Here is a 144,179-nt window from a genome sequence, read left to right on the forward strand (position 1 = left end):
AAGGAGGAGACAAGAAATAGACACATATTTAAATTTTTAATAAATTATGTTTTCGATAATTTGTTGATGTGTATTGGAAACATTTCGAGTTTTTTTGGACGTTTAAGTCTCAATTTCAGTTTCCTAGTCTAGAAATATTAGATTTTACTTACTTTGTATTTTGTTAAATTTTATTCTATGTTAGTTTTATCGGCATCATTGGAGCTGAAAAAGAAAACAAAAAATATTTGTGAATTAAAAAGATTTTAGAAATGGCAATTTAAAACAAGTTAAAAAGCAGTAAGTTCAGCCGGGCCGAACTTTGAATTCCCTCCACCAATTGGAACGAATTTGGAAATTTTCAAAAAATAAAATCCTTAAAAAATTCTGTTAAAATTGTAAAAACCGAATGCAGCAGTTATCAACGAAACTTGAAAAAAATATTAATGAATAATGTCGTTAAAATCATCAAAGTACCAAATATCGGGAGGTAACGTCATATGGAAGCTATATGAAGACGTGGGCCAGCACAGACAATTTTCTGTCATAGGCTGTAGTAACCATTACGAACTTCAAATACCAAATTTGAAACAATTCTAGCGAATAATGTCGCTAAAATCATCAAAATACGGAATATCTGGAGGTACCGTTATATGGGGGGTATCCGAAGACGTGGACCACCACAGTCGATTTTCTGTCGAAAATTAAGAACGTCAAACAATAAATTTGAAACAATTCCGGAGAAAATGTCGCTAAAATCATCAAAGTACCAAATATCGGGACGTAACGTTATATGGGGGCTATACCAAGACGTAGACCTGCACAGACAATTTTCTGTCATAAGCCCTAGTAACCGTTACGAACTTCAAATACCAAATTTGAAACATTTCCGGTGAAAAATGTCGCTAAAATCATCAAAATGCCGAATATCGGGAGGTACCATTATATGGGGGTTATATGAAAACGTGCACAGACAACTTTCTGCCATAGGCTGTAGTAGCTGTTACGAACTTCAAATACCGAATTTGAAACATTTCCGGTGAATACTCTCGCTGAAATCATCAAAAATGCCGAATATCGGGAGGTACCATTATATGGAGGCTATACCAAAACTAGGTCCACGTTTCAATACCAAAAGTCCTGCAGACATAACATACATTTGATTAAAATTTTATCAATCTACTTCAATTCGTTTGGAAGCTAGAGTGATTTCCACAGACGGACAGACGGACGGACATCGAAAAACAAAACAAAAATTTAAAATATAAATGTCTTTTTTTAAATATTTAAATCCATAAATAATTTTGAAAATTTCAAATAAACTATTTAATTTTAGCACGTGAGAAGTAAATTTATGACTTCTTATCCCGCTTTTCAATAGTCATGTTACGCATTATCATGTGTAATTTTAAAAATGTATCTTTAATGGCATTGTAAAACAAAAGACTTAAGACACATACTTGACTGATAGCTTCAACAAAACTCCCAGCAGCATCGAGAATCACAGGGGTATCTGTACACAACACCGCTTTTCACTTTAATGTAATAATTATTGTAAAAAAAACTTAAAATATTATTTATTTTTTACACTCATGCACCCCGTGATGAGGTGTAGTGTTGCAACCACAGCACCATCCGCAGCGGTGGTAATGGCTGTGGCAGCAGCAAGAACATCGTCCACACTTGGCTGACTAACGCCATTGATTTTTCCCGACAAAAGCATCTTGTTTTGTGTTTTCTTTCGCATTATTTGACAGGCATTAATAAAGCCGCCAACATACCACCATCAAACTCAAACATTTACCGTCATCGTTCGTTCGAACATCGCCGCTCGTCGTTATGATGCCTACAAAATGTTTACTTAAACAACCATTTAAGACAGAATGAGGTCAATAAATATATTCGTGTGACTTGTGATGTATATTTATTTAAAAGATAATGAAACATACATCACACGCACAAACACTCACACATACACACGAAATATATGTGGAGTACTTAAGTATGTGGCACACAACATTGCAAACATTTTTGCGCATTGGCAAAGAAGAGGAAAAAGAAGGAGAAAAAATCAAGTAGCTTCTCTAGTCCCCAGTCCAAGTGTTTGGGAGAAGAAAAGGCAGGAATATGTTTTTTTTTTCGCTTTAAAATTGGAACGTAAACATAGCTTTTTGGCTTAAGTCATGTCAAATATGCGTCTTTCCAATAATCTTATTGCGTTGTTTAAATCTGCTTTCCGTTGATGATGATGATTATATTTTACTCTGCATGTGATATATTTTTCGGCGCAAAGAAATGAAATGAAATTTAGCAAAACCCGACACCTTTGCTAAAAAAGCTAATAAGAGAAGATTTCTCTCATATGAATCAAGTTAAGTAACGAACTATTAGAGAGGGTAAGTTAAAATTAAGCCGAGATCACGTAGTGGTTTTAATATACAATGTAATAGTTCAGATGATTAAGTGGCATTTATTACAAAAAAGAAGCTAGGAAAAGCTCACAAATACCTAATGCGAGATAAAACATTTTTTGTGGAATTCGTTACTTTCATTGATGATGGGAAATATATTGTTCAAGTATTTAAAATTTAATATTTGCAAATACCATGGTTGTGGAGTGCAAATTAATCATATATACGGGAGCTATAGCTATATATGAACTGATTTGCCAAGATTCAGTTCATTTGGGCTGATATTGGTAATTTTGGGAGCTACATCCAAATCTGATCCGATCACGATACCATTTGACCGAGGTATTTCTGGGCTGTATCTGATATCTAGTACCAAATATCATTCTTGCGTCGATAAAAATTGGGAGAGGTATATCCGAGCTCTGTAAGATATCTGCAACCAAATATCATTGTAGTCGAATACATATTACGAAATTACAAAATCGGATGAAACACATATGTTGGAGCTATAGCTATACCTAAACCGATTTTCACCAAACTTCATGTATTTGCTTCGAGACTAAATTCGGTTGGATCTGCCAAAATTCAGGTCATTTCGATTTATATTGGCCATTTGGTGAACAATTAACTAGAAATCTGTTGAAGATATACAGGGTGAGATAAAAGAAACTTCAACAAAGTCAAAAGCCATAATTTTTACATTTTTTCGTAAATTTTATCGAATGAAAGCAAAAATGTCGGAAAAAGCATCAAACACCTTTGGCACGAATTATGGCCTTCAAACGGCCAATAAAACCGTCACACGCTGCCTAAATGTTGCTCTGCGGTATTTTGACCCATTCCCGGCGAAGAGTTTGCTTGAGTAATAGACACTTGGGTATTTTTTAGTGCCAACCTTGCATTCCAAAATACCAAAGACACAATAGTCCAGCCGATGGGTATCCGCAGATTTTGGTGGCCACTGTGTGCTGGAATAGAAGCGAGGAACCTCATTTTGTAACCATTCTTGGGTGGCCGTGCTGGGTCCTGTTGGAATGTCCCAGGTCTGCGGCCATAATGTTTGCATTCCCAAGGCTTTAATACACCCTCCAGAATATTTTCGCGATAATATTCGCCATTTATTCTGATGCCACGGTCGATTAATACGAGCGGAGAGGGACCATCTGCTGTTATGGCGGCCCACACCAACCAAAGGTGCACATTTTCAGCTGACCGCATTTTCAAGTAAACATGATCATTTTGTTTGTTTAAAAACTGCTGGACAACGAATGTTTTCTCGTCGGAAAAAAACAAATTCGACAGTTCACCACTTTCGGCCAAGCTCTTCCGGTCTATTGCGTCTATTTTCTTTCTGTAGCGGTGTAAGTTCTTGTACAGTTTGGAATTTCAATGGCTTTACGCAGAGCTCATTTTTCAATATTGGCCGAATGGATGTTTGCGATATGTTCAGCTCACGAGCCATTTTTCGGCCACTGCGACCCTTGTCGCTTCTTTACTTTTTGAACCATTTCTGCAGATGCTACTGTTTTCTTCCGTCCACTTCCTTGACGTCGGGCTGCGCTACCAGTATCACGGTAACGAGCGATGGTACGAGACAAAAAAGATTTATTCACATTTAAATGCTTGAGTGCTCTAACGATCGCCACTTGTGGTTTTCCAGCCAAAATATAAAGAAATCACACTATCACGCCTGAATTCCCCCACGAATAATTTTTTTCTGGAAAAGTCTCACCAAAATGCTTTTGTACGCTTGTACACCATATAATGAGCTGTCACTGGAATAATTTTAATAGCTTTCGGACGAGTGGCTTAGAAATGATAGCAGTCGGAAGTTGATTGCAGTTTTTTCATCTCACAATGTATATGGGAGCTTTATCTAATTTTGAACCGATTGTCACCAATTTCAATAGGGTTCGTCCTTATTATTCGTTCGTTCATACAGATATTGTTTAGAAAATGCCATCTCAATCGGATAATAAATGCGACCTGCATTTTTTTTTTTTTGACAAAAATATATGGACGACTCAGAAATTGTTTGTATGAAGATGCTTAAAAGTAACTATGAGTCTAGGTCCTTCTCCATGTTACCAACAGATGGACAAAGGCATAATACCCTTACCACTATGTGGTGTAGGGTATAAAAACTTTTAGTGTATCTGAATTAGAATTCTACTTCTATCCGTTTGATTAATACCTTTCAGTACACTCACGGAATATATATAATACTGTGTCCATCTCCTGGCCCTAAGCTCCTCCTTTATAATTTTTAGTCATATCGGTAAAGTCATTTTTGAGTTGTAAATAGTGTAATTAACACGACTTTCTTTTATACCCTCCACCATTCTAGAAATACTCATGTCAGACCCAACAAAGAATATATATATTCTTGATCAGCGTAAAATTCTAAATCAATTTAGCTATGTCCGTCCGTCTGTATGTCTGTCCGTCTGAATGTCTGTTCGTCTGTTTTAATCACGCTATCTTTCGAACGAATTGAGATAGAAGGCTAAAATTTTGCACACAAAATTTATTTTGCTAGTTGGCAGGTTTAGTACTTAAATGGGCCATGTAGGTCCACGTTTTCATATAGACCCCATATAACGGTACCTCCCGATATTCGGTATTTTTATGATTTTATCGACATTATTTACCAGAATTGTTTCAAATTTCGTATTTGAAGTTCGAAATGTATACTACAGCCTAAGACAGAAAATTGTCTGTGCAGCTTCACATCTTCGTTTAGTCCCCATATAACGGCACCTCCCAAAACACGGTATTTTTATAATTTTCGCGTCATTATTCACCGGAATTGGTTCAAATTACGCAATTAGAGTTCGTAATGGGAACTAAAGTCTGTGACAGAAAATTGTCTATGCAGGTCCAGGTCTTCGTATAGGACCCATATATCGGTACCTCCCTATATTCGGTATTTTGTCGAGTTTAGGTACAATACCCACCGAATTTGTTTGAGATGTCGTATTTGTAGTTCGTAATGGATGCAACAGCCTATGACAGAAAATTGACTATGCGGTTCAGATCTTCGCACAGCTCCGATATAACGGTACCTCCCCATATATTTTGATGGTTTTAGCTACACTATTCATCGTTTATTTCAAGTTTCGAATTTGAATATGGTAATGTCTTATGATAAACAATAACTATGTAGGTCCACGTAGCATAGACCCCAATATTCGGTATTTTTGAAATTTTATCAGGATTTTTTAAGGATTTTATTTTTTGAAAATTTCTAAATTCGTTCCAAATGGTGGAGGGTATTAAAAGTTCGGCCCGGCTGAACTTACTGCTTTTTGACTTGTTATATATAGATACGTTCGGCTGGAAACTAATAATGAGTAAAGCGAATAGACCTTTTATAAAGGATATTTAAGTAATTGCGAGGGTCTTGACAATAGATTCAAATAAATTTGCCATAAATTTGTCCATAGCCATAGGGCTGACCTTTTTCAATCCCAATATAACTACATCTATTAATTCCTATTATATTAGGTTAAGACCACTGCCACGTCTTGTTCAAAATTATAGAGGAATGTATCGTCATTACTGCTATCATAAAAAATTCTGAAACTCAACAACATATTCCGCTTTAGTCTTGATGACAAATCTCCACATACCAAAATATATTTTACACATATTTTATTGATTTCAAATCTATAACTAAATGCGAATTCTCTAGATATCTCCTATGGAAAATAACAAATCTTTCAACGACAACAACCTCTTTAATATTTTAATGATGAAATATTTTATGTGTCGTCTTTTTTTATTTTCAATAAAATCTTTTGCGAATATTGACAATAAAAAATTTATTAGCAAAAATTTTATTTATAATTTGTGACCCGGCATTTGCAAATTTAATCTACGGAAATTATTCTTTTTTTTTTTTTTTTTTTTTGTTTTTCTTATTTATAGTCAAGTGTAGTTATGTGTCCTTAAATAACATTTTGAAATATAAACAACTAATTTATTTTCCACCCCAGACAAAAGATTGTCCAGATTTGCACAAAAATTGAGAAAAAGAAGAATTTGCAAAAATTTCAACAAAATGCAAATTCAGTTTAAATTTAACGTATTTCATAGTATATGACATTTTGAGGCTAACTTTTGTTAATCGAATGAAATCTATGGCAAACTTTAGCGAGCTCTTAAAATTTATCGAAATATGCAAAGCGAACGAAACACAGTAGTTCGGCTTAAGCTAATTTAAAATGAATTTATTAATCCTTAAATAGCACGTGGATGATAAATTATGTGTTTTAAAAATCGAAATTGCTTTTGGCTAGTCATCACCAATGGACCCTTCCGAAACGTTTAAGATTAATTAGATTTTATGAACAAATTTAAAAATTGTTTAAGGTTTTGTGGAATTTGATACTCTTTTAAAGCAGTCTTTCAGTGTCATTTGCCACAAAAAATGGAAAATTTTATGGCAACTAATGCAATTGATGACATTTTCTTGAATGCCTTGAATTTTGGATTACTACAATTTTTGATTTATTTTTTATTTGAAAAGACATAGACAATGTCAACTATTAAATACACCTCACCTATCCTTTAATAAACTCTTTCAGATATCCATGGAATTAATGCTCAACGGAAATAATTTCAAAGTCAAACATCTAATTTGTCATTTTGAATCAATAATAATAAAATATTCTTTTGTATCTTCTTGATGATGATGATGACAATGGTCGTTGTATATGATTAAATATTTGTTTTCATATTTATTCAACCAAATTGAATTGATTATCCATTTGGTCAATATATTTGCATTTGAAAACTAATTAGTCATAATGAACATCTGGAATATTTGTTGTGTTTCGAATTATGTTTCGAGTTTCTCAAACATCTGGTTTTGCAAAAATCGTGTATATAGCATGGAAGGAGAATTAGGGTCTTGGCAAAGAAATATGGTAAAGTTATGTTAAAGTCAGCTGGGTAAGGTTTTCGATAATCTCATTTTTAAGAAGGTTTAAAGTTTTGGAAATAACTATACTTTTATTTATTGGAAAATTATATTGTATAATAAGTTTTTTGAGCCAAAAAGTGTGCAAATATTGGTCCTAGTCCCACCATGTAATCTACCGATCACCATCGGTGGTATGCGATAACGACGATAATTTGATAAAATTGATAATTTGATAATAATTATAGACCGATCTACAAGGAATATTGCATAGGGTTAGAGTTTAGAACTGGAAAAATGCTAACTTCTCTGGCTGGTCTTCGGACTACAAATTACCAACGGATCGGGAGATTTTGGTGGTCATTGTGCGCTGGAAATGAAGCGAGGAACCTCATTTTGTAACTATTCTTGGGTGGCGAGGGCTGAGTCCTGTTGGAATGTCCAAGATCTGCGGCCAAAATGTTTGCGTGCCCAAGGCTGTAATATACCCTCCAGAATATTTTCGCGATAATATTCGGCATTTATTCTGGTGTCACGGTCGATTAATATGAGCGAAAAGCGACCAACGGCTGTTATGACGGCCCACACCATCACCTTGACCGGCGCTTGAGTTCTGGTGGCCAACTGAAGGTGTACATTTTCAGCTGACCTCTTTAGCAAGTAAACACGATCGTATTGTTTTTTTACAAACCGCTGGACAACGAATGTTTTCTAATCGGAGAAAACCAAATTCGGCAGTTCACCAATTTCGGCCAAGCGAAGCAACTCTTTAGCTCTTTTGAGTCTATTTTCTTTCTTTTGCGGTGTAAGTTCTTGCAATTTTGGAATTTCAATGGCTTTACCCCGAGCTCATTTTTCAATATTTGCCGAAAGGAATATTGCGATATGTTCAGCTCAGGAGCCATTTTTCGGCTACTGCGACGCGGGTTTCGATCAAGTCGCTTCTGTACTTTTAGTTGAAATTTTAAAATGTAGTACAAAGTGGCCTCCCAAGAAATGTGTACAACAAGTGACGAAAAATGGTACGACATTTGGCGTATGATATGAATTTTAGTATTAGGATAACTGTTAATACCATGCGTCCAAATAAGAAGTCGAATTTGCAAATTCCTACTGTAACGTTTACGAAAATTGTACTACAATTTGATGTATGGTACTATATGGTACTATATATGGTACATGGATTATCTCGTCCCAAAGGGATGTTGAATGTAATTTATACTTTCAATATTTTATTTATTTATTTATTATTTTTTTTTTTTTTTTTTGCAAAAAAGAAAAATCTCCACTTATTAGGTTGACTCTAAAATTAAAGAGGAAATTATGCAAACATAAAAATTCTCACTTAAAACCAGAAGCAAACTTCGTCAATGACCGTGTATTTTTTTGCCAAACTATAAAACCTTTATTCTCCAAAAAAATCTCTGCAAACTCGTTATTCCCATGCAATCATAAAATATATATGTATTTTAACTCCATTTGGGGTCATTGGTCGTAATTAAGCCTAAATATATTGCGGTCGTAAAAAATCGTCCCAAACTAGAAACTAACGTTAATAACGTAATAAAATCCTATGTTTACCGAAAACATTGAATTTTTTAACACCATGTCATTATGGCAGACAGAGCTTGACTCATCAACGGCGCTCTTAGATTTTGGGTGAAATTGTGTCAACAGCCCGAGCTGAAAGCTTATCAGCCATCAACGTCATCGGCCACCAAAAACACATTAAGTTTCGTCCATTTGATTTTGAAAAAATAAAAACAAATGCGGCAGTATTTGAATTTAGATTTTCAAATTAAATTTAAGAAACGGCTTGATTTGTTTACACATCTATGAATGAACGAATTTACGATCTGCTATAAATATTAATTAGCAAACTTAAATCTGGCCAAAATTTATAACTAAATTAAATTAAAAAAACATAGCAACGGTGCTGGGCATTTAAGCAGCAAACATTTGGTGAATTTCCATTTCATAATTTGGAATCTGTCGTCAGACAAGTGATAGACATGAGTTGCTGGGGAAACACCCAAATTCTTGGATATTATATATTTTGATTTCAATATTAATTTAAAAATTCCAATATAGATTCTTTTAAAATTTTAATATTTTTTATGTAAAATATTTTATTTTTTTAACAAGCGGTTTTCAATATTTGATATATTAAAAAAGTTGAATATAATATTTTCTTCCTTTCAACAATTTATTATTTATTAGAAGCCTACAATCAAATGCCTGAAACAAGAAAACTTAAAGTCAATGAAGACTTATTGTGGAAGTTATACGGGTAAGGTTAATTAAATTTTTTCAATGATATGTACTTTATTTCTTTTCCACGAAATATCTCTCTCTCTCTCTCTCTGACCTTGACCCTTGCATAAATGTGCGTTTTAAAATCAATTTGGTACCAGTCAATCCGTATGCCTTGTACGTCAATTCTCATTATTACTGTGTGCTGATATTTATTTAATGTAATAAATATTTATGTGTTCAAATTAAACAAAAATAAAATATAATAATTAAATTCCCATTTACTGGCTTTTACATCAATTTTTCCCGGTAAATATGGTGCAGCTGTAATAAAAATTAAAATTAACAGAGTCAAAAAATAAGAGTCATTGTAGCTTTAAAGGTCATATCATTTACAATCCTTTTTTAGAGATATTAAGTACTTTGTAATTAGGACTACTCACATTGCAGTAATTTTAAATTTTCATATTTTTAAGAAACGTGTTAATCTTGTTTTCGGCCCTGACAAAATTAGACGGCTTTATATACTTATTTTAACAATAAATCTGACGGAGGTTTTTTACCTCTAATATGAAACAACATTACTGTATAGTGCATGATATGACCTCGATAAGTATTATATTAAACAAGTAAAAAAGCTGTAAGTTCGGCCGGGCCGAACTTTGTATACCCTCCACCATTTGGAACGAATTTGGCAATTCTAAAAAACAAAAAAATTCGTTAATAATTCTGTTAATATATTAAAAATTCCGAATGTAGCTACTATATTAGGGTCTATACGACGACATGTCATAAGCCATTATAATATTCAACTGCGAAATTTAAACAAGTTAAATACCTTCCACCATTTGGTATTAAAGTCTTAAAGTCGGGCGGGGCCGACTTTATGATACCCTACACCACTTTGCTAATTTAGTAGCGTTCCACATAACAATTAAAAGTTTTTATGGGAGAATTCAATCATACACGCTATGATTATAATTATAATTTAAAGTTCAAAGGACTAAATATGCCGAAGTATTTGTATCTTTTAAATTCGGAATTGCATTGCCCATTTGGTGCACAATTAATTTGAAATCGGATAAAGATAAATATGGGAGCTATATCCAAATCGGAACCGATCTCGATAAAATTTGGCAAAGATATTTCTGAGATGTATTTGATATATTTCCCTGAATATCGTTGTTACAGAGTTGATATTACTGTTGTGGGTAACAAATATAACAAATCGGATGAATAATATTAATGGAAACTATAGCTATATCTGAACGGATCTTCACCAAATTTGACATACCAGCTTCTAGACTCAATTCTGTCGTAAGTGCCAAATTCCATACCATTTGGACAAATATTAGACGTTTGGTGCACAATAAAAGGTAAATCGGACGAAGTTATATATGGGAGCTATATTCAAATTTCAACCGATCTCGATAAAATTTCGCAAATGTATTTCTGAGCTGTATTTGATGTATTTCCCCAAATATTGTTGTTACAGATTTCATATTACGGCTGGGGAGGACAAAAGTAACAAATCGGATGAACAATATATATGGGAGCTATAACTATATCTGAATCGATTTCGATCAAATTTGGCACACTTATTTTCAATCTGATCGTACGTGCAAAATTCCATACTATTCGGATTGATATTACACGTTTGGTGCACAATAAAAAGCAAATCGGACGAAGATATATATGGGAGCTATGTCTAAATTTTGACCGATTATCTCCAATTTCAATAGGGTTCGTCCTTGAGCCAAACAAATGATTTGTGCAAAATTTCATCTGGATAGGTCAATAAATGCGAACTGTACTTTGTTTACAAAAATACTTGGACAGACGGACGGACGGACATGCATAAATCGACTCAGAATGTGATTCTATGCAGATCATCAAAAGGAACTATGGGACTATCTCGTTTCCTTTTGCCTGTTACAAACAAATGCACAAAGACATAATAATGTGGTGTAGGGTATAAAAAAATCGTATGCAGGTCCACGTCTTCGTATAGCCCACATGTGACGTTACCTCCCGATACTCCGTGTTTTCATGATTTTTGCGACATTATTCATCGTAATTGTAACAAATTTCGTATTTGTAGTTCGTAATGGGCACTACATCTTATTCGTATGGGTTCACGTCTTCGTATATAACGGTTTTCATTTAAATGGTAGATTTCGGATTTTTCTTTTTTTTTTTTGAAATGGTAGAGGGTGTTAAAAGTTCGGCCCGACCGAACTTAGCTGCTTTTCACTCGTTTACATTTCGATTCTCTTCGGCTACACAGCGGCTATACGAATTATCGGATATTTGGCCCTTATTTAAGCACACGGTGTGCATTCTTGGAATTATTAATAAGGCTCAAAAAGTCCATTTTGATATTAAGCAAAGAAAATAAAAATAATTCCAACTTAAATTATGTCTTTTGACAATACCCTAATTATTCGTGTTCATGTCTTAAGTCCTTTGTTTAACAATATTCATTGCAATTTAAATTGCTGAACTACTGCCATATTTAACCTCCACAAAATATATTTATCAAAATATATCAATCAAGTGCTGCTTCTATCTAAAAAACACACATACACACACAAATTGGAAACAACACATTCAAATATACTTATTTTATGATACTTGGGTAAATGTAAACAACGTTGTGTCTCCCAGTATGTCTCCCAGTATGTCTCCCAGATGTGAAATGCTGACTAGTTCTTATTGTATTGGCTTACTTTGGTAAATTATTCTAATTCGTTTCTTTATTATGTGTTATTAAGTACTTTCAAAATTTTAGTTTATTGAATAATTAGATTTTGGCATAAATAATTATTACCCTAAGAAAACCAAATATTTCCACTGAAGGAAATATATTTGTATGGCCAATAGATATAATCATTTAAAAACCCTATTTAACTATTATCATTAATGTCAATTTGTAATTAATTATCTCGCTTTGTTTTTAACTCAATTTCCTAGTTTTGGCAAACTTTTGTATGTGACCCGTGCCCATTTGAAACGAGCAAATCTCATATAAACAAAAAAAAAAAAACTAACAACAACAATAATAACAACAAAAACCCTACAATGATCATCATCAGCAACACCAGTATTCTCACCATCGTCGTCGTCATCATCATCATCATCATCAGTGGCAACAGCCAGCAAAAACAACAACACATTACCTTAAACCCCCACTACCGGTGGATGCCAACGATTTACGTTAACAATACCAACAAATGACTACTAATGGAATATATTAACCCCAATTAACTTTAACATCAAATAAACAAACAACGAAATCAAAGCAGTTACCAAAGTTAAATGAAACCCGACAAAGCCAAAGCCAAAGCCAAACAAAAAAAAAAAAAAAATCTGGCCACATTTGGGAAGCCTGTGTTTGAGAAGGTGGCAGAACCACCAGCCAGGGAACCACAAAATGAGATGTGTAATTTGCATATTGTAGATCACTACTGTTTCAGAGACTGCCTAACATTTAAATTTCCTCCACAAAACAAAACAAAAAAACTAATTTCCAAATCGAAAAATATTTCCCATAGATAAATAATTTAGAAAAATATAATATAAATTATAACAGCGGTATTTAAATTAGGAAACATATGTATTTTTCTTCTACTCCATCTTTGACATGACGTAATTAAGTAATGCTTGGGGTGTCTCTATGCCACCAGAACATTTAGATTAATTGCAAAATAATTAAGCATGTAATTAAGGGGGCTGTCTCTCTCTCTCTCCTCTGTGGCCAAAAATAAACTAAAGCAAAATATGGCAAACAAAATTTCGTCTTAATTATTGTGGTTTGCAAAAAAATTGGCAAAAATATTTCAATTTCATATGCGAAAATGTTTTTGTTTTCAAAACGCCAGCAAAATAAATTGTTTCCACCATAACGTGGCCAATAATCTTCCGGTAACACCTCTTTTTTTATTCGGCAGTAGTTTTGCAAAAACCCTGCCGCTGCCGTGCAACCAGCATTACCCAAGCTAATCAAAGAGTTTGCAAATAATTTCGTTAAACTGTTTGCTTCGAACTAATCAATCATTTCTTTCCTGCGCACCATTTTCGTCCAAGCTTGAATTGTGTTATTTACATTTGAATGGTAATTAGAAGGAAAATTGAAATATTTTTGAAAATGAAATATATTTAGTGGAGGTTAAATATGGCAGCATAGGGGAGGATACGATTGCAAATACCTATTGGTTTAATAATTTAAATAGCAACAATTGCTATTTTTGAACACATGACAGGCTATTGCAAAACAAAAGACTTAAGACACGAACTTGAATAATTAAGGTATTTAGAAAAACAAAATTTGACATTAAATTTGTTTTTTTTTTTTCATTTAAATGGACTTCTGGAAACATAGAAACTTGAACTGCATAAAATGTTGGACATATAGCCATATTCGTCGAAAACGGAAATTTAGTATGGAGCTCTAGGGCATTTGACTTTGGTGGTGGCATTTTGCAGTCGCTCTATAGGGTAAGTGTGCCTAAGTTCGGCATGTCCAGTAGTCGGCACTTTTTATTTTTAAGCCCAAATAAATGAAACTATTATAACTAAATGTATTTTGTTTACTTCAAACATATTGTCAGCTATCTTTGTGTACAATTTCGGTAAGAAATAAAAATTAAATTTTTGTCTGTGAAGGTCCTCAACAATAGTCTTAAGAAAAGTACAATAAAGTCGTCGAATCAGTTTAACTAAACAAAAATATTATATTTTAATGAATTAATTTATTATTATTATTAATTATGCTTACAAAAAAATTGGTATGCCGACTGTTGGAACATGCCATACCGACAATTGGCAAGTGGTGCCGACTACTGGCAAAAAAGCATTGTTTTAATAAAACTACCAATTTATGAAATTTAATAAAAAGTTATGAAAACTTTATTTATTATTGCAAAAATTATACAAAATTTCGAATCTGAATAAATTAACTTTGTAATAATTGAAAATTTTCATTCAGAATTGTGAGCGATTAAAAACGCGAAAATCCTAAAAGTGCCGACTACTGGTACACTTACCCTAAGTACTATAATTATAATTCGATTGACACGGTATTGAAGATGCCTACTATTTTGGATGTTCATTGGATAATATTAAATGAACGTGTAACTCCTGGAATTTGCCCATTTATATGTGAATTTGCACAAAGGGTGATATAAAAAAACTGCAACAAAGTCAGACGTTTAATTTTTTTTAATTTTTGGAATGAAAGCAAAAAATATCGGAAATAGCATACAATTTTAGAATAAGTCTAGATTTCTTCGAATTGGTCACCTTGGCACGAATTATGGCCTTCAAACGGCCAATGAAACCATCACACACTGTACGAATGTTGCTCTGCGGTATTTTGGCCCATTCCCGGCGAAGCGCTTGCTTGAGGTTATCGACACCTTGGTATTTTTTAGAGCCAACCTTGCTTTGTCATGTTGAGTCCTGTTGCAATGTCCAAGGTCTACGGCCAAAATGTTTGCATGTCCAAGGCTTTAATACACCCTCCAGAATATTTTCGTGATAATATTCGGCATTTATTCTGATGCCACGGTCGATTAATACGAGCGGAGAGCGACCATCGGCTATTATGGCGGCCCATACCATCACCACGGCCGGCGCTTGAGTTCTGGTGGCCAACCGAAGGTGCACTTTTTCAGCTGACCTCTTTGGCAAGTAAACACCATCATTCTGTTTGTTTAAAAACTGATGGATAACGAATGTTTTCTCATCGGAGAAAAATAAATTCGGCCAAGCGAAGCAACTCTTTGACTCTTTTGAGTCTATTTTCTTTCTGTTGCGGTGTAAGTTCTTGCACTTTTTGAATTTCAATAGCTTTACGCCGAGCTCATTTTTTAATATTGGCCGAATGGAAAATTGCAAAAAATCGGTGATAAAATCAAAATACCAAATATCGGGAGGTACCGTTATATGGGGGCTATACGTGGACCTGTACGGACAATTTTCTGTCGTAGGCTGTAGTATCCATTACGAACTTCAAATATCAAATTTGAAATAATTCTTGTGAAGAATGTCCTTAAAATCATTGAAATAACGAATATCGGGAGGTACCGCTATATGGGGGCTCTACGAAGACGTGGACCTGCACAGACAATTTTCTGTCTTAGGCTGTAGTATCCATTACGAACTTCAAATACCAAATTTGAAACTATTCCGGTGAATAATTTCGCTGAAATCATCAAAATACCTAATATTGGGAGGTACCGTTATATGGGGGCTACACCAAAACGTGGACCTAAATGGCCCGATGCCAAAAGTCCTGCAGACATAACATATATTAGAGCAAAATTTTATCAATCTACTTCAATTCGTTCGGAAGTAGAGTGATTTCCACCGAGGGACAGACTGACGGACATCGCTAAATCGACATATAATTTTATGTTGATCAAGAATATAAACTTTGTGGGGTCTAAAATGTGTATTTCGAGGTGTTACAAACGGAATGACAAACATAATATACCCTCCATACTAGGGTGGAGGGTATAAAAATATAGTGTATTAAGGTATGGATGTAGAACAATGATTTTTATTTGATAATTTTTATAAAAATTGTGGAACTCGTAAATAATATCTCTATTAAAATATTTTTTTTTTCGTTGAGACCACCTCCAGTCTAGTTAAGGACGTGAGTCTTTCTTTATTTAGCGATTATCAAAGACCTTTTCAAACCTATATTTGTTATATTTATAAATATTTAATTTTCGTATTATTTAAATCCATTTCATATCGATTTATGGTATAATTTTTTAAAACACATGTTAAATATCTTAATTAGAAAACTTCGTTTTAAAAATACCCCCCTATTAAAACATAATCCCCAAAAATAACAAAACAAAATTCTTCAAGGTTTAACATAAATCAAATAGTTAATACAAATATTAACGATTAAATAAACATTTAAGCATTCGTCGTGTTTGTGATCGGTCGCTGGCTCGTTTTTAATTCACATTTTGAGATTTTGTAGTCAAATGAAGAAATATTAAATCAATAATGTTTTTTTTTTTAATTTTTCCATAGCTATTCGAAATATATAAAGAACTGCATTTGGTGGGTTTGTTGTGTGTTTCCTGTTCCGTTGCTACTCAGCATGTGGTAGTCATGTTTTTTTTAGTTATTTATTTTGTCAATGCGGCCATTGGCTGTTGTTTATGTGTAAGAAAACATTTTGTTTTGCCTGGAACCTAACAGTTCTTTATTTAGAACAATTTGTCTAGCGTCTATTGAAAAGAAATTTTTTTATTTAAAAAGAAATAAATATAATGCGAACGATTGACTTAATCTAGTTAAAAATGCTACGATTTTTATGGATTTTTAATGACGTCCGCATGGCAAATGAAATTAATTTCTTTTGAGACAAATATGAAATAAAAATATATATATTGCATATTATTTAAGCGTGTTTATCAAAAGGCTTCGACCCGCCAATACTTAAAGCTGTCGCAACTTGTTTTTTTTTCGAAGCAGATAATTAATATATTTTTATTTAAAAAAACTTGCCCAAAACGTGGTAGATTTGTAGATTTAGAAGAAAATGCAACCAAGTTTTGTTTTTTTGTGTGGTCTGGGAAATTTTAAACATATGGAAAATATTGGATTGTTTGTAATGTAATGTAATGTTAACAGGGGGTAACGCAGGGAATAGCTAGTTTTCGGAAAGAGCCTCCAATCCTCACCAGTTCCCTTGTCTTTTTCTGGGATATTCTCCCAAGGAGTTACATTAAAATAACTCCTACGACAAAAAAAAAAATACCCAAGTGATGAGATCATAAGCTCAATAGAAGAGGGACCAAATAATTAAATTAAACTTAAATTCTTTTCGAAAATCTTCTAAATCTTATAGTTTTACATGAACGAAATAGCATAACTATGTAAGTTTTTTTTTTGTTACAACAAAAATTAAGCCTATCTATTTAATAAATCGTTATATATAAAAAGACGTATGAATAGACATGTATTAATTCAGAAATTATAAGGGCCATCTGAGTTTGAGTCGGAGTCTTTGGGAAGACTATTTTGATTCTGTGTACAGAATTTCATATTTGAAAATTTCCCAATTAATTTTTAATTTTTTGTAAAAGCCACGGACGGAACATATCCCCAGTTGTGTCGAATTTTATATAGTTGCAATTACAGAGCTACTGATATTACGTCGAATATTTTAACGAATATTTCAATTACAGTCATAATTGAAAAAACAGGGCTGAAATTGTTCAGCTTCTAAGGAAATCATGGATTTTTCAGTAAATATAAAATTTTTAAGTTTTACACTTCTTGAGACAATCATAACCCATAAGAACTCTGGGATAAAATTATGGTCTTAATAGGGATTGACGTTTACCATTTATTTGGACTGTGCGTACAAATTCAAATTTTTCCATAATTACAGAAAAACCCCACATTTTGTAAAATTCCGGGATAAGATTCTTTGAAATCCTCCAATTTTAGATACATAGTGTCTTCGGCTACATTACAGATAATATCGGTTTGTTTTGGTCGAATTTTAACCTTCAAGCGAGTCAACACAAGAGTCTTTTTGACTCCTTTTATACCCTCCGCCATATTTGTTACGGAGGGTATATAAAGTTCCGCATTCCGTTTGTAATTCATCGAAATAATAATTTTAGACGTAACAAAATATATAATGTTATTGACTGACTAACAGACTGATTTAGTGATTCATGTATAAACAGACGAAATGGCTGAAGTTAGAATCTTGAAATTTTAGGTGAGTGTAGCTCTTGATCCGAAGGGTTCAAATAAGGCCGGGTTTTTGGAAATTTTTGAAAATTAGAGAGGTACGAAAAGTATTAAAGGTACTAATATATAAACATGTTTCCCTTTGTCTAAAATTTAGAACAAGGAACTCTTAAATTTAGAACAAGGGTTAAAGTACGTATTCGAGTAAATGAAAAGCACTTAACGATACTAAATTTAGTACAATTTGATTTTGGAGGAACTAATGGAGTTTAAATCTTGAATTTTGAAATTAACATTACTGGTGGAGTGTACGATTGGGATATGGAGGAAGTTTTCGAAAATTGTACTTATGTGCACGAAAGGTACTAAATTTGGTAGAATCTCGACTTGGGTGAATCGATAAGTATGCAATTCTGAAATTTGGTATTATGATTACTGTTGGACTGTATGATTGGGTTATGTAGGATGTTTTGGAAGTTCGTACTTATCTGCACTGTGGAGTGTAGGATTTGGGTATGTGGAAAGCTCATGTGGTACTGAATTTGGTACAATTTAAATTTTGGAAGAACCGGCAGAGTTTGAATCCTGAATTTTGAAAATAAGATTTCTATTGGATTTTAATATGTGGGTAGTTTGGAAATTTGTACTCATGGTACTACATTTGGTATAATTTAGGATTGGCTAGTATCTTTAAATTTGAAATTTGAGGCTGAGCTGAAATTCTGAAATTTGATATTGAGGTGACTGTTGTTTTCTAGGGTTTACATATGGAGCTGTTGAAATAGTTTTAGACAGAAAAAGTGGATATGTTCAACGATTTTACTAATATCCTCCTCGGTACACTTCCTGGTGTAAAACGTAAACCTTTTCCTACTATTATTTTCGAAAAAGGAAAATGTTAAATAATATATAATACCTTCAAAGTTTGAAAAATTAGTACAGTTTCATTAACAATAATGTAAAAATGATTACAAAAAAGGCCTTAAGCGTAGTTTTCGCTGACGAAGTAGAGGGCGCTTGCTAGTCAACAATAAATTTCGCTTAAAATTGTCTAATAATTTTACTGTCCAAAATCCAGTCTGCGTCTTTTGCTGATTTGTAGAAAAATGAAGTTTATCGGTCAGCCGACGTTGTTCTTTATCCATTTGGACTAAAAAAAAATTAATTGTCACTTCCTGAAGCCTTTTTAAATTTAAAAAAAAAAAAGAAAATCGGACAGTCCAGTGGAGGCTCCCAAAGATCTTAAATCAGGATGTCCTTTTATATAGCCTTTATACAAGAAAATTTTTGACCCTTGTAAAACGTTTCCAGCCAGGTTTTTACATTAATAAACCCCACATGAGTTTGCCAAAATCATCAGTCTTGATAAAAAAGATTCATTTAATTCAACATTATTCGTATGAATCACATTTGAAATACCCTTCCCTTTACTGTGGTTCATTCGTAATATAGTTAATAATTAAAACCAAAATAGCATTTCTAAAAAGTTTCCTTTTTTTCTGACGTAAGTTAAAACTGACAGTTCCGAAATGCCAACAAAGCACACACACATTCACATAGTCGGCCCATAAACCCGACTGACCATAACCAATCCAATGTTTTCAATATTGTTGCCGTTTTGTTACGGGTTTCTTAGTTGGAGTTGTTGTTTTCTGTACTTGACCGCTAGTGTCATTGCCAAATAAATATAATAAACAGTAAAAATGCAATTTTCAAGAATGCCAATTAAAACTGTATATAAAACTCGATAATTTTGGTGAACCTACAAAAAAAAAGCAGGCGGCCCAACGCGCAGCAACAACAACATGACAATGTTGCCGAAAAACTGAATTCAAACCAAACCAAAATTCGCAAAAAAAACACACAACAGCGTGAAGTAACTGTGTGAGGCAATTTTACAAAGGCTCTCAGTCACTTTTAAATGTTTACAAAATGATATGGCCAAACTGTTGCGTTTCACAAAGAGACGAAAAAAAAGAATTGCCGAAAAATGGCAAAAGTTTTTTTCCTGGACAAGACACCCGAAATCGAAATACTCGCTGTCGCATCGGCCAGCATAAATAAGCCAACAACAGCAGTTCCAACTTCCATAACAATTATTTAAACAACTCGCCAAAGAGTCAATATTGTGGTGGCTATGTAACATGATTTGTAAGTATGTTTGTATGTATGTGAGTAGGAAGGTAGGTTGGTTTTTTTTTTTTGTTTTTGTACAGTAGTAATGTTGTTGTGTTAACATTTATTTAAAAACAATATTTTTTCTTTGTTTTTGTTGAATTTCTTATGTTTCAGACACACTAACCGAAAAAAAATATTGAAATCCATTGCCAAATCTGGAATTTCAGAATACAATTTCAATGCATTTCGTTACACTTTGGTTGGTTGGTTGTTAAGTCCATGTAACACATTTCCTACAAACCGGCAAAACATTGATGGTTGTTTTATGTTGCAGTTGTACTGTTTTCGTTGGCGAAATTGCCGCAGATGTGCCGTTGCACTCTGCTAGCCAAAGCCAAAATGAAAATGACACATGATAAGCTTGAATAATTATTTTAAAATCAAAATGCATTTTATTTATAATTTGTCATGTCGTTTAGAGGGAGATATTGTATGGTATGACCCATAAAATTGTTGTCCAAAAATTCATTTCATTTCAATTCGTTATGTGGCGGGATTATGTACCACAGGATAATGTGGCATTTTTTAAAAATGGGTTTTAAGTAAGCTGTGGTTTGAAGTTTCAAAAACTTTGTTGCATTAATTTCAGTAAGTTATATTGAAGATATTGGATAATGATTTAATCCTCAGCGGTAGGGGTTTCTAGACATATCTTTTAGAAATAGATACCAAAAACAAAATAATGGCCCAAACCCTATCATATCGATGGCAACTGAAAGCAGGATATTTTTTTTTTTCTTACTCCAAAAGACTTAAATGATATATGACACTCTACACCATTATTCGTATTTTGTACAGCTCACTTAACAAAGAACGTTTATCTAGGGAAAATTTTTTTATTGGAGTAATAGATATAATGGACCGAGTTTCATCAAATGGTAAACTTCGGTTAAAAAATCTATTTAATTTGGGTTGGTGAGCAATAGCCGTAAAATCGAATGAAGATATATATCAAAGTTATATACAAATCCGAACCTATCTTAAAAAAATTTTCAAGCAGTATCTGATGCCAGGTATCAAATATAATTGTTGTGGAGTGCATATTACTTCGTGTGAGGGACTATAAAACAAAATATATATGGGAGCTATAGCTAAATCTGAACGTATTTTCGCCAAAATTTGAAGCACTTGAGCTCCATAGGTTATCTGGTACCAAATTTCATTCTTGTGGAGTTTATAGTTTGCATGTGAGGGACTTAAATACCAAATCGACTGAAACATATATATGGGACCTATAGATATATCTGAACCGATTTTCATCAAATTTAATGTACTTGCTTCTAGACCGAATTCGGTTGGATATGCCAAAAATTCAGGCCATTTACCAAATAATTTGGTCATTTGGTGCACAATTAACCCGAAATCAGCTGAAGATATATATGTGAGAGCTATGTCTAAATTTTAACCGATTCCCAACAATTTCAATAGGTTCTTCCTTGCGCCAAACAAATATTGTTGTAAAAATTTCATCACAATCGGATGATAAATGAGACCTGCATTTTGCTCACAAAAATACAGGAACAGACGGACTAACATGCATAAATCGACTCTGAAAGAGATTCTATGAAGATCTTCAAAAGTAACAATGGGTCTGTCTCGCTTCCCATTCCATGCTACAAATTAATGTACAAAGACGTAGTACTCTTTCCAATATGTGGTGTAGGGTATAAAAAAGTGTTTCACGAAAAAATTATTTTAGGGTCTCCAAATGCGTTTGAGGACATTTGGAGGTGCTCACGATAACCTTCGAATTGAGTATACGATTTGGTCCAAACTTGGTACATCGTAATGCTTGTAGATCGAGTTCGGAGATTGACAAAACTATCCTATTCATCTGGTACAAAATTCTCAAAGAAAATAATTTATGGCAGAGAACAAAAAAGGATTAACCGAATTTCTTAGACTTTGTAAATCCCAGGTCGTAGTGCGATTCTCTAACTAATTTTTCGACTTACCGACAAAAATCGGTAAAATTAAAATGCTTATAATTTCGGCAATTAACGAAATTTATCAGTAAGTTAGCGACGAAATTAAGTAGTAGCTAAGGCCTACCAATGCTATCAACTTTTATTTCTTCCTATATCGAAATTTTGCGTTTGAAAGTTACCGATTTTTGTCGGTAACTCAAAAAATGACTTTGAAAATCCCAATACATGTTAGAAAAGACCCACTCCATAAAGAGACCGATTTTCTTCAAAATTCGTACATCCCCATTTTTATATCAACACAAGATCTTACGAGAAGTTGGGATATAGGGGACTTCTTCTTCTGGTACCATAGGGTCAACATTTTGAACACTTATTACCCTTATAACATGCAAAACATTTTGTTGTTTTTCTTTAAATAAGGTATGTCTCAATTTTTCACTAAAACCCAAATCTGATGTGAATATGGGATTTCTCAACCTTTTGATACCTCCACCTCAAGGGCTCAACATTTTAAATAGTTAAAATTGCAAATAATTATTCAGTGTTTCTTTCAACTTCGCAGAAACGCAATGCTTTCACCAACATTAGATCTAGAGTGAATATGGAACCCATCGGCAAATTCTTTTTGGCACCTTACCTACAAAGGTTCGACATTTTGAATAACTCACACATTCTTGAAGCTCCCTACAAAAGTTCAACATATTCCAAAAAATATGTACAACTATCTCAAATAAAGTAGAGAAAGCAATCGATATAACAAACCTGTCACATCGCAATATTTATATCAGACTTACGCCAGATGCGAAATGGAAAATATTTGGCCCCTTCTTCAGTACCATCCCAATAAAGGGTCAACATTTTGAATGACCGGGTGATATATATTTTAAGAAACAGGCATAGGCTGAGGGCATACTTCCAACATCCGTCCTTTGAATTGAAAATTATATTAACGGCAACAATCGAAAATTAGAAATGGAACCATGATAATAATTGTATCAAACATATGCCAGATTCAAAAAAAAAAAGAAAATATTGGTTTACTCCTTTTGGTGCCCACCTTATATTATAATTTTTACAAATGGCTGAAATTCGTGAAAATCATAAAATTCGTACAATGGGCACTGAGATTATTTGAAACCATATTGTAGAACTTTCCGAAGAAAAATTTTTGTTTTATTTTAATGACTAATCGTTTGGAGCTAGGATATTTATTGAACATCAAATGCCAAAAATCTGTTCAAGTAGAATAGATTTTAACATAACCTGGAAATAAGTTTATGGAACTTGGTGAAAATCGTTTAGATTTTGACACTTACGTCCCCTGATGTCAGTATTTGCATAATGATGTTCGAGACAAGATATCAGTTAAGCCTATAAAATTGCTTTGAAATTTGATGTAAATAATATAAAAATCGAACTATGTGTAGTTCGAATTTTGGATCATCCATCGAGTACCTATTAATATAAAATTTCAAAATCATAATATACGCTCTATATTTGTTAAGAGTGTATATAATTTGGCGCAAGGACGAACCCTATTAAAATTGGTGACTTCAAATTTAGATATAGCTCCCATACGTAAATATCTTTATCCAAAAACATGTTTTTCGTGAACCAAATGGCTAATATCAGCCCAAATGGACTGAATTTTTGCATTTCCGACGGAATTTAGCCTACAAGCAGGTGCTTAAAAATTTGGTTAAAATCGGTTAATATAAAATTTCAAAATCATAATATACACTCTATTTTTGTTAAGAGAGATCACGTATGGCACAAAAATGGCTCCATCAAATCAACCATCAAATTGAAATCGATTTAGATTAAAATTTATTTTTCATACACTCGCCATATTCAATTTCAAAGTTCAACTTTTCTAATCAAATTTTGGGCAATATAAATTTATATTTTTACACAGTGGTAAGGGTATTATGTCTTTGTGAATTTGCTTTGTAACACTAAGAAAGCGAAATAGATCCACAGTTACTTTTGAGGATCTTCATAGAATCACTTTCTGAGTCGACTTGTGCATGTTAGTCCGTCTGTCCATTTATTTTTGTGAAAAAATACAGGTTGCATTTATTATCCGATTGAAATGAAATTTCCCAAACAATATTTGTTTGGCCCTAGGACGAACCCCATTGATATTGGTGGCAATCGCTTCAAATTTAGATATAGGTCCCATGCATATCTTCACCCAAAAACAAGTTTTTTTTGTGCACCAAATGGCTAATATCAGCCCAAATGGACTTAATTTTCGCATTTCCGACGGAATTTAGCCTATAAGCAGGTGCTTAAAATGAATTGAATTGTTTTTTTTATATTCAACTGATTTTTACCATTTGGTGAAACTCGATCCGGTATATCTATTGCGCCAATAGATATTTTTAGTATAATCCTTATCGAAGTCATATCATGCACTATACATCAATATTATTTGGATCATGCTAGGTATGATCTACTTCACATGAATTCCCAATATACAACTTTTTTTGTTACGGGAGCTCTACTTAATACATATAGGGGTGTAGGGTATCGTATAGTCGGCTCCGCCCGACTTTTGAGCTTTCCTTACAGGTTTACGAATTGTTTCGTTAAAAGTTCTTGGTGGTGTAGATGTGCCTTTATCCTTTTCTAACTCGGGTTTCTCTGGAAAAGTCCTATGTTAAAAGTCCTATGTTAATGATATGTTAAAAAGATAGGTGCAGCCATAGGTTCAACCATATCACAGTTGAAATAGGTATTTTTAAAATTTCATCTCATTCCTTATTGTCTACATCTCTAACATGTTTTATAAGGGCTATTGTACTGAGGATAAATCAAATTTGTATACCAAAAATGTCTATCATCGCGCTATATACGACAATACACTGAACCCGTGCGTTTGCAAACTTGTTTGACATTATTTTAAATTTGCAAACATTTAAATCAATATAAATATATGACTTAGCCCCGCATCTGACACATTCATTACCGTAGGTTTTATTATACCTGAAAAGGCAATATTTATCAAACATTTTGTTTCAATTTTAATATATTTCTCAGTTCATTCATCCCTAAATTTATTTTGTTTAAAAAACATTTTTTTCCAAATATCATCAATTTTTGCTATTCGGAAATAACAGAAATTGCGTCAAGTGTTTGACACCGAAAAAAGTGTTAAATATTATTTAAGAATAAAATGCAGGACAGAAATATCTGCTTTTTTATTTTACATACCCCTGAATAATTAATTGAAAACGTCATTTAAACAAACGCCTGTTTTTTGTTGGCATTCTACTAAATCATTTGACCAAAAAACGCATTTGCAGTTAAAATACCCATCAAAAATAATTGTATAAAATTGAGGTTAATTATAAATATTTGATTTTTGTTAATTGTCATTCAATATTCCTGAATCGAATTGAATTGATTTCGATTTGTATGTCGTTTGGTGTTTTCTGTAGCGCGACATGACAGTAAAGCCATGTATTTCCTTATAAATGCAAAAACAAACAGGTAAATTGCCTAAAGCTAGCTTTTGCCTCTTTAATGACGTTGACGGCACACAAGGAGTGTCACTTTGTCCGAATGCCATAAATCTCTCAAAAAACGAAAAACAAAAAACGAAAAGGAAAAAAATAACAAACAATCTGAAAAACCAGTGTAATAAAAATTTCTTTTATAGATCATTTGACCGACCACATGTATGTAGCGCGGCATACAATGTCCAGAAAGGCATTTAAATTGGCAAACCCCAAAAAATAGATTTTGCATGAAATTTGGAAATTATTTTGGTGAGGGCATCTGTGTTTATTTTTAAGAATCAAAATGGAGAACTTCAATTGTTTATTTGGTTGTAAGGGAAGAAAAGTAATTTTGCCTAATTTAATTTGCAATTATTTTGCCCCAAACAATAACTCTTAAAGAAGTGCTAAATTGTTTTAAACTCTTTATTTTTCGTGGCATCACCCGGGGAATGAGTTGTTCGCTTTAAATTGGCCAAACAATTGCTCCGCCTTTGTTTAGACATTTGGCAAAAATAGTTTTATAATGAGTTTTAATAGCATTTTTTTGCGCTTCCAGTGAGTGCATAATGAACATTTCCCAAATTACCCTCAAAGTGATAAAATCGCTGCTTCTTTCTTTTGTGTCAGAACCATAAACGAAAAACCCAGTTAGTCATTTTTGCAAAAACAGCAGAAGAACTTAATTTATGTAGCCCATAAAGACCCACGGTATAAACAATTTCACTTTTTTTCATTACTTGAAGAAATTAACTTTTTCTATGGCATGTTGCTGCGCTTGGAATTTTTACCACAGAACGGAAGTTGTGAATTTGCTCATTTCTGTAATTGCAAATATGTTTTTATAATCATTTTTTTAATTAAATGTTTACCCAGTTTTCACTGTTCTATATAGACTATATCGTAATATGTGTATTATTTTTTAAGTAATTAAGGCTTTAAATTTGTATAAGATGTGTGTTTACAAAAATTAATACATGACAGAAATATGCCAAATGAACAGCCATTTTTGAACATTGCAACCATGGCGACCACTTACCAGATTCAATGGGAGTTTTTGTCACATCGAAGGTGGTGAACGACTGTGAAGAAGAACTTGGTAAGCCAAGGCGAAAAGACTAGTTTTTGCTTGGACCCCAGATCATAAAGGTCTTGTTGGTAATAAAAAGGCAGAAAACTTTATAGCGCAAGGTTGAAGAAATGGTCTATGAGACATTCCGATGTTTCTTAAATCAACAGGCTGGATATAATTGCCAACACATTATAACCGAAATAACAGTCCCTACCCAGTTGGACCTATGAACGTTATACAGCAACGTAAATCAACCAATCAACTCGACCTTGTAATTATACCCTCTTTCTGTTTGCAACATCCCTAAATATTAATCGTAGACCCAATAAATTATATATATATTCATAATCAGCATAAAATTCTAAGTCGATTTAAATATGTCCGTCTGTCTGTATGTTTGTCCGTTCGTACATCTGTCAGTTGAAATCACAATGCAGCCCTCATTATTTCATATAGAACGTCAAAATTTAACAGAACAATTTGCATTTTGTCCAGGATGGTTGGTATGGAAAATAAGATATACCGGTCCATGTTTTGGTATAGTCCCCATATAACGGTACCTCCCGATATTCGTTATTTCGATGACTTTTCCCACATTTTTCACGGATTTGTCCGAAAATTGATATTTATAGGGTATAATGGGTTTTAGCTCGTGTGGCGAAATATTGTATGTATAGGTCCACGTTTTAGTATAGCCACCATACAACGGAACCTCCCAATATTCGGTATTTTGGTAATTTTTGCCACATTTTTCTCGGATTTGTCTGCAAATAGGTATTTGTGGGTTATAATGGGTTCTAGCTCCGTCTGTATAGGTCCACATTCGGTATTTTGATGACTTTATTTTGATTATTTTTGCCACCTTTTTTGAGGATTTTTCTGCAAATTTGTATTTGTGGGTCACAATGGGTTCTAACCCGGTGAAAGAACATTGAATATTTAGTTCCGCGTTTTCCAATAGCGCATATATAACCCATACTGATATTCCATATTTGTATGATCCCAGTCACATTTACCCGCATAATTGTTTCAAATTTCAAATGTATCTAAAACCTAAAATATTTCCTAATATTTTTTTATCAATTTTTCTCCGGACTTTTCTCGAGTTGACGCCTGAAAGTAACATAAAATTACGTTTTAGGTAGAAGTATTTATGAAAATTAGGTATGAAATATATGTACTAACCAGTAGGGAAAGGTGAAAAGTCGGGCGGGCCGACTATATGATATCCTAAACCACTATGCGTATTAAGCAGAGCTATATCTGATGTATGGTATCAAATATCCTTGTTGTGGAGTGCATATTACGCATTTAAGTGGTTTAAAATCCCATATCGGATGAAACATATATATGGGACCTATAGCCATATCGGAACAGATTTTCACCAAATTTGATATACTTGCTTCTAGACTGAATTTGATCGGATGTGCCAAAATGCAGGTCATTTGGGCTGATATTGGTCATTTGGTGCACAATTAAGCCGAAATCAGTTGAAGATATATATTGGAGCTACATCTATGTCTTTTAACCGATTCCCACCAATTTCAATAGAGTTCGTCTTTGGAAAATTTCATCTCAATCGGATAATAAATGCGACCTGCATTTTGTACAAAAAAAAAAAAAAAAAAAAAAACAGACGAACTGACATGCATAAATCGACTCAGAAAGTGATTCTATGAAGATCCGAACAAGTAACTATGTGGTAGGGTATAAAAATGAAAATTATGTGTTTTCTTTGTATATCCTACAATACTATATGTCAGGAGTATTGGGCCAAAAATTATGTAACACCTGGAAATATTGGCCAAAAATTATGTAACACCTGGAAATATTGGCCAAAAACATAGGAAACTATATATTGATCTTCCTAACTCCCCGAGTCGATCTAGCTTTATATGTCCGTCCGTCCGCCTGTCCATGTTAATTTGTTATCATGCCCGATTTGCCCGAATTTCAAAATGGAGATGGGGTAAAGATGAAACTAGAAGCCTATTCTTAGATGAAATGATCGCAAAATATTTAGGGGTTGAAATGGACCAAAAAGAAAAAACATTTATTTTGTAGTTGCTCTAGAGGTCACAATTATATCCCAATCGACTCGGAATATTGCATGGGGCTAGAGTTAAGGGCTGAGCAGAAGCCTACTAAATTGGATAGCCAACGAATAATATTTAGCGTTTGAAAAAGACCATATATATATATATATATATATATATATATATATATATATATATATATATATATATATATATATATATATATATATATATATATATATATATATATATATATATATATATATATATATATATATATATATATATAAAATACGGAGATTTCCACTAAACCGCGAATATTTTTAATTCCTGCGAAATCTCAACTTCTGACCGTTACATTAATGCTGATATTCAAGATACCGCATATATAACAAAATATAAACAAATATCAAAGAAGGGAATGTTATTAGACCGCTCATAACTCGGTCAAAAGCCAAGATAAAATATTTACAGGGCTATCTGGCATTATTTCAAGAATGAAATAAAAATAAAATGCTCAATATGGAACAACCATTTTCTATATTAAATTTCTTAAATTTCGAATTAGGTATTTAACGTATGTTTTTAGAAAATATTGATTCCAGATCTATAGCAATGATTAGAAAAGATAAGCAATTAAGTTTAACATCTGCTTTTATTTTGTAGTAGATATGGGGATGCTTCTTAGGGGAATCCTCATTCAAGTCAAAAAGGTTTCGGTTTTTATAGCCTTTGCTTATTCTTTAAAATTTTACTAAATATGTAATTTTAATCGCAGTGCTTTCAAGGAATTCTGTTTTATCCTTCTGTGTACTGCATAAGTCAGATCATATCAATTTATATAACTGCATTTTTATAGTGAAATTGTAAAAATGTTTTCGTTTTCCGAGCAAAAAGCAAGAGAGTTATCTTGCAGCAGAAATGGCTCAAAGTAATTTTATTTTAAAGCATGAAACTTGGTTTTGGCAGAAACTCCATGTAACAAAAATTGTCAAGTATTAGAGCTTTTCATTTTGAAGCCAAGAAAATTGAGATTTCAGGATTTGTGGCCAAATTCATATGACAGAAGAATTTGAATTTAACAATATCTCTCTTTTTCTTTGTTTTAGTTTTCAACTTTAAAGTAGACAAAGACAAACTTAATTTATTTCTGAAAGATAGAGACCGTCTAATAGAGATAAAAATAAAATTCGATTTTAAAAATTTATAAATTCGACAACAGGAAAGCTAAATTAGAATTGATATCTAATATAGAACTAAGAAATATGAACAACAATAAAAAATAATTAGTCGGTTCTGCCGACAGACGTGTACCCTCAGTCAATGTTCTATTATTTAAATATATTTGGAATTCTGCTTTGCAAACCCTTTGTGGGTGAGATACAAGAAGTGTTCTGCAGATATATAGCAACTTCACAACAGATCTTGTGTTACCAAAAATGTTTGTATGTGTGAAATTCGAAGAGAGTTGAATGCTTATTTGACTTACTTTGAGCGTTTGGTTTCTCAAAATCTTGAACCCTATGGCGGGAGGTACCAGAAGAAATGATCCGATCTCTATCATCTTTATCACAAATCTTGCGTTGATGGATATATTGAGATGTGCCAAGTTTGAATGGAATCGAATTTTAATTTCATGTTTTATGAGCTCTATGGATATTCAACATTTTGACCATTTCAAAATTTTTCGAATTCTGGGGCTGGATTCTTGTTCTAAGAAAATGTAAAATGAAAAATATTTCCTTGATAAAATTTTTCATTTCGCATTTCTTTTCTTATAAAAGTTTTCATTTCACACATTTCTAGAACAAGAACTGAGGCCATGGCAGTATAACTCTAAAAATTTTTAACGCAATTAATTTGTTGGTTTCCTTACTTAGATCTCGGAGGCCGTATATCAAAAAAAAATTTAGATTCTTTGTAATTATTCTACAAAATCTTTCACATGAAAATGGAGCACTTGTCAATAGAAAAAGCCGATGCGATCTACACATTTTACTAATTTAACCTGCGCGAAATGAATTCCAGAAACTCTGAACTTGATATAAAATGATAATTGCACTTTTCACTTACCATTTTAACTTTGTGAAAAGTCATTGCTCTGATTTATGAGTTTGATTCCATCCTGGGTCCACATTTCAGTTTATTTCATTAAAGTCCCTTGACCGTCCCAAATGCTCTTGTCGCAAAAAAGCCTAAATAATCGTATTCACATTTGTTTAAATGACTCCCAAATAACTACATTGTAACTTCGGCGCTTGCGATCTCTTTCTTTAGATATGTTTCAGAGTTCCATTATATAATTTGAATATAATAATAACATTGTTAATCGATTTTACAGGCTTCAAGATCTTTTTAGAAATTATATTTTTGAAATAAATTAATACGAAATTTTTTTCGTAGCTGACTAGGTGATGGAAACATATTTTCAAAAAAGGAGTTTTTAAATATTTTTTTTTTGTTTATTGAAGACCAACAAGATAACAATGTTTTCTTTTATTTTTAAGATAATTGCAAAGCCAATCTAATTCCATTATTTTCGCTAAAAAACGGAAATTCCATTAAAAAAAGAAAAATATATATCCCACATTCTCATATCATTATTTTCTCACACTTGAGCTAAAGCACTAGTTAACCCTTTCTGGAAAAGATAAAATCATCATCTTTACTATCTGTGCGCACTCACACACAAAAAGTCAGAAAGATCACACCTTATAACAAAAGACTTAAGAAACAAACTTTCTGGGTGACGATGTTATGGCATATTTTTTTGCTGGGCAAAAAAACAGAGAGAGCAGTAAACATCACAGGCCACCACAAAAGACATAAATTTGATTTTATAATTTTCTTTAATAAAGCATAACTGTAACAGAGTGACAAAAACTAAAAAAATCAACAACAACAACCAAAGCAATAACAGCTGCCACAAAAAAAAGACAACATCAAGATGACTTAACAGAAATACAAATGAAAACTCCCCTTTAATAATAGCCCAGCAAAAAATTGTCAACAGCGCACACAAAATGCCAAACACCCAGCGCTGTGGAAGAAGAAGAAAAAACATCACCATGATTTGATAGACACATTCCGTACTCCATATTTTAAGCAGGAGAAGGAAACGAAAAAAAAAAAAACTAGAAGAAATGTAACAAAATTATTATTTTTTTTCACAAATATAAATTTGTGATAAATCATCATCACCGTCATCATGCAATAACAAATATAGTGGAGGGCAACAAGAGTTAGGAAAAAAAATCACAACAAAAATAATAAACAATTATTTAAGGAGAAATTTTGATGTTTGAAAAATGTAACACTCATACAGACACGAGCGTCGATACACGCACACACAGCATGACATGTTGTACGATCAAGATTGACCCAAAAATCAGAGACACTTAAGATAAAGTGTTATAAAATATTCACACAACAACAGCAACAACAAATCCAGTATCAAAGCTCTGTGTGGTACGTACAAACACCAAAAACAAAAACAACTTCAGCAACAACAACAACAACAAGCCCAACGATAATAATAATAAATTGAAATAGATTAAATAGAAATATCTTTAAGTATAACAAGCATAACAAAACAGATTTGAAGATAAAATAGCAAAAAAAAAAAAAAAAAAAAACAATAATAAACAAGAGTCAAGTGTATGTTTAATGGAAAAAAAATTCTCCCACGCAAAATAAGCAAAAAAGAAACATACCAACGCCAAAAAAAAAAAAAAATACTCAATGATTTTATGTTAAATAATTTACACGCTTCTTTTAAAGATGTTCACAAGTACTTAGTGGTCTAATGAGGACATTTTTTTCTTGTCTCTTTGGCAAAAGAAAATATTTGGAGCACCTTTGAGTTATAATTTCCGGGGTAATTGAGGGAGTTTTTGAGGGTAGTGTCCGAAAGTGGACGAGATGTGTTATGGCAATTGGGATTGATTAAGTTTGTGTTAGAAGAAAATATTTAAAGCCTGGAATTTTAGAACTAATATTTCTTAGCAAATATTTTCGAATAAAAATACTAATATGTGCAACTCTATAAGTAAAACTAATACATGAATCAGAAGATTCTATTGATTTCTCTAAAATATACTTCCGGTTAAAACAAACCACAAATGATAGGGGAGTTCCTGACCTTTAAATTGTAGTGATAGTCAAGAAGTTTTGTTATACGAGGGATATGAGAAAAATCGTTCGCTAAATCCATTGGAAATTTTTTGTAAGAAGAATAACGGAAAACTTTCAAATCAAGTCGTAGATCTATATTAATTCCAATCCAAAAAGTAGATCTACCTGTGCCATTTCTAATAATAATTTCGTTAAAAAGTGCAGAGGTCTGCATTAAATTATGTAGTCCATGTCGCTACTTTTTCACAAAATACAAATAGGGTTCGTTCCTGGATAAATAATAACAGAACAATTCATAACAAAACTATTTTTTACCAATGATGTCTTCTGGATTTGTATGTAAACCTTAAAAACACACTCAATAATATTTTTAATAGAGAAGCCGTGTTAGGTATGTTTGACAACAGATCAGAAGATTGCAAAGTAAAAAAGACTATTCTACTGAATATTGACCTTATCACTTCATAACTTAATTTTTTTTTAATTGTATATTTAACAATGAAAATCTGTGTGTTCCAGTCTTTTTATACCCTACAACACTATGTGTTGGGGGTATTATAAGTTTGATTGGGCCAGAATTTATGTAACACCACGAAATATTGATTTCCCACATAGGAAAGTATATATGGATCTTCCTATCTCGCCGAGCTGAGTCGATCTAGCTATGTATGTCCGTCCGTCCGTCTGTCCGTCTGTCCATGTTAATTTGTAATCACTCTACAGGTCGCAATTATGGCCCGATCTTCACGAAATTGAAAATGTAGGTGGGGTTGAGGTCAGAATAGAACCCTATTTCTTTTGGAGATGATCGCATAATATTTAGGGGTTGAAATGGACCAAAAACTGAAAAATTTCCTGATTTTGTAGTTGCTCTACAGGTCGCAATTATGGACCAATCGACGCGGAATTTCGCATGTAGCTAGAGTTTAGGGCGGGGAAGAAGCCTACCAATTTGGGTGGTCATCGAATAATATTTAGCGGGTAAAACAGACCATATATTTTGTGTTGAACAAATTCAAAATTTTTCTTTAAGCCGCGAATATTTTAAATCCCGGCGAAAACACAAAGCCATGACGAGGTTACTTCTGATCTTTACATTGATGTTAACATCCATCAAATCGGATATATAGCAAAATATGTGCGATATATATGTCTATCAAAGAAGATATGCTTGAAAGATCTCTTATATGTCGAGAACGGCTGAACTGATTTCGACAGTTCTCATTAATTCAGAATGGCCTCTTGGCAGGAAAGAAAAAACGTCTAAAAAATCGCATAAAAATATCTCTCTAAAGATGAAAATATTGATTTTGTAACTTTTTCTCATATTTTTTCAATTTTGTCATATTTTTGACATATTTTCATTTTGAATTAAACATTTGGTAATATTTCTACAGCTAACAAAACTAAGTAGTTAGGATATCAGGATATCATATACAGATCGTATTTATGGCCCGATCCTTACGAAATTTTGCATGGGGATAAGATGATGGTCAGAATAGAAGCCTACCCTTTTTGGAGATGATCGCCATATATTTAGGGGTTGAAATGGACCAAAAAACTGCAAAATTGTTAGCAGGTCGTAACTATCGCCCGATCCTCACGCACATTTGAATTGGGGTTACCGGACATTGCAAAAGCCAAGCAGTTTTGGATGGCCATCCAAAAATATTCAATGTGTGAAGGAGTTTGCCAACTTTTGTAGACAAAATACGAAAATGTCCATTCCAGTGACTTTTTGGAGAATTCACAAATACAGGAAAGACGCACTTCTGACTATTTCGTTAACGCTGATTTCGTTGAAGAATATAGTCAAATGTCTGTATCTCATACAGATGCGTTTCAGTCAAAAACCAATAATAAATGTCAATATTTTGCCACTTCTGAGAGATATAGGTCTTTGGGAAATATTGGTTCCAGATCTAGGAAGACCATTTAAGTGAAACATCTACCAATAAATTGGAAATGAGCAAATTAGTTTAAGTTGCTATTATTCGAAAATTAGAGAACGAAACCAGATGATTTTCTTTTATTAATTGTCACAACATATTGTGGAATTCTTTCGAGTATCTCGCCTATATAAACTTTATCGTTTATTATAGTGTTGTAGGGTATTCAACGGTCGGCCCCGCTCGACTGTAGCCTTTGCTTACTTGTTTTCTATTAAATGTATTTTCATGTTTTAAAGGCCCAAAATATTATCTGAAAAATCGACCTCAAAAAATTTTTAAATTTAATTTAAGTTTTTAATTTAATTTTAAAAACGAAAAATTATGAATAAGACATGGTTCCTTTTCAGACATGTCGCTATTTTCTTTTTCTTCTCATTGGATTCGACTTGTTTGATATTTTTTCTTTTGTCATTAAAGAGCTACTCTCCATGTTTTTTCTGCTGTTTCACTAAAAATTCATATAACAACTGGATATAAACACAAATAAGCAAAGGCTATGGTCGTGCGGTGCCGACCATATGATACCCTAAATATATTGGAAAACCTCCTTATGTCCAAACTCATTTTAGTCGGTTATTTGAAATAATGCTATACTGTCCTACACATATGCTGCCTTTGGTTTTTAACCGGGGCTATTTTCCTTACATTTACACTTTACGTCGCACAGTGGGGTGTGATGCCCAAAAAAGGAGATTAATTTAGAGAAGCATTCCATCGCTTTGAAATTTTTCTCAGACATTCATATTACCTCTAATATGTTTGGCATTAAAAATGGGACATAACAGTCCACGTTTCGGTAAGGCCCCCACATAGCCTTACTTCCTGATTTTTGGTATTTTGAAGGTTTCGGCCACAATTTCGAACCCAATCATGAGTATCTTGACATTTTGAGTACTGAGCGGACAAAATCACTCCCTGCTAAATTTTGTGAAGATAAATCCACTATTAGTATTGATCATATATAACGGCACTTCCAAATTTTAGGTATTTTGGAAATTGAAAAATAAAAAAACAAATAAAACAGAAAACTAGATCAAAGTACATTCACCGCAGAATCAGTTGACTATTTTCACCATTTTTTAAATTAAACAAAAACGGCGAAAAACGGCACGAGTTTTTTGTTGATTATGAAAGATGACATTCCATACTAAAATACAAAATTAAAATTTGAAGACTTTCTAGATATTATTTTTTTTTTTAACTCCATATTCTTCTCGGATATAGCGAAAATATGGTATTATTTTGAATTAATTTTTAAAATATTTTTACATCATTATTTTTAAAACTTTTTTATTCGAAAAACGCTGTCAACTACCTGTATTAGGTGTTTCAATTTTAAAATGATCACTTTTGATGAGAAAAAACTAAATTATTTCACTTCAAAAAACAAAGGATATTTTTTTCCTTCTTCTTGCGAAATAGGGAAATACTTCTCAATTTTGCCACCGTGTAATTAGAAAAGTAAACAACGTATGAATTTAAAATTTTCGGTAATGATGTGTTCTATAATAGATTAAAAACATTTATTCCAAAAGACGAATTTTATTTTTCAATTAATCTCCGTGTTTTGTGATTTCACCCCTCAGTGGGTCTTGCTGATAGGTATCCAAAACAATTTCACACAAAAGTTGTGGTTCATTTTTCCCGCTAACTATAATTCACGGATCGTCCAAAATGCTACACTTCTGAGCTGTCGTAACCCCTAACGAAATGCAAAATTCCGCGTCAATTGGTTTTAAATTGTGAGCTACAGAGCCTCTTCAAGATCAGGAAAGCTTTAATTTTGTCCATTTGATCCTCTTAATATATGTCTTGAAATACAATAGGCTTCAATTCTGACACCAATTCTATCCATATGCTAACTTTCTTGAGAATCGGTTGATAATTTCGACTTGAATATAATAATCCAAAAACATAGTGTTATAGTGTGAAAAAATACTTCCAAACGTAAAATTCAATATTGTAAGTCAAATATGAAAAAATCGCATGCGATAAAAAATGTAATAAAAATAAAAAAAATATTTCCTTTTTTTTATTGACATATTTTCACGCGATTTTCTTATGTTTTATCCTTTTCTGGCAAGAACCCATTCCGATTTTGTGAGAATTGTCAGAATCTGTCCAGCCGTTCTTGGGTAAGCGGTCTAGCTAAAATCCCCTTCATTATGTATGAGATTGTAGATATTTTGCTATATATGCGATATCTTGGATATTTTTGTTCATTTGTGATTTCGGCAGAATTAAAAATATTCGTGGTTTAGTGAATGGTCTATTTTACCCGCTAAATATTGTCTGAAGACCAAACAAAATGGTAGGCTCCCGACCAGCTCTAATGTCTAGCCCCATGCCAACACATGGTGTTGTAAGGTGTAAATATAACATAAAGTTTTGGCTTTATAATTATGTCCAAATCAACTATCCTCGTGATAGCCAATAAATGGGGAAATCCTAAATATGGGACGTATTACTAAGTTGAATATACTTTAAGAGGGCTAAGCATACGCATAAAGAAATAGAAATATTAAATTATATCTGATTTTGTTTCTGGGCATATACCAAAACTAGTTGCACATTTCAAAAATTTTGCAAGCCTTAATACTTTTGAACACAATTCAGCAAGCCTTCTTTAATAAGTTCCGAAGTTGAATTTTCACTGACTGACAAACAGACAGATCCGACGAATTTTATGTTAAACAAGAATATATATTTTGTACGATCTAATATAATTATTTTTAGCATATTATGGTACAGGATAAAAAAATGTCTGTTTCACAAGAAAATTACGGATCCTACAAAATTGTTGCAAAAAAATTATATCTACTTTGAGCTCCCTAAAAATTTGAAGTCATTTCATATTGTAGATATTTAAATATCGTTGATCTAAATAGGGTTCAAGACAACCTGGAATATTCATCGACCTTATGATACCCCCAAGGTTCCCTTAATTACTTTTTTTGCCAATTATACCACGAAAATTTTAAGAGAATTCATTGAAATTTGCAAAATCTCAGTCTGATTCTCATTTTTTAATAGAATTTTTAAAATTAGCAAAATCCTAATCTGTTTCCAAATTAAAAAAAAAATCATTAATGCTTTTCAGATTTTTTGTTTGGTCAAGATATTGAATTTTCTACACTCTTCTACAAGCAATAAAGAACTTTGAGGTCTGGGATGTAACTAAGACTTCAAAAAGTTATAATAACATAAAAAGTGCTTCACCAGTATTAGAACCTCTTGACTCACAAAATTGTTTAAATATTTTAATGAATTCTGTTTTTTTTAATAATTAATTAATATATTGATCATAAATTATGGCTTGAACAATAATTTCATTTTAATATAATTTCAAGGAAAGAATTTTTCTATAATTTTGCTTTATTTTATCAAGCTGATGGCATTGTTAAAATAATTGCTTTAAGAGAAAGCTACAAACAAAAATATTTACGATAAATATTTACGTTTAGAAGCTTCTAAGCATACTTCTAAAAAATTGAAAAAATAAAAACAAGTAAAAAACATTAAGTTTGCCGCGCTGAACTTTTAATACCCTCCACCTTAGGGTAAAGGAAACACTAGAACCCATTATGACAAACAAATACCAATTTTTAGAAAATGTGGAAAAAATCATTAAAATATCGAACATCAGGAGGTGCCATTATATGGGAGCTCTTCCAAAACGTGAACCATGCAATGTTTCACCACCGAAGCTAGAACCCATTATAACCAACAAATACCAATTTTCAGACAAATCCGTGAAAAAATGTGGAAAAAATCATCAAAATATCGAATATCGGGAGGTACCGTTATATGGCGACTATACCAGAACATATAATGTTTCGCCAAGCAAACTACGACGCATTATGACTTTCGACAAATCCATGAAAAAATGTGACAAAAATCATCAAAATATCGAATATCGGGAGGTACTATACCAACCATCCTAGGCCCAATACGAAGTATTCTGCTAAATTTTGAAGGCCTACGTCAAATAATGTGGGCTGTATCGTGATTTCTACAGACAGACAGAGGGCCATCGTTAAATCAACTTAGAATTTTATGCTGATTATGAATATATATACGACGAATATTAAAGGTTGTTACAAACAGAATGACAGAGTTTCCAAGGTGGAGGGTATAAAAACAAAAACATATTCTTTTTGATCACAGATTTTTTTAGTAAAAATCAGGCTAAAATTCACAAATAACATCGGCGAAGTCTCCGTAGGTCAAGTTTTACTTCTTCGAACAAAAATGTTCGTTAATAATCGGATAACATTTGAAGTAAGGCTTTTATAAAAAATTCAAAATGCAAAAATTCCACGTTTCTTGTCGCAGATATATCTAATATTGGCCACGAGCCCATACAAAGGTGCCTTTTTATATAAGGTATTCGACAATAAAAATTGGTACGTGTAGTCAATTTTTGTTCCAGGCATAAATTCTTAAATCTCTGCCAAATTCTAAATTTTAGAAAAATTTAATTTTAATTCTCGAAAATATCTGAAAATTTGCCTGTTGCATTGGGATTTATGTTGGATATACATATTTGAAAAATGTTAGAAAAATGGAGACAAAAGTTGATTGATTGAGAGACAAGAGTTCATCCGAAATACGTGAAAAAATCCTTAACGGCAAATTCTTTTCAAAATTGTAACTTTTTAAAATTCTCTATAAAAAATATTGTCTTTTGAGCAATTGTTTGGAAGCAATAAGAATGTACTATGATATGATGATGGCAAATTTATTTCATCTTTCCCAACATAGTTTGGTCGAAATTGAAATTTGTTTTAAATGTTAGATTCCAGGTGTGGTTAAGACATTTTCACAGAGGCACTTGTATATATTTTTGCTATTAATCCATCAAGAATACAAATATATTATTAATTGAGTAAAAAATCTAAAAAAATATATTCTCGGAAAAAAAGATTGTTTTAGAAATTGTTCTTGTTATAGTATGTTTTTATTATTTTTCTTATTATTATTATTATTATTATTATTATTATTATTATTATTATTATTATTATTATTATTATTATTATTATTATTCTTATCATTATTATTATTATTATTATTATTATTATTATTATTATTATTATTATTATTATTATTATTATTATTATTATTGTTATGATTATTATGATTATTATGATTATTATTATTATTATTATTATTATTATTATTATTATTATTATTATTATTATTATTATTATTATGATTATTATTATTATTATTATTATTATTATTATTATTATTATTATTATTATTATTATTATTATTATTATTATTATTATTATATGGTTTACAGCGGCGGCGAATCAATGCACCTACCTTTTCAAAAAATCCTTTATCCATTATAGTACATCGAAGGTATATTTTATGATGTTGAGCATGCGCAATGCAATTCAGTTAGTCTTGCTAAATTTTATTTTCTGGCGAAATTCAGATTAAACTTTACTTTAAAAATGAAAAATTCATTCAATTAACATCCGCCATTTGTTGTTGCGACAAATTGATAAACAACAATTTTTTTTGTGACACACCTTGGTTTATTAAAGGCAAAAATTAGATTGCCCCCCTTATTTCGACAACTTAGATAAACATCTGGGGGGAAGAGCCTCTTATTTGGTAAAACGAAAAATTCACACAACAGCGGGTTATATTCTCACGCTTATTAAAGAAAATAATATTACAGGGCAGCACTAAATTAAATTTTTTATGTGAGAGAGCCCATTTTTGGCGGTGTTTTTTTTTCTGTATTTTATTATTATTTCTTTCTTCGGCTATAATGAAATTAATTTTATTTTGACAGCTATGGCAATGGCTTTTCCTGCGTTTTTTTCTCAGCATTTGTTTGTAACGGGGAGATAAATAAGCAAAAACACACACGCACGGATGTATAGACACACACACAGGAAGGTTATCTATTCAATCTTTAATATTTTTTGCTAAGAAATCCATTTGAACACTACTTGGTTTTTGGCAGTAACTTTTTTTGTTGTTGAAAACACTAAAATCTTAACTTGAATATTATGGACTTTTTAGTAACACTTTTTGTGGTGTTTTTCCTTTTCTTTCCTCTTGAATTAATTATCTCAAAGAAAACTGTCTTTGGTTGGTTGATGTTATTTTCCTGTTTATATTTTTTTTGCTGTTGTTTTCACACAAAATCTTATTTTTTTTTTAATCGACAAACCATGGGGCACTTTAACTACAACATTCTGATTAGGCCAAGCCAACAGACCAACAAATCTCACGTCTATGGCATTTACGCCAAAAGTAAGTTATCATATTTTATAAACTTTTCAAGCGATAACTTCCGTTGGAAATTTTAAGGTTTTTTTCTTCTTTTCTTCATAGATTTAAGAAAATTAATTGTTTCCGTCTTCAGCGAATGTGGTGGAAAAAGGTTGTTGTTGTTTATTTTTTCTTCTCTCACTTTACACTTTGCTTGTATTCAAATAGTTAAAAATTCCAATTGGAATTTAATATTCAGAATTTGTATCTTTATTATTTTGTAATTATAATATATTTTAATACATTTTTATTAAAAATATTTCATTTATTATTTTTTTTTATTAGAATTTTATTTTTCTTCAAAGAAAGCGAAACTCGAATCACTTTTCATTTCATTCAACGATCGGTTCGTTCATATGCAGAAAAATCTTTGAGTTTTAGCGGCGGCAAACTCGTAAGCTACGAGAAGACGAGAGCGCAACGTGATACAAACGACGCAACACACGTACGGAAAACCGTTAAAAAGCCGCTAACATGCACGTAACGCACAACACTTGAAATTAAACTAAATCACAAATCATGTCCAAGAAGTTGCTGGCCAAAACAACACCAAGAAGCTGAGGCACAGTCGCAGCCACCACAACACTAGCCGACCAACCAAACAAACAAACAAACAAAACAGGCAGGCAAGCAAGCAGCCAGGCAGTCAACCAACCAGCCAGTCAGTCAGCCGCACAGAAACTCTCATTCAACACGAATAACAGACTCACAGCGGGCCTAGGTCCCCATGAAAATTAAACAAAAGCCACACATAGCTCCACTGCCAAAAACCCAAAACGGTTTAAGAGCATTTTGTTGGTCCCTAACCGTACAACGTGAAGGTACACTGACTCTGCGATCTCTGCGCTGTAACTGCTTGACCAAAATTCTGTGGCCCGAAATCAAACAAACAAAACAAAAAAATCAAAACTCAAAATAAAACCGAAAAACGAAAAAGCAACGACAAAACCGTACCGAAAAAACTTTAATCTAAAGCGTTAAACTCATTTTCGTTTTAAAGCCTTTCCTTATCAGTTTTAAACTGTTTCGTTAACACTTTGCTTTTGTTTGGAAAAGCCAGGCCAAGTCAAGTCGAGAGACAATACGGCTAACTCGCACAGCTTTCCAGTGGAATTGCACACATTATTCTCTTACAATTGTTTTGATTTGGTTTTCACATTTTGCCTTTCCAATGCGGAGAGCAAAAGTACCGTTGGTTTTGTGTGTTTAAGAGAGCCGCATTGCTCGAATGGAAATTTCAACAACGGCTGTTAATTCCAGTTTTATTGACTCACCTGTTCAAATTGGCTCTCTGCTCTTTGTTTTGATCGAATATGGGATTCTCTTAATGTGTACACTTTAATAAAGTCTTCATTCATACTCTGAGCTTCGTACAAACTATGGGTGAGAGAATGTAGACAGAAACAGCTGAGCTTAGCAATATGGTAGAGTATTGTTTTCTGTTGTGCTAGAAATTCATGTTTGTGCCTTAAGTCTTTTGTTTTTGTTCTCATCCCTTGATGGATTACAATCAGTCTAATCTCTGATGGCCGGCATTTGTATACATTATTTTGTTGTTGATCATCTGTTATGTGGGGATTTGTTGTTGTTATTGTAAAGAGTTGTAGGCAAAGTTAGATAGAATTAGAATAATATTTTTTCTATTGGTTAAAAGGCCTATTTTATATATTTAAACAAAATATAATAAATAAACGGTAAATTTCCGATAATGTAGTTTACCTCCAAAGAAAAGTGAGCCAGCAAAATCACAAACATATGACTTTCACCCAAACCTTCAGAATTAAGAATTCAGGATTAAAAGGATTAGAAACGGCAATGCCGTGTTGATGTTGAAATTCTAAATGGATGTATAAAGAAGAACGGCACATAGAACGGACATAGGGTAATTGTATGTATATATCGGATGAACTGATTTTGTCCAACAATTAAGAGTTACTCATCGACTTATCCTATAATTCAAACTTTCTAAATTACTTAATTAGAAAAGGGGGAACTGGATCGGTACCCCCCGATATTCGGTATTTTGATGATTTTAGCTACATTATAAACAGAAATAAATTGTAATAGCTTATGACAAAAGTTACCTACGCAGGTCCACGTCGTCGTATAGACTTTAATATATGGCTACATTCGGTATTTTAAAGATTTTAACAGGATTTTTAACGGATTTTATTTTTTGAAAATTGCCAAATTTCTACAAAATGGTGGAGGGTAACAAAGTTCGGCCCGGCCTAACTTACAGCCTTTTTAATTATTTTTATACCATCCACCATACATAGTATGGAGGGTATATTAAGTTCGTCATTCCGTTTGTAACTCATCGAAATAATATATATTCTTGATCAGCGTAAAATTCTAAGACGATTTAGCCCTGTCCGTCTGTTGTAATCACGCTTCATTCTAAACGTATTAAGATAGGAAGCTAAAATTTTGTACAGATCTCTCTTTTGTCTGCAGGCAGGTCAAGTTCGAAGATGGTCTATGTCGGTCCACGGTATCGTATAGCCCCCACATAACGGTACCCCCCGATATTCGGTATTTTGATGATGTTACCCACATTTTTCAATGGAATTGCCTGAAATTTCACACAAGAAGTCCCTTGTGAGTATTTCATCCCCAGAGAAAGAATTATCTATATAGGTCCACGATATCGTATATCCCCCATATAAGGGTTCCCCCCGATATTCGGTATTTAGAAGATTTTACCCACATTTTTTAACAGAATTGTCTGAAAATCCACCCAGGGAGTTACTTTCTGGTTCTTTATACCTCGGTATAGAATTATCTATATAGGCCCACGATATCGTATAGCCCCCATATAACGGTACCCCCCGATATTCGGTATTTTGATGATTTAAGGCACATTTACCAATGGAATGGTATGAAAATCCACAGAAAAAGTTCCTTGGGAGTACTTTATCACTTTAAAAAGAATTGCCTATAGAGGTCCACGATATCCTATAGCCTCCATATAACTGTACCCTCCGATATTCGGTATTTTGATGATTTAAGGCACATTTTCCAATGGAATCGTATGAAAATCCACAGAAGGAGTTCCTTGGGAGTACTTCATCCCCTTAAAGAGAATTATCTATATAGGTCCACGATATCCTATAGCCCCCATATAACGGTACCACCCGATATTCGGTATTTTGATGATTTCAGCCACATTTTTCAATGGAATTGTCTGAAAGTCCACACAAGGAGTTCATTGTCAGTACTTTATGCCTTGGAAGAGAATTATCTATATAGGTCTATCATATAGAGTTATTTGTGAGCACTTTATCCCCTGAAAGGAAATTGTCTATGTAGGTCCACAATATCGTATAAACCCCTATGCATCGGTACCCAATATTCGGTATATTGATTTTAACCACATTTTCCAATAGTCTTGTCTGAAATCCACACAAGGAGTTCTTCGTGAGTACTTTGAGATAATTATCTATATAGGTCTAGTTTAGCCACATTTTTCAACGGAATTGTATGAAATTCTCAAAAAGGAGTTCTTTGTGAGCACTTTGCCCCCAGACATAGATTTGTCTATATAGGTCCACAATATCGCATATCCCCCATATATCGGCAACTTCCTATATTAGGTATTTTAAAGATTTTAACAGAATTTTTAATGGATTTAATTTTTTTGAACAATTTCTAATCCGTTCCAAATGTTGGAGGGTATTCAAAGTTCGGCCCGGCCGAGCTTACTGCTTTTTTACTTGTTTTTTTTAATTTTATTGAATGAAAGCAGAAAATGTCGGAAATGGCCAATGAAACCGGGCTATACCCGGCGAAGCGCTTGCTTGAGGTGGTCGACACTTTGGAATTTTTAGTGCCAACCTTGCTTTCCAAAATACTCCAGACACAATAGTCCAACGGATTGGTATCCGGAGATTTTGGTGGCCATTGTGTGCTGGAAATAAACCGAGGAACCTCATTTTGTAACCATTCTTGGGTGGCGCGTATTGAGTGCGATGATACTGCGTCCAGTTGGAATGTCCAAGGACAGTGGACAAATTTTTTACGTGTCAAAGGGTTTAATACACTCTTTAGAATATTCGCTATAATATTCGGCATTTATTCTTATGCCATGGTCGTAAGTTTTCGCACTTTTTGGAATTTCACTGGATTCATTTTTCAATATTTGCCGAATGAAATATTGCGATATGTTTAGCTCACGAGCCACTGCAAACCATTTCTGCTGATGTTGCTGTTTTCTTCCGTCCACTTATTTGACGTCGGGCTACGCTACCTGTAACACGGTAACAAGCGATGATACGAGACACAAAAAGGATTTTTCACATTTAAATTGTGGTTTCAAGCCAAATATAAAGAAATCACACTATAACGCTTCAAATCCATCACGAATGACCACCAAAATCCATTGGACTATTGTGTCTGGTGTATTTTGGAAAATCGATCACTACAAGCAAGCGCTTTTTGATGCTATTTCGGATATTTTTTGCTTTCATTCAATAAAATGTAAAAATTTTGCCATTTGGCTTTGATGGAGTTTTTTTACCGCACCCTGTATATGCTATATGGAATATGATTACGAATATATGGGATCTACGACGAATATTTAGGGATGATACAAACGGAATGACAACGTTAATATACCCTCCTTGTCAAGGTGGAGAATGGCAGAATAGCACTGCAACAACGTTTTTTAAATGACTGTGACGTTTTCAAAGTCAAAGTCTAATAATTATACCTTCCTTGTATTATGCTTGTGGCTACAACCACATAAAACACAACTTACAAAAATGTCCGAAGGAATATATAAATGTTACTATTTTTTTTTTTTTTTTTTTTTTGAAAATATAAAAAAATCATTTTAGAGATCTTTCTCGTTATTATTTTTTTGCAATTCCTGTTCAAAACGATATGTATTTTCCTAATATTTTTCCTGACATTTTTACTCGAAATTTTTTGTTAACAATATTTTTTGTTGATAAAATTTCATTCAAAAAATTTATAAAAAAAAATACTTATTTCGGACGATTGTCAATAATAGATTAGGAATTTGCTGGGATACGTTCTTACCATAAGTAAAAGAAATGTTTACTTTGAAACAAATAATGGGAGTAAAATTTTACAAATTAGGTATTAAATCCAATTTTCGTAGCGGAAAGTTCTTCACAAGATCATCATCGGAAGTTCATTGAAAAATAATCATCATTTAATATTAATAATAAATAAGTGAAACAGCTGTAAGTTCGGCCGGGACGAACTTTGAATACCCTTCAGCGTTTGGAATGAATTTGGCAATTCTCAAAAACAATAAAATCCTTTAAAAAATCTGTTAAAATCTGAAAAATACCGAATGTAGCTGTTACATTAGGATCTATACGATGACATGGACCTGCATAGGTAACTTTTGTCATAAGCCTTTATAATATTCAAATGCGAAACTTAAAAAAAAACGGTGAATAATGTAGCTAAAATCATCAAACTACTCAATAACGGGAGGTACCATTATATGGGGCTATACGAAGACGTGGACCTGCACACACAATTTTCTGTCTTAGGCTGTAGTATCCATTACGAACTTCAAATAACAAATTTGAAACAATTCCGGTGAATAATGCCACTAAAATCATCAAAATACCGAATATCGGGAGTTTCCGTTAAATGGGGTCTATACGAAGATGTGGACCAGCACAGACAATTTTCTGTCTTAGGCTGTAGTATCCATTACGAACTTCAAATAAAAATTTGAAACAATTCCTAAAATCGTCAAAATAGCGAATATGGTAGTTATATATATATATATGGGGGCTATACGAAGACGTGAACCTACATGGCCCGTCATAGGCTGTAGTATCCATCAATGAATCAACTTCAATTCGTTCGGAAGCCAGACTGATTTCCACAGACGGACAGACATCGCTAAATCGACATAAAATTTTATGCTGATCAAGAATATATACACTTAGTGGGGTCTAAAATGTATATTTTCAGGTGTTACAAACTGAATGACAAACTTAATATACCCTCCATACTATGGTGGAGGGTACAAAAACAAAAGTTAAATATTTGTTTTAAACGATTTTATTCGCTGAACTGTCACCTTCCTACACAGATGATTGCATACAAGTGAAAAATATAAGGGTAATTTTTTTAAGAGCTAGAGGAACCTTGATTCTTTGTTTGAATTTATACTAAGGTTCATATAATTCAATGTTCGAAGATTATTATATGCAATGTTGACCACATATGTGCCCCAAATGGTCCGTCTGCTAAGTCCCATTTGACATACTCTTTTCAATATTTCGGCAGGTATCTCAAGAATAAATGATTCAATGTTGTCTTCCAACGCGTCAATTGATGCGGACATATCTGTGAAGATTTAACATAGCCCAACAAAAATAGTCTAAAGACTTTAAATCGCACAATCCAGGGCGGAAACAAAAAACGTCCGTAAGCTACTGAAACCAGTATTTTAGGTTACCTCCCTATATTCGATATATTAATATTTTTGCAACATATTTTAGTGAAATGTTTTTAAATTTGGTATCACGGGTTTCCATGGAATTTCAACAAGTTATAAAGCAGTAAGTTCGGTCGAGCCGAACTTCGAATACGCTACACCATTTGGAACGAATTTGGAAATTTTCAAAAAATAAAATCCGTTAAAAATTCTGTAAAATTCTTAAAAATACCGAATATAGCCGATATATTGGGGTCTCTACGACGTGGATCTACATAGGCTCTGTTTGTCACAAGCCATTACCATATTCAAATTCGAAACTTGAAATAAACGGTGAATAATGTAGATAAAATCATCAAAAAAAAAAAACAAAAACAAAAATAGGGAGGTACCGTTTTGACATTTTTGACATTTTTCTGGTACGAAGATCTGGAAATGTATAGACAACTTTCTGTCATAGGCTGTAGTATCCCTTTGGAACTTCAAATATTAAATTTAAAACAATTCCGGTGAATAATGTCGCTAAATTCACCAAAATACCGAATATAGGGAGGTACAGTTATTTGGGTTGCACAGACAATTTTCTGTCATAGATTGTAGTATCCATTACGAACTTCAAATACAAAATTTAAAAAAATCCAGTGAATAATGTCACTAAAATCACCAAAATACCGAATGTCGGGAGGTGCCGTTATATGAGGAGCTATACGAAGACGTGGACCTGCACAGACAATTTTCTGTCTTAGGCTGTTGTATTTCTTTGGAACTTTAAATACCGAATTTGAAACAATTCAGGCGAATAATGTCGCTAAAATCATCAAAATACCGAATATCGGGAGGTACCGTTCTATTGGGGCTATATGAAAACGTACATGAGCCATTTACGAACTTAACCTACCTACTGGCAAAATAAAAATGTTTGCAAAATTTTAAACTTCTATCTCGATTCGTGCGAAAGATAACGTGATTACAACAGACAGACAGAAAGATCAAGAATATATGTACTTTGTTGGTTCTTATATGAGTGTTTCGAGGAATTACAAACGGCATGACAAAGTTAATATACCCTCCATAGTTTGGTGGAGGGTATAAAAAGTTACTTTCCAAGTATGAAGGGTATGAAAAGCACGACCTGCTTTCCTAAATTTTTAAGGAGTCATAATATCAACATCTTATACATATTAATTTGATGAGTCATTTTTTAATACCCCTTTTGCGGATATTCCACCGACAATGTCTACTAAAAACGGATATTGAATAGGAAAGTAAAATTGGCAATACATGTACTACAAAGCGGCTAATTAATTGAACTTTCTTCGGCAAATGCTTAAGGCAACAGACCTATAATCGACTTTTACGATCGGCCTAATAACTACATTTATTATTACGAATACTCAGCACACATCTTCATGTAACACACTTCTATTATTTGTGAAATACAAAACGTCAGCGCCAATTTTCGCACAACTCAAATAAAATAACAGTAACGCAGATAGATATGTAACGAATGTAACGTGTGTGTGTGTGTGCGTATGTGTGAATCGAATAGATTTCTAATTACATTTTAATACGCTTACAGCGAAAACAAAAATCCCGCTGAATAGTTTCGGTGCTTTCATAACGAACGAAATTCAAATTTGTAGCGGTATTATATTTAGAAAATGTGTAAAATTAAAGATATCATGGTGAGATTTTTGATTGCTTATTCAGACCGCAACACAAGGAGTCTGACTTAGGCCGGGAGAAACATGGGGGTAACACTAATACGGCGCTATTAAGGCGGCATATTTCTAAGAAGCTACAACCGACCAACCAACCAGCAGATGAAATGAAAACAAAACGAAAACAACAAAAAAGAAGAAAAAACCAAAATATTTAAGGCCTCTTAAGAGCCTATCAATTGCTGCTGCTGGTGGGGAACAAACATATATCCAGCGAAAACGAAAAAATTACATATCGAAATGTAAAAAATCATATACACATGTCTTAACACTAAGCCCCATAAGACGATGAAATGGATCATCTGACTGACTGGCTGACTGACTGACATTTTCAACATAAATATTGCTCCTAATAAAACAAATATACCCCCTCCCGCCTTCTACTTCTCCAAAAAGATGATCCAAAAAATCAAGTGGTTTTCTGTGTCATTGTCATAATTGTGTGGGCACACATACATGCACACACAGAGACACGTGCACTTATCCCACAACAAAATTGTAGTGAAATCAATATCAGAATTGTCGATATCACTTCAATTCCAGTTTCAATGTTTTCTAATTTCAGTTTATTTTCGTATTTTTGTTTTTCTTCTTATTCTTCATTCGCTTAATGTCAAGTTCAAATCATTTTGGTCGTTTATGGTTCGGAGGGGAATTTGTTGCTTTGCTGTTGTTGTATTGTTCATGAAATTGTTTAACACCTGGCTTTTGTATTCCATTCGGCATTTTGTTAATGCGATGGCGATTTCATTTGGTTTATAACGCTTTGCCGGCATTTAAAACGCTACCATGCATGCTCTGTGTTGCTGGCGGTGTTGCATGTGTGGCAGACTCGAGGCAAACATACAGACAGACATGTCAAATCGACCATTTAAACATTAAGCGACAGCTAAGCCTTTGAAACATGTAGATTGCAATTGGAATATGGAACGCTGAAATGCGTTAGGTATGAAATCGGCCTAGGAAAAGGGGTATTGAATAAGCTGTAAAACATGTTAAAAAGTATCTGTCGATTTTGCCGACAGATGTATACACAGATGTATTCGTTTATTTAAGTATATTTTGACTTGCGATATGATTATACAAAGTGTTGACCCTTTATGGAGGGAGGTACCAAAGGAGTGGACCAATGTTGTCCATTTCGTATCTGACCTAAGTTTCATATAAATGTGCCACATTTGGGCTATATCGACCACTTCATTCACTTTTACATGAGAAATGTAGTAATTTTTTGAAAATTAAGAAAAGTGCGTGGGGTACTAAATATAGTGGACCGAAGTATTCCACTTCATATAATACTGCAAAATATTGGAATAAGCATCTAACACTTATTTCCAAGTTTATGAGAATAATTAATCAGGATTTAATCATTTTGTAGAGGGGGTACCAGAAGGCTTGAGTCGATGAATTCTAAATTCACATCAGATCTCAGGTTAGCATATTTTAAAAGAATCGCTGTTTTTTTGCAAATTAAAAGAGATATAAATATTGAAAATTGTGGTCCTTTGTTTGGGAGATACCAAAAGGGGTGGTGTGTTAGCATAAACATTAGGATGTTAAAAATATGAAAAATCGGATATATATTTTGTAAATTGTGAGAGATATAATTATTTAAAGTTTGTACTCTTTGTGGGGTAGGTACCAGACGGAGTGAATCGACATACTCCATACTCACACCACATCTTGTGCTAATAAAAATATTTTGATGTTCAAAAATTTAAGAGAATCGGATGCTTAATTCGCATTCTATAAGAGTTATAGTTATTCCAAATTTGAACCCTTGGTGTGGGAGGTAAATGTTGAAGTGGTCCATTTCTCACCTGACCTAGAACTGATAAAAATATTGGAATTTGCGAAGTTTGTGCTGCAAGGCATGATCCTTTATTTTCTTTGAAAATTTTTACCTTTCGTGGGGAAGGAGTGGACCGATATTGCAAATCTCTGAACTCGATCTAAGTTTCACAATAGCATTGAGACCAAATCTTACAGTCCCTTCAAATCCGCTGGGCATTTTCCAAAGTCCAAATTGGCTAGTGGACAGTGATAATATAACATGAAGAGGATCGGGTGCTAATTTCGCTTTCTATAATTTTTTATTATGATTACTATTCCAAATTCTGACCAGTTGAGAAGTAGGTACTGATCGGATGACTCCGCAATTTCTGAGCATTTTTGGTTTTTAAAATTTGGAAATTTTGGGGGGAGGTACCAGAAGAAGTTGGCCGATATATTCCATCTTCAGAACAGATTTTGTGTTAATAATGATATTGAGATGTGTGAAGCTTATGTCGCTTTTTATGAAAGATATAATTATTCAAAATTTTGGTTCGTTATGGGGAAGGTATCATAAGGAATGGTCTTACATAATCCATTTTCACACCCGATCTTGTGTTTATTGAAATATTAGGATGTGCTAAATTTAAAATATTAACCCGTTGTGGGGGAAGTACCAGAAGAAGTAGACCGATATATCCTATCTTCACACCAGATCTTGTGCTACTAGAAGTACTTGTGTTAGTAGAAATGTGCTGACGTGGATTTGGTCCAAAGATACATTGGGGCTTAAACTGTTATTTTGATGAGGCACGTTATGCCTGTAAGAAATGTTATACAACCTCTGTGGCAATATGGCTGGGGTAAGTAAAAAAGCAGCTTATACCCTCCACCATTTGGAATAAACTTGCAAAACTTAAAAAAGCCGTTAAAATGCAGGTTTAATTTTAAAAATTCAGAAAATCTGTTGTTACATTCTATATGGGACCTCTGCGAACCCCAAATTCCAAAATTGAAATTATTCTGGTGAAAAGTGTGTGACCAAATATTGGGAGGTAGCGTTATATGGGGCCTATACGAAGATAAAAATTTGTGTGGGTAATTTTCTGTAATAGGAATTAGTTCCTATTGTGAACTCCCAATTCCGAGTTTTAAATAATTCCGGTGAAAAGTGTGACACAAATCATCAAAATACCGATTATCGGGAAGTACAGTTAAATGGAGTTATATGAAAACTTGGTTATATATATCGAATTATCTGCAAGAGAAATTGCGACCAATTACGAACTACAGATACCAAATTTGAGATGATACTGTTGAAAAATGTGGCTAAAAAATGACTATTGGGAGGTACCGATATTTGGGATCTTTACCAAAACGTGGACGTATATTGATGGTTCTATGCAAGCATGTTGCCTACATGATAGGTACACAAACTGTCCAGCAGATTCGGGTTAAAATTATTACTAAAACAACAACCACACCTTAGATCTGCCGATGCAGTTACATGGGGTATATACCAAAACGTGAACCTACTTGGCCTATTTTCAATACCAGAGGTCCTGCAGGCATAAAATACATCTAAGTAAAATCTCATCAATATACTTTATTTTGTTCGGAAGCCAAAGTGTTTTCCACAGACGGACGGACATCGTTAAATCGATATAGAACTTTAATCTGATATTGAATATATACTTAGCGGAGTGTAAAATGTATATTTCGAGGTGCTAAAAATGGATGGACAAACATAATATACCCTCCGTACTATATTGGAGGGTATAAAACACACACACGCCTACACAACCCAACTTTTTAGGGATACAGAGCGCAGTCCCCCCAATTTTCGCAACGCAATATAAAAAAGGTAAAGACGCATCTTATAATAAATACCATAAAATTAATATTAGAATAATTTATTAACTCTAAACAATTACTGCTTTTAAAATAACCCTTTTCTTATTTGAAATGATATCACTGCCCTGTCTAAATATTGTGGCTTACAAAACAATGCACCATTTAAACTTCGATTTGTGTACGTGCGTATGCCGAGGTATGTTAAATATATTCCGTATTATTTAGACATTTTCTTGTGATATATTTGACAGGCCCTACAGCATGATGATTTTTAATTAATTTGTTCACAGAGAATTATTTTCTGTTTTTTAAGTTTTAGAGGTAAGAGGATGCTTGTAGTGAAATTAAATTAATTTTCAAATACGGATTTAGGTTTAATTTAATTTAATAGAGAGAGAGCGAAAATATAATTTCAGAAATTTTTGGTCTTATTTCTGGAAGTATCAATGTAAACCATGCACTTTTACAAATGATAGATTTGAAAAAAGAGCCTGCATATTGAGTGTAGATTTGAATATTTTTATTTAGAACCCGAACTAATAACAATGCAGACGGTTTTATAAAGAAGTTGGGTTTGTCTTAACTAAACATCTTTAAATAAAAGGATACAGCTATAACCACGCTGTTGGTCGTAGTCATTGTGATCCCCACAAGAAATACACGATATCGTAAACAAAATTAGAAAATTAAAACAGTATTATTAAATTAATTGACAAACATAATATTTTATATTTTCCATGCATGGTAAAAAAAGATTATCTAAAATACTTTTGTTCCTTTTTACCTTGTCTGACCTTAGTGCAGAAATCGGTGTTGGGAAATGTTAGCGGCGTAGAACAATCGAACTTGGACCATAAGTTAACATCTTTCGGTAGTGCAATCTATTGTACCAACCTCGATTTCGAAAAGTTAAGGTTCATGGTCCAAGCTAATTGAGATTTTTCTTAACAATAACTCTTGGGATTTCTGAGTCCCAAACACAACAAATGGAAATTACCAATCAATATGATTTTAATATGGATTTCCGAATCATTACCATGCACTTCAGGCACCCATTCAACAATGATACAACTTTATTGAGTCTTTGCGTCATCTGGACTTTAAATTAAGAATAGTTTGGAGATAGGCAATAACGGTCTGTGATGTCGGACAGCCCACATTTAATGGTACCCCCGATATTCAGTATTTTTCCGAAGTGAGACCAATTTTCTAAGAAATTGTTTAAAATACGGTATTTATAGTTCATAATGGAATTTGCTTATGTTGGCGAAATTTAGACTGTATAGGTTCACATTTTCCTATAGATCCCTTATAACTGTATCTCCAATCTGATCCAGTCTTTTAGTGAATTAAGCTACATTTTCAGCGGTGGTCGAATATTGTCAACATAAACCCCCTTTTTTTCTATAGCCCCGCAAAATAAAGTTACGACAGAGTATTTGTACAAAATCTCATATGAAGGAGGTTTACATATATATTAACTACAGCGATCATTGAAAATGCTAATTATATCCGCGCTTCGCTACTCCTGTCCTTTTTACATGCGTTCAAAATTGTCTATACAAATTGCTGATATTAGAGTCATACATCTGTACCGTAGATGGTTCATAAAATACATAGGTCGGATATATGAATCGATTAATTTTTATATCAAATTTCATTGAAATTGGATCCAAATCTCATTGAAATCATACACAGCGTGTGTGGAGCGTCAAATACATGAATTCAGCCAAAAAATATATATTTCAAATTGCATTCATATTTTATATGAAATCTATAAAGTACAATTGGTCATTACAGTAATTTAACAAGTAAAAAGTATAAGTCGGTTTTGTCGACAGATGTAAACCTCCAGGCTTGAGTTATCATTCCTAAACTGTTGATCCTTTATGGCGGAGGTTTCAAAGCAAAAAATAAAACAAGTAAGCAAAGGCTATAGTCGTGCGGACCGACCATATGATGCCCTACAACACTACAATATGATCGAAGCTCCCTTATATCCACCTTAATTTTGGAATATTTCGTTTTTGAAATAATGTCAAAGAGACCCGCCCAGAGGTTACCCTTAGTTTTTTTGACCCGGAGAATTTGGCCAATATTTTCGCACTCCGTAGTGTTGTTAAGTAATCAAAACAATTTCACACGAAAGCTGTGGTTCATTTTACAATCATCCAAAATGCTAGACTTCTTTCCTGTCTTTAATTCTCTTCTGATGCGAAATTCCGTGTCGATTAGTTTTCAATTGTGGCCAATAGAGCGACCTCAAAATGTACATCTTAGGAACAATAAGCTTTAATTCTGACCCTAACACTACCGCCATACAAAATTTCGCATACAAAATATCCTCTAAACGTAGTGTAGGGGGGTGTAAAAATTTAGAAAATTTACAATTCAAAACTGTAAGTCAAATTGAAATAATCGCATGCGAAAAAAAATATGACAAACATTGAAAAACCAAAAGATATTCTCTTTTTTATTGGTATATTTTCCCTCAATTTTCTTAGAAATTATCGTTTTTTTGCAAGAGACCATTCCGAATTGATGTTAATCGTGAAAATCTGCCCAGCAGTTATTTATTTATAAGCAGAATAAATAAGATCAATTCTTTTACATATATATTGTACCTATTTTGCTATATACCCGATTTCTTGGCTAACCACTGTAATGGTTAGAAGTGATCTTTTAATGTATTTGTGATTTGGCTGGGAATGAAAATATTCGCAGTTTAGTGGAAATTTTCCTATTTTCTTACATAAAAGTTAAGGTATATTTTACCGATGGCCTAAATTGGTAGGTTTCTGCCCACTCCTAAACTCTAACTCCATGTAAATTTTCGCGTCGATTGATTCACAATTGTTGCTTATAGAGCAACTGCAAAATCAGAAAATTTTTTTGTTTTTGGTCCATTTCAACCCGTAAATGTTGTGCGACCAAAAACAATATGGTTCTATTCTGACCACAACCCCACCTCCATTTTCAATTTTGTGAGGATCGGTTCATAATTGCGATCTGTAGCTTGATTACAAATTAACATGAACAAACTTATAATACCCCCAACACATAGTGTTGTAGGGTATGGATTTGGACTATAACGACCACTTCCTATACTTTATATGAGATATGCGGAAATTTGTGAAATATGCGTGAGGTAACAGATATAGTGAACCGAAGGTTTCCATTTTCATACCTCATCTAATAAAGATAAAAATATTGGTATGTGCAAAACTTTAAGGAAATCGAACGATTATATCGAATTTTATGTGAAATCATAAATTTCGATACATACCATATTCATATCAGGTTTCTGGTTGAGAGATATTTAGATATAGCAGTTTGTAAAGAAACGCTGACTCGTTTAACCTTGTTTTGCAGGTTATGACAGATAAAAGTAGTGAAAATTGTGACCCTTTGTTTGTATATGTGAAATTTGAAGAGAGTTGGATGCTTAATTCGATTTCTTGGAGCGTTTTGTTTTTCAAAATATTGTACCCTATGTGGAGGAGGTACCAAAATAAATGATCCGATCTCTACCATCTTTATAACAGATCTTGCGTTGATAGAAATATTAAGATGTACCAAGTCTGAATAGAATCGAATGTAAATTTCGCTTTATATGAGCTTCATGAATATTCAAAACTAGCTGGCCCGGTCCGCGTTGCCGGCCCGTAGTTTTTGTCTATTACGCATATTAGCTGAAGCATAATTATACACAGATATGACTGATATAAGTGTTCACGTACTGGTCGATTAAAAGTGTTTTTAAATACCTGTACCCATATTTAAGCCGTAGGCTTCAGTATTTAAACCGCGGACTTCAAATGTGTGGATGTGCTATACAAATCCATTAAAAACTATATATCAATCTCATCCCCATGTAAGGGATCAAATTAATTTTTAGTATGGTAAAAATCGTAGCAAAATTTTCCAGTCAAATGAGCAGTAATTTGGAATTCACTGTATTTTGTACACCTCATAATTGAGGGTTGAATGGATTAAGAATAGCCAAAGTTAATTACTTTTTTAAACCCATTAACAACTTAGATTGTGCATTAGAGTCCTCATTAGTCCCCCTTACCATGTCGGTCTGTTTGTCCGCTAAAAGGTGGACTTGAGGGGGTACTGTTACATGGAGAAAATTCTAAAATTTGTAGATATGTTGAAATTTTTGTGTAAGATTTTCACCCCCAAATACACATTTTTAGCCAAATCCTTTGAAATATGGTAAAATGCGAAACATCGACCTACATTGAAAACTTTCTTCACCCCTTATAATCCAAGATGACAAATAGAGGCCAATTCGAAAATATAGCAGAACAACATAGCATGTCAAACTGAAAAAAATCACGTTATTTAAATAAGTAAATATAGTTTTATCCACCTCATAATTGAGGTCAGACTGATTTCAGAATAGTCAAATGTAATTACTATTTTACACCCATTACCGTAATATGGGAACTAATTTTATTTGTCATTTAAATTGTAAATTGGAGACCCCATAAAGTCCATATTTTTCATCATAGTATAATTCAATGACGATTCAACAAATATTCGGTCCCGTGCAACTTTCTTATATTTGTAATTTGTTCATGTTTTCACAATTTATTTCATATAGATGTATATCCCAAATCTACGTTCCCAACCAATATTCTTTTGGGGGTTACAAATTCAATAGAATACAAATTTTTCTTTTCTGACCACACATTAGATGTGAAAGTGGACTTGGGGATACTCCAATGTGGGGACTTTACATGAATAAATTTATATGTGGCAATTATCTGTACGATGGTTCTTTACCCCAGGGTAGCATAAATACAATTTTTTAGTGGTCAAGGGCCCATACTCCTAAAATCTTATGCGAAGAGGTTCTCTTCCCCCTTAGAAACAAAGATGCCAAATAAGGGCCAAAAATAGAAGAAAGTGGCGAAGACTCCAAAAATGGCTTAAATCATACAATGGTTATTTATGATCGATATCATGACCTGCAAAAGCGATTTAAGGTATTAAAAGATTGGAAGAATAGAAATCCTTTTCTTACTAAAAGTCCCATTCGCTCTACTATTTTGCACCCTTTATATTTGGTATTTTACTGATTGTACTCCCAAAGAATTTTGCATTTTGAGCTCTCATTGGACGGATTATTGTCACATGAAAGAAGTAGGGCCACGCTTTGAAATAAGCCCCATCAGTCTTTTTCGGTCATTTTTATTTGTTTAAATGTCTGCGCATCTTCCAGCTGAAGCACGATGTAGGCCCTGGAGTTGAAAGGTAGATGTCAGTTACCATCGTATTTCGCACTTATTTAATTTTTTTTGGTGAAAAATTGTATATAGTGAAAAATTATTCTTTATTTTGTTCACAAAAAATCCACTGAATTCAATATGATATTACAAATAGAAAAAAAAGACTTGTTCGCTGATTTTTTACAGCAACTGTTTAAAGATCCTTACAAAGTTTGTCAATAGAATGTACTTTTGTTTTAAAATTCAATTCCATTGGAAATTTTTTTCGATTTTTTCCCGTTTTGAGAATTGTTGCAATGAGATCTCTTTTTTCGGGATTTTTTTTAACGATTTTGAAAAAGTAATTATCTTTTAACTTTGGTGTGACCCCATTAAATTATTTCGGTATCATCTATTCCGTTTCGCCACCACATAATTCGGTACTACACTTCCATGTAACCCCCATCAATTTCAGTTCTCAAGAAATCAAGTCAATTAAATAAATTGGTATTAATATTCGAATTCAAAAATAAAAAACACTACAAATGTACATTAGAAAAAAGTAAGTCAAAATGGAAAAATCATGCAAAATAAAACATTACTATTGTACATTTCAAAAGTCAAAATGAAAATGTTAACATATCACATTTTTACGCGATTTTTTTGGATATTATCCTTTTCGGATAAGAGACAATTCCGAATTTGTATGAATCATTAAAATCAGTTCAGCGGTTCTTAAGTTATAAGCGTAGTAACTAACACAACTTTCATTTATATATATAGATTTTGACACATAGTAGGGGAGGTACCAGAAGAAATGGGCCAATATATTCCATCTTCACACTAGACCTTGGGTTAATAAAAATATTGCGATTTGAGTAATTTAAAAAGAATCGGATGCTTATTTCGGATTTTATGATCGTTTTGGTTATTCAAAACTTCGACCCTTTGTGGGGGAAGTACTTGATGAAGTGGACTGATAATGTCCGTTTTCGTATCTGATATAGCACTGAAAAAAATATTTTAATTTGCAAAAGATAAACTGTTTTTAGTGACCGTTTCTTGTTCTATGAGATTTATTATTTTATCGATCTATGTTTGACAATAATATTACGATGTATCAAGTTTGAATCAAATCGGATACTCCCTTCGAGTGTTATCGTGAGCACCAATCAACCAGACAAGCAGACAGACGGGCGGATATATATCGCTAAATCGACTCCAAATTTCCTTAAACGGATTTGGCCCAAACAGACCTTAATTTCAACTACGCACGTTTTGACCGTACCAAATGCCTGAGTGTATGAAAATTAAGCAGTAATATTGTTGGTTAGTTTATTTATTTCAGTCAATGTTTCGGAATTGTATTCAAATCGATAGATTATTTGAAAAAACATGAAAATACCGAAATTTGATGCACCTTTGTAGGGGGTTATCTTAAAAAATTAATAGTTCGAAAACTCGAGGAGACTTTTTAGATACAGCCTTAAAGAAGGTCTAATTAGAGATGAACAAAATAAAAAAACCTGGCGCTATTAAGAATTATAACGCAAAAAAATACTTAACTTCACAAAAGAACCATTAGAAATTTGAAGCAATTAGTTAGAATATGATTCTCACAAAGTCGACTAATTTATATGTCAATTTTAAGACCCGCATTAATTGTTTTGCATGTATATATTCTATCCATTAAGTTTAAAAAATATCATATTACATCTATATGTTATTTAATATTAAATGTTTTATATCAATACCTACTGTGGAAACTTTTTATACTAAGACATTTAGATCTGTACTCCTTTTAAATGCTTCCATAATTAATTTTCCCAAAACCATTTTTATTATGTGTCGATATGAAAGGAAAAGTGTAAACTATTCATTATTCACTGTAAAATTCTGTAGTATTAATTACCGGCTATTCTTTACCGTTGTTTGTTTTCAATTCTTTTCATAAATTACATTTGATTTATAAAACAATAAGGTAAATCTGATCGACTAAGATGGGCGGTAGCATAAAATTGGAATGCACCATTATGGCCAACACATGCCGCTTTGTAATTAAAGCGTTAAGAATATAATACGGAGTTTTCAACAATACAAAGAAAAAATATAGAATTCCACCCAAAAAAAAAGAAAACTTCATTGAAAGAAATAGAGAAAACGCCGCAACTAGCTATTTAGTTGATGTTAAAGGAAAAGAGAGAAAAATGCAGTGGCGGATAAAAGTAAGATGCAATTATTTGAAATATTCTAAGTGAAAAATCATCTTAAGTTTTGAAAACCAAAAAAAAAAATATATATTTTTTTTAATTGAAAAGAAGGCTAGATAAATATTAAATCAGAAAAGAAGGTATCGGACTGCACTCTGTGTCAAACTTCAAGTAGCAAATTTCAAAAGTTTCACCTGAAAAAGGTGTCTAAAATAATCATAATATCGGATGCTTAGATGGTAAAAGGTGTTTAAAATAATCATAATTTCGGATATTTAGCGATACCGTTATATGGGGTCATATGATGTCGTGAAAGAATATATATTCGAAATAAAAGACAGTTTAGTAGTGATTATAGGTGTCTTACAAAAGCTGATGAGGTTCTATGGCAATGTTTTAAGGAGTGGACTTCCATGAAAATAATACCATCGTTTCTCACTAATAAATATTTTAAATGAATTATTTTATAAAATGCTAAAATGATGACCACAAATATTTTCTCTAAATAATAAAACTTCTATTACAGAAAAAAATGTATCACTTTTCACCACCACTGTAACATGATGGCTTATGCCATCAAAAATCATTATTGGTAATTTTCAATTTTAGTTGTTGCTTTTTTTTTTTTTTTTTTTTTTTTTTTTTTTGTTGCCCGCTTTCAGTTTTCATTAGAAATCCATCATCAAGTTGAAAATGTGTTTGTACGCTATGGGTCTGCTAGTCGGCCACAGTGTTGTACATCATAGCCGGCCTGATGTTTGGCTGGCTGTCTGTCCATCTTGCCGTCTGTCGACCACCGTTACATGAAAAATGCAACTAATGAAGTGGCACAATTTGTTTCACGTGTGCCTTTAAGTGCTTCTTCAAATTCTTTAATTTTATGCTGTCTACAGGTTACCCCAGATGCCCCACAAACTACCTCGCCTTCCACATACATACATTCACAAATGGATGTTCATACATCCCACCATCCATCCATCTGGGCACCGTTTATGAATAATCTGTTGTACTTCTGTCTGCTATAGTTTTGTTTTTACCAAAAAGGCGTTTTGAAAAAACAAAAATAAAATTGAAAATTTCGTTTAAGGCCAAAAATAAAGGCTAAGCACAAACAGCAGTTGCTCTGTAACACTTTTCAGTTAACGCCCCTATGCTCCCTACATGACCCACAATAAGTACGTAGCTGTAATGTTCTAAGAGCTTTTTCTTTTTGAAGAAGAAAATTTGTTTTTTTTTTTTTAATCTGCTGTGAATGTGCCAAACTCTGTGTTCGAATACATTTTTTTTGTTTAAAAATTATTCAAAGGGAATAATGTTGTTGGCAATAACAAGGTACCTTTAATGGTATGCGAGGAGGTTCTGCACTACAATTTTTGGTTCTGAAAAATGTAGATATTCTCAAATTGAATTATATTATATTTCTTTAAATTTGCCAATAATTTTATTTTTAACTAGCTGGCCCGGTTCGCGTTGCCGGCCCGTAGTTTTAGTCTATAATGCAAATTTTGTAGAGCATAATATTTCACAAATCTAGCTCATAAAGGTGAACAAATTTTAATATAAATATTGATCCGACTAAATAGAAATAAATACCTATGGAAGCAGGGCAAAATAATTTCTGAATAGTTAAAGTTAATTACGCTTTTACACCCATTACCATACCATCTCAAATTGCGCATTAGAGTCCCCAAAAAGTCTACGTTCTTGTTCATAGTAAAATTCAATGACGATTAAACAATACCCGTGTTGTTGTCCGCCAATCGGTAAAAATCACTATAGATCGGCGGCCCTGATATGGGGACTGTACCAAAATATTTACGTATGTTGACATTTTTCTGTAAGATGGTTCTCTACTCACAAAGTAGCCTAAATACAGCAAAATCGATTGGAAAATGTGGTCAAGACCCTCGAAATAGAAAAGCCAAGATGCCAAATAATCATAGTCATAGCCTGTCATAGCTGAAATCAGGGATACATTCATATGAGGGTTATACCAAAACGTGGCCTAACCAATATTCTCTTGGGGGTTAAAAATTCAATATAATACAAAATTTTCTTTTCTGACCACACATTAGATGTGAAAGTGGACTTGGGGATACTCCAATGTGGGGACTTTACTTAAATAAATTCCTATGTGGCAATTATCTGTATGATGGTTCCCTATACCAGGGTAGCATAAATACAATTTTTTAGCCAAATCAATTGACGAATGTTGTCAAGACCAAAATGGGCCCTACTCTTAAAATTTCAAATTTTATGTGAAGAGGTTCTCTACCCCCTTAGAAACAAAGATGCCAAATAAGGGCCAAAATATGAAAAAAGTGGTCAAGAACCCAAAAATAGCTTAAATCATACTATGGTTATATAAATATGAAATTGGGTTGTACCCTTATCCGTGAGTTATGATCGATATCATGACCTGCAAAAGCGATTTAAGGTATCTTGAATGTTTGGGAAGAATTTCTGGAAGGATAGAAATCCTTTTCTTACTAAGAGTCCCATTCGCTCTACTATTTTACATCCTTCATATTTGGTATTTTACTGATTGTACTCCCAAAGAATTTTGCATTTGGAGCTATCATTGAACGGATTATTGTCACATGAAAGAAGTAGGTCCACGCTTTGAAATGAGCCCCATTAGGCTTTTTCGGTCATTTTTGTTTGTTTAAATATGTTCGCATCTTCCAGCTGAACCACGATGTAGGCCCTGGAGTTGAAAGGTAGATGTCAGTTAACATCCTATTTCGCACTTATTTCATTTTTTTGTGAAAAATTCACTGAATTCAATATGATAATACAAATTGAAAAAAAAAAAGACAAAAGAAGAATAACAAATTGAAAAAATCTTTAATTTGTTCGCTTATTTTTTACAGCAAATGTTAAAAGATCTTTACAAAGTTTGTCAATAAAATGTACTATTATTTTAAAATTCGATTCCATTGAAATTTTTTTTTCGATTTTTTCCCGATTTGAGAATTTTTGCAATGAGATCTCTTTTTCGTGATTTTTTTAGCGATTTCGAGTAATTATTTTTAACTTTGATGTGACCGCGTTAAATTATTTCGATATCATCTATTCCGTTTCGCCACCACATAATGGTACTACACTTCCATGTAACACGTCATCAATTTCAGTTCCCAAGAAATTAATTCAATTAAATTGCTATTAATTTTTCGAATTCAAAAATAAAATATAAAAACACTACAAATGTACATTAGAAGAAAGTAAGTCAAAATGGAAAAAAAATCATGCAAAATAAAACATTACTATTGTACATTTCAAAAGTCAAAATTAAAATGTTAATATATCACATTCATATGCGATTTTTTTGGATATAATCCTTTTCGGAGTCAATCGGTTCTTAAGCTATAAGCGTAATAACTAACACAACTTTCTTTTATATATATAGATATCATAAGTCAAGGGGGAAGTTTTCAGCTGGTATTACCTCTTCCCAACGAAAAAGTCAAATTTGCCATATCAGAAAACGATTTGATAAAAATGGATATCGCTTATATATATCTATATATATAAAAGAAAGTTGTGTTAGTTACTACGCTTATAACTTAAGAACCCCTGGACTGATTTTAACGATTCATACAAATTCGGAATTGTCTCCTCTCCGAAAAGGATAATATCCAAAAAAATCGCGTAAAAATGTGATATATTAACATTTTCATTTTGACTTTTGAAATGTACAATAGTAATGTTTTATTTTGCATGATTTTTTTTCATTTTGACTTACTTTTTTCTAATGCACATTTGTAGTGTTTTTATATTTTATTTTTGAATTCAAATATTAATACCAAATTATTTAATTGACTTGATTTCTTGAGAAATGAAATTGATGGCGAGTTACATGGAAATGTAGTACCAACGGAAACGAAACGGAATAGATGATGTCGAAATAATTTAATGGAATCGAATTTTAAAATAGAAGTACATTCTATTGACAAACTATATAAGGATCTTTAAACATTTGCTGTAAAAAATCAGCGAACAAGTTGAAGATTTTTTTAATGTGTTATTCTTCTTTTGTCATTTTTGTCAATTTGTATTATCCAATTGAATTCAGTAAATTTTTTTGTGAACAAAATAAAGAATAATTTTTCACTATATACAAATTTTCACCAAAAAATGAAATAAGTGGGAAATACGATGTTAACTGACATCTACCTTTCAACTCCAGGGCCTACATCGTGGTTCAGCTGGAAGATGCGAACACATTTAAACAAACAAAAATGACCGAAAAAGCCTAATGGGGCTCATTTCAAAGCGTGGAACTACTTATTTCCTGTCACAATAATCCGTCCAATGTACAATCAGAAAAATACCGAATATAAAGGGTGGAAAATAGTGGAGCGAATGGGACTCTTAGCAAGAAAAGGATTTCTATCCTTCCAGAAATTCTTCCCAAACATTCAAGATACCTTAAATGGCTTTTGCAGGTCATGATCATAATTTTTTTTGCAGGTCATGATCATAACTCACGTATAAGGGTACAACCCGATTTCATATTTATATAACCATCGTATGATTTAAGCTATTTTTGGTGTCTTGGTCACTTTTTTAATATTTTGGCCATTATTTGGCATCTTTGTTTCTAAGGAGGTAGAGAACCTCTTCGCATAAAGTTTGAAATTTTCAGAGTAGGGCCCATTTTGGTCTTGACCACATTCATTAATTGATTTGGCTAAAAATTGTATTTATGCCCCTGGGGTAGGGAACCATCATACAGATAATTGCCACATAGGAATTTATTTAAGTAAAGTCCCCACATTGGAGTATCCCCAAGTCCACTTTCACATCTAATTGGTGGTCGGAAAAGAAAATTTTGTTTTCTATTGAATTTGTAACCCCCAAGAGAATATTGGTTGGGCCACGTTTTGGTATAACCCTTATATAAATGTATCCCTGATTTCAGCTGTGACCGTGGTCTTGGCCACGTTTTTCAACTGATTCGGCCATTATTTGCTGTATTTAGGCTACTTTGTGAGTAGAGAACCATCTTACAGAAAAATGTCAACATACGTAAATATTTTGGTACAGTCCCCATATAGTCCTCAGGCCTGCCGATCTATAGTGATGTTTACCGATTGGCGGACAACAACGCGGGTATTGTTTAATCGTCATTGAATTTTACTATGAACAAGAAAATATACTTTTTGGGGACTCTCATGCGCAATTTGATGTGCTATGGTAATGGGTGTAAAAGCGTAATTAACTTTGACTATTCAGAAATTATTTTGCCCTCCTTCCATAGTTATTTATTTCTACTTAGTCGAATCAATATTTATATTAAAATTGGTTCACCTTTATGAGGTAGATTTGTAAAATATTATGCTATGCAAAATTTGCATTAAAGACTAAAACTACGGGCCGGCAACGCGGACCGGGCCAGCTAGTTGCTTTATAAAGAGAGAAATTTTAGCAGGTTTTGGAAAAAAAGTCAAGATCCTCTGAGATTATGTTTACGTTTCAGACCGCTTAGATATTTTTTACGTCTGCGATGGCTCCAAATTAGACACGGACATCTTGTTTATATTCCATCTCAAGATGAATGATGGCAAAAAATACACTCTGATATAACATTTCGATTTCTCAGCTAGAAGAATTTTAATACCCTCAGCCATATGGCTAGAGAGGGCATTTGATATATTCAAAACGTGCCTTGTCGAAATAACGGTTTTAGGCCATAGGTCTCTTTGGACCAAATCTGTTTCAGGACATTTGGAGTCGATCTAGCGATGTCCGTCCGTCTGTCTATCTGTCTGGCTATATAACTCCCGAAGGGAGTAACCGATTGGATCCAAACTTGTTACATCGTAATATTATTGTGAAACTTACATCGAGCTCGGGGATGGGCTATATCTGTCCACTCTTTCTGTTACCTCCCCACAAAATGTCAACATTTTCAAAGAAAATAATTTATTGCACCGAAAGAGAAAGAATAATTCGATCTTGCTCCATCTTTGCAAATTGTTATATTTGCATCAGCCAGGTGCGAAAATGTACAATATCAGTCCACTCCATCAAGTACCTCCCCCGCAAATTGTCAAAATTGTGAATAATTATAACTCTAATAATATGTGATGTAAGTGTCCAATTGTCTTCAAATTACGCACATCAAAATATTTTTTTTATTAACCCAAGGTCAGGTGTGAAGATGGAATATATCAGTCGACTCCTTCGGGTACCTCCCACACAAAGGTTAAAAATTTCGAGTACCTATAAAGTTCATAAAACATGAAATTAACATCCGATTCCTTCCAGACTTGGTACATCGCAATATTTCTATCAACACAAGATCTATTATAAAGATGGTAGGGATCGGTAGGGATCCCCCATATAGGGTTCAAGATTTTTAAAAACAAAACACTCAAAGAAAACGAAATAAGCATCCAAATTTTACACATCCAAATATTTTTGCTAACGCAAGATCTGTTGTGAAGATCTGCCAAGCCTTTTTGGTACCTCACCCACAAAGGGTAACAATTGACTACACTTATTATGCCATAACTTGCGAAATAAGTCGGCGATACTTTACAACTTGATATATCTAGATATCTCTCTTTACCAGCTGATATGAATATTACTTTATCGAAATTTATGATTTCTATATCTATAAAACCGGAAAATGTTTGTATGTTTGTTTGTAATTTATGGACTGGAAAACCGCTGAACAGATTTTCCTGAAAATTTCCATGTATACTGCAAAATCGCCTGAAAGTAACATAGGCTATATACATTTTTCAAATTAAACTTGGAACTGGAGATATAGCATCAAATCGGAGGTACCTCCCAAAAATTTAGATTTAATATGCACATATTTTCGGCCGATTTCAAGCATTTGATGCACCAAACACGATATGTATGTCCAATTTTAGTGAAATTTAAAATAAGTAACGGAATTGGGAGCAAATATGAATTCGTCAAATTTTATTGCAATCGGTTCAGATTGGGATATAGCTCCCATATATATTTTCGACCTATTTCATGTATTTGATGCACCAAACACGCTATGTATCTCTAATTTCGATGAAATTTGGAATGTGTGGCGGATATTAAAACGAATATACTTTTGTCAAATTATATTGCAATCGGTTCAGATTTGGATATAGCTCCCATATATATTTTCAACCGATTTCGTTTATTTGATGCACCAAACACGATATGTATGTTCGATTCCAATGAAATTGGGATTGTGTGACGGTATTTTGGTTAGAAAATAAATTAGTCAAATTTTGTTAAAATCGGTTCAGATTTGGATATAGCTCCTATATATATTTTCCGCCGATTTCACATATTTGATGCACCAAACACGATACGTATTTCCGATTTTATGAAATTCGGCATGAGTGACTAAATTCGGTACAAAAATAGTTTTGACAAATTATATTCAAATTCGCTCTGATTTGATTATAGCTCCTATATATATTCTCGGCCGATTTCACATATTTGATGCACCCAAAGCGTGAAAAAAATTACCAAATTATATTGAAATCAGTTGAGGTTTGGGTATAGCTAACATATATATTTCGGCCGATTTCATATATGTTATGCACCAAACACGATATGTATGACCGATTCCAATGAAATTCAGAATGTGTGGCGGAATTTGGTTTCAATAATAAATGTGACAAATTAATTTGGAAATTAGTTAAGATTTGGATATAGCTCCCATATATATTCTCTGCCGATTTCACATATTTGACGCACCAATTTCAATGAAATATGAAAGGTGTGGCGGAATTTAGTGTAAAAGTACATTTTTTAAAATTATACTTAAATCGGATCAGATTGGGATATGATTTTAATAAGAACCATTGACCCACAACACCTTAGGCTAACATTAAAAAACTACACAACAATTAATTTGAAATACTCATATTACGGGGAAGTATGTTGCTACCTCGAACTCACTAATTGCAATAGAAATGCCACTCAACTGCAAAAGATTGCAGTTTCCTGCACGCTTGGTATTTGCTATGACATCAATAAATCCGAAGGACAAACCCTTCGTGTATGCATGTCATGTTACTGTTTTTCTAATTGTTTTGTTTATTTACGCATTACGGTAGTGCAATATTTTTTTTAATTTTTAAATTTGTTTTTTTTTCAACATAAATTGGTAAATAAAATTTTCTTTTAAAAATTGTTTTCTTATAAAATCAAAAGGAGTGGCGCAGCGCGCCGGTTTTAGCTAGTATCTCATAAAATAGGATATAAATGTTCGATTTCCTTCAAAGTTTGTAATGTAACGATACGTCCATATATGTGGTATCCTCAAGGTCAAAGTTCCACATTTACATATTTGGTTTGGTATACAGTAAAAAATCGGACAAAAATAAATATGGGAGCTATATCTAAATTTTGACTTACTATCGCCAATTTTAATAGAGGTCGTCCTTGAACAAAACAAATGATTTGTGCCAAATCCCACCTCGACCGGCAATAAATGCCTTGTTGTTGTTTACAACAATTCACGGACATACATATATAGACTCAGAATGTGATTCTTTGCAGATCATCAAAAAGGACTATGTGTCTATCTCGCTTCTTTCTGCATGTTACAAATAAATGCACAAAGACAACGTACCCTGATGGCATGGTGATGTAGAGTATAAATTCTAAAATTAACAAATGATCAAACATTTAAGTCTCAAAATAAGTCTTTAGAAATGAATATTATTCTGAAATATTTTGTTCGTAATTTTTTTTCTGAGACCGCCTTTATAGATTACCGGAAAATATATCGAGTCAATACAATAGGCGGAGAAATTAAGAGGAAATATTTCAGAAACCTCCAATACAGCAAAAAATTGCATTATTTTATATGGACCTGATTATGATCGAAAAGCCTCCAAATGTTTAATAATAACTACCCATACAATGAACATACTTACACATACGCTTATGTAATAACCGAAATTCCTATCAATATGGTCATACATAAAAGCAACGTTTGTAACTTTTACACAATTTTCTAAAGAAAAAATCTAAATCGTTTTGAGGTCATTTTTGTGATCAATCATAATGACGGAATGAATACTACATCGCTGTGTGCATGCCATTCGTATTAATTCAAACCAGAAAACAAAACAACAACATTTCTTAGGCACTTGCCCATCTAAGCTCTCTTGATGTTTTTGGCCCATAAACCTGAAAGTAGATCACACCACATAACAGATAAATTCTAGGAAAATTTTTGTTAAAAGTAGTCTTAGCGTTTTGTTGCCACACTTTAAATTTTGGTGTTTTCCTTAAATGGTTGACGTTTTGTGGTAACAAAAGCCCAAAGTTGTTATGAGTTATAATTTTTGAGTTTTTCTTCGGTTTGGGGAAAATTGCTTAGTCATGAAAAACCACAAGGCAAGATCTGGTTAAGCAAGTGGTTAAGCAAGTGGTTAACACTTTGTAAAAGAAATATTTCTTCAGAAGTGGGTGTGATTTTTTGTTATGCTTTTTGGAAATATAGAATGTTGCATATGATTTCCGAAGAAATTTAGTTTGTGGAGAGTTTGTTAGAAACATGAATAAACATATATTAGTCGACAGTTGTAGTATATATTTCATGAATCCAACATTGTTATGCAATGTCTTTCAAACATTTCAATTTTTTTTCGAAATTTTTTGAGGGAAAACTACATTTTTCAATAAAAACAAGGTTGCGCTGAATAATGCCATATTGAACAGTTAAAAAGCAGCTGAGTGCGGCTCGGCCCGAATATTTTATACATTCCACAATTTGGAAGAAACTTGTAAACTTTCAAAAAAAAAAAAAAAAAAAAAAAAAAAAACCGCCGAAAAATACTGTGGACTATTGGAAGACGTGGACCTGCATAGACAATTTTCCATTATAAATTGCAGCACCCATTACGAACTTTAAGTAAGAAATTTGAAACAATTCCGGTGAGCACTGTCGCTAAAATCATCAAAATATCAAGTATCGGGCGTACCGTTGTATGGGAGGTGAAGTACTCAGAAGCAACTCGTTGTATGGATTTTGAAAAAAAAATTGGCTACAACCATCAAAATACCGAATATAGGGAGGTACTGTTGTATGGCGGCTATACAAAGCATGGACAAGCATATAAATTCTCCCTTATAAGTTGAAAACAATTCCTATTAAAATCAATAATCAAAAAAGTAGTGAAAATTAAAATCAAATAAAAATACCGAATATCGGGGGCTATACGATATCGTGGACATATATGGATAATTCTCTTCCAGGGGGAAAATACTCAGTAGAAACTCCATTGGGGATTTTCAGACAATTCCTTTGAAATTTGACTACAATCATCAAAATACCGAATATCGGGTGGAAGCGTTATATCGGAGATATATGATATTGTGGACATATAGGCTGAGATAAAAATCTGCAACAATATCAAAAGCCATAATTTTTACATTTCTTTCAAATTTTATTAAATGAAAGCAAAAAATGTCGGAAATAGCAGCAAATTTTAGAATAAGTTTAGACTTTTTCGAATTGGTCACCTTTGGCACGAATTATGGCCTTCAAACGGCTTTGAAACTGTCACACGCTGCCCGAATGTTGCTCTGCGATATTTTGGCCCATTCCGAAGCGTTTGCTTGAGATCATCGACACTTTGGTACTTTTTAGTGTCACCTTACCCTCCAAAATACCCCAGACGAAATAGTCCAACTGATTGACACCCGGAAATTTTGGTAGCCATTGAGCGCTGGAAATGAAGCGAGGAACGTAATTTTGTAACCATTCTTGGGTGGCGCGTGCTGAGTACGATGATGCTGAGTCCTGTTGGAAGGTCCAAGGTCTGCGGCCAAAATGTTTGCATGTCCAAGGCTTTAATACAACCTCCAGGATATTTTCGCTATAATATTCGGCATTTATTCTGATGCCACGGTCAATTGATACGAGCGGAGAGCGACTATAGGCTGTTATGGCGGCCCACACCATCACCATGGCCGGCGCTTGAGTTCTGGTGGCCAAACGAAGGTGCACATTTTCAGCTGATCCCTTTGGCAAGTAAACACGATCATTTGTTTTGTAAACAAACAACGAATGTTTTCTCATCGGAGAAAACTAAATTCGGCAGTTCACCACTTTCGGCCAAGCGAATCAACTCTTCAGCTCTTTTGAGTCTATTTTCCTTCAGTTGTGGTGGAAGTTCTTGCACTTTTTGGAATTTCAATGGCTTAAACCCAAGTTCATTTCTCAATAATTGCAGAATAGAATATTTCGATATGTTCAGCTCACGAGACATTTTTCGGCCACTGCGACACAAGTTACTTCTTTACTTTTCGAACAATTTCTGCTGATGTTGCTGTTTTGTTCCGTCCACTTCCCTGACGTCGGGCTACGAGTATCACGGTAACGAGCTATGGCACGAGACACAAAATTCACATCTAACGATAGCCACTTGTGGTTTTCCAGTCAAATAAAAAAAATCACGCTTGAATTCCATCACGAATAACTTTTTTTCTGGAAAATTTTCACCAAATTTTCACCAAAATGCAAACAGCTTTCGGACGAGTGGCTTAGAAATGACAGCAGTCTGAAGTTGGTTGCAGTTTTGAAACGATCTCGATAAAATTTGGCAGAGCAGTATCTGATGCCCGGTATTAAATATCATTTTTGTGGAGTGCATATTACGAATGTGGGGCACTTAACCCCTAAATCGGATGAAACATATATACGGGAGCTATAGCTATATCTGAACCGATTTTCACCAAAATTTAGCTTTAATTCCGTCGAAAGTGCCAAAGTTCAGTCTATTTGGGCTGATACTAGTCACTAAGTGTACACAAACCCCCAAATCTTTAAATCGGATAAAGATATATATGGGAGCTATATCCAAATCTGAATCGATCTAGACAAAATTTTAGACACCTGTATGAGCAGGTACGAATTATTATTGTACATATTACGCATGTGTGGTACTTTAACACCAAATCAGATGAAACGTATATATGGGAGCAATGGCTATATCAGCAAATTTGAAGTACTTGTTCCTAGGATGAAGTCAGTCGGAATTACCAAAATTCAGTCCTTGTGGTGTAATATTAGTCATTTGGTGCACAATAAATCTAGTATCGGATGAGGATATATGTGGGAGCTAATCCAAATCTGATCCAATCTCGATAAAATTTGGCAGAAGTATTTTTGAGCTCCATAAATTATGTGGTACCAAATATCATTCTTGTGGAGTGAACATTACGCATTGAGGGACTGCAAAAAAATCGGATAAAACATATATATGGGAGCTATAGCTATATCTGAACCGATTTGCAGCAACTTTGAAGTACTTGTTTCGAGACTTAATTCGGTCGGATGTGCCAAAATTCAGTCCATTTTGACCGATGTTTATGGCTAACCTGATATCGGATAATTATATATGGGAGCTACATCCTTATCTGTTTCGATCTTGATTAAATTTGACAGGGGTATTTTTGAGCTCCATTCTTGTAGAGTGCATATTATGAGTATAAGTGACTTTCAACCCCGAATCGGATGAAACATATATATGGGAGCTGTACCTATATCTGAACAGATTTTCTCCAAATTTGATTTACTTGCTTCTAGACTGAATTCGGTCAGATGTGCCAAAATTCAGGTCATTTGGACTAACATTGGCCATTTTGTGCGCAATTAACGCGAAATCGGTTGAAGATATATATGTAAGATATGTATTCGAATTCGAACCGTATCTCACAACTTTCTGTTGGGTTCGTCCTTGGGTCAGACAAATATTGTTTGAAAAATTTCATATCAATCGGATACTAAATGCGACTTGCATTTTGTTCACAAAAAATACATGGACAGACGGACGGACAATCGGACTGACAGGCATAAATCGACTCAGAAAGTGATTCTATGAAGATCATTTAAAGTAACTATAGGTCTATCTCGCTTCCTTCTCCATGTTACAAGCAAATGCACAAAGACATAATACCATTAACACTATGTTGTGTAGGGTATAAAAATATGTAGGCCGATTTCATGATGCACTTCGTGTCACAAGCCCAACTCGGAATTTTGCGCCATAACTCGGAATTTTGCGCCATAACTTGGAAATTAGACTGACGGAAAAACGGTCCTTTGGGATTCTACATATACTCACTAAGGCCTTGAATACTCAAACCTCACACACAATTTGACACGTGATTTGTGTCACAGTGGGTATAGTCCACATGTTTTTCTGAAAACATTGGATACTTTTAGGCTTACCACAACCCTAATATTTAAATAGGCCACGGTTTAAGCCTAAGAACCAAAATAAAAATATCCAAACATTTTCATTATCTACAAGTCCATTATTATCTAAATTTGGAAAGTTTCACTCTGGGACATCTATACAAAACAGTGTTGCCAAATGGTTTATTTATATAATCAAATTCAATATACCCGTGGCGTCCATCGAAAGAACTAAAAAAAAACTAAACAATTGTTAATAAAATTTGCAAATTTAAAGCTTAAACTGTGACAAAACTCAGTTTCATTCAGTTTGTTTCTTTGAATTCAGTTCATTCATGATGAAATCTTTTGTGGACAAATCCACACTTTGGCTCCATACAATGGCCGGACAGTTATGACAGCTTGGATTTTCATAAAAAAAATATGAATGGATATCCATATTGATCTAGTTTTGAATTCGTTTTTTTTTTTGTTTCGAATCACATTTAAAGATTTTGTTTACACTAAAAATTTGAATTGCATAAATGTGATGTTGAAATAAATACAAATCATGCCATTGCTTTGTCTACCTTAATCCAATTTATTGTATTTGAAAAAAAAATAATACAATTTGTATATTGTTTTAAAAAATATTTCGAAATAACAACAAGAAACAAAGGAATCTAAAACAATAGCATTAAAAAATATTTTAATAAAATTTGAAATACCAGATATATATCATGAACTGGTTTAAAAGCGGCACGTTTTTTTAATATCAGTGTGGGAAAACCCTTTTGGTGGTTGTTTTCTCTTCATTTAGAAACTTTCGAGTCCTTTCTTCAAGGGATATGTTGTGGAAGTACATGCCATGTGTGGCAGAAAATTTCATTGTCCATTTGGACAAAAATCGAAACGTGCATTTATTGCATTTATTTGTATACCCTCTACGCGCATAGCATGGAGGGTATAGCCCCATATATTTGTACATCCCAATATTCGGTATTTTTAGCCAAATTTCCTACTAGAATTACTTAAAACTATTATGAAGTTAGAGAAAATATGCATCGCAAAGTATTCTAAATAGAGGGATCGAGTTCCGCCCACTAACAAAATTTTGAAATTTTTGGTTTAAGATTTTTGAAATTATTACACTTTAGGTATACGGCGTCGAGGCTTATTTTGTTTGGAAAAAAATTACATGCAAGCGAGTCACCAGAAAGGACTTTGGCCCTTGATTTTGTGGTAACAAAAACCATTTTATGATAAGAAATACAAAGACGATACTTTAATTTACAATTAAAAGATTAATAATTTAAACATAACAAATAAAAAAGCTGTAATTTCGGCCAAGTCGAACTTTAAATACCCTCCACCATTTGGAACGAATTTGGCACTTTTCAAAAAAATAAAAACCGTAAAAAATCTTAAAAATTCCGAATGTAGCCGTTATATTTGGGTCTATACGACGCCGTGAACCTGTATTAGGCTGTAGTATCCATTACGAACTTCAAACACCTAATTTGAAACAATTCTGGTAAATAATGTCGCTATTCCCCTGAAAATGTCGCTTAAATCAACAAAATTCCGAAAATAGAGAGATACCATTATATGGGGGCTATACCAAAACGTAGACCAACATGGTCCATTTTCAACAACGAAAGTTCTGCAGACATAATATACATTTGAGTAAAATTTTATCAACCTTCTTCATTTCGTACGGAAACTAGAGTAATTTGCACAGACGGACATAGCTAAATCGTCATAGAATTTTATGCTGATTAATAATTTATGTACTTTATGGGGTCTTAAATGTATATTTAGAGGTATTACAAATGGAATGACAAACTTAATATACACTCCATACTATGGTGGAGGTTAAAAAAAACATGCATCTCCTAACGGAAGGCGCAAGTGCTAATGGAGTTATCTTTTACGAAGACCCCCAAGGAATGAATAGATACCTCGAAAAATCGCCAATGGATAGTACTCTCCATGAGCTTTCAATTGATATCCATATTGTCCGGAGAGAATATTTAGTTGGTGTGTGTAATGTTTATACCCTATATATCCTTTGAAACATGAATCATCGGAATAACGGGTCTAGACCATAGTCACTTTGGATCAAATTCCTTTTAGAATATTTGGAGTCGATCTAGGGGTGTCCATTCATGATTTCGTCTGTCTGACTGGACAATGCGAACAATAATTTTCGAAGGGATTATCGGATACTCACTTCGCTTATATAAGGTATATAATATTATACCCTCCAACATAGTATGGAGGATATATTAAGTTTGTCACTTCATCCACCCCACAAAGCGTATGATAAGCGTAAGATTCTATGTCGATTTAACGATGTCCGTCCGCCTGTCTGTTTTCGAACGAAATAAAATATGTTGATACCATTTTACTCACATGCATTTTATGTCTGCAGGACATTTGGTATTCAGAATGGGCGAAGTAGGTCCACGGTGCCTCTCAATATTCTGCATTTTTAGCACCATTCTTCAACAGAGTTATCTCAAATTTTGTGTCTAGAGTTCGTAATATGCGGTAACTTCTTTTTCAGATATCTCCCAATATATGTCCAAGTTTTCCTATAGACCCATATAGCTGTACTTCCCTATATTCGGTAATTTGATGATTTGTGTCACTCTTTTCAGCGAAAGAAAATTACCTGTAACAATTCACGTATTCATTAGGCCTCGGTACCTCCCCATATTCGATATTTTCATGTTATTAGCCACACGTTTCACCAGTCCAATATAGTCCAATATAACAGTAACATCCTATTTTCTGAATTATTAAAATTATATAAGAGTATTTTTGACGGTTTTTTAAATCTTGCAATTTTGTTCTAAACGGTGGAGAATATTAGCTTCTTTATACCCTACACCACAAGGTGGTCAGGGTATTATGTCTTTGTGCATTTGTTTGTAACAGGCAAAAGGAAACGAGATAGACCCATAGTTCCTTTTGATGATCTGCATAGAATCACATTCTGAGTCGATTTATGCATGTCCGTCCGTCCGTCTGTCCATGTATTTTTGTAAACAAAGTACAGGTCGCATTTATTGCCCGATCCAGATGAAATTTTGCACAGATCATTTGTTCGGCCCAAGGACGAACCCTATTGAAATTGGAGATAATCGGTCAAAATTTAGATATAGCTCCCATATATATCTTCGTCCTATTTGCCTTTTATTGTGCACCAAATGTGTAATATAAGTCCGAATAGTATGGAATATTGCACAAATCATTTGTTTGGCCCAAGGACGAAATCTATTAAATTGGAGATAATCGGTCAAAATTTAGATATAGCTCCCATATATATCTTCGTCCGATTTGCCTTTTATTGTGCACCAAACGTGTAATAACAGTCTGAAAAGTATGGAAATTCGCACGTACGATCAGATTGGACCTCAAAATAAGTATGCCAAATTTCATCGAAATCGGTTCAGATATAGCTATAGCTCCCATATATATTGTTCATCCGATTTGTTATTTTTGTCCTCCGCAACCGTAATATGCACTCTGTAACAACAATATTTGGTGAAATTTATCAAATACAGCTCAGAAATACATTTGCTAAATTTTATCGAAATCGGTTCAGATTTGGATATAGCTCCCACATATAACTTCGTCTAATATTTTCCCAAATTGGATGAAATTTAGCACTTACGACCGAATTGAGTCTAGAAGCTAGTATGTCAAATTTAGTAAAGATCGGTTCAGATATAGCTATAGCTCCCATATATGCTGTTCATCTGATTTGTCATATTTGTTACCCACAGCCGTAATATGCACTCTGTAACAACGATATTCAGGGAAATATATCAAATAGAGCTCAGAATTATCTTTGCCAAATTTTATCGAGATCGGTTCCGATTTGGATATAGCTCCCATATATATTTTTATCCGATTTCAGATTAATTGTGCACCAAATGGGCAATACAACTCCGAATTTAAAAGATACAAATGCTTCGGCATATTTAGTTCTTTGAACTTTAAATTATAATAATAATCATAGCGTATATGATTGAATTCTCCCATAAAAACTTTTAATTGTTATGCGCAGCTCAACTAAATTAGCAAAGTGGTGTAGGGTATCATAAAGTCGGCCCCGCCCGACTTTAAGACTTTCTTTACTGGTTTTTACTTGTTATACCCTCAGCCAAATAGCTACAGGAGCTATATATCATTTGCAGCCGATTCCCTTAAATGTCACCACATCCCAATATATATACCAGCACAAGGTTTGGTGTGTAGATGGAATATATCGGACCACTCTATCTTGTCAAAATGTTTATCATTCATAAAATGCCAAAAAGATCCATATTTCCTTTTGATGATCTTCATGGCATCACATTCTGAGTAGAATTATGCATGTCCATCCGTCCGTCCGTCCGTTTGTAAACAAAGTGCAAGTTGCAGTTATTATCCGATCGAGATGAAATTTTGTACAAATCAGTTATTTATCCCAAGTACGAATCCTATTGAAATTGGAGAAAATCTACCAAAATTTCGATATAGCTCCATATATCTTCGCCCGATTTGTCTCTTATTGTTAACAAAATGTGTAATATTAGTTCAAAAGAATGAAACTTGGCACATGCGACTAAATTGAGCCTAGTTCAGATATAGATGTAGATCCCATTCATATTGTTCATTCCGATTTGTTATTTTTGTCCTCCACAGCCATAATATGCACTACGTGGAAATGTTCTAAATACAGCTTAGAAATAACTTTGCCAAATTTTTTCGAGATCGGTTCAGATTTGGATATTGCTCCCTTATATCTCTTTACCCGATTTCAAGTTCATTGTGCATTAAATGGTTAATGTGGGCCCGAATAGAATGGATTTTGTACCAAAACAAACGCAAGAAAGTGTATCAGATTTGGTGAAAACCGACTAAGATATAGCTGTAGGTCCCATACATATGTTTAATCCGATTTTTGTTTAAGGCCCCAACCATATTTCATCCCAGCTATCAGATAGAGCGAAAACCCAGTAAGGAATGGTCAAAAGTCGGGCGGTGCCGACTATATGACACAACTACACAACTATTTAGCATAAAAGTCTCAACCGACCTCGAGATATTTTCGAGCTGTATATGATGTCCGGTATTGAATATCCTTGTTGTGGACTCTAACACTAAATCGAATGAAACATATTTATGGGAACTATAGCTATATCTTAACCGATTTTCAACAATATTTTGGGCGGAATTCCGTCGGAAGTGTCAAAATTCGCTGTATTTGGGCTGATTTTAGCAATTTGGTGCACAATAAACTCAATCCAAATTGTATCAAATTTAGTAGAATTATTATACTTAGTACATATTTCGAAAACTACCGCGCAGTGATATTTAAAAAAAAAACAAATATTCACATTTAACGACCTCTAGATTCATTACAGCTCACTTTATCGACAACAATAAAATTCCGCAGAACCTTACATTCTTTAATTAACTTTCCTGTCATGTTTATACCCTACACCATATAGTGGTTGGGGTATTATGTCTTTATGCATTTGTTTGTAACATGGAGAAGAAAGCGAGATAAACCGATTTCGGGTTAATTGTGCACCAAACGACCAATATCAGTCCAAATGGACTGAATTTTGGCAATGCTGACTGAATTCATCCCAGAAACAAGTACTTCCAGTTTTGGTGATAAGCGGCTCAGACATAGGTATAGCTCCTATATATATATATATATGATTTTTCCGATTTAGCTCTTTAAGTCGTTCGCATGCGTAATATGCACTCCACAAAAATACCTCCCTCAAATTTTATCGAGATCGGATCAGATTTGGATATAGCTCCCACATATTTATTTATCTGATATGAGGTTACTTGTGCATTAAAAACTTAATATCAGCCCAAATGAACTGAATTTTGACAATTCCAACGGAGTTTAGCCTAGAAACAAGTACTTCAAAATTGTTGAAAATCGAGTGTGGGATAAGTTTGATACTGATGGTATAATAGGAAACATAAGAAATGTAAGAGCTGCTTGAAATGACCACGTTATACATGTATGAAGTAGTCCGGAGACACGAGAAAATGATGTATGTCCAATTTTTCGTGGTGTAACAATCTCTAAGGCCACACAAAATTTACAAAACCTTTTCAAATTGTGATGTATTTAAAGTAAATAGCTTAGACCCAAACTATAACATACTGAGATTTAAGCGATTTTCTTTGCTAATCTTCTTAAAGTCATCATTAAATCAATAATCGACAGAAATAGGATTAAAAATCTGAAATTTCCAATACACAGATTAAATTGTCTCACTAACACATTTTTATACGCAATTCCGAACTTGAATTCGGAATGTATATTTTTATTTTTTTTTAATTAAACGGAAACGTCTAAACCATTCAGAATCCGTCAACATTTAGCCTGATAAGCTGTTGATTTGTGATGTGCTGAGTTATCATAACTGTTAACACCGCATCGCCGTCATTAGGCGTATTGTTAATCGTTGATCCAACTTTCAAACTAAATTCCCATGTGGATTTGGAAATTAATATTTCGTGAGTGTGTGTGTGTGTTTTTTTTTTTGTGAATATTGTAACATATGGCAAAATCTATACAGTGGAGCATAAATAAATAAATTGTTCAAAAGCGAAATGAGTTAATTTTTAATTTGGATAGGATTGTTAGTAAAAATTATCGGGTGTAGAGAAAGATTGATACTACTTCTTTAATGTTTATAGATAGACATCCTGTTGGCATTCAGCATTTAATTTTATTGAATGAAAAATCGGATATAGCATCAAATTTTAGTATAAGTTTAGATTTGTTCGATTTGGTCACTCTTGGCACGAATTATGGCCTTTAAACGGCCAATGAAACCGTCACAACCTGCACGAATGTTGCCCTGCGGTATTTTGGCCCATTCCCGGCGAAGCGCTTGCTTGAGGTTATCGACATTTTGGTATCTTTTTAGTGTCAATCTTGCTTTACAAAATACTCCAGACACAATAGTGCAGTAGAGATTTTGGTTGCCATTGAAGTGAGGAACCTCATTTTGTATCCATTCTTGGGTGGTGCGTGCTGAGTCCTGTTGGAATATCCAAGGTCTGCTGCCAAAATTTTTACCCAAGGCTTTAATACACCCTCCAGAATATTTTCGCGATAATATTCGGCATTTATACTAATGCCACGGTCGATTAACACAAGCGGACAGCGACCAACGGCTGTTATGACGGCTCACACCATCACCATGGCCGGCGCTTGAGTTCTGGTGGCCACCCGAAGGTGCACATTTCAGCTGACCTCTTTGGCAAGTAAACACGATAATTTTGTTTGCTTACAAAGTGCTGGACAGCGAATGTCGGAGAAAACCAAATTCGACAGTTCACCACTTTCGGCCAAGAGAAGCGGTGTAAGTTTTTGCACTTTTTAGAATTTCATTGGTTTTACCCGAACTCATTTTTCGATAATTGCCGAATAGAATTTTGTGATATGTTCAGATCACGAGACGTTTTTCGACCACTGCAACGCGGGTTTCGATCAAGTCGCTTCTTTACTTTTCGAACCATTTCTGCTGATGTTGCTGTTTTCTTTCGTCCACTCCCTTGAGGTCAGGCTACGCTACCAGTATCACGGTAACGAGCGATAGTCCGAGACAGATTTATTCATATTTAAGATTTATTCATATTTAAATGCTGGAATACTTTAACGATAGCCACTTGTGGTTTTCCAGCCAAATATAAAGAAATCACCCTTATCACCCTTAAATTCTATCATCAATAACTTTTTCTTTCTGGAAAATTCTCAACAAGTTTTTTAATTTCACCCTCTATTATTGGTTTCTTGCAAGCCACTTTAGAATATCTCCGTCACAATCATTTTTTTTTTACCCTTCGTAGTATCGACGCCCCACTGTACCTCACCTCATAATATTATTCATATTAGCAGCACCTCAATATCCGTCTTTAACAATTATGTTAGACAAAGGCATTGTAGTAGTGGCAAGGTGTGCCACATATGTCAGATCAAACAAAAGGCCTCTTCATCCATAGCGCAACTGAACAACACAGCTAAGCTCAGCTCTTTTATTGAAACCAAGAATAGGCTGAACATAAATTATCTCTAATAATATCAATTTTACATAATAATGACAATATTTGGGCTACCTCAAAACAAAAAAGGGAGGACTGATCGATATTTTCGTTATTTTTTGTTTTTTTTTTTAATTTTTTTGTTGGTGGCAAAAATGTTAAATGTCCGTTTTTTTTGATAAATGATTGTATTGAAAGATTTATTTGTTTATTAATTTGACTTTGTGAAATTAGACTGTGGTTGGAATGTGTCATAATGACAAATGATTGTTTGGTGGAATTTTCGTAAAAACAAAATAAAATATGCCGAAAAACACAAAATTTTTTGGGAGATATCAATTTCAGCTTGGACATTAAAGCGTTGACGGATACTGTATCTGCTTTACATAATTTAAAATATTTTAGCATTTTTGCAGACGCCTAATAATTTTAAAAATGAGACACAAGTCACAATTTCTTTGCCCAGATCACCCATAAAAAATAAATACTCTTTGTAATGTTATTTGTTATCTGTTTACGTTGGGTGCATATTATAACTTTGAGAAAATTAAAATATAAAACGAATGAAATATAAATGAAATCCACAGCTATATCTAAACCGATTTGCTCTGAACTTGAATTTATTCTGGTAGGAATATGATCGTTCGATTCCAATTCAAGTTTGTTGGTTGGTTTATAATTTAGTTAGAGAAAAATATATGTGGGATCCATATCAATGTCAGAATCGATTTCGACCAAAATTTGCCAAATATACCCTTCATACAATGTAGGGTGGAAGGTTTTGAATACGGAGAAGGTGGATACATTCAGAACACTAAGGTTATTTTGTGAAACATTAACAGAGATTCCTTGATTGATGAAACTCCAGAATAAAATAACAAGTAAAAAAACTGTAAGTTCGGCCGGACCGAACTTTGAATACCCTCCGCCATTTGGAACGAATTTGGCAATTCTCAAAAAACAATAAAATCCGTTAAATTTTTGTTAAAATCTTAAAAATACCGAATGTAGCCGTTATATTAGGCTCTATACGACGATATGGACTTGCATAGGTAACTTTTTTCATAAGCCATTATGATATTAAAACGCGGGACTAAAAAAAATTGGTCAATAATGTGGCTAAATCAATAATGGCTAAAATCATCAAAATACCGAATATCGCAGGCTATGCACGTACACGAAAACGTGGACCTGCACAGACAATTTTCTGTCATAGGCTGTAGTATTCATCACGAACTTCAAATACCATATTTGAAATAGTTCCGGTAAATAATGTCTCTAATATCATCAAAATACCCAATATCGGGAGGTACCGTTAAATGAGGGCTATACGAAGACGTGGACCTGCACTGACAATTTTCTCTCACAGGCTTTAGTAGCCGTTACGAACTTCAAACACCAAACTTGAAACAATTCAGGTAAATAATATCGCTAAAATCATCAAACTTCCGAATGTCGGGAGGTACCGTTATATGGGGGCTATACGAAGATGAGGACCTACATGGTCCATTACCAAATACCAAAAATCCTGCAGACATAATACACGTTTGAGTCAATTTTTATCAACCTAGTTCATTTCGTTCGTATGCTAGAGTGATTTCCACAGACGAATAAACGGACAGACGGAAGGGCATTTCTAGATCGACGTAGAGTTTTATGCTGATCAAGAATATATATGGCTCATGACAAAAGCAGGCTATGCATGTACACGTCATCCCATAGACCCTAATATAACGGCTAAATTCGGTATTTTTAAAAATTTAACAGAATTTTTAACGGATTTTTTTTTTTTTTTTTTTGAAAATTGCCAAATTCTTTCCGCATGGTGGAGGGTATTTGGCAGGGCCGAACTTTGAATTTCCTACTTGTTTTTCGGGAACATTGATGTGAATATTTTAATACCCTTCAACTTGAAAAGGAGGGTATACGAACTTTGTCATTCCGTTTGTAACATACCTAAATATTCGTCGTAGACCCCCTAAAGTATATATATTCATAATCAACATAAAAGTGTTAGCCGATTTAACGATGTCCGTCGTTGACATTAAGATACAGCCTACATGATTTGACGTAGAGCTTAAAAATTTGCCAGAACAATATTTTTGTGTCTAGGATGGTTGGTATTGGAAATGAAATACATCGGTTCACGTTTTGGAATAGGCGCCATATAGCGGTACCTCCTGATATTTGGTATTTTGATGATTTTTGTCAAATTTTTTTCACGGATTTATCTAAAACTTAGCATTTCTTGTTCACAAGGGGTTCTAACTCCACGTTTTTGTATAGCTCCCATATAGGGGTACTTTATGATTTTCGGCATTTTGATGATTTTTGCCCCATTTTTCCACGGATTTTGTCTAAAAATTCTTATTTGTAGTTCATAATAGGTTCTAGCTCCGGCGGCAGAACATTGAATATTTAGATCCACGTTTTCCTATAGCGCAAATACATAACGCTTCCCATTGATATTCGGTATTTTGGTAATTCTGGTCACATTAACCCACGAAATTGTTTCAAATATGGTATTTAAGAAGATTTGGTAGATGACAATCCTTGAAGTATAAGATTGTCTATGGAGGTTCCCGTTTTGGCATGGCCCCTATAAAACGGCCTCACCCACTTTATCAAAAGTTTAACAGCATTATCCAAACGGGCTTACTGGTGTTTGTTGTATAAAATGGAACACGTGTGAATTCAGATACTTTTATATACCATTTTTTGTTTTTTTTTTTTTTTTTTACCCCATGGTAGAGGGTATTAAAAGTTCGATCCGGTCGAACTTAATGTTTTTTTACTTGCTTTTAATTGGACCAATTAGGAATATTATATTAGATTCTTACAGCATAACCTGGTTTCCAAGGGTATCTACCCAATATGCAATATGTTGATAATGGTGGAAGCGGGTCATATTGAGAAAATTACAAAACTTTGGAACTCCTTACCTTCCATAACCTCTAGTTTGCAAATCCTTAATCTAGAGTTCACGGGAAAAGACAACATGTGGTATGGTATTTATAAAATTATAGTGAATTCATTCTATTAATTAAGAAATTTTATGAGGCGCAGAATTCCCATATTGAATGCATAATGAATCTATCTGTCTCTGTCTTCGAGAAACATATCAGTATAGAGTCCACCAGAGACATTATTCTTTCTTGACAAAATAGCAATTGTATGATGTTTAACAACAAATGTGTTATAGTTGTTAAATCTTCAGTATTTTATGACAATGAGTGTCCAAACCCAAATAAAATAATCTCGCAAGAATAAATCGAAAGATTTTAAACATTTCTTGTGAAAATAATTTAAAATACCAATTCATCGCTATTTTATCATTCATGTAATACCAAGTCGCTATTTTTGTTTTCAATTGAAATCGTTAGAGATGCACGCTTAATTTTGCGCAGGTGTTAGATAAATATCAAAATAGTGCAAAATCGTGCATACGAAATTTGTACGTGATTTAATGTTGTAGGAGTTACATTAAATAAGAACAACGACAATGGCAACAGCAACAATATTGGCATCATTGGCGATGAACATCCGCGACAGCAGACAACAACAGTTACCAGACGATGCCATCCAAACAACCAAACAACCAGCCAGTTAACAACGCCAGACATTGGTAACGACAGACAAACAGACAGACAACGGTAACATCAACAACATAGTATTCTGATTCTCAATGAGAGCCACAGATATAAAATCACAACAACTACAACAGGAAAGCTAGACGCCAAGGAAACTACAGCATTTATCATTCGAAATCTGCTGCTACGTCATATTAACCCCCTAATGGGACGAATGAATTTCTTCTCATGGCGACACAAATTTATTGCCCCACTCTTGCGATTCGACCATGAACATACAAACACACACACACACACCTGCACCTATGTGAATGAATGAATGCATGGATGCAACCTTTTAAATGGCAAATGCACTTGTTGCCGCGTTGATCGATAAATAATTTGTTGTTGTGGCAAAAATCTAGAACATATGTATACGAATGGTCGGTCGGTCGGTTAGGCGGTTGATTGGTCATGGGATTGGTGTTAGTCTGGGAAAAAAACTCTGGTAAACAATTGGTTTGATAAAAAGAAAATAGAATCTCGTCCTGTAGATTTATGGACACTTCTTAATATTTCCATCGAGTCAATATCGAATTATTATAATTTGATGCTGATTGTGAAAAGTTTAAGGTACAAGTGTTTTAGAATACTAAGATGATGAGACTATTTTGTCTTTTAAATACCAAAATATAAATATACAGGGTGAAATAAAAAAACAGCAACAAAGTCAAACGCCATAATTTTTACATTTTATTGAATCAAAGGAAAAGTTCAGTTCAAAAGTTCAGATTCGTTCGTTCGAATCTGCACGAATTATGGCCTTCAAACGGCCAATGAAAACGTCACACGCCGCCCGAATGTTGCTCTGTGGTATTTTGGCCCATTCCCGGCGAAGCTCTTACTTGAGGTGACGGAAACTTTGGTATTCTTTAGCGGCAACCTTGCTTTCTAAAATACTCCCGACCAGTTGTCCAACGTATTGGTATCCGGAGATTTTGATTTGTGCGCTGGAAATGAAGCGATGAACCTCATTTTGTAACCATTCTTGGGTGGCGCGTGCTGAGTGCGATGGTGCTGAATCCTGTTGGCCAAGGTCTACGGCCAAAATGTTTGCGTGCCCAAGGCATTAATACACCCTCCAGAATATTTTCGCGATAGTATTCGTCATTTATTCGGATGCCGCGGTCGATTAATACGAGCGGATACCATGACACCGCTTGAGTTCTGGTGGCCAACAGAAGGTGCACATTTTCAGCTGACCTCTCTGGCAAGTAAACACGATAATTTTGTTTGTTTACAAACTGCTGGACAAAGAATGTTCTCTCATCTGAGAAAACCAAATTCGGCAGTTCACCACTTTCGGCCAAGCGAAACAACTCTTTAGGTCTTTTGAGTCTATTTTCTTTCTGTTGCGGTGTAAGTTCTTGCACTTTTTGGAATTTCAGTGGCTTTACCCCGAGCTCATTTTTTAATATTTGCTGAATGAATATTCCATTCGGCGAAATGTTCAGCTCTCCAGCGATTTTTCGGCCATTGCGACGCGGGTTTCGATCAAGTGGCATCTTTACTTTTCGAACCACTTCTGCTGATGTTGCTGTTTTCTTCCGTCCAATTCCTGGAGTCGGGCTACGCTACCAGTACCACGGTAATGAGCGATGGTACGAGACACAAAAGACTTACTCACATTTAAATGCTGGAGTGCTTTAACGATAGCCACTTGTGGTTTTCCAGCAAAATATAAAGAATTCACACTATCACGCTTGAATTCCGTCATGAATAACTATTTTTCTAGAAAATTCTCTTTTGCACGCTTGTAAGCAATATAATGAAGTTGGTTACATTTTTTTCATCTCACCCTGTATATAGAACAGTTTTGACATTTATATGAAATACCGTAGTTATTTTGTCGGTCAAACTAGTCAGGCTCCATATTGGAAAGGAGGGTATATTAAATTTGTTATTTCGTTTGTGAAACTTCTAAATATCAGTCGCAGATCCCATAAATTAAATATATTCATGATCGGCATAAAATTCTAATACGTTTTAACGATATCCGTCTGCCTGTCTGTTGAAATCACATTATTTGACGTAGACCTTCAACATTTAGCAGAACAATTTGTATTGTGCCTAGGATGGTTTGTACTAAAAATGAGATATATCGGTCCACGTTTTGATATAGCCGCCATATAACGGTACCTCCCGATATTCGGTATTTTGATGATTTTTACCAGATTTTTCCACGAACTTGTCTAAAAATTGGTATTTATGGGTCAAAATGGGTTCTAGCTCATATGGCAAACAATTGTATGTATAGGTCCATGTTTTAGTGTAGCCCCCATATAACAGTATCTGCCGGTATTCCATATTTTGATAAAAATTGATATTTGTAGTTCGTAATGGATTCTGGCCTGGTGGCAGAACATTGAATATTTAGTTTCACGTTTTCCTAAAGCGCACATATAACTATACCCACGTTTTACAACCCCCATGTTACCTCCCTACATTCGGTATTTTGATAATCCAAGTCACATTTACCCACATAATTGTTTCAAATTTGGTATTTTAGGTCTTACTGGTCTTACTGTATGAAGTTCAAAGTGAACAATTAAAAAAGGTGTAAGTTCGGCCGGCCCGAACTTTGAATACCTTTCCCATTTGGTACAAATTTAACAATTTTCAAAAAAATAAAATTCTGTTAAAATCTTAAAAATACCGAATGTAGGGTCTATACGACGACGTGGACCTGCATAGGCAACTTTTGTCACAAGCTATTACAATATTCAAATGCGAAACTTGAAAAAAATACCGTTATGTGAGGGCTATACGAAGGCGTAGACCTAAATGGCTCATTCTCTTTCATAGGATGTAGTACCCATTACGAACTTCAAATACCAAAATTAAAACAATTCCGGTAAATAATGTCGCTAAAATCATCAAAATACCGAATATCGGGGGCTATATGAAAACGAGGACCTACATGGCCCATTTACAAACTTAACCTGCCTACTGGAAAAATTAACATGTGTGCTAAATTTTAGCCGTCTATCTCAATTCTTTCGAAATATTACAACAGACAGACGGACAGACAGATAGACATAGAGACGGACATAGCTAAATCGACCTAGAATTTTACGCTGATCAAGAGTATATATATTTTGTTGGGTCTGACATGAGTATTTCGAGGAGTTACAAACGGAATGACAAAGTTAATATACCCTCCATAGTATGGTGGAGGGTATAAAAATTATATTACATAGACGCTCAAAAGTACCTTTGCCAAATTTTATCGAGATCGGCTCTGATTTTTATGTAGCTTCGATCTGTCTATCGTTCCGTCTGCCGTCTCTCAGTCTGTTGAAATCACGATACAGCCCACATTATTTGACGTAGACCTTCAAAATTTGGCAGAACAATTTTTATTGTATATAGGATGGTTGGTACTGAAAATGAGATACATCGACGTTTTGGTATATCCGCCATTTAACGGTACCTCCCGATATACGGTATTTTGATGACTCTCGCCACTTTTTTCCACGGATTTGTCTAAAAATTGGTACATGTAGGTCATAATGGGTTATAGTTTCACAGGCGGAACATTGCCTATATAGGACCACGTTTTCGTATAGCTCACATTTAACAGTACCTCCCGATATTCAGAATTTTGATGATTTTTTTAAACATTTTTCCGCGGATTTGTCTAAAAATGGATATTTGTAGGTCATAATGGGATCTAGCTCGTGTAGCGAAAAAGTGTATGTATAGGTCCACGTTTTGGTATAGCCCCCATACAACGGTACCTCTCGATTTTCGGTATTTTGATGATTTCTGCCACATATTTTCGAGGATTTGTCGAAAAATTGGATTTCTTGGTTATGATGGGTTCTTGCTGCAGTACATTGTGACAGTATATTAAATATTTAGCTTTTCGTTTTCCTATAGCGCACATATAACTATATCCACCGATATTCAGTATTTTGATAATCCTAGTCACATGTACACACATAGTTGTTTCAAATGTGGTATTTTAGTAGATTTGACAGATGACAATCTTTGAAGTATAAATTTGCCTATATAGGTTCCCGTTTTGGTACGGCCCCATATATCGACCTCACTCACTTATGGGTTTTTTTTTTTTTTTTTTTTGAAAAATTTAACTACTTTTTGCAAAAGGTATTACTGGTAAATGAAGTTTAAAATTAAACACGCTTGAATTGAGATACCTTAAGATGAAGGGTATTGGAAGTTCGGCCCGGCCGAATTTAACGTTTTTTACTTGCTTTAATAGCTACTGGTGCAAAAAGATTCTCTACGCTAAGCCTTGTAATAATATATTACATAAAGCACTGTGGGTGATTCCTAAGTGTTGCCGCATAGGAGAAGGACTTCCAAAATCCTTTCTGAAAAGTAGAGTAGTTATGCTTTTAACGAAATGCGTTTATATATATCTAAGGTCGAAAAAAAGTCTTAATATATTACAAAAATGAAACAGAAAGTACTTGAATACCCCTAACAAAAATTCCAAATTTTGGATAGTTTGTGTCGTTTTTAATGCTTTTTTGTTATGTTCTTTTTTTCGATGCGACTGTTAAAATCATCATAACAATCAGTATTTCCGTTTTAATTTACCACCCGCCGTAAAAAGCCATATTTTGTCTTTGAACAATGGTGCTAACAATTGAACGGGCCGACAGACGGATGAGTGGACAGACAGACAGACAAACCGTAGAAAAAAAAACAACGCAAACAAACAAATCAAAGAATCAAGATCAAATGAATGAATCGACAACGCTGACTTTAATAACTTCATTCAATGGAAGATGGATGTTGAGAAACTCATCAAAAGCATCGACAGCTTTAGCACCGTCTTTTGTTGGCTTTATGATTACTTCATCAACATAATTCACGATTAGAGCAGCGAGCATTCAATGTTCTGTAGATTGAGTTGTTTTTGCGAAATTGTCTAAAATTAAAATCATGAAACATAGCCATTTTTGCAAAGGTTTTATGAATGGCACGGCATAAGTGTTGAACAAATCCGGTTGTTTGATCCAATTTTTAAGGCTGAGATTTTATTTTATTTCAAATTAATGTTGCGCTTTAAACTAGGCTTATCTGTAGCTGCAACAACAACACATATAACAGATATGCTAGCAATATATCTTAATGAATGAAAATGTGTTAAATAACAACCGGCTGGCACAACACTAAACAACATCATTATTAGACACATGTAAACAACATATTTTACTCCCCGTCTTGAATTCGATGGAAATACCTCCCCTCCCTCTTTTCGATACATCTTCCTTCTTTAGAGTACATTTTCCCCCTTTAGAGTACATCTTCTATTTCTTATGTCTGGAAAATGTGAAATATTTTATGATGACTTAACTTTAAATGTAATGGGCCCGATCGTACATAGATGGCGTCCGTCGCCAGTCGTAGCCATAACACATGAATGACAATGATGATAATGTTTCCCAGCCCATTTCAAATGAAAAGAAAACTTGCATCGACAAATTAATATGAAGAAGATGATAATGATGATGGCGGGAATTCTGTTCATAATGAACAGCATCATCAATGACATCGTTGGGGCAATCAACAACAGCGCCACAATTTCCATCATTGACACCACAAAACTTTGTTGGATGCCGATAGGGGTGTCGGAATAAATTTTGAATATGGGAATTCATGGCATAGCCCCCGTATGACGATTCCTGGCGATATTTGAAAGCTTTTGGCAGAGGAATGGGTCATAGTTTTGCAACCAGGCCCCTAATTGTGTGCTTTAACTCACAAAACTTATTTTCAGGATTTCAGGATTCTAGCTTCAGCAGTTTTGTCTGACGGTTCCGGGCGATATTTGAAAGGTTTTGGCAAGGGAATGAGTTATACTTTGGTATTCAGGGCCCTAATTGTGTACTTTGACTCAGAAAACTTAAAAACCAAAAAAAAAAAAAAAACTGACCTTCGAGACTCTAGCTTCAGCTATTTTTTTCTGGGCGTAGTAAAGTGATTGACTGACTCACTGAATTAAAGATTAATCAACACCCAGACGAAACGAATGGAAATTTTGGATGAGGGTCACTCTTGGTCCCAAGATTTCAGAAAAGGCTTGGTGTTTGGAAATACCTTCTAAAACGGTACGATAAGTACTAAAAGGCGCTAAACATCGTACCATTTATGTTTGACGAACAAGTAGAGCTAGAGTTAGGGTCAAATGGAGTCTATGATAGATGTACTAAAGGGTTTATGGAAAGTCGCACTATAAGTGTACGAAAAGTACAAAATGTACTACATTGGTGACATTTCGTATCATTTGAACGGTTAGGGCTACAAACTTGAAGTTTGGAATGAGAATCAAAGTTGAGGAGTAGAGTCGATTTAAGGACGTAGTTTTGAAAGTGTGTACTCATGCATACGAAAAGTACTAAACGATACTAAATTTTCTACAATTTAAATTTGGTAGGACGTATAGAGATGGAATCCTGAAATTTTGAAATTAACATTACGTTTCGAAATTCTGTATTTATGTGTACTAAATTGTAGTCAATTTGGTACAATTTAAATTTGGGAGAACAGGTATAGTTGGAATCCTGAAAATTGGAAATAAAATTACTGTCGGAGTCTATGATTGGGATATGTAGGTAGTCTTAGAAATTTGTACTTATATGTACTAAAAATACTAAATTTGGTGCACTTTGGATTTAGGTGAAGTTTCGGAAATTCGTACTTATCTGTACTATATGTGTACTTTTATGTACTGAAAAATACTAAATTTGTACAATTTGTGTTTAGCGAACCGATAAGAATGGAATGCTGAACTTTGGGATTAAAATTACTGTGGGAGTGTAGGATTGGGGCATGTAGGAAGCTTCGGAAATTCGTACTTATCTGAACTATATGGCATTAAATTGAGTACAATTTGGGTTTAGGTTAACCAATAGAGCTGGTATCCTAAAAATTGGAAAAAAGATTACTGGCGGAGTGTAGGATTGTGGTATGTAGGTAGCTTTGAAAATTCGTATTTTTTCTGTACTATATGGTACTTAATTTGGTACAATTTGTATTTAGGTGAGCCAATAGGGATGGAATGCTGAACTTTGGATTTAGATTACTGTGGGATTGTAGGGTTGGTATATTTAGGAAGCTTGAGAAATTCGTACTTGTAAGTGCTATTTGGTACTAAATTTGGTTTAATTTGGATTGAATGAAGCAATAGAGTAGGTATCCTGTAATTTGGAAGTAAAAATACAGTCGGATTGTGGTATTTGGATATGAGGTATTATTTGGAAATTTGTACCTATATCTACTATAATTTACCAAATGTGGTACAATTGGGACTTGAGTGAGCTGATAGAACTGGAATTCTGAAATTTGGAATTGGGATTGCTATGGAAATGTAGTATTGTGGTATCTACGAATCTCTGGAAAGTCGTACTTATGTATACTAAATTGTATTAAATTTGGCGCAACTTGGATTTGGGTGAACCGATAGGGCTGGAATCCTGAAATTGGGAAATTGGATTTCTTTTGGATTGTGTGATGCAGGTTGTTGTGGATATTTGTTCTTATGTTTACTAAAATTTTAAAATTTAATTTCAAAATGAGGTACAATTGGGATTTGGGTGAACTGATAGAACTGGAATTCTGAAATTCAGAATTGGGACTACTGTGGGAGTGTAGTATTAAGGTATGTACGAATCTCTGGAAAGTCGTAGTGATGTATAGTAAATGGTACTAAATTTGTTTCCATTTGGATTTAGGTGAACCGATAGAGCTGGAATTCTGAAATTAAGAAAGAAGGTTTCTATTGGATTGTGTGATGCAGATTGTTATGGATATGTGTACTTATGCGTTCTGAATGGTACCAAAATTGGTACAAATTAGAATTGTGGTGGACCGATGGAACTGGAAAACTGTTAATTTGAAGTGAGTGTCACTGATGAAGTGGATTTGGGTGAACCAATAGAGTAGGCATCCTAAAAATTGGAAACAAGATTACCGTCGGATTGTGGGATTGAGATATGGAGTTATTATTGGGAATTTGTACCTATATGTACTTAAATCTACTAAATTGGTTACAATTTGTGTTTGGGTGATCCGATGGAACTAGAATTTTGAATTTTGGAATTGGGATTACTGTGGGAGTGTAGGATATGGGTATATACGAAACTCCGGAAAGTCGTACTTATGTATAATAAATGGTCCAAATTTGGCACAATTTGGATATGGGTGAACTTATTGGTCTGGAATCCTGAAATTGAAAAATTAGATTTCTATTGGATTATGTGATGCAGGCTGTTATGGATATTTGTACTTATGTGAACTAAACGGTACCAAATTTGTGGTAAACCGATAGAAATGGAATTTTAAAATTTAGAATAAGAGTCACTGATGAAGTGCAGGATAGATGATTCGATGGGTTTTTGGAAATTAAAACTTTAAGGTTATGAAAAGTTCTAAAATGGTACTAAACTTTTAAAATTGTACCATTTGGTATTACGTGAACGGATACATCTAAAAACTAAAAATTCGATCTGAAAATCAAGGTTGGAAAGTATATTTGATATATGAAGGTGGCTTTGGAAATGTGTGCTAAATGTATGAACTGTACTAAATGGTACTGAATTTATAACAGTTTTGTTTAGGGTCAATGGATGAAGCTGGATTTTTGAAATTTTGTCTTGAGATCGCTGTTGGAGGTAGGTTTGTTTTAAATAGGTGGTTTTGAAAATGTGTCCTACAAGTGCACGAGAAGTACGAAATAGTGCTATATTTGTTACAGTTTGGTATTGGGCGAACAGATAGTGCCTGACATCTGAAATTCTGTAATATGGTCGCTGGTAATGTGTAGCATGGACATGTGTAGGTGGTTTCGAAAATGTGTACTGTGTTTGTAGGAGAAGTACTGAATTGTACTATATTTAATATGGGATGAAAGGATAGGGCTGGAATCCTCAAATTTAATGCTGAAGTCTTTGTTGGTATCTGGAATTGAGATTTGGAGACGGTTTGGAAATACGTCCTACAAGTGTACATAAAGTATTAAATAGTACCAAATTGGGTAATGGGGGAAGGAATATATCTGTGTGTGCGATTTGAAGAAGGTTTTGGAAATGTGTCTTACAAGAGCATATTTGTATAATTTGGTATTGAGCGAACAGATAGTGCTTGAAAGGTAAAGTTTGGTGTTATGGTTGCTGTTCACGTGTAGCCTGAAAATGTGGAGGTGGTTTTTGGAATACGTACTACAGTTGTATGTAGTGATAATTGTTACTAAATTGGTAAAGGGTGTTTTTTTAAGAACTTTAAATTGTAATTATCCAAATTTACTTTGAAAATCAGGCTCTAGAGCAGTTGGCAAATGACCCGTTGTTTTATCGCAAAATTGTGTTCAGCGATGAGGCACATTTTTGGCTTAACGGGTTTGTTAATAAACAAAATTGCCGCATATGGAGTGAGACCAATTCACAAGAGACCCTACAGACTCCATTACATCCTGAAAAATGCACCGTATGGTGCGGTTTTCACGCTGGTGGCATCATCGGACCTTATTTCTTCAAAAATAAGGCCGGTGCTCGCGTTACGGTCAATGGAAATCGTTACCGCACCATGATCAATAATTTTTTGTTTAAAAATATGGATGACATTGATCCGGAGGAGATGTGGTTTCAACAATACGGCGAACGCAACCATCGACTTATTGAAATCAAAATTTGGGGATAAGTTGATTTCGAGAAGTGGACATGTCAATTGGCCTCCAAGGTCGTCCAATTTGACACCTCTCGATTTTTTCCAGTGGGGCTACGTGAAGTCACTGGTTTATGCTGATAAACCAGCAACTCGAAAAAGTGGCCAAAAATTGGACGTCCAGAATGCACTTCGTCAAGAACAGCCGCGGTGCCCATATGCCCGAAATCATTTTCAAATGTTAATGTCACGTATTGATCTTTCGAATAAAAAAAATTGATTAAATTTAATCTTTTGTGTTATTTTTTACAATTTTAAGTTCTATCGTGCTTAAAAAAACACCCTTTATTTGGTGAGGGAATATAAATACAATTTTGAAACTTGATATTTAGAATACTGATGGTATCTGTGTTTGAGACTTAGCGGTGGTTTGAAAATACGTCCTATATATTTTTTGAAAGACAAAAAATGTCGAAAACAATGCACGAATTATGACCGTCAAACGGCCAATGAAACCGTTACACGCTGCCCAAATTTTGCTCGGCGGTATTTGGCCCATTTCAGGCGAAGCGCTTGCTTAAGGTGATCGACACTTTGGTATTTTTTAGTGACAACCTTGCTTTCCAAAAGACTCCACACACAAAAGTCCAACGGATTGGTATCTGGAGATTTTGGTGGCCATTGCTGCCATTGCCGGAGATTTGCGATGGTGCTGAGTCCTGTTGGAAAGTCCAAGGTCTGCGGCCAAAATGTTTGCCTGCCCAAGGCTTTATTACACCCGCCAGAATATTTTCGCGATAATATTCGGCACTGCTGGACAACGAATGTTTTCTCATCGGAGAAAACCATATTCGGCAGTTCACCACTTTCGGTCAGGCAGCTCTTTAGCTCTTTTGAGTCTATTTTCTTTCTGTTGCGGCTTTACCCCGAGCTAATTTTTCAATATTAGCCGAATGGATCAAGTCCCTTCTTTACTTTTCGAACCATTTCTGGTGTTTTCTTCCGTCCACTTCCTTGACACCGGGTTACGCTATGGTAACGGTAACGAGCGATGGTACGAGATACATAAGATTTATTCACATTTAAATGCTGGAGTGCTCTAACGATAGCCACTTGTGGTTCTCCAGCCAAATATAAAGAAATCACACTATCATGCTTGAATTTCATCACGAATAACTTTTTTTTCGGAAAATTCTCACCAAAATGCTTTGGTATGCTTGTAATCAATATAATGAGCTGGAATAATTTTAACAGCTATCGGACGAGTGGCTTAGAAATGACAGCAGTTGGTTGGTTGGTCTGATGTTGGTTGCAGTTTTTTCATCTCACCCTTTATATAAACCCCTTATTATCATATATGACATGTAAACCCTCTGTAGTCATAAGGCTGAGGTACTGAATTTTACCATGACTTGCCTGGATTTTATCTCCTGGGGAATCGTCATCCCTATCACTCAGCCAATAAACATCAGCCATCACCGGTTGGTTGTCGCACATTAACCAAACAGTAGTCCACAATAGTCGCTGCACTAACGACTGCAATATCACTGACGATCCAATGCAACAGCCGTGGCCGGTACAGCAGCAGCAGAACAGTAGTAAATAACAGCAGCAGCAACAACAGCAACTAGACAACAAACACCAGCAATTAGATGAAACAAACACACCAAAATTCGCAGAAATCCATTATTTGTAATGGATACTAAAAATTAACAATTTTCATTATAAAATCTCCGCTCAACAAAAACGCCATGGTGTACTTCTTGGCGGCAGGCACCCCTCCCCAATTGGGGGGCTATTAGCGAAGCGGCATTTGAGCAGCATCCCGGCAGCCGCAATACCTGTGACGGTTTTGTTTTTTTTTTCTCTTCTTCTTTTCAATGAACCACTAATATAGACGAATACAGTCGACGACCATTAGTCGGTCACAAAACAAAAAGGAAAAAGATAAGGAAATTGTAAAAGAAATATTTAGTATTTCCCCTCCCGTCTTCATCTTCTGGCTCTAATAAATATGATGGTGGCTTCTTAATGGTCACATGGTTGCAACATGATGCTGCAAGAGAGTCAGAGTCAATGAAACACGGCACACATGAAAAAAAGGAGATCGCTGCTTATGTTTGGCTTTTTTTGTCAGATATTTGTGCGCAATTGAGCTTTGTTGTTTAGAAGCGGTAGCCAGTTAGTTATACGCGTGTTTGTCTCCAAGGCGAAAAACAATTAAATGCAATCAATACTCACTCGACTGCGTAGCCAAATATAAAAGCCATATGAATTAATTGTTTAACTGGCGTAACTGTAACTGATATCGTTTCGTAGAGAACAAATTCGAAAATTGTCACACAACTGAGAGAAGAACAAGCGAAGATCAATTAGTTCACAATGGGTCGGTCTTAAGTTTCCATTAACAGCAGGCCACCATAATTCTATACGAGATGAAAAGACTCAATTACTTTTAATTGCCAGAGTAATTGTATGAAATTGCAAAATATAGAATTTCTTGTATTTAAGAATTATTGACATGAAGATGCTGTTGATACGGTGCACATGAAACGGTTCATGTTATTTATATGGGAACATAATTGAGGTTTTTATAATTTAGAAGAAAAAAGGCAATTTTGTTTGGGTAACTTAATGCAAATAATAATTGGATTAGAAATAAGTAAGCAAATGCTATAGTCGTGAAAAAACTCCTTAGGTTCAAAACCATTTTAATCATTTTTTTAAATAATGCTATACAGTCCTGCACAAATGTTACCTCTGGTTTTTGACCGGGAAATTTACCCTATATTTACCCCTCTCTGTCATACTGATTGGTATTCAAAACCATCAATTTCAAAAAATTAATTTCCAAAATGGTAGACTTCTGTCCTGTTCTTAATTCTCTCCTCATGCTAAATTCCATGGCGATTCTGTACCCTCAACACATAGTGTTATGGGGTGTAGAAAAACTTTTGACAATAAAATATTCACTTTTTTATTGGCATATTTTTGTGCGACTTTCTTATATTTTCTATTTTTCTGCTAAGAAGCCATTCCGAATTGGTGGAAATTGTTAAAATCAGTCCAGCGGTTCTTGTACATATAGATTGTATCTATTTGGATATGTGCCCAATATATTGGCCATAAGAACCACTGTAACGGTCAGAAGTGACATTACAATGTACTTGTGATTTCACCGGGATAAAAAATATTCGCGGTTTAGTGGAAACTTTCGTATTTTTAACAAAAAAGTTATGGGCTATACCCGCTAAACGTTGTCCGTTGTCCATGTTAAATATCGCGTCGATTGGTCGCGGAGGTGCGACCTGTTGAGCAGCTACAAAATTAGCATTTGTTTTGGTCCAATATAACGCCTTAAATATTTCCCGATCATCTCCGAAAACAACATGGAGTCGTAGGGTAGGAAAATTATATGTTCTATAAAACTATGCAGTAGTACAGTATAATAGGAAGAAAACCTCCGATAATGACAAGCAAGAAAGGTCTAGAGTTGAACATTGTCACCATTAGGTGTAGGAACTCATTTTCAGATGTCTATCTATATTAACAAAAGAGTTGAGTGATTGATTGTATGATTTATCAAAATACAGACGAAAGGGCTGAAGCAAGAATCTTGAAATTTTGGTTAAAGTCGACATTGAGGCAGAATGTCAGGAGATAGCATTAAATGAAAGCTACACCAAATTAGGATCAATATATACCAGTTTTTAATACCAACAATCCTAGGATCAATATGAAAAGCTTCGCAAAGTTTCACTAGCAAGTGGCCGCTACTTCGTAAGCAAAAAGCCAACTTTAATACAGGGTTGCCCATATTCGACGGACCCATCTGGCAACGCCATAACTTTTGACAGAGATGTCACATCGCTTAATGACATACCGCGTTTGAAGCGTCAGTCCAAGCAGATTTTTACCATGAACCAACACACGCCACGCGAGCGCTCTAAAATTTACATTCAACAGAAGAAGTCAATTGTGAAAACTCAACGTGCTTTTAAAACATTAAAAAATGTGAGAAGTGCGCCTTCGAAGAACACCATTAAGCGTTTATACGAACAATTTTCGACTGGTAAGGCTCTTTCTAATCCGAAGAGGCCATATAAAAGTTGACCAAGGCGATCGGGCGAGAATATCGCTGCCATACGAGCCACTGTTGAGAGGTCCCCAAGAACATCCCAAAAACGCCGTTCTCAGCAGTTGGGCATGGCTCGGTCCACTTAACAACGGATTATTCGCATTGATTTGAATTTGTTCCCGTACAAAATTCAATTGACGCAAAGAATGTTGCCTGCGGACAAGCCTCGTCGATTGGAATGAGCCCAAAGGGCCCAAAGGTCCGTCGAATATGGGCAACACTGTATTTTAGATTGGTTCCAACACTTCATGTTAGGCCCTTTGTTTTTTTTTTTTTTTTTTTGTTTGACAAAAGCTTTTAATCAAAACTTCATATATCGTACGAAATTTTAGACTTCTAAGGATTTATGTACTATTCTTTATACCCTCTGTCATATGGGTACAGAGGGTATATACAATTTGATACGGTCAAAACATGCCTAGTCGAAATAACGGTTTTAGACCTTAGGTCTCTTTGGACCAAATCCGTTTCAGAACATTTGGAGTCGATCTAGCGATGTCCGTCCATCCGTCCGTCTGTCTGTCTGGCTGGTGCTCACGATAACTCTCGAAGGAAGTAAGTGATTTGGTCCAAACTGGGTACATCGTAATATTTTTGTCAAACTTAAATAGAGCTCGGAGAAGGGCAATATCGTTCCACTCCTTCTGGTACCTCCCCCACAAAAGGTCGAAATTTTCAAAAAATATATTTTTTGCACAAAAATTGAGAGGATAATCCGATTTTTCCAGGTGTGAAAATGGACAATATCGGTCCACTCCATCAAGTAACTCCCCCACAGATGGTCAAAATTTTGAATAATTACAACTCTCATAAAATGTGATGTAAGAGTCCGTTTGACTTCAAGTTTCATATATCTAAATATTTATATGAAATATTTATATTATTATTATATTTATATTATTAATATTTATATTATTATTAAAATTTTGAAAAACATAACGCTCAAAGAAAGCGGTATAATCATCCAACTCTCTTAAAATTTCACACATACAAACATTTTGCTAACACAAGATCTGTTGTGAAGATGCTATATATCTGCGAATCCCTTGTGGTACCTCAACCACAAAGGGACAAAATTGTCAATATTTTATCTGTCATAAATTGCGAAACAACTCAGCGATTCTTTACAACTTCATATATCTAAATATATGTATCTCATCCAGAATCCTGAGATGAATATGGAGTTTATGATTTCCCATAAATTGGGCATAGCATATATTGGGTATCGATTTTCATTTATATTTAAATATTTATTTAGGTCAAATACGAAATGGACAATATTGACCCATTCTTCCCAAACCCACCCAGGGGGTCAAGAGTTTGAAAATTCTTAACAAAATTCAAAATATTTTATATACTTTTTTACTTGTTTTTTTATAATAAGAAAATAATAAGAAAATTTTCCACTTTTAGGCCAAAAAGTCTTCAGGATCTCTCCTTTTGAAATTTACGGTGCAGGATTAATTACACAAATCTATATTTATCCATCCTGAAAACCAAAAGCGGTTTAAATATATTACCATTCAGTACTTTTCGTACAATAATAGTACATATTTCCAAAACGACTTCCATATCTTAATTCAAGATACCAACTAGACCTCAACATCAAGTTTAAGGATTTTAGCTCTATACCTTCACCCAATACCAAATGTAATACCAATTAGTACTTTTCGTATATCAGTGATCTAATTTTCAAATTTCAGAATTTTGGTCTTAATTCCTTCACCCTATACCAAATAGAGCACCATTAAGTAATGTTCGTAAAATTGTAGTACACATTTCCGAAACCACCACCATATGTCCAGGCTAAACATAAACAGCAACCCAAACACTATCTGTTCACCCTATACCAAATTGTACCAAATATGATACAATTTAGTTACTGCAACCCATTACCAAAAACCACCCCTTTATCACAACCTACCAACTTAAGAGACCCTAACATAAAGTTTCAAAATTCCAGCTTCATCCGTTCACCCTCAATCAAGCTGTTCAAAATTTAGTACTCCCCAGTACAGTTCACACACTTAGTACACATTTGCAAAACCACCTTCATATATCAAACTAACTATCCAACTTTGTGTCTTATACCGAATGTCAGGTTTTTAGGTCTATCCATGGTACAATAAAAGAGAGAAAATCCTGGCATTTCATTCATTTCTCGCGCTATTTAACTCATTTAAAAAATGAAGGAAAATATGAAAAAATAAACAACTTGTTGTTTATAATTTTGAATGAGTCTGACAGTAAGCGGGCATAGCCTCAGGGGTGCATTTCTGTAGTTCTATGAAGCTGTTCTACCTCCTTTTTGTACCATGGGTCTATCCATTTAAGAAGTTTAGTAACATTTCAGATCTTTTCGTTAACTAAGGTTCGAATTTCCAAAAACCCTTTGGTACATCTATTCTGCGCTACATCAGTTCAAATTCTAGCTAATTCCATTATAGTATATGTTTAGAACAGTTTGGTAATTTTCATATCCTTCTAGTACGAATTCTCAAAAACCATGCCTCATCACACGCACGCACCAATATTGGGTCTCGCACAAAACAACAAGATACTAGCTTCTGTCGTTTCGCGCATGCTTTGATTCTCGACAAGTTAGTCAGTCAGTTATTTCATTACTCTGTTATATATATAAAGGTATGTAGATATATTAATTGTGTGAAAATTTAGGAGAATCGGATGCTTATTTCGCTTTTTATAAGAGATATAATTATTCAAATTTTTGACCCGTTGTGGGGGAGGTACAAAGAGCAGTAGTCCGATATATTCCATTTTCTTTTGTTGATAAAAATATTGAAATGTGGCGAGTTTGAAGGAATTCGGATGCTCATTTCCCGTTGCATGAGATTCATGATTGCTCAAAATGTTGACCCTTTGTTGGGGAGGAACTTCAAGAAGTGGACCGATATATCCCATCTTCACAAATATCTTGTGTAAGTAAAAATATTAGGACATGTGAAATTTAAAGAGAATGTAATGCTTATTTCGCATTTTATGAGAGTTATGATTTTTCCAAATTTTAACCCTTTGTGGCGGAGTTACATGATTAAGTTATGCGAAATTTTCCATTTTCGCACCGGACATAATGTTGATAGAAATATTGGGATTCGCAAAGTTTCCACAAAGACTCTTTCTTGTTCCATACGGGAGAGGTGCCAGAAGGCGTGGACCTATATTTTCCATCTCCGAACTCGATGTAAGATTAACAATAATATTGCAAAGAACGTTATTTCAATGAGGTACCTTTTGGCTGTATCAAATGTTATATATCCTCTGTAGCCGTATGGCTAAGGGTATAAAAATAGTTGTTTGAGGTCATTACATACAAAAACAGTCTCTATCAAAAATTTCACTTCCATTAAAAAGGTGAATGCATACTTTTGTCCTCCACTGTACGTGTATGCTATTCGCCTCAAACGAAATCACAAACTTATCACTCCTTCCAAAACTCATCGCTGAGAAAAAAAAAACATAACATCTCCAAAACAAATTGACGTGTCTATATCAGCAGCACCTTAATACCACAATACTTGGATTTACCTTAAAGACGCAGTCCAGCCAAAGCCTGAGAAAATATCTATAGTCAAATGGATCGAGAAAAAAATTGAGCAGAAATCCAAAGAATTATGGTAAATAAAAAAGCGAATCTCAACAAAAGGAAATTCTCATTGGTTATGTTAACAATTTCAAAAATTAAATAAAATACCAATTTAAGATTGTTAATCACTTCATTTCTTAAAGTCTTCAACTAATCGCTGATGTTTGTTGCCTTATGCAGTGTCATATGCTGTTGTTGTTATTGTTGCTGCTGTTGCTGTCACGGCTGCTGCTGCTGACGCTGAGGTGGCTTCCACACCAAGATGGATGTCGTTGTTGTTGCAATGGCTGGTTATTGAATTTGCGGAACGTTTGCACAACCACCGCTCTAGATAAGTCGTCGGCCGTAGTTATTTATGTGCGGCAGGGTTGGCTGGTGCGGCCGATTGTTTTTGTTGTTGCCGTTGTTGGATTTGGAGATTAAGCCAAATAAGTACGCCGCCAAGAGGACAAGAAATCAGAAATCAGCTACCAAAGGCAGATCAACTGGCAACGTTCAAATATAGGTGGAGCAGTCACTACCTAGATCAGTAATTCCAGCTGCAATAGTAAAAAGAAAAAAAAAAAAAAAACAACAACAATAATAACAACAACATTAACTACCGGCAACATCAGCTGCTAATAGCAACGGTAACAACAACAACGCCAATTATTGATACGCATCTATTTGTAGCACATGCGAATCGAATGAATGAATATCGGGTGAATACAATGACGACAAGTGGACAGACTGACGACCGAACGGACGGACGGACAGACAGACGAGCTTGACAAACAAACAAAGTGGCACTCGTAGAGCAAATGGTGGCGGGTACTTATGTTACATGCCGCATTGACAGACTCTATTGACAGAATACTTGGTTATCTACGCGTACGAATGTTTTCTTGCCTTAACAGCATGTATCAGCGTTGCTACCAAGTTTGCTGCTGCTGCTGCTGCTACTGCCGTTGTTGTTGCTGCTATTGCTACTATTGCTGAAATGTAGCAGGTGATTTTTGTTGATTTTCGTTTGCATTAAGCATTGCAACAAGATGTTGCTGCCACTGCCGTAATCTGTAACGTTTGGCCCCGTATCGCCCAACAAAATTTATATTATATTTCAAACATATTGCCTCAAAATATTTTGACTGCGTGTTCAGTTCGATGTTGGTCAGTGTTTGGTTATTAGCAATAAGTGTTAAGTGCATTTTCTACGAGGGGGGTTCAGGGAGTTCATGTGAATTGCTTAAATGTGTGTTAAGTGTGTATTTTTAGTTCGATAGCACAAACTGGGGTGAGCCTAAACAGGAGCTCTGAAAGTAAATGTTAAGAAGATTTTTTTTAATAAACTAAATTAATTATGATTTGTATACCCTTCACAATACTATGGAGGATGTATTGACTTTGTTATTTCGTTTGTAACTACTCGAAATACTCATGTCAGACCTAGCAAAATTTATATTCTTGATCAGCGTAAAATTCTAAGTCGATTTAGCGATGTTCGTCTCTCTCTGTCTGTTGCACATATGTGTACTTTGCCTGTGGGAAGGTTAAGTTCATAAATGGATCATGTCGGTCCACGATTTCGTACTGACCCCCTCCCCCCAAAGAAAACCAAATGGTGCTCTGAATCGTAGATATATGTATGATTTAACAGACATTATTCACAGATTTTTTTTTAAATTTTAGTATTTGTATTTCGCAATCGGTACTGAATTATTTATGTTGGTTTTCGTCCTCATATAACACCCATATAACGGTTTTCATATAAAAGCTATTTATACCCTACAACACTATGTGTTGGGGGTATTATAAGTTTGATTGGGCCAAAAATTATATAACACCTCGAAATATTGGTTTCCCACATAGGAAAGTATATATGGATCTTCCTAGCTCGCCGAGCTGAGTCGATCTAGCTATGTATGTCCGTCCGTCCGTCTGTCCGTCTGTCCATGTTAATTTGTAATCACTCTACAGGTCGCAATTATGGCCCGATCTTCACGAAATTTAGAATGTAGGTAGGGCTGAGGTCAGAATAGAACCCTATTTCTTTTGGAGAAATGGACCAAATACTGAAAAAATGTCGGATTTTGCAGTAGCTATATAGGTCGCAATTATAGACCAATCGACGCGGAATTTCGCATGTAGCTAGAGTTTAGGGCAGGGAAGAAACATACAAATTTGGGTGGTCATCGGATAATATTTAGCGGGTAAAATAGACCATATCTTTTGTGTTGAAAGAATTCAAAATTTTTCATTAAACCGCGAATATTTTAAATCCCGGCTAAATCACAAAGCCATGACAAGGCTACTTCTGATCTTTACATTGATGTTAACATCCAACAAATCGGATATATAGCAAAATATGTGCGATATATATGTTTATCAAAGAGGATATGCTTGAAAGATCTCTTATATGTCGAGAACGGCTGAATTGATTTCGACAGTTCTCATTAATTCAGAATGGCCTCTTGGCAGGAAAGAAAAAACTTCTAAAAAAATCGCATAAAAATATCTCTCTATAGATGAAAATATTGATTTTGTAAAATTTTCTCATATTTTTTCAATTTTGTCATATTTTTTGGCATATTTTCATTTTGAATTAAACATTTGGTAATATTTCTACAGCTAACAAAACTAAGTAGCTAGGATATCATGATATCATATACAGATCGCATTTATGGCCCGATCCTTACGAAATTTTGCATAGGGATAAGATGAGGGTCAGAATAGAAGCCTACTCTTTTTGGAGATGATCGCCATATATTTAGGGGTTGAAATGGACCAAAAAACTGCAAAATTTGTCAACAGGTCGTAATTATTGCCCGATCCTCACGCACATTTGGATGGGGGTTACCAGACATTGCAAAATCCAAGCAGTTTTGGATGGTCATCCCAAAAATATTCAATGTGTGAAATAGTTTGCCAACTTTTGTAGACAAAATACGAAAATGTCCATTCCGGCGACTTTTTGGAGAATTCACAATTACAGGAAAGACGCACTTCTGACTATTTCGTTAACGCTGATTTCGTTGCGTTTCAGCCAAAAACCAATAATAAATGTTAATCTTTTGCCACGTCTGAGGGATTATAGGTCTTTGGGAAATATTGGTTCCAGATCTAGGAAGACCATTTACGTGCAACATCTACCAATAAATTGGAAACGAGCAAATTAGTTTAAGTTGCTATTATTCGAAAATTAGAGAATGAAACCGGATGGTTTTCCGCTCGACTGTAGCCTTTGCTTACTTGTTTTATTTTTTTTTTTTAATTTCTTAAGTTGCTTGTGAATTCTGGAGGGTATTAAAAGTTCGGTCCAGCCTAACTTAAGGGCTTTTTTACTTGTTTTATAGCAGTTTCGTTATTTTGTTTAAAATCCTGAAGATTCCTGTTACAACTCGAGCCTTTGAACTATAAAATCAGACGAAGATAATATATCGGGGCTACATCTTAATGTAAATCGATTTCCATTAAATTCAATGGGGGTATTTTTTGTGCTATATATTTCCTTATGTGCGTGGCATCCCTAAATATTCGTCGTAGACCCCATAAAGTATATATAGTATACATAATAAGCATAAAATCCTAAGTCAGAATAACGATGTCTGTCTGTCTGTTGAAATCACGATTTAGCCCATGTTATTTGACGTAGACCTTCAGAAGACCGTAGACCAGAAACATTTGTATGGTGGGTATTGAAAATGAGATATATGGGTCCACGTTTTGATATTGATATAGACGCCATATAATGATACCTCCCAATATTCGGTATTTTAATGATATTTTGCCACATTTTCCTCGGATTTGTCTAAAAATTGGCATTTTTAATTCGCAATGGGTTCTAGCTCCGGTTGCGGAAAATTATATATATGTAGGTCTACGTTGTGATATAGCCCAATGTAACGGTACCTCCCGATATTCGGTACTTTGATGATTTTCCACACATTTTTTCACGGATAAATTTAAATTTGTTGGCAACGATGGGTTCTAGCTTCGCTGACAGAACATTGAATATTTAGGTCCACATGTATCTATAGCGTACATATTCCGAAACCAACCGATATTCGGTATTTTGATAATCGTAGTCACACTTACCCACGAATTTGTTTCAAATTGGGTAGATAAGTTTAAAATTGCCTACAAAGGCTTCACCTAGTTTATATATATATAAATATATATAAATATATATATATATATATATATATATATATATAAAACAATATTTCAAAAAATGTGCAAATTTCATGGAAATTGCTTCAGATTTGGATATAGCGTCCATATATATGTATACTTCAACGAAATCAGCATCAATATAGAGGTCCGAATAGAGATTCTAATATTTCTCGCACAAAAATTATGGTCTATTTCATAAAGCTAATACTATACGACGACCAATTAAAAGTGGGGATTTCTGCCCTCCAGTGACTGTAAAATCAGAAAAAAAGTGGTTTTTATTCGTTGTATCCCCTAAATATTGAAGAATATTTAAAAAAATCATAAGCTTATATTCAGACCCTGACTCCATGGACGGGCGGACATGCATAGGTGAATGAATTTAACTCATCGTGATTTGATGAACAGTCGCGTGTCCTCTTGGAAATGGAAAATTTTGGGATATAAGAGCATTTTGCTCGAAAATCCCATTTTCGTCGGTAGGCCCCTTCGATATGTTTTCGAAAGATATTACTGGCTACGTCGGAACAACATAGTGTTGTGGAGCAGCATTTCCCCAAGTATAAGTCGCGACGCACCCAAAATTTTGTAGTTCAAGACAAAAGCCACTATTTGTGGTAAAAACGTAGATAAGAATGAAATAACATTGACGCCCAGCTCGAAATGTCGAAATTGATATGAAACTCAGTTTAGGATCAACTACCAGTTAATATGTCGACAAAATCTATGGAAGAGCTCATTGATTTATCAAAAGATACATCACTTAAAATACTTTCAATAGTAAGCAATTAACGAAAGATTTGGCTCTCGGTTGCTGGAAAGTATCCTTGTCTGTTCGAAGATCCCTTTTAAACATAATTTACGTTTTACAGCATATCGCTCATTTACTCAAAGAGTGTCACATCTCCAGTAAAAAGTTGTTTTGAGTTATCGGTTGAAATTGATTTTTCGAAGATAGATATCAGTGCATGATTAGGTATGGTTAGATGAAATTAGGTGCTTCATCAAGTCAATATCGTATTTTGTTGATTTTTGTCAAACTCCAAATACGAAAGCTATAACTGATTGATATCTACAGATATCAAATTGAAATTGTTATATATTGCTAAAGTAAGATCCCTCTTTGAGTAAATGAGCGATAATATTTTGCATGAAACAGAAATTTGACGAAAAAAAAAAATATTTTTAGGTTAGAAGTTTGAATTAATACCAATACTCCCTTTACCTTATGTGTTGTTCAATATTTTGCCTCCTTGTGAAGAAAATATTAGAAATAAATGTTGGAAGCGATAATAAAGTAACGCCAAACATAAATATTTTACCTCTTTCCCTCATGATCCTCCCCCTTTCAGGCTTATATTAATAAGGTAATTACAGGCGTGAATCGAATATGTTTGTGACCCTCGTTCGATATTAACAGTTGATCGCGATAGTTTCATAAGTATTTATTCATGTAAGTTCATTTTTTTTCGATATTTTGGTCAATGGGCTTTGCGTGTTTGATTTGTGGATTTTATGGATTTTTTTTTTTTTTTTTTTTTTTTTTTTTTGGTATGAATTGCATTAATGCATTAAATTTCATATTGCAGGCATGCCACCATAAACAAATGAACAAAGCATCCGTAGACGGCCAAACTGAAATATCGCCACTGCCTGAAATTGTCAGCAATGCCTTAAAACAGGCAGCCACCCAATGAACCAACTATAGAACAACAACTAAATCAATTTAATTCATTCATTAATTCACAGATACAGGCACACACTCACAAACACACCGACGATGGTTTAGGTATTTTAGTGCAATACTTTTGATTCTGATTATGAGTTGGGGATGTAGTTGGTCTGTGTAATATTATTGTTGTTCATATGTACCCTACAATAGTCTTACATTTCGATATTTGCCTGTCAAATGGAACATTTCACATTTTCAAAAATTATATTTTTAAAAAGATTTTTTGAACTGATTTGAAATAGTTCAATCGGCAGTCAGGTCATAGGTGGTAATTTCAGAACTTTTTATAAGAAAATGTTGTTATTATACCCTACAACACTATGTGTTGGGGGTATTATAAGTTTGATTGGGCCAGAATTTATGTAACACCTCGAAATATTGGTTTCCCATATAGGAAAGTATATATGGATCTTCCTAGCTCGCCGAGCTGAGTCGATCTAGCTATGTATGTCCGTCCGTCCGTCTGTCCGTCTGTCCGTCTGTCCGTCTGTCCATGTTAATTTGTAATCACTCTACAGGTCGCAATTATGGCCCGATCTTCACGAAATTTAGAATGTAGGTGGGGTTAAGGTCAGAATAGAACCCTATTTCTTTTGGAGATGATCGCCAAATGTTTAGGGGTTGAAATGGACCAAATACTGAAAAAATGTCGGATTTTGCAGTAGCTATACAGGTCGCAATTATAGACCAATCGACGCGGAATTTCGCATGTAGCTAGAGTTTAGGGCGGGGAAGAAGCCTACCAATTTGGGTGGTCATCGGATAATATTTAGAGGGTAAAATAGACCATATCTTTTGTGTTAAAAAAATTCAAAATTTTTCATTAAACCGCGAATATTTTAAATCCCGGCGAAATCACAAAACCATGACAAGGTTACTTCTGATCTTTACATTGATGTTAACATCCATCAAATCGGATATATAGCAAAATATGTGCGATATATATGCCTATCAAAGAAGATATGCTTGAAAGATCTCTTATATGTCGAGAACGGCTGAACTGATTTCAACAGTTCTCATTAATTCAAAATGGCCTATTGGCCGGAAAGAAAAAACGTCTAAAAAAATCGCATAAAAATAGCTCTCTAAAGATGAAAATATTGATTTTGTAATATTTTCTCATATTTTTTCAATTTTGTCATATTTTTGGCATATTTTCATTTTGAATTAAACATTTGGTAATATTTCTACAGCTAACAAAACTAAGTAGTTAGGATATCAGGATATCATATATAGATCGCATTTATGGCCCGATCCTTATGAAATTTTGCATGGGGATAAGATGAGGGTCAGAATAGAAGCCTACTCTTTTTGGAGATAATCGCCATATATTTAGGGGTTGAAATGGACAAAAAAAAAACTGCAAAATTGTCAGCAAGTCGTAATTATCGCCCGATCCTCACGCGCATTTGAATGGAGGTTACCGGACATTGCAAAAGCCAAATGGTTTGCCAACTTTTGTAGACAAAATACGAAAATGTCCATTCCAGTGACTTTTTGGAGAATTCACAAATACAGGAAAGACGCACTTCTGACTATTTCGTTAACGCTGACTTCGTTGAAGAATATAGTCAAATGTCTGTATCTCATATAGATGCGTTTCAGTCAAAAACCAATAATAAATGTTAATCTTTTGCCACTTCTGAGAGATTATAGGTCTTTGGGAAATATTGGTAGATCTAGGAAGACCATTTAAGTGCAACATCTACCAATAAATTGGAAATGAACAAATTAGTTTAAGTTGATATTATTCGAAAATTAGAGAATGAAACCTGATGGTTTTCTTTTATTATTTGTCACCATATCTTGTGGAATTCTTTCGAGTATCTCGTCTATATAAACTGTATCATTTATTATAGTGTTGTAGGGTATTCAACGGTCGGCCCCGCTCGACTGTAGCCTTTGCTTACTTGTTTTTATTCTTTGATACATATGATTATCAGCATTAAGTTTGGTATCCCCCAATCTATGTATGTCTCAAAGTTAATTTTGGCCCATGCAAACTACCTAAAACTAAAATATGTATCTCATCTAGTAATTGATCTAACACAAAGGTGATGTAGCGTACAGTATAGTCGTTACTCCTTAACCGATGGTTTTTTGCTGTATTTTTGGTTATTTACAAAAAAGCCGGATTACACGATTTGGACGTGCAACGTGTGCTCAATACGTACTAACATACATATTTATCACCCCTACCAGCAGTCGAACAAAAAAGTGTTTGTAAAATTTGCGGGAGTGTGCGATTCTTTTTGGTTTTGTTTAAATTAAGTTGTTAACAAAAATCCATTTACAACTAATTAAAAAATGTGATCTATACAAATATAGATCGATACGATGGGCAAAAATGGTGGCTGTGAGCAACTGATTTAGGATCACTGATTAAATCCGCATTTCACAATTTTATTGAAAATATACAGGCACACAACTACTGCACAAATATTGTATAATAAGGCAAATAAATTATTGCGAGATTCCGTAGAGGAAATATAACAAATAATAATAAAAAATTAACTATTTATACTAACCACAACACAATATGTATACCAGTTAGTTCACAAAAAATGAGCCATTCGTTGGGAAAATGTGTCCTTGCTAAGATGTCTCTGTAAAGACCTAAAATGGTAATAACTAGACAAAATGCATTTTGATTTGAATGGATTGAGTCTACAATACAAAGAGTAACAGCTCATGACAGGGACATATTAATATAAAAATTACAATTACAGAAACGAATAACAAATAAAAATTTGAAAAATCCAAAATTTTGGTTTCAAAGTTTTATTCCATAGACTTTTCCAAATAAATTACTTAACATTGGTAAATATGTTGTTACGATATCATAACAACAGAGTTATTTTCAAAGGGTTGCCATATTTTGACTCTGTTTTGTCCTATCTTTATACTTCCATGTCAAATTATATACAAATCGGTTCAAATTTGGATATAAAACCTATAAAAATGTTTCGGCCAACTTTGTATAGTTGATGCACCAAAAACGCTATGTATTTACATGGTACAATGAAGAGAAGGTAGGCCAACTTTGAAAAAATTGCAATTATAGAGGTCCACCTGTTTGGCTTGTAATGTCAGAATTAGTATCAAAACAATAAAAAATCAAACAACTTGTTGCATTTATTTTGAATAAATAATTGAAAACCGCGATAACTGAATTAAAAGGTCGACACTTCTTTTTAAAATCATGTACTATATATCTCTAAAGGATTATTTCGCTACAAAAACTCTAGATTTTGTCGATACATACGTTGAAATAAACATTTTGAAAACACCCGAATTTGAATGTTTTCTGAACAATTTTTTTGTTATTGAAAAGAAAACACATACATAAACAAATAAAGATGACATATTAAGCCAAGAAAATAAAAAAATTAAAATCATATGGTATCATAGCCCTACCTATGTGTTGGGGGTATTATAAGTTTGATTGGAAATAAAATTATATAACACCTCGAAATATTGGTCTCCCACATAGGAAAGTATATATGGATCTTCCTATCTCGCCGATCTGAGTCGATCTAGCTATGTATGTAATCACTCTACAAGTCGCAATTATGGGCCGATCTTCACGATGATCGCATAATATTTAGGGATTGAAATGGATCAAAAACTGAAAAATTTCCTGACTTTGTAAATGCAATTATAGATGGTCATCAGGTAATATTTAGTGGGTGAAATAGACCATAACCTTGGTATTAAATAAATGTCAAATTTTCCATTAAACCGCGAATATTTCTAATCTCGGCTAAATCACAAATAGACCAACAGGTCATTTCTGACCGTTACGTAGATGCCGATTGTAAATATATCGGATATATATAGCGAAATATATACAATGTGAATATACAAAGGAAGGGGATGTTAGCTAGAATGCATATATCTCATGAATGGAATCTAAAAAAATCGCATAAAAAGATGCCAATAATGATGCTAATATAGATTTCGTTGTACTTTGTGACATATTTTTATTTTTTTTTTTTTTTCAATTTTTTTATCGCATGCGATTTTTTTTTAATTTGACTTATAATTTTGAAGTATACATTTTGTAATATTTTTTTTTTTTTTCACCTTACAACACAGGTTGCAATTACAGATTGCAATTACAGTCCGATCCTCACGAAAATTTTCACAAGGGTAGGATATGGCTCAGAAGGGCTCGGCCTAATGTTATCAAAGATGTCCGCAATACATACATAATTTCAAGGGAGCTTTAAACATATTGTAGTGTTGTAGGATATCACGCAGTGGACCCCGCTTGACTATATTCTTTGCTTACTTGTTTAATTTGGAATTTGGTTCAAAAAATGTTTGTCCGGCTCAGATTCGGATATTATTTTTATTAAGGAACATAAACCCACATATTCAGCTTGACAGGAATCGAAGGTTGGAGGTTTCTTGGAGGCAGTAATATAATTTTAAGTAGCTTTTAATTAATCGTTAGAAATCAAGTAGTTGTATTATAATCGCTGTGGAAGCAATGCATAAAAAATTGAATATTGGAAATTTTGAGAATTTTAAACTGCAAATCTTATATAAAAGTCCAAAATCTCGACGGAGAGCGTATATAGTAGCATTGTCCGAATTTTGATGCAAAGGCCAGCTGGTTTTTTCTCATTCAATTTGAGTCTTTGCCAGTGCCTTTAATTTGGTTTGTGCCAGATTTGCACCATTGTCGTGAACATCACCACTAATATGCTATGATACTAGGCTAACAGTAAAACCAGTAAGGAAAAAGTCAAAAGTCGGACGGGGCCGACCATATGATAGTCTCCACCACGATGCATATTTAGTGGAGCTCCCATAACAAAACAATTTAATTGAAATAGATCATATAACCTATCAACATTTGGCTTTAGAGCAGTTATAATTTAATATAAGATGGAACAAATATATAGGATGCATAACCGATTCACAGAGGCATTATTATCTTTTATACCAAATAACATTGCTATAGAGTGAATGATATCACTTCGAGAAGGATTATATTAAAAACAAGTAAAGAAAGTCCTAAAGTCGGGCGGGGCCGATTTTATGATACCCTACACCACTTTGCTAATTTAGTTGAGCTCCACATAACAATTAAAAGTTTTTATGGGAGAATTCAATCATACACCCTATGATTATAATTACAATTTAAAATTCAAAGGACTAAATATGCCGAAGCATTTGTATCTTTTCAATTGGGACTTGTATTGCCCATTTGGTGCAAAATGAATTTGAAATCAGATAAAGATATATATGGGAGTTATATCCAAATCTGAACATATCTCGATAAATTTTGGCAAAGATATTTCTGAGTTGTATTTGATATATTTCCCTGAATACCGTTGTTACGGAGTGCATATTACGGCTGCGGGTAACAAATACAACAAATCGGATGAACAATATATATGGGAGCTATAGCTATATCTAAACCGATTTCGAACAAATTTGGCATACTTATTTTTAGGCTTAATTTGGTTGTATGTGCAAAATTCCATCCTATTCGGACTGATATTAGACGTTTGGTGCACAATAAAAGTTAAATCGGACGAAGTTATATATGGGAGCTATATCCAAATCTGAACCGATCTCGATAAAATTTGGCAAAGATATTTCTGAGCTGTATTTGATATATTTCCCTGCATATCGTTGTTACGGAGTGCATATTACGGCTGTGGGTAACAAATACAACAAATCGGATAAAAATGGGAGCTATAGCTATATCTCAACCGATCTTCACCAAATTTGACATACTAGCTTCTAGACTCAATTCGGTCGTAATTGCCAAATTCCATCCCATTTGGACAAATATTAGACGTTTGGTGCACAATAAAAGGTAAATCGGACGAAGTTATATATGGGAGCTATATCCAAATCTGAACCGATCTCGATAAAATTTAGCAAAGGTATTTCTGAGCTGTATTTGATATATTTCCCCAAATATTGTTGTTGCATAGTGCATATTACGGCGGCGGTGGACAAAAATAACAAATCGGATGAACAATATATATGGGAGCTATATCCAAATCTGAACCGATTTCGATCAAATTTGGCATACCTATTTTCAGGTCCAATCTGATCGTACGTGAAAAATTCCATACTATTCGGACTGATATTACACGTTTGGTGCACAATAAAAGGCAAATCGGACGAAGATATATATGGGAGCTATATCTAAATTTTTACCGATTATCTCCAATTTCAATAGGGTTCGTCCTTGGGGCAAACAAATGATTTGTGCAAAATTTCATCTGGATAGGGCAATAAATGCGACCTGTACTTTGTTTAGTCTGTCCGGACGGACGGACAGACGGGCGGACGGACGGACGGACAGACGGACGGACGGACATGCATAAATCGACTCAGAATGTGATTCTATGCAGATCATCAAAAGGAACTATGGGTCTATCTCGTTTCCTTCTGCCTGTTACAAACAAATGCACAAAGAATACCCTAACCACCTTGTGGTGTAGGGTATAAAAAAGGTGGCCCATTGTTAGAACAGTACCAAACAAAGTGGACAGACTTACCTTAATGCAAGATTTAATTTTATCGAATAGGTATTGGCAAAGTTAGGTTAAGTGGGGGTGTAGCTACGCGAAGCAGTGGTCCATTGTTTACTTTTCGTTCATTATACCCTACACCACAATGTGGTCAGGGTATTATGTCCTTGTGCATTTGCTTGTAACAGGCAAAAGGAAACGAGATAGACCCATAGTTCCTCTTGATGATCTGCATAGAATCACATTCTGAGTTGATTTATGCATGTCCGTCCGTCTGCTGTACGTCCGTCCGTCTGTCCATGTATTTTTGTAAACAAAGTACAGTTCGCATTTATTGCCCTATCCAGATGAAATTTTGCACAAATAATTTGTATGGCCCAAAGACGAACCCTATTAAAATTGGAGATAATCGGTCAAAATTTAGATATAGCTCCCATATATATCTTCGTCCGATTTGCCTTTTATTGTGCACCAAACGTGTAATATCAGTCCGAATAGTATGGAATTTTGCACGTACGATCAGATTGGACCTGAAAATAAGTATGCCAGATTTGATCGCAATCGGTTCAGATATAGCTATAGCTCCCATATAAATTGTTCATCCGATTTGTTATTTTTGTCCTCCGCAGCCGTAATGTGCACTCTGTAACAACAATATTTAGGGAAATATATCAAATACAGCTCAGAAATACCTTTGCTAAATTTTATCGAGATCGGTTCAGATTTGGATATAGCTCCCATATATAACTTCGTCCGATTTACCTTTTATTGTGCACCAGAATCACATTCTGAGTCGATTTATGCATGTCCGTCCGTCCGTCTGTCCATGTATTTTTGTAAACAAATTACAGGTCGCATTTATTGCCCTATCCAGATGAAATTTTGCAAAAATCTTTTGTTTGGCCCAAGGACGAACTCTATTGAAATTGGAGATAATCGGTCATAATTTAGATATAGCTCCCATATATATCTTCGTCCGATTTGCCTTTTATTGTGCACCAAACGTGTAATATCAGCCCGAATTGTATGGAATTTTGCATATACACCCAAATTAGGCCTGAAAATGTGTATGCCAAATTTGACCGAAGTCGGTTCAGATATAGCTATAGCTGTCATACATATTGTTCATCCGATTTGTTATTTTTGTCCACCGCCGCCGTAATATGCACTATGCAACAACAATATTTGGGGAAATATATCAAATACAGCTTAGTAATACATTTGCAAAATTTTATCGAGATCGGTTCAGATTTGGATAAATCTCCCATATATAACTTCGTCCGATTTACTTATTATTGTGCACCAAACGTCTAATATTTGTCCAAATGGGATGGAATTTGGCACTTACGGCCAAATTGAGTCTTGAAGCTAGTATGTCAAATTCGGTGAAGATCGGTTCAGATATAGCTATAGCTTCCATATATATTGTTCATGCGATTTGTTATATTTGTTACCCACAACCGTAATATGCACTCCGTAACAACGATATTCAAGGAAATATATCAAATACAGCTCAGAAATATCTTTGCCAAATTTTATCGATATCGGTTCAGATTTAGATATAGCTCCCGTATATATTTTTATCCGATTTCAAATTAAATGTGCACAACATGGGCAATACAAGTCCGAATTTAAAAATACAAATGCTTCGGCATATTTAGTCCTTTGAACTTTTAATTATAACTATAATCATAGCGTGTATGATTGAATTCTCCCATAAAAACTTTTGTTTGTTATGGGCAGCTCTACTAAATTAGCAAAGTGGTGTAGGTATCATAAAGTCGGCCCCGCCCGACTTTAAGACTTTCTTTTGTTATATGGATAAGTACATTTTGGATTATTGAAGTAGGTACAAGAAACTTTTTATTGATATGACTCAACTTCACTGCAGATTAGGTGCAGGGTTTGAAGAAAATCAATGATTCCTTTCGCATTTTGCAAGTGTTATGATTATTTAAATTTTAGATAAGTGGCAAGTTTGAACAAGTTCGGATGATCACTTCGCTTTCTGAGCTATTTTTATAATTTTCTAAATTTTTTAACATTTGTAGTGGATAATTGAATCCGAAGATTTGAATCTATTTTCCAACTTGATCTAAGTTTGGAAAAACATACTCTCTTTAATCAAGACGGCTGAAGATATAAAAATTATATATCTCCTTGAAAGCAACGAGAACATTCAATTTATAACTAGCTTCGGAAATCGATACACATATGTCAGTTTGTGATGAGGGACCATTAGCCCGTCATCTGATTGGTATTTCATTGCCCATCAGACAAATGAATTGGTAACACATCGATTAATATATTCTATTCACCTCGAAATTCCAAAAGTTTTATTAAAATTCCCGGGTGGTGTTAACCCCAAACCCTAACCTCCCATACTGAATATTTTTGTTGTATTACATCTTTAAATACCCATGACCGTTTATCATTGTCACAGTTGTAAAATTATGCACAATTAAACAATGTTAAATGTCACAATTGTCAACGCTTTGACTGCGCAGCTGCAAATATCAAAGATAGAGAAACCGTTTTGTTTTATGATAATTTGCAAACATTGCTGTGGCTGTTTAAACCTAACCACAACAGCAACAACAACAACACTACCAGATATTTACTTTTGACAGAGAGTCGAGACAACAACAGCAAAAAAAGTGCTACTGCCTCGTACATTTGTTGACAGGTTCGTCGATTAGTTAGTACATGGTTCATATTGTCATCGTTGGAGTCAATGACAAAGAAATGAAAGAATGATGCCTCCCTGCATCTTAGCTGAGTCAGATGAATGAATGATTCCCGGGAATGATGTGCTGTCAACGGAGAACACACGCAGACACGCTCATTCGCAAACAGAAACACAAAAACAAAATAAACAATCAATGTTAAGTATATCCGTAAAGAGCTGTCAACTGGTGGCTATTTGTTCTTGTATTTACTTTAATAGTTGCTTTTGTTGTATCGTTTGTGATTTGGTTGCTTTGCTGCTGTTGCTCGCTGCCGTTGTTTGTCCCCACTTAATATTCATACATCGGCCTGCTGCCGTTGTATTTACAAAGCGCTGGCTGTTGTTCAATAGCATTTCACATAATAATTCTTGTTGTTGTTGGTGCTGTTTGCTTAAAGAGACACGCGTCGTCAGGAATCATTGAAATGTCGTTGTCGATCGTTTGTTTTTGTTAACCGTCAGTCAGTCACCTGTTAATGCGAAATGCAAACAGGTGTTCCGCAGTTGGCCAAAAGGCTACATTTCGTGATAATGAATAGGCAATGAATGATCAGCAACTAGCGCGTAAAAGAATAGAAATTACGTTTGTTAGCATACAGATGACCGTTGCACAGGAATATACTGTACGCATATAGCAAACGACTTTATGGTGCTTGTTTCTTAAGTCTTTTGTTTTTTTGAGATGTTTTTACAATTAGTTTGAAACATCTAGCTTTGATCTTCTACGATGTTATGACCTAGTAGCCATCAAAAAAAAAAAAAAAAAAAAAAAAAAAGTAGTAGTAATCTAAATTTCTGAGGACTTAATCTGTAATTATTCGATAACTTTCTGCACAACCTGAATATCCATATAGAGAGCCAACGGTTTGCCCAATCCGGTTCCCCATTTTTTCATGAGCTTATCAGTCTTCATAAACGAAGAACTCTCCATGAAAAACACAGAACGTGAAAGCAATTTTTTATACGATTAAACACGAAAGTTTAATCTTGACGGCTTCATTATATTTACACCCTTCATCAGTCCTCAGTATATCTTTAGCTCTGGCATTTAGATTCAATCTACGGGAGTCCCTGTGTCTGGTCTGGTGCACACGACCGGAAGAGGTATCCGATTTGGTCCACACTTGACACATAGTAATATTTTTACAAAACTTACATTACGTTAAGGGATGGGAAATGCTGATGTACTTCTCCCACAATATTTTCAACGAACATAAATTATAATTTTGTTCGAACTTAATATTTGTATCAGTGCTAGATCAGGTACAAAAAACATGTACTCGTATACACTGACCCTAAAACTAGCATTTATTAAAATATATTTTGACATGCGTTACGATTATTCAAAATATTAATATTTTATCGAAGGAGAAGGAGTGGACCGATCTACATCATCCTCATACCAGATCTAGGGTTGGTAGAATTAATGAGATGTGCCAAATTCGGGCTATTACTGCACATTTTATAAGAGTTGTGATTATTCAAAATTGTGACCCTTAGTGACAGAGGTACCAGAAGGAGTGGGCCGCTTTCACACTTGACGTAGCAATGATGCAAATTTTAAGATTGGCAACGTTTGAAAAGTAACTGATAAACCTTTCCCTTTCTATCAGATAAATTATTATCCATAAAAATGTTAACCTTTTGTCTGGGAGGTACTCGCAGGAGTTGACATATGTTGCCCATCTACGAGTTGACATATGTTGCCCATCTACGATCTAAGATTACGTTGCACAAATGTTGGACCAAATGGAATACTCCCTTCGAGAGCTAACTTTTTCACCTGTCAGTCAGACGGCCAGGTGGACACCCCTCCATGTTCTGCAACGGATTTTGTCAAAAGAGACTTAGGGTCTAAACACGTTGTTTTGATGAGACACGTTTTGGCCGTATCAAATGGTCAATACCCCCTGCACCCACATGGTCGAGGGTATAAAAATGTGATTTTAATTGTATCAGCTGACATTGGTTATGCTTTTTCTTATTGGTGGAAAAATAAAGCTCTAGGCAATGTGTGTCTGAAATAGTAAAAACCAGTAAGGAAAACTCAAAAGTCGGGCGGGGCCGACTATATAATACCCTACACCACTATGCATATTGAGTGGAGCTCTCGTAACAAAATAATTTATTTGGAGTAGATCATACCACCTATCAGCATTTGGCTTTAGAACACTTATAGTTTGGTCTCAGAGGGAACTAATATAAAGGGCGAGATGAAAAAAACGGCAACCAAGTTCAGACTGCTTTTGCAGTCTTCCAGTGACAGCTCATTATGTTTACGAGGGTACAAAAACATTTTGTCAATTCAAGTGGCTATCGTTAGAGCACTACAACATTTAAATGTGAATAAATCTTTTGTATCTCGTACCATCGCTCGTACCCGTGCCACTAGTAGCGTAGCCAGATGTCATGGAAGTGGACGGAAGAAAACAGCAACATCAGCAGAAATGGTTCGAAAAGTAAAGAAGCGATTTGATCGAAACCCGCGTCGCAGTGACCGGCCATGGTGATAATGTGGGCCGCCAAGCGCCGGCCATGGTGATAATGTGGGCCGCCATAACAGCCGATGGTCGCCCTCCGCTCGTATTAATCAACCGGGGAATCAGAATAAATGCGGAATATTATAGCGAAAATATGCTGGAGAGTGTATTAAAGCCTAGGCACGCAAACATTTTGGCCGCAGACCTAAGACATTCCAACATGACTCAGCACCATCACACTCAGCTCGCGCCACCCAAGAATGTTTACAAAATGAGGTTCCTCGCTTCATTTCCGGATACCAATTCGTTGGACTGTTATGTCTGTAGTATTTTGGAAAGCAAGGTTTGCACTAAAAATACCAAAGTGTGGATCACCTTATGATATCGCTTCGTCGGAAATTGGCCAAAATATCGCAGAGCAACATTCGGGCAGCGTGTGTTGGCCGTTTGAAGGCCATTATTCGACCAAGGCTAAAATTATTCTAAAATGTGATGCTATTTACAACATATTTTCCTTTCATTCAATAAAATTTGGCAAATGTATTTCCGAGCTCTATAAGACATCTTGTACCAAATATCATTGTTGTCGGATGCATATCACATCTGTGAGGGACTTATCCAAATCGGATGAAACATATAAATGGGAGCTAAAGCTATACCTGAACCGATCTTCACCAAATTTGATGTACTTGCTTCTAGACTGAATCCGGTCGGATGTACCAAAATTCAGGACATTTGGACTGATATTGGCCATTTATTGCAGAATTAACCTTAAATCTTTTGAAGATATATATGGGAGCTATATTTTAATTTGAACCGATTCTCACCAATTTCAATAGGGTTGGTCCTTGGGCCAAACAAATATTGTTCGGTAAATTTCATCTCAATCGGTTAATAAATGCGTCCTGCATTTTGTTAACAAGAATACATGAACAGACGGACGGACGGACTGATATGCATAAATCGACTCAGAAAGTAATTCTATGAAGATCCTCAAAAGTAACTATGAGTCTATCTGGCTTCCTTCTCCATCTTACAAACAAATGCACAAAGACTTAAAACTCTTATGTGGTGTAGGGTATAAAAAATGGTGAGATGGAGACATATAACTCCAGCCTTCTTACAGGCAACCTACACTTCCCCATGCTTCAGTAATTATTATATTCAGTTGATATTTAAAGATTACAATTGGGATAATGAATTCTATTCGACAACTCCGTATAGTCGCTAAAATGAATCATTCGATGATTACTTTCATGTGAGATAAGTCCCTTTAACTGCAACCAAAGGACGTTATTTGATTGTTTGAAGAAGTACAAAGTAAACAAAAATAACGATATTCATAATATCGAAATTCAATGCATAATTACAGAGCGAGATGAAAAAACTGCAACCAACTTCAGACTGCTGTCATTTCTAAGCCACTCGTAGCTTACCGTGATACTGGTAGCGTAGCCCGACGTCAAGGAGGTGGAGGGAAGAAACAGCAATATCAGCAGAAATGGTTTGAAAAGTAAAGAAGCGACTTGATCGAAACCCGGGTTTCAGTGGCGGAAAATGGCTCATGAGCTGAAAATATCGCAAAAATCTATTCGGCAAATATTGAAAATGAGCTAGGGGTAAAGCCATTGAAATTCCAAAAAGTGCAGGAACTTACACCGCAACAGAAAGAAAATAGACTCAAAAGAGCTAAAGGGTTGTTTCGCTTGGCCGAAAGTGGTGAACTGCCGAATTTGGTTTTCTGCGATTGGAAAACCATCGTTGTCCATCAGTTTGTAAACAAACAAAATTATCGTGTTTACTTGCCAAAGAGGTCAGCTGAAAATATGCACCTTCGGTGGGCCACCAGAATTCAAGCGCCAGCCATGGTGATGGTATGGACCGCCATAACAGCCGATGGTCGCTCTCCGCTCTCATTAATCGACCGTGGCATAAGAATAAATGCCGAATATTATCGCGAAAATATTCTGGAGATTGTAATAAAGCCATGGGGACGCAAACATTTTGGACGAAGACCTTGGACATTCCAACAGGACTCAGCACCATCGCACTCAGCACGCGCCAACCAAGAATGGTTACAAAATGAGGTTCCTCGCTTCATTTCCAGCGCACAATGGTCACCAAAATGTCCGGATACCAATCCGTTGCACTATTGTGTCTGGAGTATTTTGGAAAGCAAAGTTGGCACCAAATACCAAAATGTCGATCACCTCAAAAAAACGCTTCGGCGGGAATGGATCAAAATACCGCAGAGCAACATTCGGGCAACTTGTGACGGTTTTATTGGCCGTTTGAAGGCATAATTCGTGCCAAAGGTGACCAATTCGAACAAATCTAAACTTATTCAAAAAAAGCTGATGCCATTTCCTACATTTTTGCTTTCATTCAATACAATTTAAAGAAAAATGTAAATGTTATAGCGTTTGACTTTGTTGCAGTTTTTTTATCTCAACCAATTAAGCATAATCTACCGCACGAAAGGATATTTAGACATTTAAAGGTTGCAATCGAAATCGTCAAGTGTGTCGGACAGCTCTGTACAGTCGCCAAAATCAATCATTCAATGATTACTATATATTTCTGGGTTCAGTTCAACCGAAGAAACTTTGTTTGATTGTTTCAAATTGTATAACAGATGAAAAAAATCCCCATTTTATACCAATATTCAATACATAATTGTATTGAAACTATATTCGATAGCGAATAAATAATTGCTCTACATTAATGCATATTCATGCAGTTCAAAAATAGTTTTTGAAATTTGAGACTTGCATTCAGTCGGCATTTGCATAATTTGAAATTCAATAATTCATTCAAATGTTATTGATAAAACTTAGAAATTAAAGCTGAAAATTCAATAACTGGAATCGAAAAATAAACAGAAATTAGATCGCTATTTTTTTTTTCTATTTCACAGAGAAATTAGCATTTTTTATTCGGTTGGCCATTTGTTAATTTGACGTTTTGTATAAATATGGCACTGTGGGTGGTCGATCTTGTCTGTCCGGTCCGCTTCGGTTCGGACAGCCGAACAATATGTTTTATGCCATTTGAATAATTCATTTAACGGCCGTCAATCATAATGTCAACTGAGTCAACAGAAAACAAATGGACACAAACACCCCTACGTCTGATAGGCAGACAGACAGACAGGCAATCGGATTAGCGGGCGTAGTAGGGACGGTTTGAGCAAAACGGATACTCGAGCATTTGTGTAAATAAGATCGACAACATCGGCTGCAATGATCTATTGTTAAATAAATGGGTGACGGTGTTTATTGTTGTTTACGTTTCGATTCTAATCAAGACCAATAATAATTAGTCATTTGATTGCAATTTGAAGTGCTGTTCCACACGTCATCATGGCTGACATTAGCAACACCATGAATTGATAATGAATACATGTGGTGGGACAAAGGACTACAGATGGTGGATTAAATATATCATTTGGCATGGTTACGAATATGTATCTAGAATTTATAGCAAACTCCACCATTCATAGTATGGAGGGTATATTAAGTTCGTCATTCCGTTTGTAACTCATCAAAATAATAATTCTAGACTTAACTAAGTATATATATTCTTGATCAGCGTAAAATTCTAAGACGATGTAGCTCTCTCCTTCTGTCCTCCTGTTATAACCGCGCTGAAATCAAAATGAATTAAGAAAGGAAGCTAAAACTTTGGACAAATCAGTCTTTTGTCTGCAGACAGTCCACGTTGTCATATGGCCCTCCGATATTCGGTATTTTGTTGATTGTAGGCAAATTTTCCAATGGAATTGTCTGAAAATTCACACAAGGGGTTCTTTGTGAGTACTTTACTTCCTATAAGGGAATTATTTATATAGAACCACGATATCGTATAGCCCCCATACAACGGTAACCTCCGATATTGGTATTTTGATGATTTTAGCGACATTTTTAACCTAATTGGTTCAAATTTCATATTTAAAGTTCGTAATTTGTACTACTATTCGGTATTTTATCGATTTCAAGGAAATTATTAACCGAAAAATATATACAACGGCAACTCCCTTTATTCGGTGATATTAGCGATATTACTCACCGAAAGGGGTTTAAGTTTGATGATATTAGGGACTTTTTTTTACCAGAATTGTTTCAAATTTTGTGTTTAAAGTTTTTATGCAGGATCACGTCTTCGAATAGCCTGTTGTCCTTTGAGCTGTATTTTTGGATGGAATATTTCTTTGAGAATTTTCATGTTTCTTCAAAATGGTGGAGGGCTTAACTTAGCTGCTTTTGTAGTAATTTCTACGTCTACAAAGTCTGTTAAAAAAGTTCTTTATGTGGTGGTCAGTTTAATTGAAATAAACATGCATCTTGGTGACTTTTTGACATAGAAGCAACCTTTAGCGATGTGGATCAGCAAATCCATACATGATACCCTAACCAACGTAAAGGTAAGGAATTTCGGAACCATGAAGTATAACAGAAATGAGATACTAATTCCAAACAATGGAACGGATTCAACATACCTCTTATCGATCCGCCGATTTATACAGACGGATCAAAAATGAAAGAAGCCGAAGTCATACAATTTGGATGGAAAGTGCAGTGTTGTTAGGCGAAAAACTTTGCTATCATGAAAGCAGCAGATAACTATGGAGTATGAAATAACTGAACCGGTGACTCTATATGTGGGTAGTCATGTGACTCTTAAAGCTATTAAATCGTCTACAATCAATTCCGATGCAGTCCTGATGTGTCAGCATGGCTCTGGGTCATTTTTACCAGAGCATTAGAATTACTCTTCAGGGAGCTGGCACAACGAAGAACGGTGAAGGTAAAACAAAATGTGGCCCGATACTTCCTTGCGTAGATCCCAGTCTCCATTAAGTATGAATAGATCAACGTAACAATAAGGATATTAATAGGCCACCGCAAAATCGTACAAAGAACGTCCAAACGGGATAACTTTAACATCAAATACTGCAGGATGTGTGAGGAGGTGCAAGATAATGCAATGATTGAACGCCTGTTATGTCACTGTCTTAAAAAAGATATATCTCAAAAATTCAAGTTTTCTTTTTTCTGATGAACATTGAAAAAAAGTTAAAACATAAAGTTTTTGGTCCCTATGGTCCTTGAATTTTTTTTTCAAAAAATCCGCATTATAAATCCTTATATTCCTAAAAAATCCGCGTTTTTGCCCCTGATAATCCTTGAAAAATTGTTATTAAATAGTCCAAGCTTTGGCCCCTCATAAATCTTAAAAACATTTTTCTTAAAAAATCCACAAATCCACCATAGCGAAACATTAAAGAAATATTCTAAAAAAATGTGCTTTGGCACCAACTAGCCCTGAAAAAAATATTCGTAAGAATAAAGTTTTTGGCTCTGAAAGTTCTTTAAAAAATCTTTAAAAATCCAGGTTTGATTTTCTGATATTCTTTTAAAATTTTTCTTCAGAAAATATGCAATTGGTCGATAAAAAATCCAAGTTTTGGCCCGTCATAATACTTAAAAATGTACTTAGAATCTAAATTTGGAACTTGGTCTTCGAAAAAATATTATCAAAAAACCCAAGTTTCGGTACTGATAGTCACTGATAGAAAATATAGTCCTTGTCCTGAGAGTCCTTGATCCTTAATAGAATCTTAAAAAATTGTTTGAAAAACCTATATTTGGCCTCAATAATCGTGGAAAAAATTGTTCTATAGTTTTTTACTGTTACCCTAATACCATTGCAAGGCGTTGTGGGTCAATTTTTCTTAATAAATCTGAACCGATTTCAATATAATTTGACAAAATTTTTATTGGACCATATTCCGTTACACTTTCAATATTCCATTGAAATTGGAGATACAAAGTGCTTTTGAATTAAATATACAAAATCGGTAGAAAATATGTGGCACCAGTATAAATGCCGAATATTATCGCGAAAATATTCTGGAGGGTGTATTAAAGCCTTGGGCACACAAACATTTTGGCCACAGACCTTGGACATTTCAACAGGACTCAGCACCATCGCACTCAGCACGCGCCACCCAAAATGGATTCCTCGCTTCATTTCCAGCGCGCAATGGCCACAAAAATCTCCGGATACTTATCCTCGTGTGTCTGGAGTATATTGGAAAGCTAGGTTGGCACTAAAAAATACCAAAGTGTCGATCACCTCAAGCAAGCGCTCCCGACATTGGTTATTTTGATGTTTTTTGCCACATTTTCCACAGATTTGTCTAAAAATTGGTATTTGTATGCATGGGTCCACGCTTTGGTATAGCCCTAATATAACGGTACCTCCCGTTTATTGGTATTTTGATGATTTTTGCCACATTTTTTCACGGATTTTTCTAAAAATTGTTATTTAACATTGCATGTATAGGTCAATGATTTGGTATATCCCCCAAAATTGGTATTTGTGGGTCATAATGGGTTCTAATGTTTCCTTTACTCTAAGGTGGAGGGTATTAAAAGTTCGGCCCGGCCGAACTTAATTTTTTTCACTGGTTTAAATCACTCTGTATTTGGGGGCTATATTAAAATCTTAAACGATTTTAATATTTAAAATTTATTTTTGTACCAAATTCCGCCACACATTCTGAATTTCATTGGAATCGGACATACATTTCGTGTTTGGTGCATAAAATACATGAAATCGGCCGAAATATATGCGAGCTATACACAAACCTCAACCAATTTATCTTAGTCCGAATTTCATTGAAATGGCAAAATTATTCCGTTACGCACTGCAAATTTGAAGACTATATCTGTAATAGATAAATTGTTATATGCATACTGCAAACTAATTTTTTTGGAGGTTCCTCCGATTCTGATGCTATATCTCCGGTTCCTAGCGTAATTGCAAACATTTATATAGCCTATGTTACTTTTAGGCTATACTGTAGCGTATTTAGAAATTCTGTTCAGCAGATTTCGAGTGTAAAAATTACAAACAAACAAACGTACAAACATTTTCCTCATTTTTAGATATAGATCATTGAACAGTGGTCGTAAGCCATAACAAAAATTAAAACCCTGAATACAATGAATTTTAACCAACATGAATTTTTGCCTTTAAAATAGAATTTGCAACCCAATGCAAAGAATGTTGAAATATTTTTTTTTTGTATGATTTGTTTATACCATCCACCATACTATGGAGGGTATATTAACTTTGTCATTCCGTTTGTAACTCCTCGAAATACTCATGTCAGACCCAACAAAGTATATATATTCTTGATCAGCGTAAAATTCTAAGTCGATTTAGCGATGTCCGTCTGTCTGTCCGTCTGTCTGTCTGTTGTAATCACGCTTTCGAATGAATTGAGATAGATGGCTAAAATTTTGCACACATGTTTATTTTTCCAGTAGGCAGGTTAAGTTCGTAAATGGGCCATGTAGGTCCACGGTTTTCATATAGCCCCATATAACGGTACCTCCCTATATTCGGTATTTTGATGATTTTAGCGACATTATTCACGGGAATTGTTTCAAGTTTGGCATTTGAAGTTCAAAATGGATACTACACCCTAAGACGGAAAATTGTCTGTGCAGGTCCACGTCTTCGTATAGCCCCCATATAACGGTACCTCCCTATATTCGGTATTTTGATGATTTTAGCGACATTATTCGCGGGAATTGTTTAAAATTTGGTATTTGAAGTTCAAAATGGATACTATACCCTAAGACAGAAAATTGTCTGTGCAGGTCCACGTCTTCATATAGCCCCCATATAACTGTACCTCCCTATATTCGGTATTTTGATGATTTTAGCGACATTATTCACCGGAATTGTTTCAAAATTGGTACTTGAAGTTCGTTGTGGGAACTACAGTCTGTGACAGAAAATTGTCTGTGCGGGTCCAGGTCTTCGTATAGACCCCATATATCAGTACCTCCCTATATTCGGTATTTTGACGATTTTAGGTACAATACCCACCGAAATTGTTTGAGATGTGGTATTTGAAGTTCGTAATGGATGCTACAGCCTGTGACAGAAAATTGTCTATGCTGGTCCAGGTCTTCGCACAGCTCCAATTTAACGGCACCTCCTTATATACGATATTTTGAAGATTTTAGTTACATTATTCACCGTTTATTTCAAGTTTCGAATTTGAATATGGTAATGGTTTATGACAAACAATGCCTATGTATGACCACGTCGTATAGACCCCAATATAACGGCTATATTCGGTATTTTTAAAATTTTAACAGAATTTTTTAAGGATTTTATTTTTTAAAATTTCAAATTCGTTGCAAATGGTGGAGGGTATTAAAAGTTCGGCTCGGCCGAACTTACTGCTTTTTAACTTCTTATATTCTATATTAAGTTACCCCAAAATGTGGTGGTTTAATAGTACTATCTATATTTATTACTTGGTATTTTTCCATCGTATACTGTTAAAAGAGGTTAAGTTCTGCTACCTAGGGCATTCGTTGAGACTCTAACCTTTAACATACTGCATACTTGGAGGTATATTAATATGGGAGGTATACCGAATAGTGAGACTTTTTTGACAATTTTGTGAAAGAAGGTTAAATTATTAATAGCCTGTTGTTTAAGGCAGACAAGCAATTGCTACCCAGACAATCTAGCTTTTAATTAAGTCCATTTATTTCTTTCGTCTGGGAATAAAAGAAAATTTGTCTATTTTTTAAATGATTGCGTTCGTTGGTTTTGGAGGTGCCGTGTCGTTGCCTGGACATAATCTCTATTGCAATTAAGATGATTATGTTCGTTTTGTTTTCCCATAATCCTATGTCCGCCACCAAAACAGGTTGTAAAATTTATTGAAAACACACGGTAAAAACCCTCAAAGAATTCCTTCTTTGGTCGGTTTTGTGTAGGGTTCTATGTGGACCCAAATTAACATTATATCAGGTATCCATTAGGAACACAAAATGTGAAATTTCAGTCCGTTTCAATCAAATATTTAGCTAAAATCTTCAAGTTTCTCTAAATCGGAGGGTATTGTTATATGAGAACTATGCCTAAACATCGTAACATTATTTTTTACTCAGTATGAAACATTTTGTCACACCTTCCCATACATTTGGGACCAATGTGTATTGTCATCTATAACTTCACAAAAAGGCTACACTAACTGGACCTCTCAAAATACTTTTCTAATAGAACATCTTTTTTTTGTCCGCTTCGCTCATATGTTATTTCTCATCCCGATAATTGCTGCTAAAAGCTACAATTGAAAACTGTACACAACAATTCGAATACGATTTTATTAATATTACCCAAAATTATGATGTTAAATGAAATACAACTTTCTACAAAAAGGAAAAAAAATTAAGCCTCAACCAAAAAAATGAATAACCCGAAACATCAAAAATTGACTCTCATAATTTAGCAACTAATCGCTTTGGTTCAAATTGTTTGTGCCAAAAGCCTGGATGGACATGGATGGCTAATGGCTAGCCAAATAAATTTCCTAGTGTTTTATGAATTTCCTTCAAGGCAATTTATCACTTAATAAACTAACAGTCTAAACATTTATCCCCGAAAATATTAGCATCTCACCAAAAAATTTTTATTGCAAGTGTGAAGTATGAATTGTGATTTGTTTTTCGTTTCTCGTTGATCTATGTCCATATGTTCTCGTATGCAACTACGTTTACCGGCCACAATAAGATCTTCCATGTCATGATTACTGCGTCATAACAACAACATCAGAAACAACAAACACAACTTTTTTATGAAGAACACCACAAATCATTGACATCGTAAATCAAATTGCAAAATATCAGTAATAATAGACTTTAAAGCATAAAATATGCAATATTATCAGTCAGTTAGCCAACTGATAGATAAGTTGGCCATCTCTGGCCTAGGTTTTGCCATATGCGCCTTTTTATTCTGTTCAATGCTTTCTAGAGAAATTGCTGTTTTAGGCAGAATTTCATCAGTTGGGTGTGAATGAAAAAGAAATGATGTTCGTTTTGCAAAAAAAGTATGCCTTACCAATTGAATATAACGATAGACCACTAAATGTATGTTTATTTTCTTGGAAAATTTATAATGTGTTGTATAAAGTGCAGATATTTTGGATGTTTATTACTGATAATGATGGTAATTATGTGGATTTAAGCAGATACTTTACGATTTATTGACAACCCCCCCCCCCCCCCCTCAATAAACAAGAAGTGTTGTTTTTCTGCAAATTTAAAAGAATAATGAAGCAGACCGGGCAAACTTTTAATACCCTCCTGCAAGGAAATTGAAAAATTACAAATAAAAAAAGAAAAAAAAAAAAACACATGTAAGAAAGCTTTAAATTCGGCCGGGCCGAACTTTGAATACTCTCCACCATTTGGAACGAATTTGGCAATTCTCAAAAACAATAAAATCCGTTAAAAATTATGTTAAAGTCTTAAAAATACCGAATGTGGCTATTATATTAGGGTCTATACGACGACATGGACCTGCATAGGTAACATTTGTCATAAGCAATTACAATATTCAAATGCGAAACTTAAAAAATCGGTAACAATGTAGCTTAAATCATCAAAATACCGAATATCGGGGGATACCGTTATATGCGGGCTATACAAAGATCTGGCCCGGCACAGACAATTTTCTGTCTTATGCTGTAGTATCCATTACAAACTTCAAATAACAAATTTGAACGAAATCCGGTGAATAATGTCGCTATAATCATCAAAATACCGAATATCGAGAGGTACCGTTACATGGGGGCTATACGAAGACGTGGACCGGTACAAACAATTTTTCTATCTTTGGCTGTAGTATCTATTACGAACTTTAAATACCAAATTTGAAACAATTCCGGTGAATAATTTGTCTAAAATAATCAAAATACCGAATATCGGGAGGCACCGTTATATGGGGGCTATACGAAGACGTGAACGTGTACAGACAATTTTCTGCCTTATGCTGTAGTATCCCTAACGAACTTCAAATGCCGAATTTGAAACAATTAATGTCGCTAAAATCATCAAAATACCGAATATCGGGAGGTACCGTTATATGGGGGGCTATACGAAGACGTAAACGTGCACAGACAATTTTCTGTCTTAGGCTGTAGTATTCATTACGAACGTGAAATACCAAATTTGAAACAATTCCGGTGAATAATGTCGCTAAAATCATCAAAATATCGAATATCAGGAGGTACCCTTATACGGGGGCTATACCAAGACGTGGACCTACATGGCCCATTTTCAATACCAAAAGTCCTGCAGACTAGCACACATTTGAGTAAAATTTTATCAATCTCCTTTAATTCGAGTGATTGCCACCGACGGGCAGAAGGACACCGCTTAATCGATATAGAGTTTTATGCTGATCAAGAATATATATACTTGGTGAGGTTTACAAACGGAATGACAAACTTAATATACCCTCCATACTATGGTGGAGGGTATAAAACTCAGTCGAAAAACAGTAAAAAAAAGGCAAAAGTCGGGTGAGGCCGACTATATGATACCGTACACCACTAGGCATATTTACTAGAGCTCCCGTAACAAAAGAATTTATTTCAAATAGATCATACTACCTCTCAACACTTGACTTTAGAGCAGTTATAGTTTGCTATAGAGTGCATGATATTACTTGGAGGAAAAATATGTATCGGAGCGGAATTGCCGAAAATGGAAACGTAGGTCCCGAAATTCACTCCACTTGTGCTGATAATAGCCATTATTTGCACAATAAACCTGAAATTAAGAATATATATGGGAGATATATCCAAATCTTAGCCGTTCTCGGTAAAATTCTGTAAAGGTATTCTCGAGCTCTTTAAGATATCTGGTCATTGTTGTGGAATTCATATTACGAATTTGAGGGACTTTAACACCAATTCGGATGAAACATATTATATATGGGAGTTGTAGCAATATCTTAACCGATTTTCTCCGAATTCGATGTACTGGCTTTTAGACTGAATCCGGTCGGATGTACCAAAATTTGAACTGATATTGGCTACTAGGTGCACCATTAACCCGAAATCGGCTGAAGATATATATGGGACCTATATCCAAATCTGAACCGATCTTGATCAAATTTGGCAGAGGCATTTTCTAGCAGCATTTGATGTCCGGTACCAAATATCATTGTTCTGGAGTGCATATTTTGCTTGTGAGAGATTTAAAACCCAAAATCGGATAAAACTTATATATGGAAGCTACAGGTTTATCGGAAACGATTGAAATTTGATTTATTTGCTTCTACCCTGAATTTGGTGGGATGTACTACAATGCAGGTCATTTGGACTTATATTAGTAATTTGGTGCAAAATTAACCCGAAATCGGTTAAAGATATATGGGAGCTATATCTAAATATGATCCCATTATCACCAATTTTAATAGGGGTCGTCCTTGGGATCATTGACAAACAAATATTGTTCGCAAAATTTCATTTCAATCGGATAATAAATACGACCTGCATTGTGTTCACAAGAATGCATGGATGGTCAGACGGACTAACATGCATAAATCGACTCAGAAAGTGATTCTAGGAAGATCATCAAAAGTAACTATGGATCTATCTCGCTTCCTTTTCCATGTTACAAACAAATGCACAAAGACATTATACCCTTACACCTTGCGGTGTAGGGCATAATGAGCCTATAAAAAAGTACCAAATCGGAACCTACTCCATTATGGACAGAAATTATTCAAGTCGGAACTTTGTCGCATCATCGAAAATTCAACCTTACACTAGTAGTTTGATTCCATGTACATCGCTAGATATTAAGCATTTGCAACAGAAGTAAGATCAGGCGAATTTTTAGCTACAACTAAGTCTGGGAAATAATTTTGCATATATATTCGGGCATAACATACCGGAAGGAGAGATTTCACATTTTACTATAGTTATTGTTTTAATTCAAAATTATATTACTTTCCCATGATAGCTTCTGAAAAAAAATGTTAAAATTATTATGGACCATGTTTCGACTACATCGAGTACTCCATTCGTTGTATAAGAGACATATGTTTGACCTTTTTTATACCCTTCACCATAGTACGGGTCCGCCTATCCGTCGGTCTGTGGAAATCAATTCGGATAGCCCCCATATAACCTCCCTATATTCGGAATTTTGATGATGTTAGCGGTATTATTCACCGGAATTGCTTCAAATTTCGTATTTGCAGTTCGTACAGCCTGTGACTGAAAAGTGCTTATGCAGTTCCACGCCTTCCTATTTGGCAATTTTATGATCTAAGCAGTATTTTTAAACGTATTTTTTTATGTGGGGAGGTAGCAGAGGAAGGATTTGTGAAATATGGAGAGAACTGGTTGCTTATTTCGGATTTAACTTTGACTCTTTGTGAGGGAGGTACAAGAAGTGCCAAGTCTGAAGGAATCGGATGTTAATTTCGAGTCTTATGACCTCTTAGATATTTGTGGGGGAGGTACTTAATGGAGTGGACGATATTGTCCCTTTTCGCAACTGACCTAGCTCTGATACAAATATTAGGATTTGCAAAGTAGGAACAAAATCGGATTATCCTTTCTCTCTCTGTGCAGTACATTTTTTTTTGAAAATTTTGGCCTTTTGTTGGGGATGTACAGAAATCAGAGGATCGATGTTGCCCATTTCCGAACTCGATCTAAGTTTTATAATAATATTACTATGTACCAAGTTTGAACAAAATCGGATACTCCCTTCGAAAGTTGTCGTGCACACCAGTCAGCCAGAGAGAAGGGCGGACGGGCATCGCGAGATCGATTTCAAAAGAAACGGATTTGGTCCAAAGTGACTTAAGGCCGTATCAAAATATATATACACTCTCTAGCCTTGTGGCTGAAGGTACTTTACTCTTTACTTTTTGCTGACAGATTTTGATGTGAGCCTGAAAATAAAATAAAATTCCGTTTTAGACGAAAGGTAACAAAAGAAGAAATATTCTATACAAAATTTCACTACAAATCTTAGAATAATCCCTCTTTACTCTCTCTCTCTCTCTCTCTCTCTCTCTTTGTTTCATTTGTTGGGTATAATGTGAAAGTAAGAATTGTTCTACATCAAATTTAATTGTTATTTTCTGGATAGAGGTTTGAAACTCTTTTAAGTTCTTTGGATTACATCCAGAATCATTGGTAGAGAAAATGGTTCCTATAGATCGACTTTTTAATATAACTCCCACAACTCCCTTCTTGAACTTATAGTAAATAATTGGCAAATAATTTTATTAAATAGTTTGATTTCCAACGACCCCGTTTAAAGTTCGTTTTCAACCAATGAAATAGGACGAAAAGGGGTGGAAACTCGTTTTAATGTTAGAATCCTCGTGTTTTCAGAAAACGTGAAAGAGGGGAAAATTGCACCGTCTATTTAGTATATTTTTTATACCCTCCACCAAAAAAGGTATGGAGGGTATATTAACTTTGTCATTCCGTTTGTAACTCATCGAAATAATCATTTTAGACCCAACAAAGTATATATATTCTTGATCAGCGTAAAATTCTAAGACGATTTAGCCCTGTCCGTCCGTCTGTCCGTCTGTTGTAATCACGCTACAGTCTAAACGAATTAAGATAGGAAGCTTAAATTTTGCACAGATCTCTCTTTTGTCTGCAGGCAGGTCAAGTTCGAAGATGGGCTATATCGGTCCACGATATCGTATAGCCCCCATGTAACGGTACCCCCCGATATTCGGTATTTTGATGATTTTACCCACATTTTTCAACGGCATTGTCTGAAAATCCACAAAAGGAGTTCCTTGTGGGTACTTTATACCTCGGAAGAGAATTATCTATATAGGTCCACAATATCGTATAGCCCCCATGTAACGGTACCCCCCGATATTCGGTATTTTGATGATTTTACCCACATTTTTCAACGGAATTGTCTGAAAATCCACACAAGGAGTTCCTTGTGGGTACTTTATACCTCGGCAGAGAATTGTCCATATAGGTCCACGATATCGTATAGCCCCCATGTAACGGTACCCCCCCGATATTCGGTATTTTGATGATTTTACCCACATTTTTCAACGGAATTGTCTGAAAATCCACACAAGGAGTTCCTTGTGGGTACTTTATACCTCGGCGGAGAATTATCTATATAAGTCCACAATATCGTATAGCCCCCATATAACGGTACCCCCCGATATTCGGTATTTTGATGATTTTACCCACATTTTTCAACGGAATTGTCTGAAAATCCACACAAAGAGTTCCTTGTGGGTACTTTATACCTCGGCAGAGAATTATCTATATAGGTCCACAATATCGTATAGCCCCCATATAACGGTACCCCCCGATATTCGGTATTTGATGATTTTACCCACATTTTCAACGGAATTGTCTGAAAATCCACACAAGGAGTTCCTTGTGGGCACTTTATACCTCGGCAGAGAATTATCTATATATTTCGACAATATCGTATAGCCCCCATATAACGGTACCCCCGATATTTGGTATTTTGATGATTTTACCCACATTTGTCAACGGAATTGTCTGAAAATCCACAAAAGGAGTCCCTTGTGGGCATTTTACCGCCTCAAAATGAAGTGTCTATATAGGTCCACGATATCGTATATCCCCCATATAACTGTAACCTCCGATATTCGGTATTTTGATGATTTTACCCACATTTTTCAACGGAATTGTCTGAAAATCCACACAAAGAGTTCCTTGTGGGTACTTTATACCTCGGCAGAGAATTATCTATATAGATCCACGATATTGTATAGCCCTCATATAACGGTACCCCCGATATTCGGTATTTTGATGTTTTTAGCCATATTTTTCAACGGAATGGCCACAAGGGGTTCTCTGTACACAAGGGGTTCTTTGTGAGCACTTTACCCACCGACAGAGAATTCTCTATATAGGTTAACGATAACGTATAGCTCCCATATAACGGTACCCCGCGATATTCGGTATTTTGATGATTTTAGCCACATTTTCCAATCGTATTGCCTGAAAATCCACACATGGAGTTCCTTGTGAGTACTTTACACGCAGACATAGATTTGTCTTTATAGGTCCACAATATCGTATATCCCCCCATATATCGGCACCTTCCTAAATTAGATATTTTAAAGATTTTAAAAGAATTTTTATTGGATTTTTTTTTGAAAATTTTCTAATTCGTTCCAAATGGTGGAGGGTATTCAAAGTTCGGCCCGGCCGAACTTACTGCTTTTTTACTTGTTTTTATTTCAGAACGCCATTACATTGATGTCTTCTATTTTTACCTCAACCTTCATAATCTTGTGGATTTTCTCTGTAATTATTTTTTGTGTTGCACAGTTTAATTTTAAGACACACAAATTTAAGTACGATTTTTTTCTGTTCGAAATAATAACTACATTCACAAAGGGGTACACATAGTAGCTTCCAGTTGGAAAACTTCTACGAACAAAAAATTCAAATAGCAGTTCGTTTATTTTATGATATCCCAGCTCTTTAACCACTTATGCCAATGGTTGGTACTGATTGACGACTAAAATCTAGCAGAATTAAATATCGATTTATTCTAATAAAAATTTAATTTCAAATGCATAGTATGCAAAACACTGAAAATAATTGCGAGTCATATTTCTGCACAATTCTCCCAGTGATACGAACCTCATAGTTGTGACCATTTTTCAAATCAAAAACAAAATGAAGACATGCTAAAGATATGCAAACAAATTCTAATTGTAATTTCTTATTTTCATTGTGCACTTTAACTATTTATATTAGCTTTTCAGATTAAGGCTTATGGCAGGCACACTGTACGACGATAAATTGCCCATGGCCATGGACAGGAGATAGGTAGGTAGGCAGGTAGTGGTACATTCATCTTTTGAACAGCATCTAACAAATCTACGCCAGGCTAGGAGACATTCTAACACATCCATCTCTTCAATTCGTTTTAGTCTGGCTGACCAGCCGGCCGACCGTTTGGTAATAGAAACACTCTAAGGCTTTCCTTTTGACCATTTTTGATCAAAATATGTTTAACAATGCTAATGATGCAAAATGACTTTAACGGTGCTTCACAGCAGGCTGGCTAGCTGGCTGGGCCACAAACGTACATATGATGTACTTTTTCCACTTTTTTATGATTATTTTTCTTTCTGTGTCCATCCAGCGCAGACGCAGTATTGTTGCATAGCAATTGGTACATTTGTGCTGTTCAGAGCCGGTGTATTTTATTTCGTAGTTTTTCTTCGTCTTCGGCAAACATTTCCATAGTTTACAGTTCATCATCATTCATTTCTTTTTGTGCATTTTATATGTGTTATTTGTTCATTGAATCTCGAGCGATTTATGTGACTATGTTGCAGACTTAACGACACAATGGGATATTGCAAGGAAAAATATATTTACAATAGAGTAAAGATTAGTGTGTTCGACAAGGTCCGTAGCGTTATTTCCTCCGTCTTTAAATATATGGAACTTAACTAAAACCAACAAACGAGAAATTCTGAACAAAAAATGAAAGAGGTAAATATCAAATCGGATGAAACTTTTATGGAAAGACAAATTTTTGTCGGACTTGAAGGGCTAAATTCTAATCTATGTTTATAAAAGAGTACTCAAATTACCGAGTGATCAAGAATCAAAGCCCAGACCAAATAGCTGATACTAGAATTTAAAATTGAAATTTTACACAAGGGTCAGTCTTGGAGCGTAGACCATGTACCAAAAGTACTAAACGTACTATTTTTTATTGAACAAATGAAATGAGGATGAATCTTGACATTTAGTATGAGAGTCACTGATGGAGTGCAGGATACATGTTCCAAAGGGTTTTTGGGAATTCGAACTTTTAGGTTACGAAAAGTTCTAAACTTCTAAAATTATACAATTTGGTATTATATGAACGGATAAAGCTTAAAAAGTGAAATTTTTATGTAAATCAAGGTTGAAATTTTAAGATTTATATATGAAGGTGATTTTGGAAATGCGTACTAAGCGTGGGAACTGTATTAAATGACAATCAATTTGGTACAGTTTGGATTAGAGTGAATGGATGGAGTTGGGGCCCTATTGTAATAGCTTTGCGACAAAGAGTGGGTATTGAAAATATGTACTACAAGTTCACCAAAGGTACTAAATAGTACTATATTTTGTAAAATTGTGCACATAAAGTATGAAATTCAATAATTGTGTTCAATAATTGTACTAAAAGGTACTAAATGTTAAAATGTTGGAAATTACGGATTTGAAATTCTGAAATTTGACTTGAAGTCACTGTTGTTATCTGAGGTTAAAAAATACGAAAAGTGCTAAATGGTACAAAATTTTTTGTTGGGTGCAGGGATAGAGCCGGAATTACGAAGCCTGATATTGGGGTTTCTCTTGGTATCTGGAATTGAGATATGGAGATGATTTTGATAGAAGTACTAAATGCTACAAAATTTAGTATTGGGATACGAAATTCTGAAATTCGATATTAAGATCTAATTGGTATCTGGTGTGGAAAACTGGTGGTAGTTTTGCAAATATGTATGTTCGAAAACTACTAAATGGTACAAATTTTGGATCACTATTGGTGTGTTGGATAGAACGATGTTGATTATTTTTGATATGCGTACAAAACAATCTGAAAGATTTGAGGCTGACGTCACTATTGTTTTCTAGCGTTAACATATGGAGATGTTGAAATAGGTTTGGACAGACAAATTGGATGTGGGATCAATGCGCAATGTTTTTCCTGATCTCCTCCTTGGTAAACTTCAAACTTAAATATTTTACAGAAATACGAAATATATTGGGGATATACGAAGATCTCGACCTGCATATGCAATTTTCTGTCATAGACTGTAGTGATCATTAGGAACTTCAAATATAAAATTTGATACAATTAAGCCTAATAATGTCGCTAAAATAATCAAAACACCGAATATGGGGAGACACTGTTATATGAAATACAACGGCGTGGACCTGCAAAGACAATTTTTAGTCTCAGGTGTAGCACCTATTACGAACTAACAGTACGAATTTGAAACAACTTCGGTGGATAATGTCGCTAAAATCATCAAAATACCGAATATAGGGAGGTACCTATGTGTGGGGGCTATACGAAGACCTTGACCTGCATATGCATTTTTCTGTCATACGATGTGGTACCCATAGGAGCTTAAAATTTCAAATTTGAAACATTTCCGGTGAAATATGTACCACAAATCGGCAAAATACCGAACCAAAACTTAGACATATGTTGACAGTTCCACGCAAGGATATTTCATATATAATGCGAACACATTCTACCAATTGACAGCAAATTGGGTTAAAATTATGACTAAGGCACCTAAAAACTCTTAAATCTGTCGGTACAGTAATATGGGGTTATACCAAAATGTGGACCCACATATATATTTCCAATACCAAAAATCCTGCAGACCACGCACACATTTGAGTAATATTTTTTTAACCTACTTCATTTTGGGAAGACAGAAAGACGTGGCTAAAATTACATAGTTGGTATGCTAATCAAGAATATGTATACTTTGTGGGGTCTAAATTTTATATTTCGAGGAGTTAAAAAATGAAAAGTCAAGCTTAATATACACTCCATACTATAGTGGAAGGCCTAATGGAAACTGTTGGAACGAAACTTCCAATGGAGATTTCGGTGTAGTTATTAGAAAAGACACATGTGGAAGACCTGAGGTCGCCTATTATCGATAGGAGACAGTGAAGTGTTCTATTTTCAATTGGATGCCGCGAGGTACTCTATTATTTATATGCGACTGTGATTTCCTCTATTGTCATTAGGCGGTCTTAATGTCCCCATAACCGCAACCTTGAGGCCCTTTATTATCAATAGGTGACCTTGAAGTCCCCTTTTATCAAGAGGCGACCTTTATGTCCCATATTGTTGATCGGAGATCGAGAGGTCCTCTATTATCTAAAGACAATCCAATTGGTCCCCTTTTCCCCATATGCGACTGTGATTTCTAAACGACCTTGGTTTCTTCTCAACCTCAACTTTGAAGTCCTTTATTATCAATAGACGACCTGGAGGTCCCATATTATCAATATGGGCCAGGTAAGTATCTGATTGTTGATTGGAGACTGTGAGGTCTCCTATTATCAAATGCGAACGTAAGGTTCTCTATTGTCGTTAGAAGACCGTGGGATTCCTATTATCAATAGACGACCGTGAGTTCCTCTATTGCCGACAAGAGATAGTGCGGTACTGCAGTAATCAATATCTTTGAGCCACTTGCTAAAACTGATAAAGTAAAGCAACTGCGGTTGATGAAATACTTATACCCTACACCAAATATTGGCAAGGGTACTATGTCTTTCTGCATTTCTTTGTAATATTGAGAAGGAAGCGAGGTAGACCCATAGTTACTGTTGAGGATCTTGATAAAATCACATTCTAAGCCGATTTATGACCGTCAGGTCGTTTGTAAGTCCATCCGTATGTCCATGCATTTTTGTGAACAAACTGCAGGTCGCATTTATTATACGATTGAGATGAGAACTGCCAAACAATACTTGTTTGGCCCATTTCGGGTTAATTGTGCATAAATGGGTACTATTAGCCCAAATTGAATGAATTGTGGCACTTCAGACCGAATTCAGCCTAGAAGCAAGTACATCAAATTTGGTGAAAATCTGTTCAGATATAGCTATATCTCCCATATATATTTGTTGTAGAATTTTCTCACATGCGTAATATGATATCAGATACAGCCCCAAAATACCTCTGCAAAATTTGATCAAGATCGGTTTAAATACTTTCGATATACATCTTCATCCGATATATCTATATACATAATAAACCGATTTTACTTGTTGGCCAAATATGTAAAATCAACTGAAATGGGATAGGTTTTTTCATATTTAACATTTGGTGAAACTCCTTACGGTATTTCTATTGGTCCAACAAATATTTTTATACCCTACACCACAAGGTGCCCTGCCCACCTTGTGGTGTAGGGTCATATATCATATATTTGTGTATTTGTTTGTAACAGGCAAAAGGAAACGAGATAGACCAATAGTTCCCTCCGCCGATTTGCATAGAATAACATTCTGACTCGATTTATTTAGATTGGAGATAATCGGTCAAAATTTAGGTATAGCTCCCATATATATCTTCGTCCGATTTGCCTTATATTGTGCACCCAACGTGTAATATCAGAACAAATAGTGTGGCATTTTGCCGTAATATGGACTCCGTAGTAACGATATTCGGGGAAAAATATCAAATACAGCTCAGCAATACATTTGCCAAATTTTATCGAGATCGGTTCATATTTAGATATAACTATCATATATATCTATCCAATTTCAAGTTAATATACAACCCCGAATTTAAAGGCGCAAATGTCTCGGCAAATTTAAAAGATTCAGATGAGGATATTCCTCCCATATATTAGTTCCTTTGGACTTTTAATTGATACTATAATCATAGTTGGTATGATTTAATTCTCACAAATTCCCCATTAAAACTTTTGTGTGTTATGTGAAGCTCTACTAAATATGCAAAGTGGTGTAGGGTATCATAAAGTCGGCTCCACCCGACTTTAATATTTTCTTTACTGGTTTAATATAATTACTGGTTTAATATATCGAAATCATATCATGCACTATACAGTAATGTTATTTGGTACTAGAGCTACAAAATCGATATAGGTTGTACATCGATTCAGAGCTGGATTTATTTCCCGAATTGTGACTACTCTAAAGCCCTGATAATAAGGTTCATAGGTATGTGAAGTAGATCACATAAATTCCCAATATAAACTTCTTTTTCACGAGAGCTCTACTAAATACGCCTAGTGGTGTAGGGTATCACATAGTTGGGCCCGCCTGAATTTTGACATTTCCTTACTGGTTTTTATACCCTACACCACATAGTGGTAAGGGTATTATGTCTTTGTGCATTTGTTTGTAACATGGAGAAGGAAACGAGATAGACCCATAGTTACTTTTGAGAACCTTCATAGAATCACTTTCTGAGTCGATTTATGCATGTCAGTCCGTCTGTCCGTTTGTCCATGTATTCTTGTGAACAAAATGCAGGTCGCATTTATTATCCGATTGAGATGAAATTTTCCAAACAATATTTTTTTGGCCCAAGGACGAACCCTATTGAAATTGGTGAGAATCGGATCAAATTTAGATATAGCTCCCATATATATCTTCATCCGATTTCGGGTTAAATGTGCACCAAATGTCCACTATCAGTCCAAATCAGCTGAATTTTGGCACACCCAACCGAGTTCGGCCTAGAAGCAAGTATATCAAATTTGGAGAAAATCGGTTCAGATATAGCTATAGCTTCCATATATATCTTTCATCCGATTTGGTGTTTAAGCCTCTCACATTCGTAATATGCACTCCACAAGAATGATATTTGGTACCAGATATAAGATACAGCTCAGAAATAGCTGTTTGTAATTTTATCGAAATCGGTTCAGATTTGGATATAGCTCCCATATATATCTTCATCCGATTTCGGGTTAATTGTGCACCAAATGGCCGATATAAGTCCAAATGGACTGAATTTTAGTACATCGGACCAAATTCAGCCTAGAAGCAAGTATGTCAAATTTAGTGAAAATCCGTTCAGATATAGATGTAGCAACCATATATATGTTTCATCCGATTTAGAGTTTTAGTCCCATACATTCGTAATATTCACTCCACAACCGTGATATTTGATACCAGGTATTAGATGGAGCAAAGGAATAGCTGTTTTAAATTTTATCGAAATCGGTTCAGATTTGGATATAGCTCTCATATATATCTTCATCCGATTTCGGGATAAATGTGCACTAAATGGTCAATATCAGCCCAAATCACCAGTCTGCACGATAGAATTAGATAGATTTTGATTTTGTACCAAATATCTCATAGAGCTCTGAAATGCCATGTATAAACCTTTTTACGAGAGCTCTACTAAATATGCATAGTGGTGTAGGGTATCATATAGTCGGCCCCGCCCGACTTTTGAGCTTTCCTTACTGGTTTCTTATTTAAGATATGTGTATATATATTTAAGATATATGTATGGATCCCCACACACCTGCCCATTGTGCCAGGTGTCGGCTCATTTATTTCTCCGCACAATATGGTTATTTATCGTATGTGTACCACTTGGTCAATGTGTGATATTTATTTTTAAAATTTCTTCTTTTTTTTGTCATTCATATTCTATTTTCATTTCAATTTCTCTACAATTTTTTTTTAGCATGGAGGATAATACGTTTTCCCAGCAACAATAAAATCGCATAGCTCTATTGATTATGAAAATTTAACAGAAAAAGAAAAGAAAATACAAGTTGTTCAACCACACCACCAAAATCCCCAAAAGCAGTCAGGTGGACGTGCTCTGACAAAAGTGCCAACAAAAGAATGATTTGTTAACTGGTTTCTTTTAGTTAAAAGGCTGATCGTTTTCAAAATAAAGTTCATTTTATTTTTTTAAGCAATTAAATTTATTGCTCGTTCACACTTTCCGGTCAGGAATCACAAAAAATGTATATAAATTAAAAAAAGGCTTTGTTAAGAAATTTATTAATTTAAAAAAGAGCAAATAATAAAAGATATATACAATTTTATTATCTTAAAGGTCATTACATGTTTAATGTATTAAATAATTGAGATTGGACTTGTGCCATGGACCAGTTTTTATGCTGGTAATTATTGTCAACAACAAAATATAGTTTGTAAAATCTCCAAAAAAGAATGAGAAATAATCAAACCATTTTATCTAAAAGTAGATTTTTATCTTCACAATTTTAATGCATTTTTAATGTTAATACAACAAACTCAGTTTTGTTCATAAATCTCAAAATTGGAATTGTAACTTTAATTTCTTAAACCGTTA

This window comes from Musca domestica, unplaced genomic scaffold, assembly GCF_030504385.1.
Source record: "Musca domestica strain aabys unplaced genomic scaffold, Musca_domestica.polishedcontigs.V.1.1 39, whole genome shotgun sequence".
Classification (NCBI taxonomy): Eukaryota; Metazoa; Arthropoda; class Insecta; order Diptera; family Muscidae; genus Musca; species Musca domestica.